The sequence below is a fragment of the Pinus tabuliformis genome, chromosome 5_2 (assembly GCF_031772625.1).
Source record: "Pinus tabuliformis cultivar Carrire ecotype Pingquan chromosome 5_2, CPIR1, whole genome shotgun sequence".
Classification (NCBI taxonomy): Eukaryota; Viridiplantae; Streptophyta; class Pinopsida; order Pinales; family Pinaceae; genus Pinus; species Pinus tabuliformis.
The window spans coordinates 735813338-735957516 of record NC_142306.1 but is presented as its reverse complement, the minus strand read 5'-3'; the positions used below and the strand labels follow the sequence as shown (position 1 = coordinate 735957516).

At 38.2% G+C, this 144179-nt stretch overlaps 2 protein-coding genes across 2 annotated transcripts; both read left to right on the top strand.

Moving 5' to 3' along the window:
* The first annotated feature begins 40016 nt into the window (after nucleotides 1-40016).
* On the top strand, nucleotides 40017-41054 carry LOC149161335 (uncharacterized). Its single transcript, XM_089434848.1, has one exon. The coding sequence runs from the start codon at nucleotides 40017-40019 to the stop codon at nucleotides 41052-41054; it is 1038 nt and encodes a 345-aa protein (XP_089290974.1).
* Nucleotides 41055-41200: 146 nt separating this feature from the next.
* On the top strand, nucleotides 41201-43951 carry LOC149161334 (uncharacterized). Its single transcript, XM_089434847.1, has 3 exons — nucleotides 41201-41873; nucleotides 41959-42011; nucleotides 42296-43951. Exons 1-3 carry the CDS (start codon nucleotides 41201-41203, stop codon nucleotides 43949-43951), a joined length of 2382 nt encoding a protein of 793 aa, XP_089290973.1.
* Nucleotides 43952-144179: the final 100228 nt, after the last annotated feature.

Sequence of the window (144179 nt, the reverse complement as noted above, 5' to 3'; positions counted from 1 at the left end):
CAACGGATGTTCGAAGCATATGACAGGGGACAAAGAAAATCTTGATTCATATACCGCATTAGAAAATGGGAAGAAAGTTTCTTTTGGAAACGATATCTCTGCAGCCATAAAAGGAAAAGGTGTTGCTCCATTGAAAGAGAAGGTCAAAGCTGGAAATGTTTTGTATGTTGATGGATTGAAGCATAATCTTCTGAGTGTCAGTCAGATGTGCGATCAAGGAATAGAAGTAATATTTAGATCAAATGGATGTTGTGTTCGTGACCTTGACACAGGTAAAACAGTGATCAAAGGAAGAAAGACTCCAAATAATCTATACATATTTGAAGAAGGACCACAACAATGCTATTTGAGCAAGGATGATGAACACTGGCTATGGCATCGAAGGTTGGGGCATCTAAGCTTTCACAAATAAGGAAAGCATGCAAATATCAGGCAGTTCGTGGTCTTCCAGATATCAAAATTCCAGACAACACTATATGCAAATCTTGTCAGTTTGGAAAGCAAACCAGAACTAACTTTCCAGAGAAGGAAGGATCAGCCAGCATACCTCTTGAGCTAGTCCATACAGATGTATGTGGTCCATTCAGGAAAAGGACACCTCGAGGAGAAGAATATTTGATATTATTCATTGACGATTTCTCCAGGTTTGTCTGGTTAGGGCTTATGAAGCACAAGGATGAAGCATTCGAAAAATTCAAATCCTTCAAAGCCTTGGTTGAAAATGAATCAAGACACAAAATTAAGTGCCTCAAATCTGACAGAGGTGGGGAGTTTACCTCAAACGAATTTTCCGATTACTGTGAAGAACATGGAATAAGAAGAGAAATCTCTACAGCTAGAACTCCTCAACAAAATGGGGTTGTGGAAAGAATGAACAGAACAATCCAACAAATGGCTCGTGCTATGCTTGATGAATCAGGTACTCCCGCAACTTTCTGGGGTGAGGCTGCACATGCTGCGGTTATTATTCTTAACAAAACAAATGTCCGAGTAAACAACACTCAAACACCTCATGAGCTCTGGAGTGGTGAGACTCCTTCGGTGAAGCATTTCAAAATCTTTGGGAGCAAATGTTATATTAAGAATACTGATGAGAAACTTGGAAAACTTGAACCAAGAGCAGATGAAGGCATTCTTCTTGGTTATTCTCCACATAGCAAAGCATACAAGTGCTACAACAAAAGACTTGGCAGAATTTTTGACAGCATTGATGTAGTGGTTGATGAGAAGGGATATATTCCTAGGCAAGTTCATCATGAAGACATTGAAGAAGATGAAGGCTACCCTCAAAGGCAGAATGATGAAGAAGAAGAACCTCAAGAAGAAGAAGAACCTCAAGAAGAACCAGAGGAGCATACAAGAATAGAAGAGAAGACTCCATCCAGATATGTTCAAAAGAATCATCCAGAATCTCAGATTGTGGGGCAGAAAGAAGCAGGAATACAAACAAGAAGAAGAATTGCAGAAGCTTCAAGCTATTTGGCATTACTCTCTTCCACTGAACCACAAAATGTGAAAGAGGCATGCAAAGATGAATGTTGGGTCAAAGCAATGGATGAAGAACTTGAGCAGATTGAAAAGAACAACACTTGGCAACTGGTTCCTAGACCAAAAGATAAGAATGTCATAGGGACAAAATGGGTCTTCAAGAATAAATTGAATGAAAATGGAGAAGTAATTAGAAACAAGGCCAGACTTATTTGTAAAGGGTATGCGTAGCAAGAAGGGATAGATTTTGAAGAGACTTTTGCTCCTGTAGCAAGACTTGAGGCCATCCGAATGTTCCTTGCTCTCTCAAGCTTTCAAAACTTCAAGGTATTTCAAATGGACGTGAAATCAGCCTTTCTGAATGGAGACTTAGAAGAAGAAGTATATATTGAACATCCAGATGGTTTCATTCTTGGGAATGATCCAAACCTTGTATGCAGATTGAAAAAGGCTCGCTATGGTCTCAAACAAGCTCCAAGGGCTTGGTACTATCGGTTGGACATATATCTTCACCAACAAGGCTTTTCAAAAGGATCAGCAGATAGCAATCTCTATATAAAAATTGAAAATAACAAATTGCTAATACTTGTTGTTTATGTAGATGATATTATCTTTGGTAGCAATGAAGAGACTATGAGTCAAAACTTTGCCTTGGTTATGCAGAGAGAATTCGAAATGTCACTACTTGGATAATTGACATACTTCCTTGGATTGCAAATCCAACAAAATGAAGGAGGCATCTTCTTGTCTCAAACCAAGTACCTCAAGCAGATCTTGAAGAAGTATGGCATGGAAGAGTCAAAGCCAGTATGTACACCCATGGTTACAGGATGCAGCCTCAGTGCAAATGATGAATCAGCAGCAGTTCATCAACCAACTTATAGATCCATGATTGGGAGTTTGCTTTATTTGACAGGTACCCGACCAGACATCATGCATGCAGTCGGAATAGTTGGAAGATTTCAAGCAAATCCGAAGGAGACTCATCTTCAGGCAGTGAAGAGAATTTTCAAGTATCTTCAAGGGACACAAAATTATGGCTTATGGTATCCTAGAGATACAGATCTCACACTTCATGCTTATACAGATGCAGATTGGGCCGGAAGCGTGGATGACAGGAAGAGCACAAGTGGTGGTGCATTCTTTATGGGCTCCAGATTAGTATCTTGGTTCAGCAAGAAACAGAGCTCGATTGCCTTATCTACAGCTGAAGAAGAATATGTGGCTGCGGCATCTTGTTGCTCACAACTTCTTTGGATGATGCAGACCTTGCAGGATTTTCAAATCACCTGCACTTCACCAGTCTCTATCTTATGTGATAATACAAGTGCAATCAGCATTTCAAAGAATCCAGTCATGCACTCAAAGACCAAGCACATACCAATCAAGTACCATTTTCTTCGGGAACAAGTGCTTGAGCAGAAGGTTAAGTTGGAGTATGTTCCTTCTAAGGAACAAGTTGCTGACATTCTCACAAAACCACTGCCCAGGGAAACTTTTGAATATCTCAGACAAAAGCTGGGAGTATTTGATGCTTCATCCTGCTACTGAAGCTTGTATGTTCTACAGAAAAGTTGGTATACGCAAGTTACGTAAGGGATATCCGCGTATATACGCCGATCTATGCTGGGAAAGTAGCGTGTATGGTGTACGCTTGTTGCAGAAAGCATATCCGCGTGCATACGTTGTTTTATGCAGGAGAAGTCGCGTATATGGAGTTCTGAACAGCAAGGGCAGACTCTGGTTGGAGAAGGTCTGAGATGGGTATGCCAGAATGCAGCAGGCACAGGTTCAGGGGGAGCAGCTTAAAGTCTCATAAAGCATTGTTGGCATTTAGATGCTTTTGATTCTAGTACACAACTGTTGTTGGTTTCAGGAGAAGGAGCTCAGAAGGAAATCTTGGTTGCTGATGTAAAAAGATGCTTATCAGATGCTGCTTGTGATCTTCATAAGTCTTGGTCTAGATCTGTTGTCTCTATGTCATGTATTTTTTTTGTAATATCTCTTTTATGGTGCCAAGGTCATGTAACGGCCTATGTTGCTTTCCCCACTATGCGTGGGATGAATAATGTAATATAATTAGTTGTTTCTGATGTATCCCCTCTTGGTTGGGAATATGGATTGAGTCTTTTGGTGATAGGGAGGTCCCTTATGGTGTATAAGTCTTGGTTCTTTTAAAGAACATCTTTTGCAGATCTTGCCTACAGTCAGGGGGAGCATGTTTCAGCACAGCCAAGCAAAGATATCAGCATGTACTCAGGGGGAGCACAGCCCTTTGCCCTTGATGACAAAGGGGGAGAGTGATTTGATTTGGTGTTGTTGCCATCAAGTCCAAAGGGGGAGATTGTTGGCATTATGAGACAAGTATTGTCCTTGATGGAAAATCACACTGATAAAAAATCATAGTGCAGAATGTTGGCATTATGATTCAAGTGTTGTCCTTGATGGCAACTCACTCAGAGGTTGGTACAGGTGCTCAGAGGTTGGTACAGGTGATGGCAACTTAATCAGAAGACAGATCCTAGTACAGCATGCCAAGGAAGTTCATATACGCAGGTTCGTTAAGCCCAAGTCGCGTGTACACGCTGGTTGGCTTCATCAAAAGCGCGTGTATGTGGAAAAGTACCTTTGGTCCATGGCGGTTAGTCCTTGGAAGTTGTGCCTATGGTTTCGGACCATTGTGTCTCGACGGGCGTGTCGATCCCTAGTTTTGAAGTTGATGGTATTGTGTTACTATGGTTTTGGCTCTTGGTATTGAGCAAGGCCTAAGGCTATATAAGGAGAAGAAGATCATTAGGCAAAATCATCTTTCGACAAGGCTTGAATATCTAAAAGAGAAAGAGATCTGATATGCAGGGTCTGGGTTGCTTGATCTGAGCTAAGGAGAAATCACATCGGTTGATGGAAGACTAGATCTAAGGATAAATCGGGATCTAATGGTTTGAAATGCACTATTATGATATGGTTGATTATGCGTATTTCTAGATCTGCATACTGTCGCAATATTATGTTTTGGGTCTAACTGATGTCTGGTACAGCTGCAAGTTGAGAGAATTTATTTTTAGATCTGTACGCAGGTTGGCTTAGGTAAAAGCGCGTGTATACGCGGGTTTCGCTCATTGAAGTAGCGTATATCTCTTGAAGCTTGATTTTTGGGTTTGCAGTTGGATCTGACTGTTATTGCAGAGTTCTGTAGACTGCTCCGTGTCCTGGTATCTGGTGATTGACAGGGTTTAGTGGTTCAGTGATTCAAAGTTTGATAATGCTAGTATTGGTTGTTTTATGCTTCAATGATCTGTTGTGAAAGTTGAATGAATCGGGATCTACAGATTGTAATGTTGTGCTTCAGGAATATCCAGTCTGAAAATGTATGAAAGGTGGTACCTGAAAGAAAGAAGATTGTAGGCCAGCACCTACGTACTAGTATCTTAGCTAGTACAAGAGCAAAGGGGGTTGGAGCTCCCTTCCAAGGAAGTTTGGAGAACGAGAGAAGGTTGTAGCCTTCTGCAGGTTGAAGCCTGCGTACTGGTATAAGGCTGCACCAGTACAAAAAGATTGTAAACTGAAATTTTATATTAAAGAAAGATAGAAACGACTTGCAGCAGGTGGTTTTCACCCACATTGGGTTTCCACCTTATATCTTGGTGTTCATGTGTGTGGTTTTTGATCTGTTCTGTTATACTGCACCTCCTTACTGTTAATGTGGTGAATAATATCATGATGCACTTAACTGAAGATTAATCTAACTAAATTATAAGTTTTCTTCTTATACGCGGTTTTATTTAGTCACAGTAGCGTGTACACGCTGGTTCACTTAACTGAAGTAGCGTATATGTTTCTGAGCATTGAAAAAGTTTGATTGATCTGATAATACTGATTCACCCTTATGGTGTATAAGTCTTGGTTCTTTTAAAGAACATCTTTTGCAGATCTTGCCTACAATCAGGGGGAGCATGTTTCAGCACAGCCAAGCAAAGATATCAGCATGTACTCAGGGGGAGCACAGCCCTTTGCCCTTGATGACAAAGGGGGAGAGTGATTTGATTTGGTGTTGTTGCCATCAAGTCCAAAGGGGAGATTGTTGGCATTATGAGACAAGTATTGTCCTTGATGGAAAATCACACTGATAAAAAATCATAGTGCAGAAGGATAGCAGCAAGGAATTGATGATCAGTCTACAAGTATGAAGAAAAATATATACAAGCTGGTTCACTATATACCAAGTCGCGTATACAAGCAGGTTCACTATATACCAAGTCGCGTATACGGAGGTTCGCTATATACCAAGTCGCGTGTAAACGCTGGTTGGCTTCAGTAAAAGCGCGTGTATGTGGAAAAATTATCTTTGGTCCACGGCGGTTATTCCTTGGAAGTTGTGCCTATGGTTTTGGACCTTGGTGTCTCGACGGACGTGTTGATCCCTAGTTTTTGAAGTTGATGGTGTTATCACAAAATCGTGTACTAAGGGTTGCTACTTAGCAAGATCTCATGCAACTATTTCAAACCAGGCTTTAGACTAAGGCTTAGCCTCCTTAGTCAGAGAGGGATCTCTCATAGATTTTTGATATGGATTAATAACAAGAAAAGATGGCTAACTCTTCAAACAGTACATGAAAATAAGCTGGTTGGAACAACAAAATAACACCTCTTCCATTGGGCTCATGGAGTCAAACACCTCTACAGTAAACTATTAACTACTCAATCATGGAAGCCAAGGCATATAATGTTTAAACACTCAGAAACATTTCTCAAAAAGAACCTCAACTCATAAACATACACAGGAAGTCTGAGCACTAGGTGAATTCAGAGTGATTGCATGTCTATTGAGATGTAAAACAGAAAGGATAAAGACAAAACCATATATATTCTGAGCCTTTGAACACAAGATGAATCTTGGGAAGAAAATGTAATATTTCTATTACTGTCAAAAGTCTTTTACATTAGCCAATATAAAAACTCTGTTTTTTCATAAATCTCCAACCCTACTTACATCAGAGTTTTTCCTATATATAGGAAAACAAAACTAAAACTACCTTGAGTCTCCTCCTCCAACATGAGGGGAGCTCGATGATCTATCATTAACTAACCTTATCTATTTTTAAACAAACTTATTAAATACATAAGGTATTGCGCTGTAAATGCATAGAGTCCTAATCACATTGAAATTCTAACTCTATCTCCTCGTATGCATGATGCCTTTCTTAAGCTTTGACACCTGTACATTTTCTGTTGTGGCCGAGATATGTTGAAGGAGCATTCACTGAACGAGCTGGCCTTGGATACTAGCTGTGTAGATGGCTCATTAATTAGTAAAGATGAGTGCCCTGTTTTCATGGTCCCTGTCTTCCATTATTCTTTACTACTTAAAGACCCCGCTCCAAGCTCTTTAATTCTTCAATAACAACGCATAACACCATATGTCTCATGATCTGGATGCCTTGTGGACTGAACAGGTGTACAAACCAAAAATTCCGATAACCCTACCAGAACCCTAGTAATTCGGTCATAAAGTACCTTTAAGAAAACTTTAGCAAAAAGCAAAATATTTCACCTTTTCTCCAAAACTTACACCTGTCACTGTTTGAATTGCTATGATAGCCTTGTATGATCTCCCTCCTGTCCTCGAGGCATTCCTTTCAAAATTCGCTGACCTCATCATCAAATTCATTGTTTTTTTATAAAACAGCATCTACAGCAGTTTCGTAGCGCGCTACGAAACTGCTGTTTTTGTCAAAACAGAACATATTTATCTTGAAGCGCTTTCTGCTTAAACTCATGATTTCTTCAGACATTTTGTACAGGTGTTAGGGACCTAAATAGTTTCAAAATGATGGAGCTTAAACCAAAATTTATCAAAACTTGAAAAGCACCTTTCCTTTTAAATCAGTGAGCTAGTTTACCTAGCTTCTTCTTCAAACTGCTAACCTCTTTCTTCAAAGCCTTATTTTCTGATCTCAGGCTCATGTTCAGCTTTCTTATGAGTTTTGCTTGCTTAAGTTCTAGTACCGTCCAAGAAAATACATCAGACCCCGAGTCAGCTTGACCCACTAGGCTTGTGTTGCCTTTTAATACAGCCCTTCTATAATTAGCATATCTCACTGCACGTTCTCTAGAAACATTCTTTATCTGGGCCACTTCTTCTTGGGTTGTTCCTGCCTGGTTCTTGATAGCTATGAAATTTCCTCCTTGGCTAATAATAACCTTTTTACTCTTGTCTTTACGCCTGGCTGCATGCACTGTTTTAGTCAAAACTTCAAGAAACTCTGTACTGGGCATTTTTACAGCTGCCTCCTCTTTATGCACTTTCTCGGCCTCTTTCATTTGTCTTCTTGTAATTGGCCTCCGTGGCTTGAACACGTATTCTTCACTAGGCTCCTCAAACCGTAACCTTTTCGAAGCCTTTGATTTCTTCATGCTCTCTGGTGAGATTGGGTTAATTCAATGTGCATTGGCTGCACTGGCTGGTCCTGTTCAAACTCTATTGGCTCAATCTGCACTCGCTGATCTTGTTCAAACTCAATTGCATCAAGTAAATTAGTTAAACTAGCTTTTGACATAGGACTTTCTTCAACAGAAATTGACTTACCTTTCTCCTTGCTTAACTGACCTCTGGTTTTTACTCTTGATGCCCTTTCAACTTCACTTGGTCCAGGTGCATCCTTCTTTTGTTTGACCTTCTCTTTTGATGATGATTGAGGTGTCTCCTTGATTACTAAGGGCTTCACTGGTTTCTTCAACTTGGTTTTGGACTTCTTCTGATCTTTCACCTCCTTTCTAAGCTCAGCAAGAGTAGGTTCCTCAATTGTTTCTTCTCTTTCCCTAACAGGCAATGGAGTGAGGCCTGTCTTGCTCTGAAAGCCAGCCATAAAAATAAAGGAGTTCCAATCTTTACCAATCTTCTGCAAACCATCTAACACTAACAGCTTTACCAAACCATGGTGAAACAGTGATGTTTCACAGTCATCTTTTTTCAGTTGAATTTTATCACACATTTTACTGAGGCTTCTGAACAAGTAGAAGGGGATATCTATTGATGCTTTGCCTGTGAAATGTAAAAAAAGTTTAAAATGATAGGAATAAACTTTGTTATACCTCCCTTCGCATGTTAAATATTTTTGGATGCATGTAAGGAGCAGTGAAAAATGTTCCTTCACATAACTCCTTGGCACAGCCTTGGTAAGATCCTCATTTACATAAGGCTCCTTCAAGAATTCCTTACAGGGGTTCATATCGAATTTGAAATTTCTGAACCATTCATGTCCCCCTCTAGGAATCTCGGTCACATTAGAAATGGCTTCTGGAGATACAGGGAATTCTAGCATTGACACCTTAGAGTTTAAACCAGTAAAATTCAATGCAAAAGCTTTTGTTACCTCTGCATGCCCTCCCTGCAACTTCTCACAAAACCTCCAGCAACCAGCATTTTTAAAAGCTCTTGCTACACCTTCATCCTTTAACGTAAGATCAATCCCCTCCGGTTCTGTTCTTTGGAACCTACTGGATCGATGCTCCCTCTTTTCCATTTTACTTTGAAAACTTTCGGACAGAGAACTAACAGCAGCTTCAACTCAAAAGGCAACTTCGAACTTTGGAATGCAGGCTCTCTTGCAATCAGGTCCTTTTAAATGAAAACTCGGGCTCCTTTGTGCTTCAATAGTCTTGTCATACAATCAAGTCAGTTTACGCACTAATAACAAATATCATGACACTACCATACATCATAAAATCACTTTGAATGATGTTTATATGCGTGGTTCTGAACCTTATGGAGGAATGATGACCCATAATGACCTAGAGAGGACATCGACTGACAATATATGGACGGACCTAATGACTCATCCCCCCAGACTTGACATTTCAAGTAAACGCGCTGCAAAATCCCCGAATCCCCGATTTCGTAGCGCAGACAGTTATAAATTAACGAAATGCGCTACGAAATGGCTGATTATTGACACGCTACGAAAAGGCGGAAACATCATTGCGCTGCCAAATTGGCCAATCAGACTGCGCTGCGAAACTGCGCAAAGGACCAATGACGCAAACAAGACAAGACATGCCTTAAACAATTATGATGGAGGATGATTAACGGTTTTTGAAAATGATTCACATCAATACCTTTTTAAAACATGATCCCTAAGTAACACACATAGGAACATAACCACTAGACAACTCTTTTTTGAATATGAAATTTTTTGGACATCATTACATACATTGACTGCAGTTCTAAGTGATAACAGATGGTATTGGATTTCTATGGTTTTGGCTCTTGGTATTGAACAAGGCCTAAGGCTATATAAGGAGAAGGAAATCATTAGGCAAGTGTATCTGAAATGTCTTGAATATCTGATGAAGATTAGATCCAGTATGCAGGTTATTGGTTGATGATGTATTGCTTGATCTGAGCTAAGGAGAGATCTCATCGGTTGATGGAGAACAATATCTAAGGAGAGATCGGGATCAAATGGTTTGAAATGAACTATCTTTATATAGTTTATTATGCGTATTTCTAGATCTGCATACTGACGCAATGTTATGTTCTGGGTATAACTGATGTCTGGTACAGCTGCAAGTTATGAAAAATTATTTTTAGATCTGTACGCAGGTTGTCTTCGGTAAAACCGCGTGTATACGCGGGTTGCCTTCATTGAAGTAGCGTATATCTTTTGGAGCTTGATTTTTGGGTTGCAGCTGGGTCTGACTGTTATTACAGAGTTCTGTAGTCTGCTCTGTGTTCTGGTGACTGGGTTTGACAGGGTTTCAGTGGTTCAGTGATTGTTGGTTGTTTTGTAATCTGCTATGAAAGTTGAATGAATTGTGGTCTTCAGATTGTAATGTTGTGCTTCAGGAGTATCCAGTCTGAAAATTGATGAAAAGTGGTACCTGAAGGAAAGAAGATTGTAGGCCAGCACCTACGTACTAGTATCTTAGCTAGTACAAGAGCAAAGGGGGTTGGAGCTCCCTTCCAAGGAAGTTTGGAGAACGAGAGAAGGTTGAAGCCTTCTGCATGTTGTAGCCTGCGTACTGGTATAAGGCTGCACCAGTACAAAATATTGTAAACTGAAGTTCTTATTAAAGAAAGATAGAGACGACTTGCAGCAGGTGGTTTTCACCCACATTGGGTTTCCACCTTATATCATGGTGTTCATGTGTGTGGATTTTGTGTGATGATCTGTTCTGTTATACTGCATCTGTTTACTCTTAATATGATGAATAATGTCCTGATGCATTTAACTCAAGATAAACTAACTGAATTATAAGATTTATGGTTATACGCTGGTTTCTTTAGACACAGTAGCGTGTACACGCTGGTTCACTTAACTGAAGTAGCGTATATGTTTCTGAGCATTGAAAAAGTTTTATTGATCTGATAATACTGATTCACCCCCCGCCTCTCAGTATTATTTCCAACAAGACTTTTGGATTGCCAAATGCCCCCTTTTAGATAGTGATGGAACAACTCGATCACCCAATTTTTTTTTTTATACAACTAATAAAATGAACCAATGAGGATGCCAATTTATGGAGTGAGAGTGAAAAAACTTGGTCTCTCTTTCTTGGTGCAAAGATTCAGCCTTTGAGTTTTCTTATAATTTTCAAATAATTCATCCTTCTACCCCAATAACAATTCAGCCACTTGTTGATTAAATTTTGAATAGGAATATCAAGAACAATTTTGAAACTCTTGAACCTTTGAAAATAAATCATGGCATCAATTCTAAATTTTTTGCTTTGTAAGGTGGAAATTTAACTCAGCCTTCAAGATTGAAAGTAGGTGACATACTCAGCCCTCTTAATTGACTTGGCCCTCTTAAGCATTCAGATTTTATTCTCACGAGAAATTGGCCTTTCCTGGAATGATCTCTACCTTTGGAAATTCAGTCACAAGGAAATGACCTCCCAATATTGTATTTGGCCTTTCCAAGAACAATTATTCTTGGCACCATGATATGCACATAATACCCTGCCAAACACTGAATCACAATGCAACTATCTCCTACTAACAAATTTCGTTAAAACTTCAAGAAATGTAAATGCGAAAGAGATCCACTAGGGTGGAAATTTTGTACACCAAATATGGAAGATGTCTAACTAGGGTGGTAAGGAATCCACCAAAGCTAGAGTGAGGGCCTCACCTAAAACCCTCGAAATAAAACTCACTTGAGCTCCTCACTAATAGAAAAGGATATGATGGAATAGAGTGATCAATCATTGAGCTCCCTTCTCCTTTTATAATCATTCATTGAGATTTCTCCAAGCTTCTAGATCTTCTTTTAATATTATTTTATTAAAGAACTCAATTTTCGCTCCTATGTGATTTTTTGCCCCTCTTTAAAATAAAATACCTTTTTCCTCTCTTATTATTTATTATTTACCCTTTTTATTTAATAATAATAAAAAAAACTGGGTAAATTCGCATGGATCCCCTAGATTAATTTTTCCTTCTCGCTAGCCTATTAGGATGATAATTAGGCAAATAGGAAGGATATCCCTTGCTCGCAAAAATCATGGAATTAAATTCAATGTAAAGTTATAAAAGAAAGGCTAAGGAGAGGAGAAATACACACCATATAATGACACTAGCCATTTAGAGAGGGATTTTCTCAAGTGAGGAGTGTGATACTTAATTGTGCCAGGTCCAAGGAAGGTACAAGGGTGTAACATAGGAAATCCATATCATCTAAGGAGATCAAGGGCAGGTCGTATGTTTTAATTGTATTTTCTTTAGTTGAAACATTATCCTAGGATGACAACCCAAGTAGGCTCTCAGTTATTAATGAAGAACTGTTGATTGGAAAGAATATGTTTTTGTCACTTGGGGTTGAGATTGGTGTAAATTTATTCCATTAATTTTGTTAAGAACCTAATTGTGCATCTATTCAGTAGATATATAATCCATTAGGATAATAAAGCTCTAGATGATAGGGTCAACAAAAATTTAACATGGTATTAAAGTGAATAACTCTGAGAACTAATATTTGAATCACGAATGAAGCCGGGTTTGTACAGGTATTTCGGGACCAGGTTCTGTTGTGATCATATGAGGTGCAATATTTTTAAGTTGTATGACATATGATGGGTAAGGAAATTTTTTAAAAAAATTGGATAAATAAAAGTTGTTAGCATCTAAGTTTTAAAGGTTCAATTAAAAATAAAAATAAAAAATAGGCTTGGCAACTAAGTGGATTGCTAGCCATAGTGGCCAACAAGGAAGCCCTAATCAACCAACATTGAAACATTCCAAAGTAGATAGAAGGCATAGGCTAACCAAGGTACTAATAGGTTGAACATGTAAGGATATCGAGGAGATCGCACATAAGTAAATGGATTGACGTGAAGGAAGTGTAGGACAGAAAAAATGTATAGAACTCGAGTAGGAGAAAATAGATTGGGAATAGGTCAAGGCCTAGTTGTCACAAAAACAATGGGCTGAAAAAGGATTCCAACAATAGACTCGAGCCATAGTGCTGAGAAATATTTGTATCCATTAGGGCATGAAAATAAAGAGACAACGATTTTCAGGGGCCATACAAAGCCACCATAGAAAGTCAATAGTGAATATGTGAGGCCTCTAGGTAAGGAAAAATAACGCATGAAGGCAATCAGGGGTGAATCTAGCATAATGAAAAGGTGACAACCAAGGGACCAGTGCGCGGTGAAAAAATTGATAGTTGAGTGCATAAGTCATAGTGAATATGGTCGAGAAGCACACAAAACCAATAAAAAGGGAAAAAACTGATTATAGAAGGCTATGAGGGATAACAGTCAAAGATTCAACCAGGTGAGGGTCAACTAGATCTAGATCATATAGAGGATAAGAGATGAAATGTGAATGTTACTAGAAGAAAATAAGGTTTGCATGCAACTAATGTGAGGAGTTAGGGGCTGCAAGAACTAGGTGCTAGGGATATAGTCAAACAATCATCAACAAACAACCAAGGTTTATTGTAAAGCATCTATAATGGGATAGCCACTGAAACAATAGTTTAATACTAACAACATCATTATTAGAGGTAAACCCTTAGAAGGAGAGAGGGAAACTATACCAATAATTGGTGTGAAACAAAACATTTTAGTTGAATTTATCATTTGGATACAGTGACAATTAGTTTGAGGCTTGAGGACAAGTTGGAGGGTGGTCATGACTTCATTCGCTAGAAGGTGAGGGTTTCACTAATTATCATGGGGAATGTCATATGGGAGTTTGTTAACACCAAAATCACCCCACCCATATATGTTAAAGATCTGGCCATCCATAATCAAAAGGATGTGAAAACAAAAAGGGTTATCTTGGATGTAGTGAAGGATCGTGTGATTCCTCACTTGTCTGAAAAGAATATAACAATGGAAATATCAGAGGCTTTGATGAACCTTACCAAGGCAATAATTCCAACAATAAAATGATGTTGATAGAAACTCTTAGGAACACCAACATGACCAAATCAGATACAATGACTATTTATCTCACCAATATCGCACAATTTCTTAATGAGTTGGCTATAGATGGGGAAAAAGTGATAAATGGAGAGATAGTAAGGATGACCCTTAATGGCTTGATGATCCATAAACCATTGTGGATATTTCACTCGACAACTTGTAACAACAAATTTGATAAAATTATAATTAAAAATCCAAAACTTATACCATGTTGATTATTTTTCCTTAGAAATATGGATTTATTATGTTACAATTTCATGCATGAAATACATCAAATGTGGAAATTAAAGAACAAAAAAAAATCACTCACAACAACAATAACACTAGATATACCCCAAGAAATCCTTTTGTGAGAAAGCCCATATGGAAGTGAGGTTACTCTGCTCTCTTTCTCTAAATGGAAAATGGATGCACATACAAAAAAAGAGGAAAATAGTGCACAAATCCTCTCTATTTTCTCTCTCCTATCCACTCTTGGCTAATATGCTCATCTATGTAACAAAATAAACTTGAATGGAACCCCTTTTCCTCCTAGTGGCATAGTTATAACACAACCTGATAACTTACTAGTGGTTAAGTTTGACTCCTTCAACTCTTAACTAGAGTTATAAATATGTATTATTATAGAGCTTTCTTCACCATGATCTTGTGGCTAGACTCTTTTCCATGAATAATGGGGGTTGACATGGCATCCTCTCGAATTATGGTGGTCAAAATAGGAATGTCAACTTCCAAGTGGCATAAGTTTTGCATACATACTCTTATTGAGGTGATTCTTGTGTTGTTGAAAAGGTATATGTGTGCAGAATAACACAAAATGGTGTGTGTTTAAGTAGAAAAAATTTACCCCCAAAAATTTCATTTGATACCTCAAAATTCTTTTGGAAGGTTTTAGACCCAATTTACCAAAATAGGTCTCGCCAATAAAAATGGTCATGTGAGCTAATTCCTCCATTTTTTCCATTCTAAAAGCATCAAGATGGATGAAAAACAATATAACGATCCAATACACGTCAGTTCACCAAGCCATGGGCTCCTTTCACTAAGCGCATGTGGCATGAGAGAAAGTTCTTGTTTGGGATATACTGTGGGACGAATTCATCTAGGAGGAGATTCATGAGGAATCTCTATCATGAGGCCAACAGAAGAGTGATGACGAGAAAATTTCTCTTGATAATCATGAAATGATTAGAAAAGGAAAAGGTTTGAGACACAGGAGTGAGGAATCAACCTCACAAACAAAGTTACCAACTTAACAAGAACTATACTGAGTTCTCATTTTTTTAGAGGTCACAAAAGATCATGATTTTCATGTTGATTTTCAAAGTGTTGATCTCACATCAACTTTTTTTTTTTGCAACATATTTTTGACACTTTTTTTTTGGAACATATTTTTTTAAATGTTAGTGATTTTCATGCCAATTTTGAAAATTGTTGATGCAATATCAACACTTTTTTTTGGACTTATTTTTGACACTTTGAATTTTTTTATATATTAAGTATGAATTAAAAAAGAATGTCGGTGATTTTCATGTGAATTTTGAAAAACATTGATGCAATATCAACCTCCTTTTTTTTTGTTTTAGTTGAGAACATGTTTTTGACACTTTAAATTTTCTTATGTCCTAAGTATGCACAATTTTTTAAAATGTCAATTATTTAATAATTTTTCAAGCTGTCTTATTCCTCTTCTTATTTTTCATCCTAAGATGTTTGTTTTTCAAGGGTTCTTTCAAGCTTGTGTTTTTTGTTTTTCTTTGCAATATTTTTTTATAATGATTTTTTTACTTTTTTAACAAAGTTTTAAAAAATGATAAAAATAATATTTTGAAGTTAGTATTTTTTTATATATTTATATATCATTAATTAATACTTCAATACACAAAATAATTGTCACTTAAAAATAATAATTGTAAACACTTCACAAAAAATACACATTTTTCATATAGATATAATTAAGAATATATGTATTTTGAGACCATTTCCCTAAAAATGACATGTTAAAAAAAAATTATGAAAAAAAATTTAAAAATTTTGAAAAAATAGCAAATTTTATGAATTTTATGTCCAAAGATGATAACCTTTGAAGTTTTTTTTTTCTTTCCAAAAGTAATGATTCACATAAAATTTCAAGTAAAAGAAAAAATACATGTTTAAAAAAAATCAAAATAATAAAACAACAATAATTTATTAAATATATATAAAAATAATTTAAAACAAAAGAAAAAAAGCAAAAACATTTCAAAAAAATTAACAAAAAAGGAAAAATAAATAAGTAAAATATTATAAGCATAAAAAAATCAAAATTTATATTTAAAAAATAAGAAAATGAAATTGAAAAAAAAAGAAATATTATTATAAAATATTAAAACAGGTCATTTCAAAAAATAAAAAATAATAATAATAAAGAAAAAAAAAATCTAAAAAAAATAAAACATTACTAAAAATTTGAAGATAAATAATAAAATTGTCCATGGGGGTCTTTGGATAGATGATGTTCGGATGATCTATTAAGACACTCCTCGATGTGAAGTCACTCGTTCAATTCCCTGTCCTGATTGGGATGATATATTGTACATGTTGAAGATGTACTCCTGCCAAGCTTACCAAAAAACAATAATAATAATAATAATAATAATAGAAGTATAATTAAAAATATATAAAAAATACAGATCAAACAAAAATACAAAAGTTTTAAAAATATATATTTAAAAAAAATACACAATGAATTTTTTAAACATTACAAACAAAATAAAGAAATAAAAACATAAAAAAATGTTATAATTATATATATATATATATATATATATATATATATATATAGATAGATAGATAGATAGATAGATAGATAGATAGATAGATAGATAGATCTAAACATTTTTTTTGGCGATCAACAAACTATTATTATATTATATGAAGGATGCAGATTACATAGTATCGAACGACAAATGTCTCAACCTCACTCCAACTGAATTTGTTGGCTAGGAGAGTTGGATCATAGTGCAAAATATTTTTCCATTTCAGTCCTACTTCTTGAGGTCTAAAAATCCATACATACCAAAATAGATATAAAATCAGCAAGAAACTAGTGGATCACATGTCAAGGTGGCATATGGAAAGGTTGGATAGGTGGAGAAACCATTAGATCGTGTCCTTCATTGACATGGAAATGTTATGCTCTAGTATCTCAAGCTCATTCAAACAATCATTGGTCCATCATCGGCTTCGGTGCACATTGGCCAATTGCTCCAAGATCTCATTCTAGCTATATTGTATGTTATTGATATAAGCCACCAGCTCATTCCTATCTTCATATATATGTTCTCGAAAGATATCCAGGTTGGCCTGGATACCTGATAGTTGATCAACAGTCGTATCCAAAGAGGGAGGTTGAACAACGAGGCCTAGAGAATGGGTCATTTCTATGAAAATCTCTCATTTTGTCACCATAGCCCCGTACTCCTCATCACTCTAGTCTTCCACTTTGTCCCCCCTCACTCCTCGCTGCCCCCGATGGCCCCCACCTCTTTGGTGTCTTCCTCGTTGGTTGAGCATCCCTGCAAGAAGCAATGCACACTAAGCTTGAACCCTAAGGCTTCCACCTCCCCCTACGAGATGCTTCTGCACCAACTCCCTTAGAATACAAGGCTCTAGTCTTTGTGCTAGTCAAGACTTGAGAAAGGGAAACTAGCACGCCCTTACTATCCACGACACCCTAAAATGACCTGAAAGCACACCAGAAGGAGACTCACCCTCAACCACAAGGTGCCTTACCCAAACAACAACTTTCCCCATTGTCCCAACACTACATGAGCTACCCTTACTCTTACAATGACCCTAGGAGGCCCCAACTCCCACACGACTCTAACCCACCAACAAGACATAATAGAAAAATAAAACCTTGTCAGCCAGTCTAAGAAATTCAGTTTTAGGATACACCCTGGAACCGATCTTCTTGTACCCACAACCAAAACTCGAGGAAATTGAAATTATGGAATTCTACCACCTTACAGAAGAGAAACCAAACTGAACTATGGATCAGGAACTGTCATACTTGGTGCAACCCTAAGTGGGATCTACCCATTCACAACTTGGAGGAATGAACCATTTACAAGGAGAGGAGACCCATTACCCACACAATTGAAACTTTGATCCAGATTTATGGTGTTAACAATGTTGGATGCTACCAACATTGTAAGGGGATCTCTTAGATGTGAATTCCTAATTAGACCTCACGTCGTTTAGTGTAGTTGTCCCATCCATTCATACAATTTGACCATTGTTGGAAAGGTTTTAAAGATATGCCTTCATTATAATCAAACACAAGAGAACACAACACCTCTTTGGGGCAGTAAGAATGTGAGCTTTGTGAGACACGCAACGTAAGGTGTACAAGGGAGACTTCCACTGTTTGTAAGGAAAATGAGCCATCGGTTAGAAAGTAATAGTATTATCCTAAAGAGGGACCCAGGAAGAAAGAGAAAGGTTTGTTGAATACCTAAAAATTAGTCCACGTAATAAACAACAATCATTAAAGCATAAAAACACCCATTCAATAATAACCATATCTAAGCAATGAATTAGTTCATTAACTTAGTATGTGATTAAAATAACATATATCATAAACATAACAAGAATAGTCCTACTATATCTACAATACATGTATGAAGAAGTACCGGCTCATTGGACTTCTGATTAAGAATGAAAGATCCCAAGTAATTTTTACATAGACCAAACACTATATTCAATAATGGAAAATGAAGCCACAACTTACTTCTCCAAAGAATGATTTATCTCCTTTGTATCACAAGAGAAGCCAAGGCAAGAACTCTAGAGTCCAAGCCCTTTTCTTGAGTTATGAGGAGCTATTTATAACAAATAACAATGACCTTTTAGCTTCCTCGTGACTCTTCAACTCTTATGATTTTTTTAATATTATTTACATTACATATTACATTCCAATATCTGGATATTCACATTCCACAAGTGTCCCTTGGACTTCATTACATATTATTTATTACATAAGAAAAATTATACATGAGATGTTGGTTATATGAGACAAAATGGATAATGGGACAAAGGCTCGTTAAATTGATAAGTCTATCCTTCCTCATGGAGTTCATTTGTAATGTAACTGTGTCATGCCTTGAAATTTGTTGAGATGGCTCTGACCCAAAATGACAAGTCTCGTATGTATCACATCTTCCCCTCTAGTGCCTCTGTCAATATGTTCTTGGAGTTTGATTGTACATTATTCCACAGTCATGAAAGTTTCATATGAGCTTTTACTGGTGCAATGGCATACTGCAGAATAATGTCTTTAGTAACTTCCAAGCCTTACTGTTCAATTTCCTGTTTGATTTTTTCAATGTATTGCCTGATCTCCTGGAAGATTATTTCTCAGCCTTTTATTACCTCAAGTGTCTCTATCAAAGCCACCCCATGCTTCTCTGTTAGAGACTCAAAAAAATTGTGCAATCAATTATATGCAGCAATAGTACTAATCAACTGTTCTCCAAGACGCATGTAATCCTTGTGGTGGAGTCTCAGTTGAACTCTATCTATCTATCTCGATGGAAATCCTGTATTTATTCTCCAAATGTTGTAAATCATCTAAATACTTGGCAACCCACTCCTAAAGATGGGCAATTGCATTATTTTCTACCTTCCGGATTTTCACCAATTCATGTTCTTTCTTCTGAGTGCCAACAAGAGGAGCCACCACTTGGTGTAGAATAATCATATCATCGAATAATCGTGCTATGGTGTCCTACATTAGCCCCAATAATTCCTGCATGGTTGACTACCATTATTTTCCAATGTTGAAGCTTTGTGATGACAATTATTGATTCTCTGCCGCAAGATGTTTTGCATGTTTCTCTACCGCAACAAGTTCTCTTCTCAACCTGGAATTATCATTCAACAAGTACTGAGAATTATCCTGTGTCACTATAGAAAAGGAAACATTTTCCACCATAATCACTTCGGGATTCCTCCTATTGTTGGCAGTTATCACCTTCTCTATAGAAACTGAGACTGGATTCTTAGGATCCTTGGAGAATTATTTATGCCTCTACTGTATAATCCTCTTCTTAAGTTTATCAAACGTTGCATTGCATACATCCATGACTTTGTCTGTTAGTGGAGGTGTAATTCCCATTTCTCCAAATGGAAGATGACCATTTGTAAGGGGAGATTCCTCTAGATTTATTGGTTCATCATCCATGGGTTGGATGGTATCCTCTTCCTCCAAATCTTCCTCTTCTATCTCCGGAGTCAAATGTTCTTCTTCCAGTCTTTATGTTGCTTCTTCCTCCTGGGACTTCCTCTGCTACTCTTATTCTATTCCTCTCCTCTCCTCCTCTTATGCTTGTTGCTTCTCCAAAAACTCATCTTGCTTCCTCCTCTCATCTTCTTTTTCCTCTCTCCTCTCCACTTTTGTTTAAATAGCTCTCGTATTTAAAGGGTTGACTTTCCATTTCCCGATTCTCTTTCTTTTCAGTCATACCTAATAATTTTCCTAGGAGCACTCTTCACTTGAGGCATTTTTTGTTCTGCATATTTCACCTGCAAGTCTTGAGCTGATGGATCTTGGGGTGAATTGGTCTCCATCCCTGGATGTGCCTTCATGTTTTTATTTTACCATTTGTTTACCTTCTCGTCTTTTGTTGTGGATATTTATGAGTACCTTGTCTTGAAATTGGTCCTTTTGCAATGGTGTTTGAACACTCTCGTGGGATCATATCGATGGAAGTCTTTAGTTGTGAAGTGTAGACAATCCAACTCTTGTATCTTTGTTGCTTTCGCCTTTGGCTAGTCAACTCATATAAGTCGATCCTCAAAGGGAAGGTTGGCTAAGGGGATTTCTTCCTCCTATGAAGAACTCTTGAAAATCCTTTGTACAACTGATTTTATACCTCCTGCATGACCACCTTATTGGTCACGTATCGCGGTACAAGATGAGGGGCTATTTGAAAACCAAAAAAAATATTTATGTACCCTAGAGAGATGAAAACCAATATGATATATCAGAGTGACTCCTTCACCCAATCAGTCATAAAAGGTGTCCCGATCTCGAAAACCATTTGGAAGATAATTGCAAAGAAGTGTTCGACCAATCTATCATGTATGCCTCTAAAACTTGACTCTAATAACACTTTGCAATGGAAGTGAACTGGGAACTTTAATCTCAAGAGCACAATTCTAGTACATTGTTGGGAAATTATGTTGTGCATAGATCTCATCTAGAGGAAACATAGACATACAGAATTATGGTGCTTGTTTCGGCCTCATAGATGGTTTTCCTGCCCTACATGATGTTGCAACTCAAATGGAAATACACCTACCTAGTTGAAATATTTACCGTGGGTTATCACAATATGGAGCATATATATCCAATTTTCCTCAAACACCTCACCGTTCTTGCACCCATGCAACTGAAAACACATGGCTATCAAATACTAGTACACATCTCTAAGAATCTTTCTCAGATAGACTACAATGGGTGATGATGGAACTTAGCAAGATCTTGACACCATCATTTGATAATGTCACTTGTGTTGAGGTAGGCCCATATCATGTAGAATTTATCATTTACATATTTGGTGGGCCTAAGAATCTTGTAGTATGTCTGCGTGTATTCTCCATATTAAGTGGCAAGCTGACCATCACTCTCACTTTGAAGCACTAAATGAGATTCATCCATGTGTGCGGTAATCCACTCAATCACCTCTCCACATGGGATGACAGGGAATCTGCATGTGATCCTATGCATCTTGGACCTCTTGATATTTATGTACACTTCTAAGTCCTCCAAGTCCTCAACAAAACTTTTCTGCATCAATGTGTTGTATATCTTGCTCAATGTGACCTCTGTAGTCTTATCAATAAAGCACTGTGTGCATGCATATATGGGAATGGTTGGCTTGGTAAATTCAATAGGTTCCTCATTTCTTACTTTTGATAGTTCCTTGGAGGCCACTTTATAGGGAGGCATGGCTCCAATAGATTTTGATAAGGTGACAATACTTATAGCACGAACACTCATAATGACTAGCTTAGCTTAAAGCAACCTAAATATGCAACAATACTTGTAAATCATGTACAAATATACATCACATGTAACTGGACATGAAAATATATCAACTATAGAAATTAATGTGTAGAGTCTAAACTGCTCATGAAATGTTTCTAAATCACAAGACTAGAAGCTACTCTATTAATCTATGAAAGTAAATTCACGATAAAGAACACAAAACATTAACATGCATCAAGAATTAACACACATACACAAAGGTTTATCTAGGGGAAACTAACTGCTCAAAACCCATTACTATATGTATTTCATTAATCAAAGAATCTGGATGAATACAATATGCTCTGCTCAAGATTGAGCTCAAATTGCACCTATATCTTCTATCCTCTACCTAACATACTAACCTTGGCCAATAATTAGCCAAAATTTTGAGCATCCAAGCTCCTATTTCCTTGCATTGTTCCTCTGGTAATTAGGCCCCTATTAATTAGGAAATTCCCTCATCTGGATTACGCAATTATTCTAGGTCCCTCCTCCGACTACATGCACCATCTATACACATTGGAATATGCTACAACTGATATTACACTGCCTTGAAATCTCCATCTCAACTAGGTAACTCGAATTATCTGCATGCATGAGCTAAATTTGGTTGATTAATTAGTTATCTGGATGATCACTAAGTGTGGTTAAAGTTCCACTTACACAACTTGACCTTCCATTAGTTCCTCAATCATTTAGAACTAGTTTAACTAGCCATAACTCAATTTAACTGAATTAAATTTCTACAACTGAAATTAACTCAACCTAGGATTCTAAAATTTGAGAACCCACTGCACACAACTAAACTTCATGTCCCTAACTCGAATTGACTAAGTTAGACTCCTATTTTTTAGGAATCAACTCAAGCACACTGAAATTCAACTCATTAACTCGAATTGGTTATTCTTAACTAAGTGACAAGTGTTATGTCACCTCAGTTAACTCCTCCACATTGTCTGCTGATGTGGAAATTCGAATTTTCTCAATTTTAATTAAGAATCAAATCATAATTGAGACTTTCTTATTTCATTTTCAACACTCCCTCTTAGCAAGAAATGGATTATCAACCATCCCTCTCATACACCTATGGAAGGTACTGCATTCAACACCTCTCACTATTGTTGCTACAACTACAATATCTGCAATATATGCTAACTCTGCTACTAGGGCTATTACTCTGTTGTCAACACTCCTCTGCACTCCTCAATATCGGACTGACATTGATCCTCCTGCTATTGAATATTGTGGGCCTCTATAGCAAGGTAATGATCCATGAGGAAAATGCCTCAATGGACCCTACCCAAATTCCTGAAACTCTTGGGCTAAGGATCTAAATCCCCCCACCTCACTCCTGCATGTGTAGATGCATGCATGGTGAAATCTGATCTACTCATACTATTTTTGTTGTTGTTGTTTTTTTTGTTTCTTTGTTGCTGCTTCCACATCATTGCTACAACTACGGCAATAATGAGTCTAATCTCCACAAATCCTTAAGTACTATCTTCCATAGGGTTACTCCCTCTGAGTCTCGAACTCCCTATGGGAAATCTCACTGCTTCTCAATCTTCCAATATCAATGATCACAACTCCTTTTTGTGTCACTAAACATTGGCTCACTAATCTTCCCACTAGCATCCTTCTAGCTCCATTAAGAAGTATGCACATAGGGTCTTCTAGATCTTCCCTAAACTAGGGCTCCATCAACTTTGACTCCTTATAGTGCATTAGTTATTCATTGATCATTGTACATGAGGACTTCAATGATTAGTTTCTAATGTGAATCCTTCTTTGATACCATGTATAAATTAATGTGTAGATTCTAAATTGGTCATGAAAATTTCTAAATCACAAGGATACAAGCTACTCTATTGATCCGCAGAAGTAAATTCATGATCAAGAACACAAAACATTAACATGCATCAAGATTTAACACACATACACAAAGATTTATCTAGGGGAAAGTAACTACTCAAAACCCCTTACTATATGCATTTCATTAATTAAAGAATCTGGATGAATACAATATGCTCTGTTCAAGCTTGAGCTTAACTTACACATGTATCTTCTATCCTCTTCCTGACAGACTAAACTTGGCCAATACTTAACCAAAATTTCGAGCCTCCAAGATCCTATTTCCTTGCTTGTTCCTCGTGGAATTAGGCCCCTATTAATTAGGAAATTCCCGCATTTGGATTACACAATTCTTCTACGTCCTTCCTCTAATTGCATGCACCATCTGTACACATTAGAATATGCTACAATTGATAGTATACTACCTTGAAATCTCCATCTCAACTAGGTAACTCAAATTATCTACATGCATGAGCTAATTTAGGTTGATTTATTAGTTATCTAGATGATCATTAAGTGTGGTTGAAGTTCCACTTCCACAACTTGACCTTCCACTAGTTCCTCCATCAGTCAGAACTAGTTTAACTTACGGTAACTCAATTTAACTAAATTAAATTGCTACAATTGAAATTAACTCAACCTGGGCTCCTAAAATTTAGGAACCCACTACACACAACTGAACTTCATGTCCCTAACTCAAATTAATTGAGTTAGAATCATATTTTTTAGCAATCAACTCAAGTACATTGAACTTCAACTAATTAACTCAAATTGACTATTCTTAAATGAGTGAAAAGTGTTATGTCACCTCATTTAACTCCTCTAAGTTGTATGTTGATGTGGAAATTCGAATTTTCCCAATTTTAACTAAGGCAAAAATCAAAATTGAGACTTTCTTGTTTAATTTTCCACAACAATGACAATACATAATAACTTCTATGCATGATAAAATAGGCATGTAAACTAGGAGGGCACACTTTCAAAGCATGAAGGAAGACCAAGGGTCATTCAAGGCTTTGCAGTGTGCTCATGCACTCAATCTAGGGAATAAAACCATCAAGGGTGCACTAGTGCACCCCAAAGGGTCGAAGGGGTGAGTTATTGGGCCTTTAGGTCTTCACATTGTGCTCATGCGCTCAAGGAGAGAGGGAGGGCACACGGGTACACTCTAAAGGGACGAAGGAACATGTTGACAAGTCTTCAGGCAATCATAATGCACTCACGCACTCAAAGGAAAATAATTTGCATTGGCACATGTCGAAGAGACAACGGAACATTCTTTGAGTCTTCGTGGTGTGCTCATGCACTCAAGGGAGGGCACAGTTCTTCGTGGTGAAGAAGTACGCTCAAGAGGAAAAATTTGTCATTCTAGGTGCAATTTTCAAATTTGATCAGGCTTCAGGTTCCATAAGTGTGTTATTCATGTTTAAAGATCAGAGACAAGGTTAACATCAAGATTTGAGGACAAGATTAATAAGAAGAAATATCTTCAAGCTTATATAGACGTTGTCACAATCACGATGGAATGTGGAAGGTTGAATAATTTGAAGAGTTTCAGCATGCGACAATACTTTAACACTTGCAGAATGAAGATTGGACATAAATGCTAGAAAAAAAACTAAAAATAAAAGAAATGATAGTAAGAAAAGAAAGAACAACAGTGAAATCATGAAAGGCAATGAAAAGATTTGACATGCAAGACTTACTTGTAATGTTGGGTTATGAAGAGTTTCTTGATCCACAGTTGTGCTCCCAATTTAGATGAGAATTATTATTCAAATGAATGATTAAATGGGTTGATTTAAAAGAGTTTACATGCAAAATGGATTCATGCATGATCACCACCTGTCAATGAGTGAAAGGATTAATTAAGGGCAGTTAAGTGGGCTCCTATTTTCTGGGAGTGTGCCCACATGCAACAAGATGCTCATGCATGCACTCAAGAAGAGTGCATGTCTTCATCATAAAGGAGTGTACTCAAGGTGGGTGCACTTGCTGAGCATGAAGGAGTGCGCTCAAGGAGGGAGTTAACACCATAAAAATGTACACATGTTGGCACAATCCAGAAGACACTAAAAGGTGTCTAGCAGAATGCACAAGCGAAAACTTTCCATCTAAATAAATCATGAAGTTTATAGAATCAAATTTATCCTAAGGTACAAAATTTAAAAAGCAAAAACAATTGATGGCATGCAGTTATTTCTTCGATAAACACGCATGAAGAGAATATCCTTTGAAAGTCGTGTGGTTGTAGAAAAGGATGACTCAAAGATTCGGGACCACTCTATACACTTGGGGCCAAATCGCTAACATGAGCTTAGTCCAGTACAGTCGAATTTGAGTCACCTTGAAGATATGCAGCCCTCAATGGAATCATCTTGTCCTATTCATGTGTCATTATCATGAGTGAAGCAAGAGGGGGAAGATGGATTCAAAAAATTCTATATAAAGAGGCCATGGGAGAGACAAAAATGAGAGATTGTTATGTTGGCCAAATTGCTATCAGAGCAAACCACCCTTACATTGTTGAAGCTAAAGAAGGGAAGAGCACTAGCATGTTTGCCATATTGCCTCTAAGCCATCCATCATCCTAGTGCAAAAAGCGGAATCCACCATATGGGAGTCTTCATACTTCTTTGGGAGAGAGGAAAAACTTGCAAACAGATTGAGGAAACGAAACCCCCTTGTTGAGGATTTTTTAGCACAATATCTCAAAGAATTCTCTTCAAGTGTCTAAGATTCATCTATTGTATTCAACCTCTACTACCGGCAGTCAATAAAGGGATATTTTTCCATTATCTTATTGATTTGTTTATTCCATTTGATCATTGTTTGTGTATTTACCTCTTTGTTTAGTTTATGCTTATGTATACATTGCTTCCACTATTTACAATGATGTTTTTATTTAAGTCTGTCCACTAACAACACCAATTCTTCCTATGATCCTTTGCAAGGAACAATCAACTGCTAAGGAGGTGTCTTTTGGTACACCATTGCCACAAAAACACTACCATAGGAATGACAACCATACAATTGTCTTTTCATTAATCTAAATATTTTTTTTGTAGGACCTTATCTCTGCACAACCATCCTACAAGGCACTCAACACCTCTATGGAATTTTAATAGACCTCAAGGACCTGTTCTGAGCCTACAAAAGTGAAAATTTTCTTTTTCTTTCTCGCTAGCATGGATTTTTCTCTAACAAGCGTATGTGTGTGACTAAACTCACGAGATCAAGAGAAAAAAAAAGGACCCTTGTATTTTTCTATTTTCTCAGGTGATTGGCTGCCTTTAATGAATTGCCTTCACCTTTGCATTCTATATTTTCCATTTAATACCCCTGGTTGCTTTACTAACCTCAATTGGTGGAGAAATTAGAGTATTTTTCATTTAGGATTTGAAAATACACACATAGCCTAATTAGGGAGAAAAGTAAGTGGCTAAAATTACACATATGTTTTTCGAACTATTTTACTAAAATTTTCTGCAAATCAGATATCTTAATTAGTAAGTAAGTAAGTGGCCCATCATCCACAAACCTTACTACTAACCAAAGAATTTAATTCATCATTTTTTGGGACTAGGAGAAAATGTTATTAGAGAAAGTAAGTAATATTTTCTTCCCTTGCATCTCTTAGACGAACCTAGGCTTGCATATGAAAACTTTCTCGAATGAATTTGACTGTCCAGCTCTCTTGTTAAACTCCAAATAGTTTAATAGGAAAAAAGTAAGTGGCCCATAATATGCAATATATATTTTTTTTCCATGCAAGGAATAATCAACACTTAGTGTAATTAGAGGGATATTGTAAAGGATCATCACATATCTACATATTATCGCACTTTGTATGCTCACTTGCATCACACACTAAGATTCCATATGCTTTGTACTCAAGGGCATCCAGTTTTCGGAGCTTTGTGTACTTAGTCTATTTTGTCTTACAAAATCACTCCATAAGTGAATTAAGACTCCTTAAAAACAACCATAACTTGAACCAACTAATTTTCCCCAAAGGGGCCACCAAAAAATTTATAGTTTAGGTTAGGAAGATTGGGTTTAAACATCCCATAAGCTCCCATGGTCATGTTACACCTTTGAAACATAGTTGTTGAATTTTTAGGGAGCTTGAAATCCTTCAATCATCCCACAGAAAAGAATACCCGAGCATGGTGGAGACTTGGTCCAAAGGGGGTTCAGATTAGGTCTAGTACGTGTGGTACTCTTTGGGGCTACCTTACCCATCTAGTGCTTGGTACTAACAACTAACTACCAAGAAGCTAATGACTCGAATTCTCACATGGGATGAAGGTACTTTAGTGTCCAAAATCTAGGGAATCCTTTCTATATAAGGGAGGGTGCAGGCATCACTTGAGCCTCATTACCATTACCTTGGTTGATTCTTTGACTACTGGAAGGTGTCACTAGTTCTTTCGAGACATTGCCCCCAGACCCATCAGAAGATATCTTCACAAGGCCCAGTTTCTTTGAGAGTGGAAAGGAATATTAGGTATTCATAATATCTTTTATCATATGCAACAAACAAAAGAATTTTTCTTGTTTTCTTGATCACGTTGCTTAATTATAAAAGTAAAATAAACCATTTATATGTCCGTTTTGTTTTATGTATGTGATCATATTGCATTGATACTTATCTTATTCTCTCACCATACACAAAGTAGCAAACACTCTAATTGACACCATAGGGGGCCCCATGGCTCCCCGTTGATCTAGATGTTTTTTAAGCCTTCGCTCATTGCCGAGAAGTGTGCCAATATGCCTGCCATTTATGCGTAGAGGACATCACACAGCCACCATTATTGGATCTTCTTTTATTGGTGCATCTTTTCTCGGAACCCATCCCTAGAAAATCACACCCTTCACCACTCCAGAAGGGTCCCCACGTGCTACCCCCTTGGGGATCCCACACACCACTCCACGAGATAATACTCGAGACCCCGATCGAGGTAGTTCTCCTAATACTTCCCCACAAAGGATCCATTTGTAAATAGTTGTCCAAAATTGTTTTACGATGGCAGGTAGTGCACAGATCTTGTTTTTAGCTTCACTAAACCTACTAGATTTAAGAAAGCTAAACAATGACCCAATTTCCTGTGGCCAATATTGGCTAGCTATTCCCACCAAGCTCCCTTCATATATTCCAAAGTTCAAAGGAAAACAAGACGAAAACCCAGGAAACCATGTCATGACTTTCACCAGTGGTGTTCTTCTAATAGTATCACTGACGATACTATTAGATTACGACTATTTCAACGCACCCTAATTGTGCTTGTTGTGAATTGGTATGTTGACCAGCCTCCTGCGTCACACGGAAACTTTATCTCATTAGCTACAACTTTCCTCGCCTTCTTCCAACTCCCAGTTTGCCATGATTCGGGTATGGAACTCCTCACCCACTTCAAACAAACACCCTCTACCCACATCTCGGATCATATCCATGAATGGCTAAAATGTTGTAGCCTCTGTAAAACCCAGTTTGAAGATAAATTACTCTTGGACTTATTCCTGAGATCGCTCACATGTGAAATATATAAGGATGTGGAAAATTCATCCCCGAAGACCAAGGAAGAAGGCATTAGAAAATCTCAACAATTGGACCTTATTTACACCTAGTCCGGGTACATTTATCATGTGCTTCCAAACGCCTTGCACTTGCAAACTTATAAAGAGATCCTAGATGCATCTAGTGTTGTTAATGGATTAATTGGGTTCATGACCCAAAATAAAAACAACAATAACTACTAATAACCTAGATATTCATTTAATGGTCAAGCATTTGCTGCTACCCATAATGCACCACCATTCCAACATATAGGATACTACCCCTAGCAACCCACACCTATGCAGAATAAGGTCAACATGGTTAACCAATATTAGACCCCTTAGGAGGGCTCATATCCTCCCCCATAAGGAAACCAATACTCCTCTAAGAATACGGAGGATTCTTCTTTGCAACAAAAATATGTGATGAAAGTTGATGTTTCTCCTTTCTCCACTCTCCCTCATTATCCTGACATCTTCCACGATTTTTTCATACCTATTGTATCTTTCAAAGAATCATTTTCTGATGATGTTATTTCTGATCACACTTAGACCCGTGGAATATCAGTTTTACATTTGAATAGGGCGAGGAAGAACCTTCTATTTGTGAGCTCTCTCATCTCTCATCTTATCAGTCTTCAAAAGTAGAGAATGAAATTTCTTGTTTTCAAGCAACCCCTCTCTATGATTCATCAGGTGAGGAGGTTTCCTTGTTTCCACACGAAGAAAACTCGGGTCACATTTGTTGTTTCTCGAGGACAGTTCTTGGAAGTGAGGGAACCAATTCTTGGGACATCTAAAGTTTGATGGGAATTGTTAAAATCATGGGCTGGGGGGACATGCCATGAGGGATTGACCCCAAAACTTCTAATTCTAAAACCATAGATTTCCAAAACATAATGGCCAGAAAACTTTGAGAGTTATAGTGTCTTAGACAGAAGGAGTGATTTGAATAAAATAAAGATGACTGAGTTCATAGTCGAGAAATTTAGAATTTGAACATAACTACTGTAGAAAGAATATTGAAATATTGAGAAGATGTGGATGAATTTTCAATGTGGTGGAGTGCCCTTTAAGGGTTCTCTAAATAAAATTTTCAAGTATTCTCTGCTGAGGAGACAACATTAGTAAATCTGCTAAATAAAAACAAGCCAACAACTTCATTACACCCATGTTCATAGAGGAAAAAATTAATGAAAAGAATGAAAACACGAGGAAAACATTTCTACAACTACTCCAAAAGATGGAATCAAAATTGTTGTGTATTCTTTAATTTCAGAGAGAATTTCTTATTACAATAGTAGTCATGAGAACTGGACTCCAAACCTCTACAATATGATATTTTCATAATTTTATTCCCTTGCCCCAGTGTTACTGTTTAATCAATTATAAAGCTCACTTTTAAAACAGTTACGAAAATTGTTCCTTATTTTTTCATTTTTAGAAAAAATTAAAAAGGATAAAATTACAATAATAATTATTTAATATTATATATATTATAAAAATAACATATATAATAATTTAAAATCCCATTTATCTTTGATATTTATATTTATCTTCAATGTTTATATAATACGACTACTTACGCCTTTAATTATGGGCAAGTATGCAATGTGTTAATATAATAAAATTTGATGTGGGCCCTGGTTATAATTATGCACGAGCTATTAATTAAAAACCATGGAATGTTTATGGGGCATGCCATAGTGGTTCCTGAAGATGAGGAGGGTGTGGGTAGACTAAATTATAATTGTTGATCGTTAGATGGATGGTTTTGCAGAATCCACCTCCGGGACCACTTTCCTTCTTAAATGTTGTGCATTTTGTCCACCCGGGACTCCATTGGATCTAGGCATTAGTGTTGTAGATAGTTGATTATTACTGTAATTGTAAGGTATCTTTCAGCTCACTACAAGAAAATTCATCTACAATTATGATTAGTATTGCAAATGAACAATATCCTTGTCACCATCGATACTCATGATCCTAGCAAAACATTTCGACATGCAAGGGTAGTTCATTGTGGCTAAACTCACGCGGTCAATAGAAAGAAAAAACGAGCCTTGTATTTTTCTCTTTTCTTAGGTGATTGGCAGCCTTTAGTGAATTTTCTTCACCTCTGCTTTTTATATTTTCCATTTAATATCGCTAGATGCTTTACTAACCTCAATTGGTGGAGAAATTAGAGTATTTTTCATTTAGCATTTGAAAATACACACATAGCTTAATTAGGGAGAAAAGTAAGTGGCCAAAATTCCACATATGTTTTCCATACTATTTTGTTAAATTTTTCTACAAATCTATAGCTTAATTAGTAAAGAAGTAAGCGACCCATTATCCATAAATCTTACTACTAACCAAAGCATTTAATTCATCATTTTTGGGACTATGAGCAAATGTTATTAGAGAAAGTAAGTAATATATGCTTCCCTTGCATATCTTAGATGAACTTAGGCTTGCATATGAAAACTTTTTCGAACGTAATTGAATTTCCACCTCCCTTGTTAAACTCCAAATAGTTTAATAGGAAAAAAGTAAGTGGCCCATAATCCACAATATATTTATTTTTTCCATACAAGGAGCAATCAACACTTAGTGTAATTAGAGGGATATTGTAAAGGATCATTGCATATCCGCATCTTATCACACTTTGTATGCTCACTTGCATCACACTAAGCTTTCATACGCTTTGTACTCAAGGGCATCCAGTTTTTCGAGATTTGTGTACTTAGTCTATTTTCTCTTACAAAATCACTCCATAAGTGAATTAAGACTCCTTAAAAACAACCATAACTTGAACCAACTAATTTTCCCCACAGAGGCCACCAAAAAATTTATAGTTTAGGTTAGAAATATTGGGGGTAGACATCCCATAAGCCGCCATGGTCATGTTACACCTTTGAAACTAGTTGTTGATTTTTTAGGGATCTTAAAATCCTTCAATCAACCCATGGAAAAGAATACCTGAGCATGACAGAGACCTGATCCAGAGGGGGTTCAGCTTTAGGTCCAGTACGTACGGTACTCTTTAGGGTTACCTAACCCATCTAGTGATTGGTACTGGGAACTAACTACCAAGAAGCTAATGACTCGAATTCTCACATGGGACGAAGGTACTGTAGTGTCAAAAATCTAGGGCATCCTTTCCCTATAGGGGACGGTGCAGGCATCACTTGAGCCTCATTACCATTACCTTGGTTGGTTTTTCGATTGCTGGAAGGCGTCGCTAGTTCTTTCGAGACGTTGCCTCATGACCCATCAGAAGATATCTTTGCAAGGCCTAGTTACTTTGAGAGTGGAAAGGAAGATTAGGTATTTGTAATATCTTTTATCATACACAACAAACAAAATCCTTTTTCTTGTTTTCTTGATCACATAGCTTAATTATAAAATGAAAATAAACCATTTATATTTTCGCTTTGTTTTATGTATGTGATCATATTGCATTGATACTTATCTTCTTCCCTCACCATACACAAAGTAGCACACACTCTAATCGACACCATAGGGGACCCCATGGTTCCCTGTCGATCTAGGCGTTTTTGAAACCTCAGCTCATTACCAGGAGGTGTGCCAGGATGCCTGCCATTTAGGCGTAGAGGACATCACACATCCACCATTATTGGATCTTCCTTTATTGGTGCATATTTTCTCGGAACCCCTCCCCGGAAAAGTACACCCTTAACCACTCTAGAAGGGTCCCCACGTGCTACCCCCTTGGGGAGCCCACATACCACTCCTCCAGACAGTCCTTGAGACAACAATCACAGTAGTTCTCCTGAGACTTCCCCAAAGAGTATCCCTTTGTATATAGTTGTCTAAAATTGTTTTACGATGGAAGGTAGAGCACAGATATCATTTTTAGCTTCGCTAAACCTACCAGATTTAAGAAATCTAACCAATGACCTGATTTCCCATGGCCAGGATTGGCTCGTTATGCCCACCAAGACCCCTTCAAATATTCCAAAGTTCGAAGGAAAACAAGACGAAGACCCAGGAAACCATGTCATGAATTTTCACCAGTGGTGTTCTTCTAATAGTATCACCGACGATACTATTAGATTACAACTATTTTAGCGCACCCTAATTGGCCATGTTTTGAATTGGTATGTTGACCATCCTTCTACATCACACAAAAACTTTAGCTCATTAGCTTCAACTTTCCTCACTTTCTTCCAACTCTCAGTCCACCATAATTTGATTCTGGAACTCCTCATCCATTTCAAACAAACACCCACTACCCAGATCTTGGACCATATCCATGAATGGCGAAAACGTCATAGCCTCTATAAAACCCAGTTTGAAGATAAATTCCTCTTGGACTTATTCCTGAGATCCCTCACATATGAAATATCTAAGGACGTGGAAAATTCATCTCGGAAAACCAAGGAAGAAGGCATTAGTAAAGATTAACAATTGGAGCTTATTTACAACTAGTATGGGTACATTTATCATGTGCTTCCAGATGCCCCACGCCTGCAAACTTACAAAGAGATCCCAGATGCATCTAGTGTTGCTAATGGATTAATTGGGTCCATGACCCAAAATAAACACAACAATAACTACTAATAGCCTAGATATTCATTTAATGGACAAACATTTGATGCTACCCAGAACACACCACCATTGCAACATATAGGATACTACCCCTATCAACCCACACCTATGCAGAATAAGGTCAACATGGTAGACCAATATCCTCTAGGAATACAGAGGATTCTTCTTTTGAACAAAAATATGTGATGAAAGTTTGATGTTTATCCTTTCTCCACTCTCCCTCATTATCTTGACATCTTCCACAATTTTTTTGTACCTATTGTATCTTTCAAAGAATCATTTTCTAATGATGTTAATTGTGATCGCACTCAAGACCCATGGAATATCAGTTTTACATTTGAATAGGGCGAGGAAGAACCTTCTATTTGTGAGCTCTCTCATCTCTCATCTTATCAGTGTTCAGAAATAGAGAATGAAATTTCTTGTTTTTAATCAACCCTTCTCTATGATTCATCAGGGGAGGAGGTTTCCTTGTTTCCACACGAAGAAAACTCTGGTCATGGTTGTTGTTGTTTCCCGGAGACAGTTCTTGGAAGTGAGGGAACCATTGCATGGGATATCTAAATTTTGATGGGAATTGTTAAAATCAGGGGCTGGAGGGACATGCCATGAGGGGCTTGACCCCAAAACTTCTAATTCTAAAACCATAGATTTCCAAAACATAATGGCTAGAAAACTTTGATAGTTGTAGTGTCTTAGACTGAAGGAGTGATTTGAATAAAATAAATATCACTGAGTTCATAGCCAGGGAATTAAGAATTTGAATATAACTATTGTAGAAAGAATACTGAAAGATTGAGAAGATGGGGATGAATTTTCAACGTGGTGGAACACCCTTTAAGGGTTCTCTAAATAAAATTTGCAAGTATTCTCTACTGAGGAGACAACATTAGTAAATTTGCTAAATAAAAAGAAGCCAACAACTTCATTACACTCATGTTGACAGAGGAAAAAGGTTAATGGAAAGAATGAAAACACAAGGAGGAAAACATTTCTACAACTACTCCAAAAATTGGAAACAAAATTATTGTGTATTATTTAATTTTAGAGCGAATTTCTGATTACAATGGCAGTCATGAGAACTAAAATCTAAACCCCTACAAAATGATATTTTCATACTTTTATTCCCCTACCCCAGTCTTACTATTTAATCGATTATAAAACTCACTTTTAAAACAATTACCAAAATTGTTCTTCTCTTTTTCATTTTGAGAAAAATTTAAAAAGGATAAAATTACAATAATAGTTATTTAATATTATATATATTATAAAAATAACATATATAATATCTTAAAATCTCATTTATCTTCAATGTTTATATAAGGAGTTGTCTACTTTTTGGAAGCTTTTCTGGTGGATTTCTGGTTTAATTTCTCTAAAATCCGGTCGAAATTCATTGAAATCACAAAATTGATGGGTAAATCCTGCACAATAGAAGTGCCCTAGGGGTTTTTCATGTTGTTGAATCCATATATACAGTCAAAAAACTAGTTTAAATAATACAAATCAAGATTTCACCTCAAATATTTCCATTGATTCTGACACCGGAAACTCCAAAAAATCGCACTATAGACAACTCCTTTATATAATACGACTATTCAGTTCTTTAATTCTGGGCAAGAATGCAATGTGTTAATATAATAAAATTTGATGTGGGCCCTGTTATAATTATGCACGAGCTATTGATTAAAAACCATAGAATGTTTACAAGGGCACGCCACAGTGGTTCCTGAAGATGAGGAGGGTGTCGGCAGACTAAATTATAATCGTTGATCATTAGATGGATGGTTAAGCGAAATCCACCTCCGGGACCACTTTCATTCTTAAATGTCGTGCATTTTGTCCACCGGGACTCGATTGGATCAGGCATGAGTGTTGTAGATAGTTGACTATTGTTGTATTATGATTAGTATTGCAAATGAATACGGGTGGTATTTTTTGCAAATAGATTCTAAACACTAAAATTCCATAGGTTGGAGTACCATCGATATTCATGAATCTTGCAAAACAATTCGACATACAAGAGTAGTTAATAAGTCCTTTTCTAATGTGTCTGCGAGCAAAGAAACCCCAGCCATGTATTTATGATTTTCCAAAAAAAACTCTCATCTTTTCTGTTACCTATAAATAAGAAACGTGTTCCTTGAATGACAAAAATTCCCTGGGTCTCTTTCCTCCTTCAACTTATTTATAGCTTCAAAGATATTTGTCGAGTGTCGACAATGTCCCATAACGAATTAAGCAAAGCCTTTCAGTAGAAATGATGATGGTTTACCTCTTCGTCTGGTCCATCATGATGAACCACATTCGTGTTGGCCAATAATTTCTTTTATGTGATTTTTACCGAAAGACTTTGCTTAATTCATTATAGATCACAGAAACTTGAATACAGAAATGTCCCATAACTTTGTGGCTTATAAGAGTTATATTTCTCTTTTTAAAATGAAATCCATAAACTTGGCATTTGGATATGATGGTTTGAGTTGCCAACTATGATTGGACACACTTTATGAGTTATCAGTGCCATTTCTAGTTGCAATTTAAACACTTCGACGGGGCTCCCATAACTATTGGTACCCTACAAACTTCTTTCCGATAACATAATCCATTCCCCATCACTGCCATAACCAACTATTACAAGAGCGTTATCTGCATAGGTTCCACAACTCCCTGACAGCGTGCCTCCTTTTGTAAAACTGGAAATTATCATCAGAGCCTTCAATTCCCAGAATGACAGGCTGACTAGCTAATGCTTGTAAAAGGGCATCGACGTAATTATCCACGTACTTGAACCCATCGATCAATACAATTTTGTGACTCAATTTTTTGTTATCACATTGTGCATCTCCACCCTTGTATGGAGCGGAGAACTGATAGCGACCAACCAGTCATCTCTACAGGCATGGAAGCCTCCAATCAGCATTGAGGAGACCCACAGGAACCACTGCATGGACGGCCCATGTTTCTTTTGACACGTTCTCTCACGGAGATGCGGCTAGCCATGCACGTCTCCTCTTAGGCCGAGTTTGATGTTTTCTTCTAGCCTTTCTCCTCATGGCCTTTCGAATGAATGCCACCTTTCAGTCCGAACTTCGCATTGTCCCGGGAGGTTTTTATAAATTCAGACAGTGAGGGATCAAAGAAAGTTTGGTTAGCTCCCTTCCCTGCTTGCCTTGGCACAGGGACGTTACCTTCTTTCATGCTATGTTATATCCTCCCTCCTCCATTTTCATAGTATTCCGCGACGCTGGTTCTGGTTTTTCGCTGGAGGTTTTGCTGCTCTTCACTCGGCAGGTCTCTATAGAAATGAGGTCAGTTTTTCCAGCCTTCATCATCTATCCATTTTTTGAATAGCTTCCTCAGACATTACAATATCTTTCTCAAAGCTTTATCACATTTCTGCGAATTATTATAGCAAGTTTTATCATTTCTCATCTGTCTTAGCTGATTATCATAAGACGGGAAGATAGATGTGCTTCTTTTTTATAAATCTACTGCTTCAACATGGTCTGGTTTATATTTCGCAAGCTGAAACAATCTATAGGTTTTTACAAACCCTGTACAGACTTTAGAGTTAAGGTAGGAACATGGTGGTGTATTTTTCAAATATACTGTTGTTGTGTTGATTGTCGGGACTCCACAACTAGCTAGGCACAGAAGTGGCTTGTTTTCCTACAGACTGCTACTGATTCCTGGGCTGGTAACAGTCCCCTCTCTCCCTCCGATTCCAGGCCTGGAATACCAGATTTCGACCAACTGAATCCGGTTTTCCTTTCTCCCGGTTTCCTCTGCCCAAGGGCTGTTTTAGATGCTATTAATTCTAGTAAATGATTTTGGACAGCTGGTCCTATCGTTTACCGCGCCTCTCTTTATCGACGAGCCCTCTGACAGACATGTAATATCATATCTCCAGCTACATTCTACCCAGGTTATATGCTCTGAGCTTTAGTCTGACTCTCGGATATTTGTTAGTACTACTCCCCGATTTGGCATTCAATCCTCCTCGTGGTTACACCTAGAAAGTGGATTTTCTATATCTGGGCCATTAAATCATTCTCATCCGTAGCCTCAGAATGTTTGTTTTTTCTGTCAGAAGAGCCTCTTCCCTTTCCGGAGGATTTATTGATCTGGGCTCTTTGCTCAGAAGCCGTTCAAACTTTCATTAAAGTTTTGTACCACTCAGTCTGTATTGCAATCTCCTTAGGATTATATTTCTACGGTACTTTTTTAAAAGACAGTGGTAGTGACGTATGGAAGCTGAGTCTGACGTATCGGCCACGGAGGCCATGGTACGTGCCACCATACAAGCTGAGAAGGACTAGGAGGAGGCCACGAAAACAGGTAGCTGGCAGGCTACTTTGGAGGATGTGGTTATCCAGCCAGCAAATCAGGATGCTGACAAGGATAGGGCTTGGTCTCAAAGTGTTTTCATAAACGAGCCAAATCGATACAACAAAGCACGGAAGCCCGTCAGAACCATTCCTCCGCCTGATGCACTTAAATTGGACAGTGTCCATCTGTCTGATAGAATAGAAAAGCTCCAGAAGTTCGCTTTGGTGGGTAAGTGGCACTTCCCAGAAATGGAGGATGCCGCAATGAGGAAGTGGTTGGAGGCGCAGTGGAAACCGCTGATAGGCTATTTTCCCATAGTATCAAAGCTCATGAGGGAGTGGTATAGTTTTCAGTTTCTAAGTGCGGACGACGTTGAAGCTATCCAGAAGCTTCCGTGGGTATATGGAAAAAACTTCCTTGTTCTCCACAGATGGTATATAGGATGCAACAACTTGAATAACACTCCATCAAACAACTTAATTTGGGTAAAGCTCCCAAATCTCTCGCTGGAACTCTGGTCCAGGGAGACTTTAATGGAGATAGGCAACTCCATTGGCAGATTTTTCTATGTCGACCCATGGATTTTGGGGCAGAGAGACAAATGCATTGCATGGATACTTATTGAGAAGGCTTACAGGGGTGGTTTCCCAAATCATATAGAGATCACCTGGAGGAATCTAAAAATTAATCAAAGGCTTGATTTCTGGGGTATTCCTTTTAGATGCTCCGCCTGTCACAGGACTGGACATCTAATAAACAACTGCCCCCGCCGTCCACATATTAAAAAAAAAAGAGGGGCCCATGACAAATTCCGGGCGAACTCCCCTCGGTCCCCGTCTGATATTCAGCAGACTCCGTCAGCTAGTTGGACTCCGACGGATCTGGAGAATGCACAGAACGGTAAGAACATCGTCGACGGATCTATTACATCTCCCCAACTCTTTTCTCAAGCACGCTCTTTATGCCTTGATTCCAGATCAGGACCTTCAAAGCCGGAATCTTTTTCATTTGAAGACTATAGCGCCGGGAAAGAGCTGCAATCCTTCATCTGTCCCTCTCCCCCAGTCCCTCTCGAAGAAAATGCAATTCCCTCCCCCCTCCCGATACCCAAACCAAAAAATTTCAAGGTGGGGACACAGACCATTGTTATCTCTTCATCTTCGCCTACTCCTGAAAAAAGCCTCCTCCCCTCCGTCAAGGGTAAAGAACCTATGGTCTCTGCTACGCCTCAAAATTCTCCATCCTCATCTCCTGCAAACTTATATGATAGCGATATTGATTTTCTCCTGAGCAAGAAATCCCTTGAATTGGAGCCCTTAACCATTCACAAGCCTCTGAATCCATCTCCTCCTTTTATAAGTCCAAATTCCGCTAAAAATATTACTGTCAGGAAGAAGAATAATGGAGGAAGCAGACATTTCCACGGACGGGCTTATGACGTGGACAACGATATTAGGACCCTATTCCTGGTGGACATTCCCATCCTTGAAGTGTCAGAGAATCAACCTCTTAAAGCAAGCGCGGATGCCCCTCCCCCCCCAAAATGGATTTCATCCTATCTATGAATATCCGAGGTCTGGGAGTAGATCTCAAATTTTTGGCACTTAAAGATCTTTTCCTCTCTATAAAGCCAAAAATCATTATTATTCAATAAATAATGCACAATAAACAAGTTGCCATCTCCTATGTTAGGAAAATGCTTCCTCTGTGGCACATGGCGGCCTCGGACGTTGAGGGTCTCTCGGGAGGTTTGGCGGTTATGTGGGATCCTTCTTGGATCAATGCAAAAGCCTATAAATTCTTTGCTGGAATTCTCATATCGGCAGATATCAGAGGATTTTCTAACCCCATCAATATCCTGAATATTTACGCCCCTTATAAAAACAGGTCTATTTTCTGGGGAAAGTTTTTTGACTCAGAAATTTTTGACATCGATTCATTAGTGATTGCAGGTGATCTTAATATTACTCTAAGCTCGGAAGAATGCTGGGGGAGATGTAGGAAGAGAGATCCGCTCTCAGACAAAATCAAATATGAATTCCTTCATAAGAATCTTGTTGATGTCGTTCCGTCCAATATGATGCCTACGTGGAACAACGAACGAATCGATGAAGCCTATATTGCCAAAAGAATTGATCATTTTATTGTCCATGCCAGCATTATAGATAAAATGGGCATGCCTCTTTCGACTATTGAAAGTGCTTTCATCTCTGACCACAGGCCAATTTGTCTCAGCTGGAGGGAAAAAGGTTACAGGCAGGGGTACCCTTTCAAGTTCAACAGAACCTTCTTAGAAGACCCGGCTTTCAATATAGAAGTAACAAAGGCCTGGAAGGATCTATCCTCAAACAATTTGGATCCTCCTTTTTTGACTTTTAGGGACAAAATGACCTCTATGAGAAAAGTGGTTAAGGCATGGCAAACCAGAAAACGTCAGGCAGACAGAATGGCTCTCAAAGAAATTCAAAAGGAGCTGTCTGATATTTCTATACTTTTGAATGCCAATTCTCTTCCTTTCAATTTGAAATGTCGTATAAATGAACTCGAAAGGAGAAAACAGAAAATTCTAAAGGAGGAGGAGGCCTCATGGAGGCTGAAGAGTAGGGCGACATGGCTCATGGAAGGTGACAAGAACACCAAGTTCTTTCACAGGTTCGCAAATGCAAGGAGAGAAAGGAACGCTATCTGGAAAATCCGCGATGGTCAGGGGGGTTTCTCTATTCACAACATGATATTTCAAATGAGGCAGTGAGATATTTCAAAGATCAGTACAAAAGAAGTGAAAATAGTAGTTTTCAGGATATCCTTTGGGGTATCGATCTGGCCCCCCAAATGTTTGACGATGCAAAAAATGATGTGTTGTTTCGTCCCATATCTGAGGAGGAACTCTTAGAAGTCATGAAGGCCTTTAAAAAGGACAAATGCCTAGGGCCGGACGGTTGGACTGTAGAATTCATCTTACACTTTTTTGACATCATGAAAACAGATCTTCTGAGAATGGTCGAAGCCACAAGAATTTCGGGCAGCATCCATCATATTACCTCTTCTATGCAGATAGCCCTGATACCAAAGAAATTGGATGCAGACTCCTTCAAAGATTTCCGGCCGATCTCTTTATGCAATATTTCATTCAAAATTATATCAAAAATCATTGCAGAACGGATCAAAGCATCTTTGGCCGAGTCATTGACAAAAGATCAACATGCTTTCTTAAAGGGCAGAAATATAATTGACGTTGTCGCAATCACTCAGGAAAGCTTGTTCTCCATGCTCTCCAACAGATCTGAGGCGGCTATATTGAAGATTGACTTGCAAAGAGCATATGACTGTTTGGATTGGGGTTTCATCAGATGCTTATTAGCAAAGACTGGTCTAAAGTCAAATGTCATTAATTGGATCATGGCATGTATTGAGAATGTTAATTACGCTGTCATCATAAACGGCTTTCCTTCTCCTTTTTTCTCAGCAGAAAGGGGATTGCGCCAGGGCTGCCCTTTAGCGCCACTGATATTCATCCTGGCGATGAACTCCCTTAGTCTCCATATCAATAAGGCTGTATCAGAGAACCTCTGTAAACCCTTGAAGATATGCAGGAACAACTATATATCCCACAATTTATTTGTTGACGATGTTCTTATTTTTGCGATGCTATGCAGGGTTACATGGAGATGCCTTTATGACATTCTATATAGGTTTCAAAGGGCCACAGGTTTACAAATAAATAAATCAAAATCTATCCTATATCACAACGATGTCAATATGGAGATGGTGGCGTGGATTGCTGATATGTTTGGTGTCGCCACAAAGTCAATCAGGGAGGGTATTAAATATCTGGGATTTCACTTAAAGGCAAAAGGATATTCAAAAGAGGACTGGAAATGGCTCATAGAAAAATATTACAAAAAGATTTCCTCCTGGGAATATAAATGCCTATCTCTGGTTGGAAGAATAGTCCTAACACGTGTTGTTATTTTACAACTTGTTGTGTATTAGGCACACATTTTCTACCTCCCGGCAAGCATTATTCAAAAAATGAACAAGATCACTTCAAATTTCATCTGGGGCGGCAATTCAGTTCAAGGAAAATATCATCTCACTTCTCTGGAGAAGATTTCTAGGCCGAAGTCATCAGGTGGTTGGGGCTTATTAGATTTAAGAACATTTGGAAAAGCTCTTCTGTGCAAATCCTTGTGGAGAGGCATCTATGGGAATGGTCCTTGGAGTAATACCATAAAAATCAAATACATGAAAGGTAAACGTATGGAGCACTGGTTCCGTTTGAAAAGGATTGGTGTAAAGGGCGGTTCTGCTATCTGGCTTAGCTTCCGCAAAATTGAACCTTTCTTCTTGAGCAATCTTAAATGGAGCCTCCAAACAGGTAAAAGAATCTTCATCGGAATCGACCCCATTATGAGTGGATGTGTAGGCATTTCTATTCCTGATAGGATCCTTTCCTTTCTACACGGCAAAGGATACTTCACTTGGGATAAATTGATTGCAGACTGGCAGGGTCCCATTCCCATTTGGAAATCGGCTGATGATATTGGCCTGCCAGTGTCACTGTTATATTTATGGAATCCACTCAGGAATGCCCTGAGAAACTGTGGGTTTCTCCGGTCCAATTTACAGGATTTTTTAGTTTGGTATTTACCAGGTACAAACAAACAGGTGTCTGTCAAGGATATATATACTGATATGATGGCTTCTAAATATGCGCTCTCTTATCCACTGTTTCCTATAGCTTTTTGGAAATCAAGGTGCGCTCCCAAGCTCATTTACTTCTCATGGTTGGTTTTTTATAATAAAAACCTGTCCTGGGAGAACTTACGGAAAAGAAATTGGCATGGGCCGAGCAGATGCCAAATGTGTGAATCGACAGAGGAATCAAATTTTCATATGTTCTTTCAATGCAACTCCATTCTGCGAATTTGGCAGGAACTGGCTTTTCTATATGGATTTCCTCTTGTTTCACATGTCTCTACTCAAGCTGCTTTTGTCTGGTGGGGTAGACAGCGAGAATCATGGAGGCCGATCTTTGTGACTGCTTTATGGTGTGCCTGGAGCTGGCGGAACAATAAAATTTTTAATGATGCAAGGGTGTCTCTCATGGACATTATACAAAACATTTCTTTCCTTCTCGGCTCTGTCCCCAAAGAGAGTCCAAAAATGAAAAAGTCCAACAGGAATGGGCTACCTGATCCTCTCCTTAGGCCCCCGATGGCCTTTTTTGACGGAGCTGCCCAACGAAATTCTTGTGGCTGTGGGGTTTTCATAATCATAAGCGAGCATCTACATTACAGACTGGCTTGGAATGCTGGTAATGGGACAAACAGCATGGCAGAGGCGATGGCCCTTGCGGGTCTGCTCGCTTTCTGTATCTATTTTGACATCCATTCCATCTCTATTTACGGGGACTCCAAGTCCATGGTAGATCATGTTAATGGTAAATGCATCATCAGATGCCCACATCTTGCTGGCTGGTTGGAGAGAGTCATGTTTTTTTGGGACCTCATGGTTGGCAGCTCTATACAGCACATCTACAGGGCTCGGAATCAAGTTGCGGACTGTCTGTCTAAGCAGGGTCTTCTCCTCGGTACAAGTACCTGGTCTCTAGAGGTTTCGGCATATGGGGAGTATTTTTTCATATAGGACTTCTGTATCCCAGGTTTCTGATCATCTTCAATGGTTTCAAATGTTTTGCTTATGGTCCTTCTCCTTTCTGTATCCTTTTTTGATTTCTCTTGAATATGGGTGGTCTCAAATGATAGTATCCATCTCTGTTACATGCTCCTAGCGGGATGCTAGAGATGTCTTTGCATAAGTCTTATCTTTCTTATATGAGATTTTGTATTTTTTTGCACAGAAGTTTCTCCCCTGGAATATGATATATGTAAATACATGATATGTTATATCTACTACTGTTTATACAGGATCAGTATAATATAATCTTGTTTTTTTCTTCCTGAAAAGGGGTAATGTTTTTCTGAATCAATTCCCCTGGTCACCATTCCCCTGGTAATTAATTCGAATACTCTGGTCACAGTTCCCCTAGAAAAATAAAGCTATTTGGGTGCACATCACTTATATAATTTATTGCAACGATATGTCTCCCATGTATAATATAAAAACAATGTTATAAATTCCATTATGGACAACATATCGATGCATTTATGTGTTTATCTTGAACAATCCTCTATGTGCTCGTATTATCTCTATCCTGGACTTTTCCATTGATGCTTATGTTGGTTAACTCTACCCATCGATGAGTAAAATTGGAGCTTGACTTCTGGTCTTGAATTTGTGTAATCTCCTGGTTTATTTTTGAACATTTGTTCGATGATAGTTCACAATTAATATTATTTTGACTGACCGCATATTCCGTCTCTCTTTCACAGTTCCCAATCTGTCATGACCTGGAATATATCCCACATGCATACGATAATACTATCTTTAAGTGGTTTATACATGGATTCTATAACTCCACTATATAATATAGATGGATTCTATAACTGCACCATATAATAAACCTTGTATAGGATAAGGTGAAATATCCACATGAAATAGAATGAAAAGACATTTAAGTGTTCAAATAGTCTAGTGCCTTGTGTATTTGTTGGCTCGTAACTACATTTGATGACCTTATAGTATGGAATAATTTATTTTGAAAATTGAAAAGGCTCTTATATGTATAGGAAATTATGTAGCTTATAAAAAATCTTTTTTGGCCCGAAATTAACAATTTGCACCACTTTTTTTTAAGAGATTATAAAAATAGTGACGTGCCATGAGTAACTAGCAATGCTCTAGGATTTTCAATAGGAAAAAACTTGGAAATTATTTTTAGTCAAAAGATTTGGTTGAGAAATTTTTTATACTCTCACTGAGCTTGATTAAGCTACAACATTCTAGCTCCAACTCGGGACAACGCTTTTTTTGCAAAGTGTTGAGAACTGCCGGACAATAGCTTCTGTTGGCCATGGAGTCAAGGTTTGGAACTCTTGAAATATGAAACACCTCCAAACCTTTTCGAACTGGGATTTCTTTCCCTTATTGACCAAGTGAAAAACTGGACTGAAAAACTATAACTGAAAAATAAATACTCAACACTTAAGCTTATTTACAGGCCCTACCTATAAACAAGATTGGATTTTCTTAATTAAAATCTACCTTCCAGTGCTACCTGGCAAACATTTGGGTGTTGGAACTAATGCCTTTGTGCTCCATGAATTCACTAATTAAAATTGTCATGCACCGCATAAATATTTTGCACATACCCTAGAATTAATGCCTATTGCTCACCAAAGAAAATTGTCATATAGTCAACCACTGGATCATAAAATGGATAATAAAAATTTACAACTACCTACTTTTCTTAAATAATCTATTGAAATGTATCTTTTTGGACAGGGCAGCCACAAGCACTGTTCAACTCCTCAACTTTTGGATTTTCTTGAAAATGTTGTTGTATGTAATTTTCTTGCCGTTTTCCAGCAAGAAAATCTTCATGGAAATTCGCAACAAAGTCTTCCTCTTCTAAACTATAAGTATCGTAAATAGGATCTTCTTTTGAACAAAAAAATCCCTCATTTAAAAAGTAAGTGTCACAAATGGGAGTACCAAAAAAATATAAAAACATAGGACCTTTGAGGGTTTGTTTGCAACTCAATTATTTTTTCTTTTTTTATGAAATAAACTGGTCAAAACATAATGCGTATATTTCCATAATTAAAACCAAGAAAATAAAACCCAATGCGAAGACCACGGGTGAAAATATACATCCAACTGTTGAATCTTGTTACCTTCAAGAATCAACTCCAAATATTAATGAAGCCTAGGGAAAAAATTTCTAATCCATCCCTAGCAATGACGCCAATTAATGTTGTTTCCTGAGACAGTTATTTGTTGTGAGGGAACCAGTACATGGGACATCTAAAGATTGATGGGAATTGTTCAAATCAATGGTTGGAGGGACAGACCATGAGGGCTTGCAACTGAAATTCTAATTCTAAGACCCTAGCTTTCCAAAACAGAATGGCCATAAAACTTTGAGAGTTTCAGGGTCTTAGACTGAAGGAGTGATTTGAAGAAAATAAATATGATAGATTTCATACCTAGACAATTAAGAATCTGAATATAACTACCTTAGAAACAATACTGAAAGATTGAGAAGATGTGGATGAATTTCCAGCGGGGTGGAGTGCCCTTTAAGGCTTCTCTAAATAAAATTTGTAAATACTCTTTGCTAAGGAGACAACATTAGTAAACCTTCTAAATAAAAATAATCCAATAGCTTCATTACACTCATGCTAATAAAGGAAAAACATTAATGGAAATAATGAAAACACAAGGAGGAGAAAATTTCTGCAACTACTCCCAGAGTTCGAATCAAAACTAATGTGTATTATTTTACTTAAGAGAGAATTGTTGATTACAATGTTAGTCATGACAACTGTACTCTGAATCCATACCAAATGATATTTTTAGACTTTTATTCTCCTTCCCTAATCTAATTGTTTAATCGGTTATAAAGTTGGCTTTTAAAACAATTATGAAAATTGTTCCTTCTCTTTTTCTTTTGAGAAAATCTTAAAAAGAATAAAATTACAATAATAATTATTTAATATCATATATATTATAAAAATCACATATATAATATGTTAGGTCCCTCTAATACTAGTGATTCCCCCATTACTATTGTCATTGTATCCCCTTATTACTAATGTTGTGCCCCTGTTGTCCTCATATTGTTATTATTGTGCCCCATAGAAGCTCACTATTGTTATTGTTGTGCCCTTGTATTATTATTGTTATGTTGGCTCTGATTATATTTCGACCTCTTAGACTCCTATATATAGAAAAGAGGTTTTGTCATTTGAATCATCCAATAATTTTTCATTTGTGTAATGTAAAGGAGGTTACGCCCTCGAAGAGTCCTATTTTGAAGTCATTGAGCTATCTTTTCTTCTATTTTGTGAGTTGGTTACATAACATTTGGTATCAGAGCATTCGGTTTGCTTACTAGGTGTTTCCATTTTCTTTCTTCGAGGCATCAACTAATGATAATTTTCTTCACTATGCCCTTTTAATCACTTCAAACTAATTTTTCAAACAACACTTGTGAATTTTTTTAAAAAGACTACACAACTTTTTTCACTTTGTAGGAGCTCGATATTGAATCTATTGTATCTATGTAATTGCAGATTTCCAAGGTCTACATTTTTTTCCTATGGTAGCCCTCTGATTCATCTTTCCAACACCACAAGTATCATCAATATTGCATTTCCCATGAAATAGTTATACCCAATCTCCCACAATGATCTGATTATATATTGGTTTAGTATAGTGAACTGTACGAAGTGTCACATGTCACCATTTCGACCTTAGGCCCTAAAAACGATACTCAACTAACTACAGTATGTCCTCTTTCTGTCATTTTTTACAAAATTTGAATTCAATGCTCAGAGAGAAAGATATGAAGATTTTCCCAATGCCACATATTTGAGATGGAATTTGAGATCCTGAAAAAACCCTAACTTCCTCGGTTCATATATCTGAAAATATAGCAAGAAACAGTCTGGAATTCGGCCATGATGTTCATCACGATTTATTATCAAATGGGTTTTTTTTAACTTCGGAAGCTTCGTAGAAAAAACATTATAGCAAAAATTCCACGATGGCCTATTTGAAGTAGAGAAACCCTAGAATCCAAACCTCTGATACCAAATGTTATGCAACCAGCTCATAAAATAGAAGAAAAGATAGATCAACAACTTCAAAATAAACCTATTCGAGGGAGCAACACAAATTTTCTAAGTAAGGGTTTGAAAATGGAATTCATCAAACCTTGAAATGTATAAGGTGCATTGGTAAGGCCAAAAGGCATGACCAAAAATTCATAATGACCCTCATAAGTTCTAAATGTTGTTTTCAGAATGTCTTCAGTCTTCAGTCTAATTTGATGATATCTTGAACGAAGATCCAACTTGGTGAAGTAAATTTCTCCATGTAATTCATCCAATAATTCATCAATGATGGGAATGGGAAATTTATCTTTAATAGTGAGCTTGTTTAGCTCCCTATAATCTAGACACATGTGTCATGATCCACCCTTCTTGTGCACCAATACTACTAGAGCAGAGAAAGAACTTTGACTAGGTTGAATTATAGCATCCTCTAGCATTTCTGAAACCATATGTTCAATTTCACTTTTTTGGGCATATGGATATATGTAAGGCCTGATATTTGGAAGGATATCTTCGTTGCTTTGTATCTGATAAACAAACTTAATGGATCAAGTGGTTGGCTCTTGCTGAATGGTGATATAATATTTCCTTACATACTACAGCGAAAATGACCCCATTTATGGCACTTTATGGATATCATCCACCATCCATCACAACATCTTTAAGAGAAAATTCTAAGGTTCAAGCAGTGGAAGATCACATCGAGAATCAACATGTTCTCCAGTGCTTAAATGATAATCTCACTTTGGCGTGGAATATAATGAAACAACAAGTAGATCAACATCACAGCGAAACAAGTTTTGATGTAGGTGACTGGGTATTTCTACAACTACAACCATAAAAGCAAATTTCCCTCAAGCAAGCTAAGAAGGATAATAAATTATCACCAAAATATTATGGTCTGTACAAGGTGTTGCAAAATGTTGGTACTATGGCATACAAATTAGAGCTTCCTATATCTTCCTGAGTGTACCCAGTTTTCCATGTTTCATGCTTAAATAAGGTTATAGGTGACAAGCTCCCATTTCAAACAATATTTCCAGAACTTGACAAGGAAGGAAAAATCATATTGGAACCTGAAGCAGCGACAGAAACAAGAACTCAGTAGCTACAAAATTGATCAATTTCAAAGTATCTCATCAAGTGGAAGTACTTACCCACTGAAGATTCCACATGGGAGAATTTTATACAAAAGCATCCATAACTACTCAAGAATTGAGGACAACACTTTTTTGAAGGAGAGGGGCGTGTTAGGTCCCTATAATACTAGTGATTCCCCCATTACTATTGTCATTGTAGTCCCTTATTGCTATTGTTGTGCCCCTGTTGTCCCCATTTTTTTATTATTGTGCCCCATAGAAGCCCACTATTATTATTGTCATGCCCTTATATTATTATTGTTATGTCGGCTCTGTTTATATTGTGACACCTTAGACTCCTATATATAGAAAGGGGGTTTTGTCATTTGAATCATCCAATAATTTTTCATTTGTGTAATGTAAAGGAGGCTTCCCGCTCGAAGAGGCTTATTTTGAAGTCGTTGATCCATCTTTTCTTCTATTTTGTGTGTTGGTTGCATAAACTTAAAATTTTAAAAGGCCATTTATCTTCAATGTTTATATAATACGATTGTTCATGCCTTTAATTTTGGGCAAGAATACAATGTGTTAATATAATAAAATTTGATGCGGGCCTTGATTATAATTATGCAGGAGCTATTAATTAATAACCATGGTATGTTTACGGGGGCATGCCATAGTGGTTTCATAAGATGAGGAGGGTGCTGCCGAAATTATAACCATTGATCATTAGATGGATACTTTTGCGGAATTCACCTCCTGGATATGGGCTCCAGTGTTGTAGATAGTTGATTATTCATGTACTTGTAAGGTATATTTCAGCTCACTGCAAGAAAATTCATGTACAAGTATGATTAGTACTACAAATGAACAGTATACTCATCACCATCAATAGTCATGATCCTTGCATAACAATTCAACATGCAAGAGTATTTAATAAGTCCTTCTCTAATGTGTCTACGAGAAAAGAAATCCTAGCCATGTATTTCTGATTTTCCAAAAAAACTCTCATATTCTCTATTACCTGCTGATAAGAAAGGTGTTCCTTGAATGACAAAAATTCCTCGGGTCTCTTTCCTCCATCAACTCATTTATATCTTCAAAGACACATGTTGAGTGTTGACAATGTCCCATAAGTCTGTGGCTTGTAGGAGTTATATTTCTCTATTTAATATGAAATCCATAAACTTGGCATTTGGATGAGATGATGGTTTGAGTTTCCAACTATGATTGGAGACACATTATGAGTTATCAGTGCCATTGCTAGTTTCACTTAAAACCCTTCCATGGGACTCCCATAATTGTTGGTACCCTACAAATTTATTTCCGATAACACAATTCATTCCCCATCACTGCCATAACCAACTACTACAAGGGTGTGATCTGCATAGGTTCCACAACTCCTTGATAGCACACCACCTTGGTAAGGCTGGAAATTATCATCAAAGCCTTTGATTCCCAGAATGATAGGTGGCCAAGAATGATAGGTTGCCTAGCCAATGCTTGTAAAGGTCATCAACATTATTATCCACATACTTGAACCCATCGATCAATACAATTTTGTGACTCAATTTTTTGTTATCACATTGTGCATCTCCACCTTTGTAAGGGTAATGTTTTTCTGAATCAATTCCCCCATTACAAATAATGAATTCAAATCCTCTGGTCATAGTTCCCCAGAAAAATAAAGTTATTTGGGTGCACATCACTTGTATATTTTATTGCAACGATATGTCTCCCATGTATAATATAAAAACGATGTGATAAATTCCAATATGGATAACAAAGCTTGGAATTTATGTGTTTATCTCGAACAATGCTCTTTGTGCGCTTGTATTAGTGCTATCTTGGAATTTTCCATTGATGCTTACGTTGGTTAACTCTACCCGTCGATTGGTAAACTTGGTGCTTGACTTATGGTCTTGTATTTGTGTAATTTCCTGGTTTATTTCTGAACATTTACTAGATCATAGTTCACAATTAATATTATTTTGACTGACCGCATATTCCCTCTCACACTTTCACAATTCCCAATGTGAAGCATTTCACTTTGACATTAGCATGTCATTCTATGGCTGCAACATATAATAAACCTTGTTTACTATAAGGTGAAATATCCACATGAAATAGAATGAAAAGACATTTAAGTGTTCAAATAGCCTAGTGCCTTGTGTATGTGTTGGCTCATAACTACATTTGATGACCATATAGTATGTGTTATGAAACCAGCTCAAGAAAAGATAGAAAAGAAAGATCAACGCCTTAGAATTCAGCCTCTTCGAGGGGGCAACCTCCTTTACATTACATAAATGAACAATTCTTGGATGATACAAATGAAAATACCTCCTTTCTATATATAGGAGTCTAAGTGGTCCCAAAACAATCAGAGCCTACATAACAATAATATTGTAGGGCACAACAATAACAATAGTGGGCTTCTATGTGGCACAATAGTAACAATATGGGCACTACATGGGTACATCAATATAAATAAGGGGTATAACTACAATAGTAATGGGGTAATCACTAGTATTATAGGGACCCAACATGCCCCTCTCCTTCAAAAAAGTGTTGTCCTCAATGCTTGAGTAGTTCAGGATACTTCTGCATAAAATTCTCATCCTCCCATGTGGAATCTTCAGCGGATAAGTTCTTCCACTTGATAAGATACTCTGAAATTGATCGATTTCGTAGCTGTCGAGTTCTTGTTTCTATAACTGCTTCCGGTTCCAATATAATTTTTCCTTCTTCGTCAAGTTCTGGCAATATTGTTTGAACTGGGAGCTTGTCGCCTATAACCTTCTTTAAGCATGAAACATGGAAAACTGGGTGCAATCGAGAAGCTGCAGGAAGCTCCAATTTGTATGCCATAGTACCAATCTTTTGCAACACCTTGTACGGACCATAATACTTTGGTGATAATTTATTATCCTTCTTAGCTTGCTTGAGGGACATTTGCTTATATGGTTGTAGCCGTAGGAATACCCAATCACCTACATCAAAACTTCTTTCACTGCGATGTTGATCTGCCTGTTGTTTCATTCTATTCTGTGCCAACACAAGGTTATCCTTTAAGAGTTGGAGGACTTGTTGTTGATGTTCGATGTGATGTTCCACTGCCTGAACCTTAGAATTTTCTCTTAAATATGATGTGATGGATGGTGGTTGATACCCATAAAGTGCCATAAATGGGGTCATTTTTGTTGTTGTATGGAAGGAAGTGTTATACCACCATTCAGCCAGAGGCAACCATTTGACCCATTGTGTCTGTTTATCAGATACAAAGCAACGAAGATATCCTTCCAAACATTTGTTTACTATCTCAGTTTGCCCATCAGATTGAGGATGATAAGATGAGCTATGAGCTAACTGAGTACCAAGACAAGAAAATAATTCTGTCCAAAAATTTCCAGTGAAAATGGGATCTCTGTCACTTACAATAATCTTTGGGTTTCCATGTAGCTTTTGAACTGTTTCCATAAATGCAGTAGAAACTGTACTGGCTTTAAATGGATGTGATAATGCACAAAAGTGTGCATACTTGGTAAGTCTGTCAACTACCACCATGATGACACTCTTTCCCTCAGACTTGGGTAAACCTGTGATAAAATCCATTGAAACCTCCTCCCAACGTTGGCTTGGAATGGATAAAGGTTGTAATAGACCCGGTGTCTTAATTGTTTCAACTTTATTTTGCTGGCAAACCAAACATTCCGCCACAAACTTTTGAATATCTGATTTAAGGCCATCCCAAAAAAATTCCTTCTTAACCCTGTGGTAAGTTTTTAAAAATCCTGAGTGCCCTCCTAAGGGAGAAGTGTGCAATTCCATAAGAATCTTTTGTTTTAGCTGGGAATTCTTACAGAGGTATAAGCGATCTTTGTACCATAACGAATCATTTTTCCAGCTAAATGTATCAGAAGTACTGGAATCTTGTTGTAGCTTTTGAATAAGTGCCCACACTTCTTCGTCATTCTTCCATTCCTCCCTTGCTTCGTTTATCCAATCTGGTTGGATAATAGAAATGGCACACAACAATGCTTCCACATCCTCATCCTTTCTTGAGAGTGCATCTGCCACCACATTTTGCTTCCCTTTTTTGTAGATGATTTCAAAGTCATAACCCAACATCTTTGTGACCCACTTTTGTTGCTCTTCAGAGGATAATCTTTGTTCTAAAAAGTATTTAAGGCTATCATGATCCGTTTTTACCTTGAAGTGTCTTCCCATTAGGTAGGGTCGCCATTTCTTAAGTGCATGGAGTATTGCCAACATTTCCTTCTCATAAATAGCTTTTCTTAAAAACTTTCCCTTGATTGGACGACTTTCAAAAGCAATGGGTCTTTCATCTTGCATTAGAACAGCACCAATTCCATTTCCTGAAGCATCACATTCCACAATAAAGGTTTTTGTGAAGTCCGGTGTAGCTAAGACCGGTGCTTGGCACATTGCCTCTTTAAGATGTTCAAAGGCCTTTGTTGCTTCCGAAGTCCATGAAAATGAATCTTTCTTCAATAATGTTGTTAGAGGTGCTGCTATTCTCCCATAATTCTTAACAAACTTGCGATAATACCCTGTCAACCCAAGAAATCCTCGCAGATGCTTTATGGATGTGGGGATTTTCCATTCCTTAATGGCTTTAATTTTGCTAGGGTCTACCTTAACTCCTTCATGAGATACAATATGACCCAAATATTCCACCTCCTGGACTCCAAAGAAACATTTGGATCTTTTTGCATATAATTGTTTCTCCTCCAATAGTTGTAGCACCCTGTCAACATGTTCAACATGATCCTTCCAAGACTTGCTGTAGATTAGTATATCATCAAAAAATACTAACACAAATTTTCTAAGGAATGGTTTGAAAATTGAATTCATCAAACCTTGAAATGTTGAAGGTGCATTGGTAAGGCCAAAAGGCATGACCAAAAATTCATAATGACCCTCATGAGTTCTAAATGCTGTTTTCGGAATGTCTTCAATCTTCATTCTGATTTGATGATATCCCGAACGAAGATCCAACTTGGTGAAGTAAATTGATCCATGCAATTCATCCAGTAATTCATCAATAACAGGAATGGGGAACTTATCTTTAATAGTGAGCTTGTTGAGCTCCCTATAATCTGGACACATGCGCCATGATCCATCCTTCTTGTGCACCAATACTACTGGAGCTGAGAAAGAACTTTGACTCGGTTGAATTATACCAGCCTCTAGCATTTCTGCAACCATACGTTCAATTTCACTTTTTTGGACATATGGATATCTGTACGGCCTGATGTTTGGAGGAACACTTCCTGGAATCAGATGAATAGCATGATCATGATCACGCATAGGTGGGAGACCTTTGGGAGTCTCAAATACCTTGGAATGATTGTCCAGGACTTTTTGGAGATCTGGAGAAATAGATGATTCCAATGTGGAAACATCTAGCGAACATAATTGTGCAATTACACCTCTTTGCTCCTTTTTTAGAAGCTTTGTCATTCCATTAGAGCTGATTATCTTTCCTGGTTTCCCTGCAATACCCCTTAATTCAACTTCCTTTCCTTCCACAGAAAATTTCATGAAAAGTTCTTGAAAATTAAAAGCTATTGTACCCAAGGATTGTAGCCATTGGACTCCTAGTACAACATCAGCACCTCCCATTGGAATGGAAAGCATTGGGCTAGTCAATACATATTCTCCCATGGATAGCTTGATATTATGGCACTTTCCAGAACAATTTATTGTTCCTCCATTTGCAATCATCACTTGACACTCTGGTGCTGGATATAGGAAGCAATTCAATTCTTTTGCTACCCTACAATGAATAAAATTGTGGGTGCTTCCTGAATCAATCAACACTATTACCTTTTTCTTCTTGATTTGTCCTTCTATCTTGATGGTTTGAGGAGTGGTAATTCCCGCCAATGCATTACAAGATATGGTCGGATTTATTTGTTCTTCATCTAGGCTTTGTTCCTGGAATATATCCTCTTCTTTTGACCTTTCTTGCTCCTTTTCTTCTTCCTCTTCACAATCTATGTAGAATAATTTCTTCTCAGCACACTTATGACCTTTTGTGTATTTGCTATCACAATTGTAACAAAGCCCTTTTGCTCTTTTTTCTTCCAATTGTTGTGGTGTCAACCTTGTAGGTTGTGGAAGACTATGGGCAACAACACTTCCTTCTTTATAGTTGTGAATGGTATGCTTCCTAGTTGCCATAATTTTGCTTTCCATTTTTCTTGCTAACCTGAATGCCTTCTCTAATGAATCAGGTTCCCAAAGGCGCACATCATGTTGGATATTATCCTTTAAAGACCCTATGAACACATCAATCCTATGCTCCTCTGGAATATCTTTTACCCTTATGTTCAATTTTTGGAACTCCTCAATGTGCTCCATTATTGAACCCTTTTGTTTGAGACTTATCAATTGGCTAAAAAAAGTGTTGCTTTTTGTATCCTCATAATGTGCTATCAATTCTTCCGTAAAAATTGCCCAAGTGATAAATTGTTTACGAGAACAAAGCCATTGATACCATACAAACTGATTTGGTTCCAAATATAAAGTTGCCATACGTACCTTTTGTGTGTTTTGCACATTATTGAGATCGAAAAATTGCTCCATCTGTAATATCCATGTGGCGGGATCCTTGCCATCAAACTTCCTCATATCGATTTTTGGAACATGGTGAGTCTTTGATCCAACATTAGAGTCTATGGAATCATGATTAACATTTCTTTTGTTCTCATCATGAGTTTCCTTTACTACCTTTTCACCATTAGTGACCCTTTCTTGTAGCAACTTCTTCAATTCTTCCATGTTTGTATTCAAATCTATCTTCAAATTTGCCATCGAATCCTCCATCTTAGCTTCCATGCCCTTTATCTTAGATTCCACGCCACTTATCTTAGCTTCTGTTAGCTTTTGTGAGCGTGACATTTGTTGCACTTGTTCTTGTAATTTTGATATATCATGTAGCATTTCTTCCTCTTCTTCATGAGTCATGCTAGAGCTTTCAGGTTCCTTACTAGGTGTTTGCATTTTCTTTCCTCGGGGCATCAGTTACCGATAATAATGCTTTACTATGCCCTTTGAATTCCGTTAAACCAAGCTTACACAAAAATTTAAAAAAAAACTACACACCTTTTTTCACTTTATAGAAGCATGATATTGAATCTGATGTATCTCTGTAATTTTGGATCATCCAATTCTGAAATTGCTACCTGTAGTAGCCTTCTGCGTCCTCTTTCCAATGCCACAAGTCTGAGCCAAATTGGATTCTCCAAGGAAGAGTTATGTGAAATCTCCCACAGTGACTTGCTTTTAGACTGGTTCAGTAGAGACTGGTTCAGTAGAGTGAAGTTGTACGACGTGCCACGAGTCACTGTTTCGACCTTTGGATCTGAACAACACCCACAAGAAACTAGAGTCCGTCCTCTTTCTGTACCTTCTTACGAAACTTCAATCCGATGCTTAGAAAGAAAGTTATGACGATTTTACCCAGGTCACCTGTTTTGAGTTTAATTCAGGAGTCATCAAAAAGACCAACTTCCTGAGATCATATCTCCGAACATATCGCTCGAAAAGCTCTGAAATTCGGACCCAAGGTTCCGCGTGATGTCTTCTCAAATGGGTTTGTTTTGCGACGTCTGAAACGTCACAGAAAAAAAGTTATAGCGAAAATTCCACGATGACCTGTTTGGAACAGCGAAACCCTAGAATCCAAAGCTCTGATACCAAATGTTATGAAACCAGCTCAAGAAAAGATAGAAAAGAAAGATCAACGCCTTAGAATTCAGCCTCTTCGAGGGGGAAACCTCCTTTACATTACATAAATGAACAATTCTTGGATGATACAAATGAAAATACCTCCTTTCTATATATAGGAGTCTAAGTGGTCCCAAAACAATCAGAACCTACATAACAATAATATTGTAGGGCACAACAATAACAATAGTGGGCTTCTATGTGGCACAATAGTAACAATATGGGCACTACATGGGTACATCAATATAAATAAGGGGTATAACTACAATAGTAATGGGGTAATCACTAGTATTATAGGGACCCAACAGTATGGCATAGAGTAGGGCCTTGGGCTAATTTTATTTTGAAAATTGTAAAGGCTCTTATATGTATAGGGAATCGAGAGTGACAATGTGACTTATAAAAACTCTTTTTGGGCTTAAATTAAAAAATTGCACCACTTTTTCTATTTTATTTGGAAAAGAGATTATAAAAATAGTCACACGCCATAAGTAATCAACGATGCTCCAAGATTTTTAATAAGAAAAACCTTGGCAATTTTTTTTAGTTAAAACATTTGGCTGAGAAATATTTGATACATTCATTACAACAAGCTACAACAACTGTCTTGATCCATTCATTGAATCATCTAGTGATCACGTTGTATCCCCTATTGTCGATTTTTCTAAACCACCTGTCTTCAATGATTTATCTTCTAATTTCTTGGAACTACCACAAGTTGTCAAGGAAATTCAACCTACACTGATGGTCATGGTTATGTTAGGTTCTTGCAATCTTGATGTTTGTCCCAAGCCTTACCAGAATAATACTTTTTCTCCCAAGAATCCTCATCAGTTGATTGCAAAAGTTGAAAATCAATCTATCTTGCAATTTTCACATCCTTCGCTTGTTTTTCATAATAATATTGCTCAATCGTTAGAGGAATCATAGTTGGCAATCACATTTGCAAAAGGCAAGTTTTTCATTTTCTTCATGTTCGTCAAGTTTGAAAGTTCGAAAGAATGATTGAGCATGACAACTTGTTGCGATGTGCGTGAACACCATAATACATTAGTGTAATGTTTAGCATATGTTTTTTTGTTCTATTTTATGCCTTCATTTTTATTCTTCAAATGTTGGAGCATTTGGCAATTTATCCATCTTATCAGTTGTTATTCTTGATAATATTTCTTGTTGTTGATTCCCTCGCTCGTATAGTCTAGTCTATGCTTGGGTGGTTACATTGGAAGTTTCATTTTATGTGAGTTTGGCCTATTCTTGAGTTAGCTTAGGAGTAGGATTAATTTTCTTTCGTTAGTTTTGTTTTTCTTGATTTTGTGTCCTACCCTGTCTTTCCTTCTGTTGTAAATAAAGTTTGCATGAGAACCCATGTTGACATTTAGAAACAAGCATGGTGAAGTTCAAGAGGACATTGTGGTACTATCAACAGTTGGATTTGTGTTTATTCCTTCTCTTTACATGGACCTTGCACCCTTTAGTTGATGATACCCTGATGTAAAATATGTTCTTTCTAGGAGAGAATCTTAGTGGAATCGCAGTGCTTGAATCTATAACTAGTGCCACCTACTCTAATTAGTTTTTATGATTGGTTGGTTTTGTCTTGTCAACTAAGTCAAGTAGAGTAAGGAGGGGAGGAAAATTAAACAAGTGAATTGATTTTCAGAGGTGTATAAATATCCTTCTCTGAAGGAACAACCTCTCAAGTTCTCAATAAGTCGGGATCCCTCTTCCAACCCATAAAATCATTAAGTGTCGATGCATAGTTCTATGAATAAAATACAAAAAATAAATAAATGTTGAAATAAGAGAAAGGCTTCCTGGGCAAGGAGTTGAAGCAAGCAACTTCATCGGGGTACTATCCGGGCTCGCTAGCAGCGAAGCAATGTTTATGTTCCTGATGTGACTTTTTTGGGGTATTGTCCAATTTTGTTGGCAGCATAGCAATACCAGAGATAAAAACCCTCTGATAATCATTTTCCATTGTATATCTATATACTTTTCATCCCCAATTGAAACAACTAAGTCTAACTTGTCTTTTGTTAGCGTGAAATTGATGAAGAGAATGTTAGGGGTTATATTTGTAAATCAAACTAACCAAAGAAGCTATGGTGATCGATGAAATTGACCATTAAGAGAATTTTGAAGTCTAAAATGGGCCTCCTAAGGAAAATGTACAATTAAAATTCACTTTACCAGAACAAATCACATTTTAAGGTATGGCATCATCCTCAATGGTTGAGGTGGCATTGCTTGACTTAAAAGTACTTACTTGTCACATTCTCAATGGTGGATAAAAACTCATGGCTAACCATCGTAGTATTTTCAGTGCTTTTAAAGTCATAAAGTAAAGTATTCATAATAAAAGTCATTTCACACTTTTTGAATAAAATATTATTATTGTCATTTCATATTTTTTGAAAGAAACAACGCATATCTCTATACAATCTTCATGCCTTTACACACTTTTCAATAAATATTATATTTGTATATTTTCATATATTTATTTTTAAATTATATATTCATCTCATTTTATTTAATATTACAATTTCAAATTAATTATAAGTTAATATCTATACATATATATTATATATGTGAAATCAAAATAAATAAAAATGTAACCTTGTAATTCTAAGATAAATCAAATCTATGAATAATATTACTATCAATATGTCCACGGGGTCTTGGACAAACGGTAATTGAGTGCTCTGTTAAGGCACTCCTTAATGTGAAGTCACCAGGTCAATTCCTTGCCCCGATCAGGGTGATATATTAGACATGATGAAGATGTAGTCCTACCAAGCTTACAAAACAATATTGATAGCAATACAAACATATTAAAATTAAAGAAAAAAGGTATATTAGTTTTGTATGATTTATAGTTTTTTTAATAAATTGATCTTACAAATTCTGCTTAATTTCAAGTTATTACGTCCCAAACAAAAATTAAATCTTTAATTTTTATAAATTATTTGATAAACTCTTACACAATTTTATGACAATTGTAACGAGTTTATAAATTAATACATAAAATAATATATTATGTTTATTATATTATATTATTTGAATTTTATATAGTATATTAATTAATTACATGTATATTATACAATTAATCATTTATGAATTTTTATTTATAATATACTTTAAGTTATTTAACTACAAAGGACAAATGCATTAGTTGTTCAATGCTAATGACTTCTTCTTGAAAAACTCATTCTTATTTATAGTCACATCAATACAATTTTTTTATTAATTTTATTTTAGTACAACTTTTCAATTAAATTTAACTATGGTTACATGGATTGTGATGCAAAGAATGAATTGTGAATTCATAAATATTATTTTATTGGTTTAACTATTATTTATTATTTCCTTAGGAGGCCCATTTTCGTCCTCAAAATTCCCTTAATGAATACTTCATAAAGATTTAGACCTGGTTTACAAGAGATAAGGCCCATATAGAGAGCTAGAGTTCTACTAGTGTTATAGCTACTACAACTACCCCTCCAAAATTTTGACCATGCATTGCTTTTGGAGCCTAGCTTTTGTCTACAAGGACTCATCTTTCAATGTCATCAAGTATTCATGTTGATGTTGGAGACTTCTCTTTCCATCCAGTGCTTGTGATGTCTTGGTTTGACCATGAACTGAATTTTTTTAAACACAAGCCATCTCCTGCCTTGACCTTACAGCATTGTTGGTCTTTCCTCTGGGAACTACGCATTCCATTGTCTCTGGAAATTGCATTGGACCTTCAGGATATTAATTGTGCAATCATGGAAGGCAGGCCAATCTTGAGCTCAGAAACTGCACAAAAGCTTCTCTTCCCCTCAGAAATTGTGCAATCCACTAAAGTAAGGAATTGCACAAGCCATTGATCCTAGGAATTGTGTAATCCTTTTTGCCAGTGTGAATGGGCAGTTTCCTGAAAAAGCTAAGTCGGGCTTCCTAAAAAATAAGAGTTGCCTAATTATGTTTTGTTAAGTCCACTGAGTTTCTAATTATGACTTTCAGACAAGTAATGCTTTTTTCCTTGCTTTTAGGCATGTGCATCAAAAACCCTAACCCGATAGAGCTATAAAATAGACACCTTTAAATCTCATTTGCACATTCGATCTTGGATCTCTAGCTTTCCCAACGATATCAAGGAACTTTCAGTCAAGTTTGTGGCACTCTTTTAGGCAAGTTTTGCATGTGTCACTCTTTGTTGTTATTTATGTCACTTTTGTCTCTTTTGGTTCTATGAGTGTTATTTTGTATGTTTCTTTTCATAGTAGCTCATGTTTTAACTAGTATTAGCTTGTACAAGTTTTTTTTTGGTCCTTCGTTCACATTTTCCAAGTGTCGCGTTGATTTCTTCCTTTTTCCCACTAGTAGTCGTCATTAATGGATCATCTTTTTGCATGTTCGTTTTTCCTCTTATATACTTGTTTCTAGCACTTAATTCTCACTGATATATCTTTCCCTTGGCCCAATATGCATTCCTTCCTAGCCCATCACTCTAATATGTCAATGTTTTCTCCCTTCCCAGGCAGATCTAGCAATCATAGCCAACAATTGCCTTCCCCAACTGCGCAATTCACATCTTCAAGAGACAAGCTTCGAGCTTGGCCTATAAGACTGAACGATGCAGAGACACTAGCTTTCGCAGTTACGCTTTTCGCAGTCCCAAGCCTCAACCCTCAACCCTGGCCACAAAGACTACACAATGTGTAGTTACTTCCCTCAGTCTTCCCAGCTAGGACTATGCATTTTGTAGTCTCAAGCCTCTATTTTCCACCTTGTATGTTTAGAATATGCAATGTGCAGTTCAATATCCAAGTCTCTCATCTTCAGCCCAAGAATTTTGCAATATTTCCTCTCATTATTTGAGTTGCTACCTTAATCTTGTTGAATAAATTGTTTTGCTCGAGATAATTTTGTTTTCCATGAGTGCATTTTTTCATACATTTACTGCAACTTTTTGAGGTTATCTCTCTCCATCATATTATTATCATCATGGCACCCAAGAGATCCACCGCAAAATACACCACAAAGAGCAGCATCAATGAAATAGTTGAGAGTGTCCCTGTCACTATCCTAGTTTTCTTAGACACTCAACTATTCATTGAGAAAGATTCATACATAACATGGCACATAGTGAAGGATTCATTCACAACAACTGATTAGAAAGTAGATCTTGAAGACACACAAGTTTATATTAATGTCAAGAAGTCTAAATTGTACAATTTTTTATGCAAGTTTCTGACCTTTCATTACACAAACATTGTCAACTGGATCTTGTCACGCACAAATGCAAAGAGCATGATCCTTAGTAGTTCCAGTGGACAAAGGCTTGCCTCTTTTATGGCACATGATTTTCAGTGTCTGTATCAATTTCCATGACCAGAAGCCTACGTGGATTCCCAGTTCTATGCAGTCACTAGTTACCTGAGCATAAAATATGTCATCAAAGGTTGGATGATAGATCCATCCAAATTATGCTAGGCACCCAGCAATACTTATAAGACCAAATCTCTTAGGAAGGAATTTCAGTACTTGATAGTTCTATGTTGTCGGATATATGGTGAAAAGAGTACCGAGACCTTTCCTGAATGTTGGGAATTATTTTTGCATCATATTGTGAAAGAAGGACAACCATTTAAATGGTTGGATTTGTTGGCTCAACAGTTAAATATCCATGTAACTAATGCCAAGAACCATCCCAAGGGTAAGAAATCTAGGTTCTACATGTCTGCTTACTTGCTGGATGTCATATGTGCTCAAAACATTTTTCCTAGCATGAGTTGGACATGGTCACTAAAGGATTTTGTTGTACACATTTACTGTAAGATTCTTTCAGAGTACAAATACAAAGGATTCTTGGAGAAGTTGATTGATCACTTCCTCATCACCTTGTACAAGATGATGATGGACATTTGATGGTGTATAGGTGACTGTGATAGAGTTGGCATTGATGTCAAACAAGGGTCAGCATGATGATTGGGTGTCTGGGAGGAATTCCATGGTAGTTGCAGGCTTCTTGTAGAAAATCATCACAGTAGTAGGCTTACTGAAGAAGCCATAAAATGATCACCATGGTGGTTTTGAGTTCAGCTGTCCAAAGAGTCATTGAGAAGAGAAGTTTGCAGTCATATTCCAAGCCGCAGAAGGACTCAAAGTATACATCAGACCATATCCAATGAAAAGTGCTCTGGAAGAGTTTTCTACGATATGCATAATTTCATACATGGGATCCTCTATCAAAAGATATGATCTGCATAAGTTCAAAGTTGTGACGCCTTAGGAAGGAAGGAATATAGGCATATCAGAGTTTCAGGATATCAGCACATCAATATATTGACGATATGGATACCATTCATTAGGAATCGGAATGTCGGAGGTCAGTATATCAGTGTATCAATATATTGGAGGTTTGGGATATCGAAGCATCAACATATCAGCGACTAGGACCGTGACATCGGGGCATCAAAACTTCTCATCTGTGGCGCATTGTGATATCAGAATATCGGAGGTTCAGGACATTGGAGTATTGAAACTTCTTAACTGAAGTACTTTAAGAAGTCCCGATGTCCAGCAGTTCTGATAAGCATTAAAAAGTGTCAAGTATTTCCGAAGAAGATTAACTAAGGATTCCATTAAGAAACCAACGGTTGACGAGTCCTCTTCTCTCTCCTTCTAGTAAGACACATGAAAGCCTGAGATTGGTTCCAATAAGTTATAGTGTCAGACCAAGGTGACACTTGTCATCACTATAAAGACACCACGTGGAGTGATGACATCATATTAGAGCTTGGAATATCGAAGGATTAAGATATCAGAACTCTAAAATAGTTGGTTATTGAAAAAATTTCGATGGAGGGGGTTTCTGATATTGGGTAGGCTCTTAGTCATGTAAATAAATAGAGCCAAGGGCGTAGAGTAGTAGCAAAGGAATATTAGCCCCGGAAGGAACAAAGCACAACAACACCTTAATGCGAAGCGGCAGGTCACAACTATTGGTCCCGGAGAGGAGAAATGCTCAAGGATATTAGTGACAGAGGAGCTAAATACACCGGGACTGAGAAGTATTGGAACACTACACCACTATGAAGTAGCGATATGAAGTTTCTCTAACAAGGAAGTACAGAGAATTAAAGATTGTATGGGTCGGAATCTACAAAATTGAGTGCAAGCACAGAGGTGTTGGTAGTTGAAAGGGGATAATCCTATAGAAGACTTTGTAACAAGAAATCGAGGACAACACTTGTAGCAGAGTTGAATGCGAAAGCATGAAGGAAGCAATCAACATCTTCACGTGCACAAATGGTGTTGATAAATAAGAATAGAACGGTCACCTCTGTGGACTGTCAATATCTGTGGAACGATAAATAAGCATGGGATTCTCAGAGGAGTGTGTAGGTCACCTGAGAATTAATTTCTTATCACAGGAGATATGTACAGTTAGATTTTGAAGAAATTCAAGGTCCATCTCTGTTTTGGGCGTTGTGAAAATAAAATATCAAAAGACGCAAGAGTGGAAACTAAAGCCATGCCTAAGTACATATTGGCAGCTAGAGGACAGAGTGGAGAGACTCTCTCATGCAGAGTGCCTCAGTGGAACAAAACCATCACCAGAAATGGAAAAATAGGGGATGTGAGCATATGTGTGAGAGTGCAGTGTTGTGAAAGTGTGCATCGAAGCAGAGAGGTTGAAGCACCTGAGAGGACATTGTTTAATCCAGTGGCATGAGAAACGTGAGGACTGTGTGAAGAATTGCAAGGGTAGTGTTGAAGTGTAATCAGTGTAGAGCCCTTGACAGTGAAGGAAGAGTGCAAAGGAAGTGTTGATGTAAGCAGTGAGAGGAGATCTGCTGCAAGTGAACATAGAAGGTAGAATGCAGAAGTCAAACCTGTGAACAACCATTGTTGGTATTTTTACTTGTATAATTGTATGCCTCTGTTTTCAATTTGAAAATTGTATGAAATATTAGAGAAGTGGCAAGAGTGGGTTGGTGCATGCATACTAAAGAGGTTGGTGCCTTCTGGAAAGTTGGTTCTTGCTAACCAAAGGGGGTCGGTTTCTCTAGGGAATGGGTGTTCACAAACAAACATATGTAATTGAGTGGGTGCTTAATTTACATCATAAACAAACAAAAAAATTGGTGGTTTTTTCCCTCTTGGTTTCCACATGAAAAACACCGTGTGAAATGTGTGTTGCTAATGTGATTGTTGTTTGAACATGTGTCTGAAATATCGTTGGCTCATTGTTTTTGTGAATGAATGATCTCACAAGTTAAAGTATATAAGAAGGGACTAAAATAATAATAAGAAAAAGAAAACAGTTTCTTAATTATTGATTCACCCCCCCCTCAACAATTCATTATTTCGACAATTGGTATCAGAGCCAAGTTCCTTCAGTAACAATTTAAACACTGGAAGGTAGATCTATAAGGAATTATGTCTAGGCAAGAGAGTCAAGAGGCTTACTCAAGTAGAATACCATTCATTCATGGGACCAACTATACTTTTTGGAAAGTGAGAATGGAACCATATCTTATGTCCCTAGGAGTAGATGTTTGGAATTCAGTACTAGTAGACTACAATGTCCATGATATTCCTCCCATTGATGCAGATGGTAAAAAAATATATGGGAACAATGTTAAAGCCAATAATGCCAATCTCTTTGGTATTAGTTAATCAAAAATTGTAAAATTTATGCATTGTAAGTCTGCTAAGGAAGTGTGGGTAAAGCTTAACCAGAGTCATGAAGGAGATGACAAAGTCAAGCAAGAAAAACTTCAAACTTTTAGAATGAGGTTTGAAAGCCTGAGAATGAAAGAATAGCAGAATACTTCCTCAGAGTTGATGAAGTGACTAATATGATTAGAGGACTTGGTGAAGAAGTCAAGGAAGAGATGATTGTTCAGAAAATATTAAGATCTCTACCCATGAGATTTAATGCCAAAATCTCAGCTATTGAGGAAATGGATAACTTAAAGGATCTCAAGATGGATCAGCTGCATGGTACTCTCACAACCTATGAGATGAGAGTAGGAATAGAAAAATATAAATTTAAGGAAGCTGCTTTCAAAGTATCCAGAAAGGGAAAGGAGCACAAACATCATCAAGATTGCTCGAGCTACGAATCTGATCAGGAGTTGGCTTACCTAGCAATAAAAATGAAATGTGGCTCAGGAAAATATAAATGGAAGTTTCCCTTTAAGTGTTTTGATTGTGGAAGAGTTGGACATTTCTCTTCCAAATTCCCTTATAAAGGCAAGGCTAAAAGGGAAGAGGATCTGAAATTTTGAAACAAGTATTAGACACATCAGAAGGAAAAGTCCTATAAGAAGAAGGGGTTATACTCCAAAGAGGATATCTCACTACCAAATTCAGACTGTGAAGACTCATTGGAAAATGAGTCAAATAAGTATCTTCTTATGACCTTTGAAATATACTCAAAAAAAAAGGTTATTATGGACTCTTAAGAGGAATAACAAGAAGGAGTAGTAGAACTTGAAGGGGAACTTGTCAATTCCCTCGACGAGTTAAAGAAAGCAAGGAAGAAAAATAAGCAGTTGAAATAAAAATTACAACGTGCAGAGGAAGGTATGTATAGCTCTGATAATGAGGAGTTTTCCTATGAAAAATAAAATCTTGAAGAAGTTATCAAGAGTAAGGATAATCTAGTACTTCTACTGAAAGAAAAATAAGGAAATTGTGAGACACTCAAAGAGGAGAACAAACATTTGAAACGAGAGTTGCTCAAGTTAAAAAGGGGAACGATCTCACAGATATGAAAACATGATATTTTGTCTTTGAAGGTTGAGCTGGAGGAGGCCAAATGAAAAGAAGAAGTTATTCAAGACCTGATTCAAGAATAATAAGTCTTGGGCATATGAATTTTGACAGTTTAATAAATATAAGAAATATTGGAGTAGTGAGAGGATTAACAAGACTTTCAAAACCTAATAACATAATCTGCAGGTTGTTTCAGTTTGGCACATAGACTAGGACTCATTTCAAATCGAAAGAGTTCTCCTCTTCCAGACCTCTGAAGATCGTTCACACAGATATTTGTGACCAAACTAGAGAAAACTCCTCAAAAGGAGAGACGTATTTCATGTTTCTCATTGATGATTTTACCATGGATACTTGGATTGTTCTCTTAAAAGAAAAATTGGAAGAATTGAATTATTTCAAGAAGTTTATAGCTCAAGTAGAAAATGAGAAATATTTAAAGATAAAATGCTTAAGATCAGACATAGGGGGAGAGTACACCTCAAGATAATTTAAGGAATATTGTGAAGATAACAGCACTAGGAGGCAATACTTAATGGCTAGAACTCCTCAGCAAAATGGAGTAGCAGAGAGGAAGAACAAAACAATCTGAGAAATGGCCAGAGAAATGTTAGATGAAGCAGGAGTGTCTCACAACTTCTAGGGAGAAGCAGCCCAAGCAGTAGTATATATGTTAAACAAAACTAAATTCAGACCTAATAGTGATAAAACTCCCTATGAGTTATGGAGGGGAAGACATGCATCAATTAAACACCTCAAGGTGTTTGGGAGAAAGTTCTTCATTAAAAAGGAATGAAAAGAACCCTAGGAAGTTTGACTCATGCTGACGAAGGAATATTGCTTGGATACTCTATTCAAAGCAAAGGATATTAGTGTATGACAAGAAAACAAGGAATATTGAGGATTGCATCGACGTAATTATAGATGAAGTAGGTTCATGATTTGAATCTTATAAAATTAATATGAACTCAGATGATGAAGAAAGCTCGGATTTGAGGTCCGTCGATCTGAATGAAACAGATTCAGACAGTGAAGGTGAGGAAGCATGCATATCTTCAAGGCCAAAGACACCCTCCAGGTATGTACAGAAGGAACATCCTGAGAGTCATATTCTTGGAGATCAAAGACAAGGTGTCCAAACCAGAAGGAAACTTGTGGGAAGTACAAGTTATGAAAATTTGGCTCTGTTATCACATATAGAACTCAAGAACCTTTGTCAAGCAAGTGAAGACAAGTTTTTGGTGAAATATATGAATGAAGAACTTGACCATATTGAAAATAATGATACATGGGAGATTGTTCCAAGGCTGAGAGAGAAAAAAATTATTGGAACCAAATGGTTTTTCAAGAAAAAACTAAATGAACAGGGTCAAGTAATCAAGAACAAAGCTTGATTAGTCTGCAAAGGGTATGCCCAAATAGAAGGGGTATATTTCGAGGAAACCTTTGCACCAGTAGATCGACTAGAAGCTATAAGGATATTTCTTGCTCTTTCCATCCATAAGAATATCAAGCTATATCAGATGGATGTGAAGTCAGTGTTCCTCAATGGATATTTAGAAGAAGAAGTTTACATTGAGCAGCCAGAAGAATTTCTACTCACCTCCAATGAAGGGCTCATATGCAAATTGAAGAAAGCCCTATATGGATTAAAACAGGCCCCCGTAGCTTGGTACGAAAGACTGGATAAGTACTTTCAGCAACAAGGGTTTAAGAAAGGCATAGTTGACAGTAACATGTATGTAAAATATGAAGGTGACCATATACTAATAGTAGTTATGTATGTGGACAATATAATATTTGGCAGCGATATGGAACAGTTGGGGAATCAATTTGAAAAATGTATGAAAAAGGAGTTTTAAATGTCTATGATTGGAGAACTATCCTTCTTCCTGGGTCTGCAAATCACTCCATCTCCACAAGGAGTGTTTATATCCCAATCCAAATATCTCAAGGAAACCCTGGAGAAATTTGGAATGGAAGATTGCAAACCAATGAGCACGCCTGTTATCACTTAGAACTAAAAAATTTGATGTATATAATTTTCTATCCTAGTCCGATGACAAAGGTCCTTGTTAGTTTAATTTCGTTTTAATTTTCTTCCCCTAGGATTTGGAGTTTTAAAGAGTTTCTTAACTCAAGTCATTCTCAACTCCTATTGGTTCTCCTCCACCCATCAGTGTTCTATAGCCACATCTTGTCTTATCCGAGTCAGCATGTCTTTTAGTAATTTCCCAGCATAATTCCCATTTGCCAGTTTCGCAGCGCAATCATGATTAGGCAGTTTCGCAGCGCAATCATGATTAAGCAATTTCGTAGCGCATCATGATTAGGCAGTTTCGCAGCGCATCATTAAAATTTAAAACTAACAGCGCTGCGAAATCATGGATTCGTGCATTCCGCAGCGAATCTTTCCCGAAATGTCAAGTCCGTTAGGTGAGTCATCAGTCATGTCTTCTCATGTCAGCTCATGTACCTCTCTTATCACGTTTGAATGCTCATAGCCACTATCACCGCCACTAGATCTGTTGATATGCACGAAGTATCATTCCCAAGAAGTTTTACCGTGCATAAACCTTAATGATGGCCGTAGGTTCTGCATGAGTGACAAATCTGCAAGATTATGTATTGAAAGATTTTAAATGGAAGAGTTTAAATTTCAAGCGAGGCTGAATATCAAGCGAGGCTGACAATCAAGCAAGGCTGAATTAAAAAGAAGCGGAATCACAATTTCAACCGGAGCTGTTAGTCTTTGTGTGCGAAGATTTGGAAGAATCCATGGAGAAAAAAGAGCACAGATCCGGCAAATGTCTAAGGACTGAGCCTGAGGGCCTGGATATAACGCTGAGAGATGAAGGGGTGAAGACAGCGTTTAAAAATGCCAGGTGCTGGAACTTTTGCAAAAAGCTACAAGGAGGGCATGCACAGGTAACTAAAGAATTTGCACTAAACTTCACTGGTCTAAATTCAAAGGTAGCCATGTTAGAAGTGCAGGTTTCTCTAGAAGCGATTTATGTTGTGACAGAGATCCCAAGAGGACAAGAGGAATGGTTTAAAAATTTCAAATTTGACATGAATCCTTGTAAGGAGTTTTTAAAAGATGCATATGTAAATGAAGATTTAACTAAGGCAGTGCCCAGGAGTTATGTCAAGGAACATTATGCTCTCTTACTCACCTGCATACAGAAATATTTGACTTGTGAAGGAAGGTATAACAAGGTTTATTCTTACCATTTCAAACTGCTTCTGCATTTCACTGGGAAAGTCTCCATAGACCTACCTTTTTATTTGTTCCGTAGCTTGAGTAAGATGTGTGATAAGGTGCAGCTGAGGAAAGAGGACAGTGAAACCTCTTTGTTTCATCATGGTTTGATCAAGCTGCTGGTTTTAGATGGCCTTCAGAAGATAGACAGAGACTGGAATTCTTTTATTTTTATGGCTAGATTCCAAAGCAAGACTGGCCTCACTCCTCAACTGGCCAGAGATTTCACAATAGCTGAGCTCCAAAAAGAGGCAAGAGCCAAAAGGGTTCCAAAGTCACAGCTAAGAAAACCAGTGAAGCCTCTCATCATCCAAGATCAACCTCAGCAAATAACTAAGGAAAAGTATCAGGGTAAAAAGAATGTACCCGAAACAAGCACATCTGAAGCAGTCTCAAGGGTAAGAACGAGAAGTCAAATAATGAAGGAAAAAGGTAAAGCTATAGCAGTTGAAGAAAGTCCATTGTCCAAGGCAAGTTTAAATGATTTATTGCAGGCTATTGAAATTGAGCAGTCTCTACCAGTTCAAATCGACTTGATGCAGTCGGAACAAGAAAGCACCAAGAAATCCAAGGCCTCAAAAAGGCTCAAATTTGATGTGCCAGCTGAGGAATTCGTTTTTAAACCAAGAAGACCTATGACAAGGAGATTCCAGCAAGTACAGGAAGCACTGCCAAGAACAGAGGAAACAGGGGAAGAGACACAGAAAAATGCAAGCAAAACAGCCATCACATCTCAAGGAGATAATATAGCAGCCATAAAGAGCCAATTAGAAGCAGCTAAATATGAGATTGCCAAATTGAAGAAGGCCGCTAGAAAACATGCAGCCATACATGCAAAATATTATAAAACCCTATGGGAAGGGAATGAAGCTGTAGAAGCTCAGTTGAATTCAGTGGTTGATGGCCATGCACAATTTCATACCTGGACAGTACCAGCAATCAAAGAAGCCAAGTATATCAGAAGGATTAATATGCAACTGAGAGCTGGGAATAGAGCTATGAGGAAACAAATTGAAGATTTGAAGACACAGCTAAGCCGGCTGCCTGCTAAATGAGTTTTTCACTTCAAGTAAGGTTTTGTTTCGAATTTTTGACAAATTTGCTTAATCTTATTTCTCTGAGGAAATATAAATCCCTGTTCAACATGTGGAAAGTCGAAGGGAGTTTTTGGCAATCAAATATTCGGTTGATAAAGATCTCGGGTCAAAGGCAAACTGTTTTAAATAACTCAGCAGTTTCGTAGCGCGCTACGAAACTGCTGAAATTGATGATTTTAACGTAAATCAAACAGTTTGAATCATGAGCGGGAATTTTGAAAAGGAAACGCCTAAAGGGAATGCAAGAGATCATCTAGAGTTGTCAGCAGTCAATCAGGTCAAGACAGGTGGATGCTTTAAAAGGTTGAATATTCAAATTCAATTTTAAATTTTTGTTATAAAGTCCCTTGATCACCGTTCAAGATATATCAAATGGATGGCCTGCAACAAACTTTTTCCTGCACACATGTTCAAGGACAAAGCTTACAGCGCATCAGAAACGTGGCAGTATTCCACATTTTGGGAAATTAAAGGCTAAAAGACATGCTTCTGTGCATTCGAAGATTTTGGGAAAAACTGAAGCCGAGTAGCAAGGGTAACCTCATAATATTTCCGAGCAATTAAAAAGTTTCAACATCCAAGGTCAACATGGGGCATTAAATACCCATATCAGCCATCTCATCCAAACTGAAAGAGAACCAGCTGTCAAAGAACGAGGAGAAGTAATCATGCATATAATATGGAGTTAGAGTCATAGTAGATTTAGAACTCTAAAAAAGCTCCAGTCAGCACTTTATTGTATTTATTAGTTAGTTAAATAGTTGATAGGTGTCATTAGAGGTAGTTATCGAATTCCCCTCATGCTGGAGGAGGAATCTCGATCAGTTAGAATAATAATTCTATATATAGCTGAAACAGCAATGTAATGGGGGTTGGAAAACTTTATAACAGAGCATAGTATTTGGCTTATGTAAAAGACTCACTTTTGAGTAATATAATTTTGATTTTACTTCTCAGGATTCATGAAGGATTTCTTATATTCAGAATGTTTGATGTTTTCCTTTCCTTAGTTTTGTCTGCAGTAGTATGGATGTATAATCACTCAGAATTCACTGAATGTGCTCTGATTTCCTGTATGCATCTGTAAACTGCGTGGTTCCATATGAGTGTGTGTTCTGAATATTCAAATGTTGAATGCCCTGACTTCCATGTAAGGTCAAGATTTTTGTTATTTTGAGGTGTTGTTGACTCCATAGGCCCAATGGATACTTGTTTGATGTATTTCCAGCATTCATATTTGTCACAATTGTTCTACAAGAGTTAGCCATCTTATTTTAAATCAAAATCATTATTATACCCAGAGAGAGCCCTCTCAGGTTGAGGAGGCTAAGCCTCAGCCTAAAGTAGGTTTGAAATAGTTACTTAGAGTCAACCTAACCAGCAGCCTATCAGGGTCTGATTTTTAGATAACAACGCCCATGACTACAAGTTGTAAATTGTGAAAAGAAGACGGAACTCCGCTGGTAAATTAGACTGAATACAGGTCAATGATTGGAATCTTATTGTATCTGACAGCTTCAAGGCCAAACATCATGCAAGAAGTGGGGATTGTGGCCAAATTTTAGACCTTTCCACAGGAGAGTCATGTTGTTGCTATCAAGCATATTTTCAAATATCTTCAAGGTACAACAGAATATCGACTTTGGTATGCTAAGAGTGAAGATTTCAAATTAAATGCCTACATGGATGCATATTGTGCTAGAAGTATTGATGACAGGAAGAGTACTTCTAGTGGAGCTTTCTTCCTAGGTAAATGCTTGGTGTCTAGGTTAGCAAGAAACAAGGCTTTATCTCTCTATTGATTGTTGAAGTAGAGTATATTGTTGCTTCTACCTATTGTATGCAGATTCTATGGATGAAGAAACCCTTGAAAGATATACAGGTAGAGTTGTTTGATCCCATTCCAATCATGTGTGAAAACATAAGTGCCATCAACATCTCCAAAAACCCAGTCATGCATTCAAAGACTAAACATATTCCTATCAAGTACCATTTCTTGAAGGAACAAGTTGCATCCAACACTGTCAGACTTGAATATGTACCCACTAAAGAGAAACTGGTAGATATCTTTACCAAGCCACTAGCAAAGGGAAGCATTTGAATATCTCACGAAACATATAGGAGTTGTGACTCCCTCCAAATGACTTCATTTTGGAAGGTGGTGGAAGCTACTCAACATGTGGAACTCATGGGAGAGTAGAGAACAATGGTTCAGGGGGAGTGATCATGAAGTATTATTTTCCACTGATGTCAAAGGGGGGGAAAGATTGGCATTAGATCAGACCATGCCTAGCATGAGGGGGAGCTTATGGTGTTTCCATCAATGCCAAAAGGAGATATTGTTGGACATTTGATGGGGTATGGGTAGCTTTGATAGAGTTGGCATTGATTTCAAACAAGGGTTAGCATGATGATTGGGTGTCTAGGAGGAACCCAATGGTAGCTGCAGGCTTCTTGTAGAAAATCATCACAGTTGCAGGCTTACTGAAGAATCCATAAAATGATCACCATGGTGACTATGAGTTCAAATTTCTAAAGAGTGAATGATAAGAGAAGTTTTTGGTCATATTCCAAGCTACACAAGGACTCAAAGACTACATCAGACCCTATCCAATGCAAAGTTATATGGAAGAGTTTTCCTACGATATGTGGAAGTTCAGAAATGGATTCCTCGATCAAAAGATATGGTACGTTGAAGTTCAGGGTTGTGAAAACTTAGGAAGGAAGGAATATTTCCATATCGGAGGTTCAGGATATTAGCGCATCGACATATCAGTGATCTAGATACTAGTCATCAGGAATCAGAATGTCAGAGGCTAGCATATCGATGTATGGTCATATTGGAGGTTCAGGATATCGACGCATCGACATATCGACAATTGGGACCATGACATCAAGGTATCATAACTTCTTAACTATGGCACATCGCGATATCATAATATCGAAGGTTCAAGATATCAGAGTATCGAAACTTCTTAACTAAGGTACCTTAAGAAGTCTCGATGTACAATAGTTCTGATAAGCATTAAAATGTGTTGGTTATTTCCAAATAAGATTAACAAAGGATTTCACTATGAAACCAAAGGTTGACGGGTCCTCTTCTCTCTCCTCCCTCTAGGACACATGGCAACATGAGAGTGGTTGCAATAAGCTACAGTGTCATCTTCCGTCAGCATGATCAAGCAGTACCACATGACACATGGCAGGTTGATGCAATGATATTGGGTTCCCTAGTGTGCCAAATCAAGGTGACATGTGTCATCACTATAAAGATGCCACATGGAGTGATGACATCATATTAGAGCTTGACATATTGGAGGATTAAGATATCATAACTCTAGAACAATTGGTTATTTAAAAATTTCCGATGGAGGGGGCTTCTGATATTGGGTAGGCTCTTGGTCATGTAAATCCATAGAGACATAGGCACAGAGTAGTAGAAAAGTAATATTAGCCCCAATAGGAACACAGCACCTCAACACCTTAATGCTAAGCATCAGGTCACATCTCTCGGTCTCGAAGGGGAGAAATTGTCAAGGAGCTGAGTGACAAAGGAGCTAAAGACATCGGGACTAAGGAGTATCAGAACATTGCACCACTATGAAGTTGCGATATGAATTTTCTCCAATAAGTACAAATAATTTAATAATGTATGGGTCAAAAGCTATGAAATTGAAAGCAGACATAGAGGGGTTGGTAGTTGAAAGGGGCTAATCCTATAGAATACTTTGTAACAAGAAATCAAAGAAAATACTTGTAGCAAAGATGAATTCAAAAGCATGAAGGAAGCAATCGACAGCTTCGTGTGCACAAATTGTGTTGATAAATAAGAACATAATGGTCACCTCTGTCAACTGTCAAGATCTGTGGAATGATAAATAAGCATGGGACTCTTGAAGGAGTGTACATGTCACCCGAGAATTAACTTCTCAACACAGAAGCTATTTGCAGTCAGACTATGAAGAACTGCAAGGTCCATCTATGTTTTGGGCATTGTGACAAGAAACTATCAGAAGACGCATGAGTGGCAACTTAAGTCATGCCTAAGTACATATTGGAAGCTAGAGGACAAAGTGGAGAGCCTCTCTTGTGTAAAGTGCCTAAGTGGAACAAAACCATCCTCGACAACCAAAAAATAGGGGATGTGAGCATATCTGTGAGAGTGCAGCGTTGTGAAATTGTGCATAGAAGTAGAGATGTTGAAGCACCTAAGAGGACACTGTGTAATACAATGACATGAGTAACGTAAGGATTGTTTGAAGAATTGCAAGGATAGTGTTGAAGTGTAGTCAGTGTAGAGCCCTTGACAGGGAAGGCAGAGCACAGAGGAAGTGTTCAAGTAAGAAGCGAGAGAAGATCTACTACAAGTGAACACAGAAGGTAGAATGCAAAAGTAAAATCTGTGAACAACCATTGTTGGTATTTTACTTGTATAATTGTATGCCTTTTTTTTTAGTTTGAAAATAGTATGAAATAGTAGATAAGTGGCAAGATCAGGTTGGTACCTTTATACTGAAGAGGTTGGTGCCTCTTGGCATGTTGGTGCTTTCTAACCAAAGGGTTTCGACACCTCCTATGATTGGGTGATCACAAATAAATAGATGTAATTAAGTGGGTGCTTAATTTACATCATAAAAAAACAACAAAATTGGTGGTTTTTTCCCTCTGGGTTTCCATGTGAAAAACATTGTGTCAAATGTGTGTTTCTCATGTGATTGTTGTTTGAACATGTGTGTCTGAAATATTGTTGGCTCACTATTTTTGTGAATGAATGCTCTCACAAGTTAAATAATATAAGAAGGGACTAAAATCATAATAAGAAAAAGAAAATAGTTTCTTAATTACTGATTCACCCCCCCTCTCAACAATTCCTTATTTCAACAAATCATCTTTGAGGAAGAGCCACCTTGCATGTCCCGTGAGGTGATGGAAGTAGTGTCAGAATTGGTTGATTAGTTTTCCTCGCCGAATGACACTTACCTTAGAGTGTTTTATGTTCATAAGTCTCCACATTTGTTACCCAGGTATGCCACTGACAAATTGGTCATGCAAGAAGTAGCTTATCATCTTTCCATACATTTATCAGAGTGTTGCAGAGGAAGAAGAAAGAACCTTGGCCCACTCTTCCTTTGCAAATTGGATTGTACGAGATCAAGAATCTAAAGGTTGCTGACACTAAAGGTAAAGAGATAGAAAAATTTGCATTTAGTGACAATCTTTATGATGCAAGGAGTGTTTGCAAACAACATTGTGCAAAGATACATTTCAATTGGCCGAGCGACACTTATTCCAGACCCAAGAGGAAAATATTAATAATTGTTATAATACCTCCAAGCCTCGTGCCCCAATAAACTTTGTAGGTACATCGTGTTGAATAATCTAGGGAAATTAGGTTAATAATATTCTTCTTACGATGACAACTATTTGTGAGGTAATTTTACTTTTTCTTATTATCACAATATTCTTTTATTATTAGAGTGTTTTTTCTTACTTCATCATATAGTTACCAAAAAAAAGGAGACAAGAGCACAAGATGTTGACTTTCTTCCAGGGCCAAAACCTCTCACTCTTTGAGAGGAAAATGGCACAAAATTATTCTTATAGATATTCCAATTGATGAATATCAATACCATGACCCTTGACCTATGTTTCCACTCCCAGACGAAGACATAGTCATCCTTCTTCCTTGATTCTTCGATTTCTTCATACTGTTACTAGCACCGAGTTACACCATGTAACTCCTAGTTAAATCATATAGCACCTATCATCACTAATCATCATGTCACTACTGAGCACAACACCTAGTGTCACTAAGATCTAGCACTGAGCATCATTGAGTATCATCTTATTATCACAACATCGAGACCTTATTGAAAATGTACCACTATCCACCCACGTTATAGTGAATATATGTCTGAGAAAGTGAGGAAGATATCATTGTAATGTGACCCCAAATTAGTCTACACTATAATCACTACGATAACTAAATTCCTTGTTGTCTTGTCCATTGAGAACCTCAGAAAATGTGCCGAGAATTTTTTGTGGATGATCCACATTTCATCTTTGTTGTGCCCATCCTAAATCTCAAAGATATATCAAATTTGTCTCACTGTAGAAATGCAAGGGTACGTGATCCTATATATAGTTATTTGTGCCTATATTAAATCCAACTTGTCCTTTGTGAACTGACGTGTCTCATAAGTAGGCTGACATGTCACTTATATATATATATATATATATATATATATATATATATATATATATATTGAGGTTGATTTTAATCCAAAGGGTGTGTATCCATTCGAATTCGACATGAAGTCTTATATATATAGATATATATATATATATATATATATATATATATATATATATATATATATCTTGAGGTTGATTTTAATCCAAAGGGTGTGTATCCATTCGAATTCGACATGAAGTCTTCATCATATATACATATTGAAGTCGACATAGGATGGTTGTGCTTGTCTATATTATACGAATTTTACATAGACACTTTGACTTCTTTATAAGTGTAACAACACTTCATATACATGACTCTAAATTATACATTTATGACAAGATGACAAACCCCTAAATACATCAAGAAGAAGTCTTTGACCTATAATAAAAATTCCTTGCTCATGAAACCCATGAAGCAAGTCTTAAAAAATATTTTGTTCTCTTTAATACATCATTTACATCAGTCATAATTACATGTCAATATGAAGACCGAACCTAGTTACACTTTCTTCAACACTCTCGTTTAACTAGGGAGGTATTCATAATGGTACTTGGTCATTCTCAATCTAAAGAATTTCTCATAAGAAGAATAGGATTGGTAATCCATCTATATATCATCATAGTAACCAACATTGTTTCCACAACAAGGCCTTGACTGACAGCTCTATTTCTCATCAAATCAGAGCACAATGTTGGCAAGACCAATGACTATAGACACCTTAATCATTGTCTCTCAAGGTACATACCCACCAGGGTGTTCACTGAGTATGACTAGGACTATTCTTATATTGGGTTCCCATCCCACAAAGAATATTGGTCCTCTTCCCTACTCTTATCTTGGATGACCTACACATCCTCGAAGAGAATCGGATGCCATATGATTACCCAATCCTCCATTCTTTCTTCCCAATTGAATACAAGAATGTTGTGTCTATCTCTCCCTCTCAACCATGAAAGATATTCGCGTTCCTGTAAAGGAATGTACCCAATCTCCCTCTCACCAAGGACTTTCCCAAATTCCCTCTTAATTAGGGACTTGTGAGAGCTCCCTCTTAACTAGGGACTCTCCTTTTCATTAGCATCTTCTTCTTCATGGGTCCTTCAGCTGCTTGAGCATTTTATTTTCTTGATGTCATGAAATTCAGTCGAGCTTCTTCCTTTTACGGCATGATCCATCCATCACTTTTCATCTTGGTTCGTCATGTCATTCCTTTCTTCATGGAAAGTGGCCTTCTTGGTACATATCTGGAACCTTCTTCATATGGCTACTTCTTTCTCATCATGTTTCTTTCAGGGATTTCAATCCACCACATGAATGTTAGTTGTACTCTCACTTTCAACTCTTTCAGTAGCCCTATATGAAACCATCCAAATATTATTCAAGAGATAGAAACATAACATTAAATCAAATAGTACCTTACGAGATGGCTCTTCATCATGATGTCTTCCTGTATGTATTAGGGTCCTACACACATGTTGACACATCTCCCAAAGATATCCATTTTCAAGGGTCTCCATCTTTTTCAAACTTCCATCAGAGTCTTCATATCTTTCCGGGAGGTTTCCTAGTTAAATCTTCTTGGTCTTTTGGACATTGATCACCTTCATCATGGTTGCATACCTCATGATTTCTTGCTTCCTTACACATTTCATTCTCGGGAGCTTCCAATCAGATTTCCTTAATTGTAGTCAACCACGTCATACTTCATATGAGGAAATATTATGTTGATTTCATTTAGTGTGACTTATGCCTTCCTCCATCCTTTCATAGGAGGAGATCATTTTCCCTTGATCATGCTTCTTAAGATAGAAGTAATGATCCATGTTACCTGCAACCATATGACAAGACTTTATAATATTAAGTACAAGCATACATTCCTCATTTTACCTTTAGGTCATCAAGGTTTCTTCCAACAACTTTCTTGATTGAAAAGATATTCAACCCATTGATCTACTTCATTTCTCATGTCATCATAACATCATCCCATGAACTCCACAAATTGGATTTTCTGATGAAACACTTTCTTTCTTTCTCGATATGTGAATCCTTTAATGAGAATTCTATCTCACGTATTCTACATATTCTTATTCAGCAAATATTTCCCTTTTGTCTAATGTATTATGAGACTTGTTCTAGATGACTTATTCCTTTGATCTTTCAATGAAGTCACCAAGAGGTACATTCTTCAAAGTTGATTGCCATATATTTTGTTCTAGCAGTCCTTCATGTTTCCCTATGGTGATGTCATGAGCTCTTGCTTCTAATGCTTCTCTTCCTTGAATTTCCTTCTTTCAGTTTCCTCCATTTCTTTGGTGAAATGGACTTCTTATCTATTCTTCTTGTTATTGTCCTTCTTAATCTAAGAAAAATATTTCTTGTAAAGTACATAATCTTTTAATTCCATAGAATTGAATTTCAGTGATGCTCTTTTTCCCTTTTCTGAGTATCAAAATTATCCAAACTTACTTACCTTCTAGCAAATGTTTGAGTCCTCAACACTTTTACCCTCAACTTGTCCTTTTCTATCTTTCATAGAAATCCCAAGTTGAATAGGGTAAATTACTTATCCCATGAATTGTGTTACCTTCATGATGATGTCATGATTCTTTATTTTTAATGCTTCTAAGATGTCATACTGCATCTTATTGTAGTCATAACCTATGCAAGATCTAGGAGCCAGTGAGGGAGACTATTTTAATGATTTCTTACTCCCTCTTACCATGGAATTATTTTCCTCAACTCATCCTATCTTTCCAGTGATATGAACTTTCTTTTCTTGTAATGTTCATAATTCTTCTTCTAGCTTCTTTGTTGTCTCCAATATTGTTTATGTGAGAGGACCTTAAGAGTTCCTTCCCATGAATTCAAAGGAGACCTTTTTCATTGATATGTTTCATGACTTCACTTATTTACGAGGACTATGATAGTCCTCCTTATTTTATGCAAGGACCTTTTCTCTCCCAAACAACTTATCGATTTCCTTTCAAAATGAAGTCATTTAACCAAAATTGACTAAAGAATGAAAAATACTTACTTGTCATGTGAAGATGAAATCTTCACCTTGATCATGTTGAAGGTGGTTGAAGTAGATGCATTGATGCTACCTCTAGATGAGATCCTTGTTGTAATGATAGGAATATTTCCTTTTTCCTTCAGGATACTTTGACTTATACGTTTGATCCTTATTATTAACAAATTGTTGATATACTTGAGATGGCATTGTATTGTTATCACACAAGTGGACTATGGAACCTTGTAGTATGAAACATCGTGTAGAATCATAGAGAATTTAGGTCACTTGCCATGATTATCATCTTATAGTACTGAGACCCATCACTTAGTATTACTATGGTTGTATCAACAGACACCTTCATTCTATATCGAGTATTGTCCATACAAACTTCTATATGCCATTGAATATGTATCATCAAGCTCTGGGAATCCGAGATGTCAAGACTATTCTTTTTATAGAAAGGATTCAATCCGAGGTTGAGATCACTGTGGTATGACATAGACCGAGACTGTGAGAGGCATCGAAACTGTTGCCATGTACCCTAGTTCTGATCATTGTGATCTAGCATCGAGACTTCATCTATTGACTGAGATTACTTAATCATATTGTGGCACCGAGATCCCAACAGCATATCACCAAGACTGTGGGTAGTATGAGACTATGAAATTATCCAATAACTTAAGATAAGGATCCAAATTAGTCTTATTGTAGTATTGTTGATAGTGCTGGACCCGCCAATATGTCAGGGGATCTCCCCGGTAAGAAGTCCCAATTAGACCTCAGACCATTTGGTGTAGAAGTCCTAGCAGTGGGTCGTACGGTATTGCTTTGACCATGGTTTCACACAAAGGCAAGTAAGATGTCCTTGTTGGTAGCAAGGGTGTGACATATGTAGCAAGTCAAGGAAGGTGCATGAGAGGTTCTAACACACGGAGGGTGAGGTGAGTGTGCCCCTTGGAAACCTGTGAAAGCACGTAGTTAAGAAGGGAACAAACGAGAAAAGATGCATCACAACATGGAAGGCAAGTAAGCTAGCAATCCAAAGTGATGGTTAAACCAACAACACATTTCACTAAGATTCATACATACATATACAGAAAATAGCTACACATGCATGCGTAAGTAAACAAACACATATATCACTCAGAGTAAACAAGATAGATGAAATACAATACGACATATGCATGAAACATGTTGGCTCTATTATATTAAGAAGTGTAAGTTCCAGTCATACAATACAACCATGACCAACCACTAGTTCCAACAATGGAACATTACAGTCATTGTCACCTACTCCTCCAAAGAGATATACTAGCTCTGCACAGTGGAGAAGCTAAGGCTCATTACAATACTATCCAAGCTCTCTCTAAGATACTCCTATCGGAAGCTTGGCTAACCAAAAGCCTCTACAATGTGTTATGAGGGACTATATAGAACAAAGGGTGGGGTGGCCATTGACATTCTCCTTTGTGACATTTCATCTACCGACATGACTCTCATCTACTCTATGATTGTTACATCCAACTATCGACACTTGAACTTCCACTTGACAAGACATTATATAAAATCTGTACATGTACACATGTGAGACAAAATAGGCTTGAGAAAGCCATGAAATACATCACTATGACTCGGAAAATTGTGGGAAGACCAGCTCTTCGACATCTTCATGGTGGTCGACAGTAGCGAATTGATGCCAAGCTCGGTAGACCGCAATGGTGTCCGTGTACTCTAAGGTGACATCTTTCTGGAAACAAACTCTTGCCTCCATAGCATTCGGGTATACTAATCGACCTCCTCTATCCAACTCGTCTAATAACATGCGCATCATTTTTTTGAGTGCGGTCGAACCAGCGACATACTAATTCATGGTGTCTGCACTGATCACCAAGTCTGGGCTGGTGGCTATGCGCATCAACTCGTCAAAGTACGAGTCAAGCTCAAGTCAGACCTGTTCCTTTATCTTTTCTTGGTTGAGTGTCCCAATATATGGAATCACATGTGCATGCACAACAACATCCAAACTCCTGAATACCCATGCATGGGAAGCCTGTAGACTAGTGATGAGATGCAGGAGATATTCATAGTTTCAGATCTAACTTCAGATGCCTGCCTTCAGCTCAAAGACTTTGGGCTTCATCATCTTGGGCAATTATAACAAGGCTCCCTTGTATCTCATTATCCATGTTTGCATGTAATCAATAGTAGCATGCACATTTGGCAAGATGCGTGCTCTCCTCACACATCACTGTTGCCAGTCGTTAAGATGGACAACTGCCTTATGCACAGTACCAAACTTGGAATACAATGCCCACATGACTGTGTCAAGGGACAATACTTCATCTAGTATTTCCTTCTTCAACTCTGCTCGGGTGGATGTTGTAACCAATTCTCCTCCCTGCTTGACCATCTGTAGCTCCTTAGCCATTCATTTGTTCTCAATTATCAAGAAGTAAACACTCGAGCTAGTGACTTCGGCATATGCTCTGGTAGCATCGGCCAATGTTGTTGGATGTTTGTGCATGTCGGACACGACACTTATTCCTTAAATTGTGTAGGAGATGTGTGATCATCCGGAGTTGACACTCTGAGAGATTGCACAACTCTATAATGGGAATCATCGAAAGAGATGTTGTGCACCTCTCCCTTCAGATTGTCTCCAAGGATCTCAGTGTCTCCTTGGTCGCTTGGGACTTTCTCTTCTTCTGGATCCGGTGAAGCTAGTGGGTCGGCCTCTTGGTGGTGAGGCATGAGGTCGATGTCTTTCTCTAACTCCTATTGCTTCATGTCTGTATCCATCTGCTGAAATGCTTGTTCAATATCTTGAGCAAAGTCCTGCTCCTGTGACTTCTCACCCTTCCTGCTTGGTGCCAACTATTCGGATGAGTCGACTACTTGTACGGGCACAGTTTCATTTGTCTATACATGTTGCATTCCCTGTTGTACATGTTCTTGCTACGCTTCCTTCTCCTTTTTACGCAGCTCTTGTTCCTTTCGGATTTTCTCCTTCAACTCATGCAGCTCCTTCTCTATTTCCTCCATTCTCCGTTTTTCTCTCTGCCTTTGCGCATTCCTCCTATCATGTTGTTGCCTCTTTGCCTCTATTTCCAAAGCTGATTTCTACACAAGTGGGTCTTCTCGGAACTTACAACTTTGTTCCTCCTCCATGTTGTCGAAAATCTTCCTCTTGCCTTTGTCGTGCACTGGTATGTTTACCTCTGTTGTTGGTGCTCTCCTGGATGCTGCTTCGCTAACCATTCCATAGTGATGTCGACTGGTTCATTGGGCCTAGAGAAGCTGTAACAATATCTCCATGGGTCCTCCTCCACCCAATGACATGCCCCGTGGATCCACTAAAACTGTAATCTCGTGTAGTGATCTTTTACAAAATAATGTGGGTCATACAAATTGTAGCTTCGGGTGTCGAATGGATATTTCTTGATCTCCTCTACTTTGACATCTGCATGCTTGAAATTTTGTATCTCGTATAACTCGATTCCTTAATGGAAGAGCGGGCCAAGTTGCCTTCTTATTTCGGTGCAGCCTAGCTGACAATCCTGTCGAGATGTGGTATGATACTTCCTGCATGATGAGCTTGTCCAAGGAAAACTTCAGTAAAACATGCAGAGGCTTCTCCATGTTGTACATCTGTATGAAGGCGCTAGATGGTGAGGCATACCAATCTGCTATATCGATCAATGCCTCCATTTCTTCCTTCGATATGTAAGGTGGATCCTGTTCAAATATCATCTTGTACATCGGGGTGACAAAATGATCTGGCAATTGTGTGATAACTCCTATGAAGTTGCATTCGGACAACATTTTACAATAAGTGTTCATAGAGGTCTTCGATGATGTCCATGCCCATTTCAAGCCCAGGAACTCCTGACGGGCATAGATGCATCCAAGATGTAAGCAGACATGTATATTTCTACTTGTTGACATTTGGGTGGTTGTTGAGCTCTTGTTACATGTTCCTTCAGCCTCTGAGCCAACATGTTGGACCAATTGAATGCTTTTCCTTCATTGATCAGTTGGTCCAACGCGATCACCCAACTCTGCGGGAAGGTTTTCATGCTCTCGTGGCCATAGAAGTGACATGCAATTATGACCAAGTATTGATACGCCTTCTACAATATCTTCGTCTTGTAAACCTGGTTGGGTGGCATCCTGAATTTGGCCAGCTCCTTTACCTAGTCATTCAGGATATCCCTGGAGCTGGAATTGTTGCTGGGTATGCTAAAGAGTGCCTCCATGGTGATAACTAGCTTCAACATATGGTACATCTGTTCATAATCATGTGCCCTGAAGGTAGCAATCTTTGTCCCGCTGGCGTTGCTCAATGTCATCGTCTCGGGATTAGTGTGCGAGATGATCCAATGTATCATGTCCACGCATGGGAACATGGGATACATGCATGCAATCTGGTACAAGCTGGACTTGTGAATGTTCACATAGACTTGGCATTCTTCGAGGTCTTCCCCAAATGTTTCTGCAAATGCATCAATGACCTATTTCCATTTTAGCATGATGTCCTTGTCTACAATCAACGTCGTGTCTTCATAGATTGGAAAACTTGTAGACACTCGCTCAACTGCTACTCCAATTGCGCTTCCATCGGTATTCTTTGATCCTTCTCTCTTGGAGGCCATTGATTCTGAACTGTTAAGAGGTGGACGAACACCTTCTAGATCTGGAGACATGGTGACATGCATGGAAAGAAATATGTCAAGTAAAACCAAAGCAAACCCTAGGAACAACATGCAACATACCTGACTAGAAAGGATTACGTAATTTTTCCTGGGAGGCTGAAAGACTGGCTGCTGGAACTATGCAAAAGGAAGTTCGGATTGATGGGAGGTTGGCTAGCTACTAGAATTGTACAATGTGCAATCCAGACTAGCCTGATGGCTGCTGGGATTATGCAATCCGCAATTCCAGCTAGCAAGGTTTGCAGGCCCAGTGACTGCATTGCGCAATTTTCTAGGCCAACAGCCACTGCCCCTCAAAATTTCACAATCCAAGACTAGAGGATAGTCACTGCGCAGAAATTCACATTTTCTGGGAGGAAGGCAGAGCCTTCCCTCTCAAGATTGCACAATGTTGTCTTAGTGAGGCAGAGTCAGGCTAAGGCTGCCTAGACTCGCCGATAAGAAACTGAAAGCAAATGTGAATGTGAATGCATGGAAATATTGAGTGTAAGCAGGAGTGAATGAACATGCATTGAGATAGTGAAAGCAAGATTTAGAAAATGGAACAACATGGATGTGTGTGAAGCGAGTCCTCGAATCGTTGATCATTCGTGAAAAACAGTGTCATGCATGTGACCACAGTGAGATGCTAACGAAAACTGAAGCGGTGCTAGTACAAGATAATATGCATGCAAATGACAGCAATCATTCACAGAAATCAAGCAGGCAGCACTCACACAAGCCAAAACATAAAAAGCGACACAAATGTTGCAAAAGACAAGTTAAGAAAATTTACCCATAAATAGTTGGATGTGTCGAAGACTCCTGGATGTGTTGTGGGATGTCAGAGCTCCAAGATCGATGTGAAGAAGTGAGATCTGAAGCGTCGAATAAATAAGTTTGAGGCTCATGACACTTATGCCACAAATTTAGGAAAAAGTGACACTTGGAGGAAAGATTCTAAAATGATCTTTGCATGTAACCTCCAGTTGCTAAAATATCTCCCTAAAATCTAGGGATGCTTTTTGCATATTGCTTTTTGCTATTTCAGGAAAAAGAATCCCATGCATGCAAGTCAAGTTTTCTCAGTCGAGGGTGGAACCAGTCAACCCGATGGCACATGCAACAGCCTGCTTGACTGAGGGTAACTTTATGCAGTGTCTAGGAGGAAGTTGGGCTAGCTGCCCAGAAGGATTTCACAATTTCTAGGAGAAGCAACTGATTGTTGTCCAAAATTGCGCAATTTTTGGGTTGAGCAGTGTTGTTGGGCCAGATTGTGTAGTTTTCTCATGGAAGGTTAACAGGAAGGATTGCACAATTTCTAAGCCCAACAGTCTTCCAGACAAGATTGCACAATATCTAGAGGGAAGACTGGTTCCCCTTTATAATTGCACGATTTCTTGAGGCAGCTACTCAGCCAGCAGCTAGACCAAGTCCGGGGAAGAAGCCTGTGAGGGGAATGAAACAAGCTATCATGCACAGGCTATTATTATAGACATTTTTGTGCCTTACAGCATTAAGCATGAAATGTCCATAATCTAAGGGATCCAAAGTCCCTAAACATGTTGTTCCTACCCCTAGAGGAAGAAGGCTAACAAACCACAGCAATTCACAGAAGTTCTCCACCTGAAATTGCTCAGAAACAAGTCAATTCAGGATCATTTCAGTGGCTACACTAGCTGTTTGCGCTGAATGTCAAAGCCAACACTGGCTACCTGCGTTGAATGTCAACTGGAACAAAGGCTACCTGCACTGAACGAGAGTGGACAAGTGGCAAGCTCATTTCTCAAGGTGTCAAAACCGAGGAAGCTTCCAAAATGACACTTGCCTCGGGGAATTCGACTGGTGATGAGTAAGAGGTTCCAAATCTCCAAGTGGAAGCAAGAACCTCCAAGTGGACTCAAGAACTGACAGAGGGAGAGGACACTAGTAAGATCTCAAGCTGACTCATCCTCTCTCCAAACATCTATATATGGATCTCTCCTCCATGAGATCTGGGAGGCTGGAATTTTGTTATTGCAAAGAATTGTTGTTGGTTTGAGACTGGAATCGTTGGGTGCTTAATGCTTTGAAGGGGGAAAAGAGAGGAATTCCATTTGCTGGGAAGGAGATGCTAGATTGGAGCCCTCTGGGTTGTATCTCTTCTTGAACCTTGTTATTCATCAATAAATCTATCCTGATTTCTCCTATATGTTGATGTATTTTGATGTATGAATGTATTAGTGTATTTGGTTTATTTCTAATCCTAAACTAGTTATGAATGTGAACATCTGTCTTTGTGTAGTGTTATTCTCTTGTCTCAAGTAGTTGTTCTCTTGTCGCAAGTAGTTGTTCTCTTGTGATCTTGCAGGAAGTTGTAGCTGGATAAGCAAGAAGGCAAGTAGTTGTGAACACCCAAAGAGAAGGGAGACCGGATCGAGGGATGAATGGAAGACACCGATAAGTCTATTGATCTCTCTTCTTTCACATTTCATAAAGGAAGAAACCAGTATAGTTGTACTCGTTTGTTGCTAAGGCACTGTCACACCTTAGGTGGATAGGATCGTCCTGCATAGGCATTTTTCCCCACAACAAATTGGCGACTCCTCTGGGGACATTTGTTTAGTCATTTTATTTGTGTTTCTATCATTGTTTGCATCATAGACTTGACAGCAGCAATCGAACTGCATCTTTCCCGGATGCAAAGTAGAAAGTTGCTGCTTTGATCCAATTTTTGGACTTGTCTATGATCTGAACAATGGATTCACAAATGATTTGATGATCCTTGTGATAGATCTTAGTAATCCTTCAAAGTATCCCTTTGATTACACCTTGCTTGTTGCTTTTATTTGGCCTGAAACGGTGAATTAAAGAGCAATCTGTGACCCAGAACCTGAGGGAAACGAGAGTTTCTCCTTCAGCGCAGACCTAGTGAAGGGATTCTGCATTTCAACGCAGGTCCCGTGAAGGCTACCTGTGCTGAATGTCAAAACCCCTATGTTGAGGTTGCGCTGAACCAGTTTGTCCTTGTGCAGCTGGGGTTCTCTGCTCTGTTTTGCCTTGTTTTGATCTCTGTTTTTTGCAGCCTGTAACCAGCATAGGTACCAGTCTAATGACTCCTTTTCTCTGCTTACATTCCGCCTCCTTTTGTACAAAAAGATTGTGAGTGTTTTTATGTGTTTGTGGCATCATTTACAGTTTTCCTTTGCATGAGTGAAATAGTCATCCTGTAGCCCTCTATTCAGATCTATTGATTGTGATCTTAGAAGAGAGTTCATTGGTTGTTTGCAGATTGATTATACATTTACTCTTGCTTATTGGTTTGAATTTGTCTCTTTTAAGTGTCAAAACAAGTATTCATTTCGAAAATCGTTAAGTGTTGTAATCTCTTCTACCCTCTCTGATTTCGAAAAAGTAAACTTGTTTGTATTGATCATTTAAAATCAAATTCAAAGTTGTACAAAAAGCTTTCTTTGTAGGCATCAATACTAAGAAAGCGGAAAACAAACACCTGCATTGTGCATTTGCATTTGATAGTTTGCATGTTGGATTTAGGAAAAGTGCATTAGAGTGTGCTGATTGCTCTTTGAGAAAATATGGTGTCTTTCTTTTCCCTTAGTAGCTAGGATTTTCAAAGTTGAAAAGATATAAAGCTTGCTTATCATCTTTAGACTGCATTTAGGAATTTCTATCATACATCTCGTGGTGAACCTTGAAAGGAAAACTTTAAAAATATCAACCTAAAATAAATTGAATGAACTTAACAACGTTTTGCAACATAACGCACAACATAGAGGTCTAGGCTAGAGACGTGTTCCGGCGTCGTTAAGCCTGGTGACTGTCGATCTCGTGGATGGTGGGTGATTCCTCCTGAGGGATGATAGCGCCAGTACGGATTGTGCTCCCACGTACAGTCGCGTATATATTGGGAGACCCCTATAGGCATAAAGCCTTTATCCTTAGGAAGTCGTGTCGGCCGCCCTACTGATCGCAATGCACTGAACACAGCATTCAGGAATATCGACCGCCCGTACCCTAAAAAGTATTCTGCGGTTTTGCGAAAAGTTTGGCACACCCTCTGCCTAGAACTCCAGAGCAGTTTCTTTTGGCCTTTTTCAGACTCTATAACAGAAAAAGTCCATTCGAGCATTTGTCACTTCGGGCTCGTTAAAACATCGAAGGAGACTAGAGTCATCTTTAGCTTTTTCTCGACTCTTTAAAACTGAAAAAGCAAGTTGTGTCTAAAAGCGTCTAAAATTTCATTTAATTCGGAAACACACTTTCCCCTTTTTTATTTTGGTTGATCGAGTAATCCGCAATCATGGAATAAAGTCAATTGAAACCCCGTCGTTCGCGGAGGCTTACGAGTCAATCGTCTTTGTCTCCAGAATCGAAAATAGTACGAACAAAGTGAACTCGTTCAACCGGTTCGAAATCTCCTATCAAAGTTAGAACAAGTGTTCCAACAACATCTGAGATTCTGGTTACTCCAAACATTTCTGGAAACCCTGCCTCTATAGAAGAAGTTCAACAGCCACAGAGGGACAGTAACACTGATCCTAGTTTGGGGGCAAATACTTGCGTTACTGAACCAGTTCCATCTGTAACCGTTTTAGAGAGTCTTTCTCCTCAAACAACTGTCGTTGTCGATTCAACCCCTTCTTCGGCACCAGAAATATTTTACGGACCTGACGGTCTTCCTCTTCCACCGGGTTTGATTACGATAGAGGAAATTGTAGAGGATTCCCAAGCAAGTACTCCAACCCATTTTGGAGTCAGGGTCACTCTATTTCCTTCATCAGAAGTTAGTCCACCACAAGTGGAAGTTCCTGTAGAATCTCTAGGCAATCTATTGGATAGACTTAAAATGTCTGAACAACCATCAACATCTAGGACTGTGTCGAATGACACAGCGACAGCAGAAGCCCCTGTCGTCACTCCGACAATGTTTGCCGGCATACCATCTGTCCCGACTAGCTCGCAATCGCTAGAAGGAGTCCACCAAGGGACTATTTCGACAATGTGGTGCGTTCCAGTTTGTTCATCCGGAATAATATCCGACAACTCTTATGTTGAGACTCGCCAGATTGATCCCTTTGGAGGACAATTTGGGCAATCTAGTCCACAAGGACAAACAATCCCCTTGAGTTCCGGATTGCTACCGTATGGGGGGCAGTATGCCCTTTCATTAACCCCCTCTGGGAGGGTATCCATACGGGAGTTCACAACAGTATTCAGGTTATACTGGAATTACATCAAATGGTTGGGTACCTATGCTACCTCAACAACCAAGGGTTGTATATTCTATGCAATAGTGTGTACCTATGTCAAACATCCCGACCACACCGGCTATTGTAACAGTGTCACAAGTTCAAGCGATGCCTGTTGTATGTCAGCCTCAGATTTCTCAGGTTGTAATGCAACAGCCCCTTGACCCTAGGACACAACCACAATCGCCAACTGGGGGCGCGACACAGGTCCAAACGGGTACAATTACCCCACACCTTGGTCCAACAGTTAGTATAGCACAACAGAACATGGCTTCACAACCATGGCTGGTGCAATACCAACAACCAAAATTCCAGCAAGTGTACCAAGGTTCTGAGCAACAGATCTTTGCGAACAGTGGACAAATGTATATTCAAAACGGTCAAAACCAACCGCTTTATAGTGGTCAAGTCCACCAACCGTATCAGTCATACCAACATCAATTACATTATGCTGGTATGCAAAGACCCACTGCTCAAGCGATTCCATCGTACCCTAGGTATGCTTCACCTAACCTGAATCAACAGTTACCATTCGTGGCAACTTTAGAGTTACCCGATTTACACTGGTTAACCAACGATCTGATTGCTTACGCCCCTTGGTGGCCAGCGATTCCTCACAAACTTCCATCTGACATTCCTAAATTCAATGGAAATCTAGGTGAAGACCCATCGAATCATGTGATGACTTTTCATCTGTGGTGTTCATCAAACACCCTGAATGATGATTCGATAAGGCTTCGCCTTTTCCAGAGGACGTTAACGGGTCCAGCGGCAAAATGGTATATTGAATTACCTAGAGCCTCGTTCGACAATTTTAGCTCCCTAGCCACGACTTTCTTAACCCATTTTCAATTACCGATAAGGTATGAAACGAGAACCGAAATCTTAACCAACTTCAAGAAGACAACTGCCACTCATATATCCGATCATATACATGAGTGGCGTCGTCGTCGTAGGATGGTGAAAAGATACGTTCCCGATCAGCTATTAGCTGAATGGTTTATAAAGTCGTTACTTCCTGCTATAACAGAAGATGTGGCAAAGGGGGGAGTCGTAACAGAGGAGTAAGTTATTGCTCGTGCACAATATCTAGACTTAGTTTATACTCAGTCTGGCACGCTCTACGACAAAATACCTGACGCCCCTAGACTGGAATTTTCAATTCCTCCTCCTCCTAAATCAAATAGTGACTCTCATGCCGACGATGGCGTGATTAGCACGGCAAATGCGAAATCGACAAAGGCTTCGTCTAAGAAAGCCCGTAAGAATTCGGATCAAAATGCAAAGGATGAAATTCTTGCTTCGGAAGTAAATGCCGTATCAGCAGATAAAGGCAAAGAAGCCAATCAACTAGGAAGCAAGAAGAAGCAAAACAAAGGGAAGAAGAAGAAAAAGGGTGAGTCATCTCCTAGAAAAACTTCTTCAAACCCTCCTGGAAATAGGAAATATCCATGTCAGATATGTGATGAGGATCATCGGACATATGATTTTCCATACAAAGCTGAGCTTAAAAGGTTCTTCAAAAGTTCGCAAACCTCAGCTGTGTTAACTGATCCATTTCCCAATCCAGGTCAAAATCTGGTTGGTAGTGGAAATGCTTCCCCGTCGCAAGTGCTTATGTTGTCGGTTTCAAAACAGCAGAATGATGCTTTGATTTCGACAAGGAACAAAGATTACAGGAATCCGCAGTTGTCGAACGACAAAGGTAAAGATCAACCAAGTAGTTCGACAACAACTTCGACAGAAGTTGTACCGCCCATCATTCCTGAATTAACAATAAAACCACCAAAGGGAGTAGTACACAAGTCGACATTTAATCCTCACGCCAGAGCGGCGCAGCATTATAACATAGTGGAAGATTTGGCCCAATCGCCATCCGCTATGTCGACTCTTGAAGTACTACAAAATTGCCCATCCCAAAGGCAGGCTTTGTTATCGGCTATTGGTGGGGTTGATCCTAAGGATTCCAATCTTGTATCCTTTGATCACAAAGGATACGATCCTCAGTTACCATCTCAACTAGCTTTCCTTATTCAAGTGAAAGCCCTCAACAAAACTGTTCATCGAACAATTATTGATGAGGGGGCATCTACATGTATTATGTCGATGAGTTGCTGGAAAACTTTAGGATCTCCAACCTTGTCGCGATCTTCGATGACATTAAAATCATTCGACGGAAGGACATATACCTCGTGCGGTATCCTTAATAACTTGAAGGTTGAACTAGGAGGAAAAACAGTAGAAATAGATGTTGAAGTCATCGATGGGAATCTTGACTACAACATCCTACAAGGAAGACCATGGATATATGCCATGGCAGCTGTAGTGTTGACTTATTTTAGGAAGATCGCATTCCCTTTCAAGGAGGGATTACGATCGTCGACCAACAAGACTTCCTCCCTAATGGTTCACAAGTTACAGGAAGCATTCCCATGATCCATGGAAGCAACCACTCGTTTCAAGACATCGGAGTAGGCCTACTGAAAGACCCCACATTAATGGGAACTTTCGCACTTCCACCTCCATTCTATATAGGAGAAGTAGCATTCGTAAGGGCCTGCAACATGATATCTTCCACGAAGATCTCAGAAGATGATGTCGAAATGGATCATGCAATGGTTTTTCCCCCAAGCCCCATTGAAATATTGTAGCAATCAATGTTTCGAGCATGGGAGGTGAACCCAAATCAATGCTCATCAAGTTTTTGGGTAGATAGGTCTAGAGAATATGGTACCCCGTTAGATCCTTGGTCGAAAGTACATGGGACTGACGAAGGAATTCTACAATCAATGTTGATTGAGGGGGGACCATGGAATGATTGCCACCATCGTTCCCTTCTTACAGAATATGAAGAAGATACTCAGTATGACCTTTACCACCCTTAAGTTTTTGAATTCCTATCAAATATTGTAAATACGGTGGATTCCGAGCGAAACCAGAAGACCACCCGCACCTTTACAGCCAATAGTTGTTGTTGGGCCTTTCGCCAAATGGGGCATCGATTTCATGCAATGTAACCCCACCTCGACCGGGGGGCATGGGTATATTATAGTCGTCGTTGACTATTTTACCAAATGGGCCGAGGCGATTCCTACATTAGATAACATTGGTGAAACAGTTGCCCTTTTCTTTTTCAATCATGTAGTCGCCAGGTTCGGTGTACCACAGGCTATAGTTACAGATCATGGATCGCATTTTCGCAATCACATGATGGTCGAATTAGCTGCCAAGCTAGGGCTTTCTCACGACAGCTCTACCCCGTATTATCCGCAAGCCAACGGACAAGTTGAAGCAATCAACAAGGTCCTGAAGCGTATGTTGCAAAGGATGATCGAGGTTCACAAAAGAAGGTGGCACCTAATCTTGTACTCAGCCTTGTGGGCTTACCGAACATCGGTAAAGAACGCAACCGGGTTCACACCTTTCCAACTGGTGTATGGCCTGGAAGCAATCTTGCCAATCCAGTGTGAAATTTCGTCACTTAAACTCGCAATTGATCTCCTCCCCGGAACTTCGGAAGAAGAGGCTCGTTTCTTGGAATTAATCCAATTGGATGAAACCCGTCGTGACGTCACTTTGGCTAACGAAGCCCATAAGAAACGAGTCAAGGCGCAGTTCGACAAAAATGTCAAACCCCGTGTCTTCTCAGAAGGTGACTTGGTCTTGCTTTATGACCAAGAATCTGATAAATTGGGAGCAGGTAAATTTAATTCTTTATGGATGGGCCTCTGTATGGTTAAACGAGTATTATCAAAAGGAGCCTACGAGTTAATGGATTATGACGGAATTCCACTGGCGCAACCCCGTAATGGGTTGTACCTCAAGCGTTACTATGCTTAAATAGTAACCTGTATGCTTTTGTTGTATTTTGTTTTCGCTAAAGTGTTTGTTTTGATCAAGTGATCCAACTTTTTACATTTATTGCAGATGTCAAACCTTCTGGAGACATGTGTTTGATATGCCGACGGAGCGAGTCGTAGTTCGCGGAACCTGTCCTCCGCAGCCTGGGCCATTTTTTATCCAAGCGGCGAGTTAGTAAGTTTCAGAGGTGTATGTATTGGGCAATCAACGAATAACATCGTTGAGTATAGCGCGTTGATAGAACTACTCTCTGACGCCATCACCCATGGTATACGCCGACTAATTGTCAGGCTAGACTCACAGCTCGTAATACTACAACTCAATGGTATATATTCTGTTCGCAATCCAGCTATTTATCGCATGTTCCTAAGAGTTAATATTTTGGAAAGACAGTTTGATTCAATTCAATACCAGCATATTTCCATAAACTTAAACACATTAACCGACTCATTAGCAAACTATGTGTTAGATAGACATTTGCGAAATTTATAAAAAAGACACATCATCAATGTTGTACATATGGATCACATAACTCAACCAAAATAAACCTCGAAAATCAAAATATATATGTAAGCTGTTTATCGTTCATACATAATGTTCTGTAACCAAGACAAAATCGGTCATATGACCCAAAAACTCAAAAATGCTAGGGGGCACCCTAGCCTAGTGATGCTCATGATAGCACGTCACGGCCTATGCAATCATGCGCAAGAGACGAGTCCATCGTCTAGGCACGCCAGTAGTATGCCGCTGCAACTGTAAAGGTAACTCATCAATCCTCACATTGGCAATGCCGAGAGTAAGGCTCTCAACCTGCTCCTGCACAGCTGTAAGGGTCTCAGCTACGTCAAGGTCGCGGAGAATAACGCTCCCAGCAGTCTCCCCTGCTGGGGCAGCAACTGGCGCTCTCGGGCGAACTGCTAGACGAACAGGACCAACATCTGCATGCACACATGAGTTTGATTAAAGTCTTGATAGAATAAAGCACAAGGACATTATAAATAAGAACAGTAAACAGTAATATGGTCGAAGATTTTACCAATAGCGCCCCACTGTTCGCCATCTGGCAGTGCCAAGTCCGGATCACCTCGGAAATCCATACCAACATATGGATACTCGGAATAGACCATCTCCTGACGCTCGAACCACCTGAAGAAGGTATCAGTGAAAGAAATCTGAGATTGACCAGCATGCCTAGACATGTGATCAACCCATCTCTGCATGCGTGGCTCGGTAGGAGAAGGCAAGTCGAGTGCAATATACTGAGGCTGCATCAGTGGTATTTTCTCCAAGGCAAAGGCAGTCAGAATAGAACCAAATCCAAAGTTCTTCAGCTTCCCATCCTTTACCTTGTTCAAGTGACTTTTCATCTGAAGAAGTACTGCATCACACCAGTTGAATACTTTCGGTTGGAGACACTCCAAGGCGTTCTGCACATAAGATCTATTGGTAACATGTAGAGATGCGCTACCGGCCATCCTACCAATAGTATACAGAATGGACCTGAGAGACCTGTCAGTAATCTCACGGATAACAACCTTGCCGTCTCTGCTCGGCTGGGACCCCTCCCTGCAATACTGGCGGACATAATCTCTCACGGAGTCATTCCCTCTGGCCGAACCTGACAAAGAAATAGGGGCACCCCGCCTCGATAAACTAGTCAAGAAGTAAATGTCTACCATGGTCAAAGGGATGGATTTGCTCCTGATCTGAAATACTTGGTTAATAGGATCCCAAGCATCAAGCATATACTGCAGTAAGGATATTTGTGCTCTCATGCTAGAGATACAGAAGAACTTCAGCAAGCCACAGTTCCGCAGCGCGTTCACCGTGACAGGGTCATGGAGGGCAATCATGTCCTCCTCTTCATGTTCTCGTCCTCGCCATGTGAGGGTCATTTTTCTCAAAAGTCCCTGCAAAACAAACAAGAGAAAGAGTAAGATCCTGGATTTGATGAAAAACTGGCAAAATTTCATCAAAAAACTGTGCAATAGAACTGCTTTTCTATGATCAACGCAATTGGCAAGTGTCCTACCTGCGTTGAAGGTCAAACTACCTTCAGGCAGCTTGACATTCAAGGCAGGTTTCGAATGGACTGCCTGCGCTGATGGCAGAGCGCCCTAGCAAAACCCCAGGGGCTCATGGGAACAAGAAAACAGGTACAAAATGGAAAAAAGAAACCATGAAAAGAAAGAGCTAGAGTTTAGCTCCTACCTGGTCCAGACGGCGCCGAAAATCATCCGCAGAATCTCCCATAATCAGCTAGTGAAAATCAAGGGGGAAGAGGCACCTCCAAAGCTCCAACCAACCAAGTTCAAATGAAATGGTAAAATGAGAGATAAAAACACCTTTTAATTGCTTTTTACGTAGTTCAAAGCGAAATATTAGGGTTCTATTCTCATTTCCATGCAAATGTTATTCATTTCTAACTAGTTTGATGCAGCAATTGAGGATACAGTACTATCTTTGAAAAGGGCAAAGCTAGTCATGGTAAAAATCAAAAATTTGACCATATAATAATCGAGCAGTTTTAGCGTATAGTTCATGCTCGTTAAAAAATAAACATAAGATCGAGCAAATGTTTCCACCCGCGTTTAAGCTCGTTAAAAAATGAACTATCCCGGTAAATAACCATTGTGAATGTAATATCATCAGCCATTAAAGCCTTGGTCGTGTTTGCACCGTCACCTCCACTTTTCATTTGGCCGATCGTTCACCTCCATATGATTGTTTACCCATTTTGAGGAACAGCGGCGAAGAGTGATTTCACCTAGCCATCCTTGTGACACTGTCGTGATTGGAAAATTCCAACCTGTACCTGGAATCAGCTGCTATCCTTGTTTATCACTCGTTCCTCAAAAGACGAGTCTTCTTTAAGCTCTTTTCAACTGACTCGTAAAATATGAAAAGATTGCCGAGTTTTGGCCTTCCAGCTCGTTAAAGTGACCGGAAGAGCTATCCCTCCTCTAGATTTTAATCTTTTTGGACCTGAGGGATTATTGCACAAAAAGATCGAGCGCTTGTTTTATTCGGCTCGTTAAAACTATCGAAAACTCATCCCTTCTGTATTGTTTTATAATTTTTCGGACTTAAGGGATTAGATGACGAAAAAGGACTTTTGGAGTTAACTTTATGTATCTTTTCAGACTCTCTAAAAATGAAAAGAACCGAGTTATCCTTGTCATTAGACTCGTTAAAATCATTAAATAGCGACAAACTTGTCTTTAGACGAGAACGAGTTTCACTATCGCTGGGCTCGTTAAAACATAGCGATGGGCTTGCCTGAAGGGCAGGTTATAGAAAAAGCATATGTTATCCTCCTCAAGCTTGACAAAAATAAAGAGGTACTGGTCAGCAATGACTCGGGAAAAATTGGGAGAAACTAAAGAAAACTTTGATGGTAGCAAGTCGCTCTTGAACATGACACTTTTCCTCCATACCACAATCGGGTTGGGTTGTTTCATTCACCGGTCACATCACCATGGTCTCGCCATACCATCCATATTTGGGGTAATGCTACCAATCCATCGCATCAGTGTCACCATATGTTCAATAGAAGTCATTCAGAAAGAGTCAACCGTGTCCCATCCACTGCCGTACATTATCCTTCATCCATTCATGACCACCACCCTGAATCATATATCACAGATCATTTTCACCTCCTTTAAAATCATTAGCTCCGTTCCGTGTCACTGATGTGGGATTCATTAAGGCCTTCCTTTGACGGATCACTTCTTGTCGACATCAACTCATTATCCAAGAAGTTGATCTAGGAACAACCCCTTCAGTACTTTGAAGCTTGCATGCCACAATGGCAAGTTTCTCACTTCCAGCGACAGGTATACATCAATGACCTTCGACCGAAAGATTTTGCATGGTGTTCGACGCCAAGTCCTTTATTCACACCACGTGAATTGTACTGCAGTACCTTGAGGGTCATTATCATTATCGGTGATTCCTCTCGCGCTTGTTAACGGTTTACATCATTGACCGATAATCAAGCGATGTCTTTCCATGTTCGACTTCAGAACATTTCTCACATGGATCGATTTGTACTTAGAGTGAAGATCGAACGAGTTTGAAGACCCCGGATCTAGTTTCATCCATCCGGGCTGCGATATATATTCAGGAAAGATAAAGACATTGGCATGTACATCATTGCAGCAGATAATCATCCTACTCAAAGGATGATAATTTCATCAAAATTATCAGTCTACCATCAGACGATTGTCTGTTCTATGTACAGAAAAATGAATTTATAAAGCTGAGCATGGGAATGCCCGCCTCAGCTAGATCATGAAAGTAGTATGAAAAATAATGTATTGCATTGTATCTTATTACAGGTCTCTTCCCAGCATTGGATGAACTTCGGATCCCCCTGATAAAGCATTTCGCCCGATAAACAGCCTCATACTTTAGGGGGCAACTGTTATAGAAATTTTTGTGCCTTGCAGCATTAAGCATGAAATGTCCATAATCTAAGGGATCCAAAGTCCCTAAACATGTTGTTCCTACCCCTAGAGGAACAAGGCTAACAAACCACAGCAATTCACAGAAGTTCTCCACCTGAAACTGCTCAGAAACAAGTCAATTCAGGATCATTTCAGTGGCTACACTAGCTGTTTGCGCTGAATGTCAAAGCCAACACTGGCTACCTGCGTTGAATGTCAACTGGATCAAAGGCTACCTGCGCTGAACGAGAGTGGACAAGTGGCAGGCTCATTTCTCAAGGTGTCAAAACCCAGGAAGCTTCCAAAATGACACTAGTCTCAGGGAATTCGACTGGTGATGAGTAAGAGGTTCCAAATCTCCAAGTGGAAGCAAGAACCTCCAAGTGGACTCAAGAACTGACAGAGGGAGAGGACACTAGTCAGATCTCAAGCTGACTCATCCTCTCTCCAAACATCTATATATGGATCTCTCCTCCATGAGATTTGGGAGGCTGGAATTTTGTTATTACAAAGAATTGTTGTTGGTTTGAGACTGGAATCATTGGGTTCTTAATGCTTTGAAGGGGGAAAAGAGAGGAATTCCATTTGCTGGGAAGGAGATGTTGGATTGGAGCCCTCTGGGTTGTATCTCTTCCTGAACCTTGTTATTCATCAATAAAGCTATCTTGATTTCTCCTATATGCTGATGTATTTTGATGTATGAATGTATTAGTGTATTTGGTTTATTTCTAATCCTAAACCAGTTATGAATGTGAACATCTGTCTTTGTGTAGTGTTCTTCTCTTGTCTCAAGTAGTTGTTCTCTTGTCGCAAGTAGCTGTTCTCTTGTGATCTTGCAGGAAGTTGTAGATGGATCAGCAAGAAGGCAAGTAGTTGTGAACACCCAAAGAGAAGGGAGACCGGATCGAGGGACGAACGGAAGACACCGGTAAGTCTATTGATCTCTCTTCTTTCACATTTCATAAAGGAAGAAACCAGTATAGCTGTACTCGTTTGTTGCTAAGGCACTGTCACACCTTAGGTGGATAGGATCGTCCTGCATAGGCATTTTTCCCCACAACAGCTATCATGTTGTTAGAAAACCACTAAAGCTTGTGTACTTGACCATGCAAGACATGATGTTGAGGATGGTTGGTAGGGAGGCTCCAAAATGAAGCTAAGGAAAAAATTTGGAGGGTGGTTTGTTATAGACATTTTTGTGCCTTGCATCACTGAGCATGAAATGTCAATAATCAAGGGATCCAAAGTCCCTAAACATGTTGTTCCTACCCCTAGAGGAACAAGGCCAGCAAACCACAGCACTTAATAAAAGTTCTCCACCTGAAAACACTCAAAACAAGGCAATTCTGGATCATGTCAACTGCTCCACTGAGCATCTGCGCTGAATGTCAACTGCTCCACTGTCTACTTGCATTGAATGTCAACTGCAAAGAAGGCTACCTGCGCTGAGCGAGTTTGGACAAGTGGCAGAGTCATTCCTCAAGGTGTCAATGCCCAGGAAGCTGCCAAAATGACACTTGGATCAAGGAATTCGACTGGTGATGAGTAAGAGGTTCCAAATCTCCAAGTGGAAGCAAGAACCTCCAAGTGGACTCAAGAACTGAAGTGGGAGAGGACACTAGTCAGCTTCATGCCAGCCTCAAGCTGACTCATCCTTTCTCCAAAGCTCCTATATATAGATCTCTCTCATGAGGTCAAGGGAGGCTGGAATTTGGTATTTGCAAAGAATTGTTGTTGGTTTGTGGCTAGAAACATTGGGTGTGTTATGCTTTGAAGGGAATTGAAGAAGGAATTCCATTCTGCTGGGAAGGAGACGCTGGGTTGGAGCCCTATGGGTTGTATCTCTTCTTGAATCCTGTTACTTTCAATAAAGCTATCTTGATTCTTTCCTATATGCTGGTGTATTTTGCATGATTGCATTAGTATATTTGATTTACTTCTAATCCTGAATCATTTATGAATATGTATATTTGTCTTTGTATTGTGTTCTTCTCTTGTTGCAAGTAGTTGTTCTCTTGTCACAGGTAGTTGTTCTCTTGTGACCTCGTGGGATTCAAGTAGTTGTTCTCTTGATCAAGCGAGGAGGCAAGTAGCTGTGGACACACAAGGAGAAGAGGATCTAGTTCGAGGGACAACTGGAAGACAACGGTAAGTCTGCCGATCTCCTCTCTTTCATATTTCATAAAGGAAGAAATCATGATAGCTGTATTCGTTTGTTGCTAAGGCGTTGTCACACATTAGGTGGATAGGATCGTCCTAAATAGGCATTTTTCCCCAAAACAAATTGGCGACTCCGCTGGGGAAGAACTTGTTTATTCATTTCATTTGTGTTTCCGTCATTTGTTTACTTCATAGACTTGACAGCAACTCTTGAACTGCATCTTTCCCGGATGCAAAGTAAAAGTTGCTGCTTTGATCCAGTATGTTGGACTTGTCTATGATTTAAACTAGATCCACAAATGGTTTGATTGATCCTTGTGATAGCCTTTAGTACCCTATCAAGGCATCCCTCTGTTTATACCTTGCTTTTGTTTCTGATTTGGCCTGAAATAGTTGATTTTTGAGCATTTTGTGACCCAAAAACCAAGAGAAACGAGAGTTTCTCTCTTCAGCGCAGGCACTGTGAAGGCAATCTGCATTTCAACGCAGGTCCCGAAGGGGCTACCTGCGCTGAATGTCAAACTGACAGTGTTGGACCTGCGCTGAACCAGTGTGGCCTTGTGCAGCTGGGGTTCTTTGTCCTTTGTTGCCTTGTTTTGATCTCTGTTTTTGCAGCCTTTAACCAGCATAGGTACTAGCCTGATAACCCTTTTCTTTGCCTGAATTCCGCCCCATTTTTGTACAAAAATATTGTGAATGTTTTTATGTGTTTGTGGCGTCATTTACAGTCTTCCTTTGCATGAGTAAAGTAGTCTTTCTGTAGCCTCTGATTCAAATCTGATTGAGAGTGATCTTAGAAGAGAGTTCATTGGCTGTTTGTTCAGATTGATTATAGTTTTACTTGTGCTTGTCGGTTTGAATTTGTTCTTTTCAAAGTATCAGAGCAAGTCTTTATTTCGAAAATCGCAAAGTGATTGTAATCTCTTCTACCCTTGTTGATTTCGAAGAAAGAGAACTTGTTTATTTTTTATCATTGTGAAAGCAAATTCAAAGTTGTGCAAAAAGCTTTCTTTGTAGGCATTTATACTAAGAAAGTGAAAACAAACACCTGCATTGTGCATTTTGCATTTGATAAGTTTGCATGTTGGATTTAGGGAAAGTGCATTAGAGTGTGCTGATTGCTCTTTGAGAAAAGATAGTCGCTCTCTTTTCCCTTAGTAGCTAGGATTTTCAAAGTTGAAAGATTGTAAAGCTTGCTTATCATCTTAGACTGCATTTAGGAATTTGTATCATACATCTCGTGGTGAACCTTGAAAGGCAAAATTTAAAAAGATCAACCTAAAATAAACTGAATGAACCTAACAACGCTTTGTAACATAACGCACAACATAGAGGTCTAGGCTAGAGACGTGTTCCGGCGTCGTTAAACATAGTGACTGTCGATCTAGAAGAAGGTGGGTGATTCCTCCTAAGAGTCAGTGGCGCTAATACGGATTGTGCTCCCACGTACCGTCGCGTATATATTGGGAGACCCCTATAGGAATATATCCTTTATCCTTAGGAAGCCGTGTCGACCGCCCTACTGATCGCAATGCAGTGAACACAGCATTCACGAAGATCGACCACCCGTACCGTAAAACGTATTCTGTGGTTTTGCGAAAGGTTTGGCACACCCTCTGCCTAGATCTCCAGAGCAGTTTCTTTTGGCCTTTTTCAGACTCTATAACAGAAAAAGTCCATCCGAGCATTTGTCACTTCGGGCTCGTTAAAACATCGAAGGAGACTAGAGTCATCTTTAGCTTTTTCTCAACTCTTTAAAACTGAAAAAGCAAGTTGTGTCTAAATGCGTCGTTAACAATTTATTTTAAACGAAACAATCACCCTTTAATCCTGCGTTGATCTTTAGGTTGAAAAGATGGAACACACCAACCAAGGAGTTCCCTTGGGTGGAAATCCTAGCCCTTTCTCCTCTTGGGGAGATGTTGGTGCGCCCCACATGGCCACATTGTCGCTTCCAGGACTGACAATTGGCCTACCAGTTTGGCTCTTTTCGACCAATGTCGTTCAGAATTCCACCGTTCCTGAACAGTCTAGTCAACAGTTAGATCAGACAAGAGTTGCCTCCCAGCCTTCCACTTCATCTTCCTCCCCTCCTTCCTCTTCGCTTGACGGAAATGGTCGATCAAAAAATCGGGTTCCTAAGGAGAAGAAGGAGAAGAAGAAGAAAGAAAAGAAGAAGAAGGAGCCTAAGGCGACTGGGGGCAAACAAGTGTCATCTAACAAAAATCCACACACCGCACTCGTAAGGCCTAAATCGCCATGCGTCATATGCAGGGGAGACCACTTCCATAGAGATTGTCCCTATATCCCACGGATACTAAGAGACTGGTCCCCCCGTTTTCACAATTCGGGAGCATCGACCTCTGATAGCCATGTCGACTGCTCACCGTCAACTAGTGGGAGTGAAGCTCCAGGACAGAATGGGAGAGTTAAATTTCCCTGCAGACTGTGTGAAGGCGATCACAACATCCACCGTTGTCCCTTCTTAGACGATGCAAAAAGAGTTCTGGAAGATCGCCCGATTTTACAAGCGAATCTCCCTCCTGGATATCAAAGACTCCTGCCAAGTCCCTCACTAGCTGAGAATCCGGCTGAGCCACTTAGATGGTCAGCCGAAGCACCTGTCATTGAAGAAGAACCGTCTAGATCCATGCCTGACAAAAGTCAAAAGGTTGATACGGCAGTTGACCCGGTTTTGCCTTCAGAGGCTCCACCTTCAAATGACACCATCACAGAGGAGAATACAGACGACACCGTCCAAGTTCTCTTCATCAGCACTGACTCTGATGATTAAGGGGGCAATGCCACCATTCCTTTGTCGCAGGAAGGAAGTTCATCAGAGCGCTATCCGGCCGTATATTCGGTCCCACCACCAAGCAACCTGGTTGTATCCTTTGATTGGAACCAACTAGGCAGACCCCGGTTGCCAGCCAGTGTGCCATTCAGAATTATTTGTCAAATATACAGAATGGTAATGGCTGGCACTATCATTGATGAGGGGGCATCTGTGAGTATCCTTTCCTCTATTGCTTGGAAAGCGCTTGGTTCGCCGACGCTTTTACCTGAGATGAGAAATCTATCAGGTTTTGATAAAGGAACCAGTCGACCTTTAGGGATCCTCCCCAATGTGCCTATAACATTGAAAGGGAAGACCGTTCAAATGAACGTGATGGTCGTTCAAGGACCCTTGGATTACAACCTACTCCTTGGACGAGACTATATATATTGCATGGGAGCTGTAGTCTCCTCACTCTTTAGAGTAATGTGTTTTCCGCATGAAGGAAGAATGGTCAAGCTCGTGGACCAACTTTCGTTTCCCGGATCACACATCGCAAATAGTCATGTGCCATCCCTAAATGGTCTATTCATGCAAGAAGTGTCTCAACCCACGGTCCATCCTCCTGATGAGCGCGAGTAATCCGGGAGGATATGACTGGAACCCAGGGGGCATGCATCCTGGCCTGCTTCGGTAGGGAAACTTTGGGTATAGGGTAGGTTTCCGCGGGAGAATATGACTAGTCCGTACCCCATCCGTGGATGGAAGAGGGGTTGTTCTAGAATAAGATTCTTTTGTCAAAGTTACGTGTTTGGCACCAGTCATTCACCCTTGTTTATTTCGATAGACATTGCCGAGGAAGTGTTTTGTTTGAAAGAGTAACGAGACAATCTTTCGGTAACCTGAAAGAGGTAAGCCTCTCTCGATTAAAACAAATGTTTTGGTGGAGGGTAAGTAGAGGTAACCTTGAAACTCTGTTTTGTACCTGGGGGCATGCAAACCTTTTGGAGTGCAAGCAAGGGGCGACTATTTATTTTTTTAAATTTTTAGGTCCTCCCTTTAAACCTGTAGGTCTAACCCTTTAAACTCGTAGGATTAGCCGTTTTCGAACTTGCATAAAGAAAGGAGAGTGAGCATACCTTTGGTAAGGCGCAAGCTCAATAAAAAATGGGATCTTTCATGAGACACTCTTATCTTAAGACTAGGTAATCGAGCAGTTTTAGCATAAAGTTCATGCTCGTTAAAAAATAAACGCAAGATTCTAGCAGTTTTAGCATAAAGTTCATGCTCGTTAAAAAATAAACGCAAGATCCGAGCAGTTTTAACGCGGTCTTCATGCTCGTTAAAAAATAAATATAAGCAGTGAGCAATGTTTCCTCCAGAGTTTAAGCTCATTTTTAAATAAAAAATGAACCTATCCCGGTAAATAACCGTTGTGATCGTAAATTTATCAGCCATAAAAAGCCTTGGTCGTGTTTGCACCTGCCACCTCCATTTTAATTTGGCCGATCGTTCACCTCCATATGATTGTTTACCCATTTTGAGGAACAGCTGCGAAGAGTGATTTCACCTAGCCATCCTTGTGACACTACCGTGATTGGAAAGTTCCAATCTGTACTTGGAATCAGTTGCTATCCCTGTTTATCACTCGTTCCTCAAAAGACAAGTCTTCTTTAAGCTCTTTTCAACTGACTCGTAAAATATGAAAAGATTGCCGAGTTTTGGCCTTCCAGCTCGTTAAAGGACCGGAAGAGCTATCCCTCCTCTAGATTTTAATTTTTTTGGACCTGAGGGATTATTGCACAAAAAAGTCGAGCGCTTGTTTTATTCGACTCGTTAAAGTTATCGAAAAATCATCCCTTCTGTATTGTTTTATACTTTTTCGGACTTAAGGGATTAGATGACGAAAAAGGAATTTTGGAGTTAACTTTATGTACCTTTTCAGACTCTCTAAAAATGAAAAGGACCGAGTTATCCTTGTCGTTAGACTCGTTAAAATTATTAAATAGCGACAAACTTGTCTTTAGACGAGAACGAGTTTCACTATCGCTAAGCTCGTTAAAACATAGAGATGGGCTTGCCCGAAGGGCAGGTTATATAACAAGCATATGTTATCCTCCTCAAGCTTGACAAAAATAAAGAGGTACTGGTCAGCAATGACTGGGGAAAAATTGGGAAAAATCAAGAAAACTTTGATGGTAGCAGGTCGCTCTTGAACATGACACTTTTCCTCCGTATCACATTCGGGTTGGGTTGTTTCATTCACCGGTCACATCACCATGGTCTTGCCATACCATCCATATTTGGGGTAATGCTACCGATCCATCGCATCAGTGTCGCCATATGTTCAAGAGAAGTCGTTCAGAAAGAGTCAACCGGGTCCCATCCACTGCCATACATTATCCTTCATCCATTCATGACCGCCACCCTGAATCATATGTCACAGATTGTTTTCACCTCCATTAAAATCATTAGCTCTGTTCCGTGTCACTGATGTGGGATTCATTAAGGCCCTCCTTTGACGGATCGCTCCTTGTCGACATCAGCTCATTATCCAAGGAGTTGATCTAGGAACAACCCCTTTCAGTACTTTGAAGCTTGCATGCCTCAATGGCAAGTTTCTCACTTCTAGCGACAGGTATACATTAATGACCTTCGACTAGAATATTTTGCGTGGTGTTCGACGCCAAGTCCTTTATTCACACCACGTGAATTGTACTGCAGTACCTTGAGGGTCATCATCATTATCGGTGATTCCTCTTGCGCTTGTTAACGGTTTACATCATTGACCGGTAATCAAGCGATGTCTTTCCATGTTCGACTTCAGCGCAATTCTCACATGGATCGACTTGTACTTAGAGTGAAGATCGAACGAGTTTGAAGACCCCGGATCTAGTTTCATCCATCCGGGCTGCGATATATATTCAGGAAAAATAAAGACATTTGACATGTACATCATTGCAGCAGATGATCATCCTATTCATAGGATGATAATTTCACCAAAATTATCAGTCTACCATCAGACGATCGTCTGTTCCATGTACAAAAATGAATTTATAAAGTTGAGCATGGGAATGCCCGCCTAAGCTAGATCATGAAAGCAGTATGAATCATAATGTATTGTATTGTATTTTATTACAGATCTCCTCCCAGCAGATGGATGAACTTCGAACCCTCCTGGATAAAGCATTTCACCCGATAAACGGCCTCATACTTTAGGGGGCAACTGTTATAGACATTTTTGTGCCTTGCATCACTGAGCATGAAATGTCAATAATCAAGGGATCCAAAGTCCCTAAACATGTTGTTCCTAACCCTAGAGGAACAAGACCAGCAAACCACAGCACTTAACAAAAGTTCTCCACCTGAAAACACTCAAAACAAGGCAATTCTGGATCATGTCAACTGCTCCACTGAGCATCTGCGCTGAATGTCAACTGCTCCACTGTCTACCTGCGTTGAATGTCAACTGCAAAGAAGGCTACCTGCGCTGAGCGGGTTTGGACAAGTGGCAGAGTCATTCCTCAAGGTGTCAATGCCCAGGAAGCTGCCAAAATGACACTTGGATCAAGGAATTCGACTGGTGATGAGTAAGAGGTTCCAAATCTCCAAGTGGAAGCAAGAACCTCCAAGTGGACTCAAGAACTGAAGTGGGAGAGGACACTAGTCAGCTTCATGCCAGCCTCAAGCTGACTCATCCTTTCTCCAAAACTCCTATATATAGATCTCTCTCATGAGGTCAAGGGAGGCTGGAATTTGTTATTTGCAAAGAATTGTTGTTGGTTTGTGGCTAGAAACATTGGGTGTGTTATGCTTTGAAGGGAATTGAAGAAGGAATTCCATTCTGCTGGGAAGGAGATGCTGGGTTGGAGCCCTATGGGTTGTATCTCTTCCTGAATCTTGTTACTTTCAATAAAGCTATCTTGATTCTTTCCTATATGCTGGTGTATTTTGCATGATTGCATTAGTATATTTGATTCACTTCTAATCCTGAATCATTTATGAATATGTATATTTGTCTTTGTATTGTGTTCTTCTCTTGTTGCAAGTAGTTGTTCTCTTGTCACAGGCAGCTGTTCTCTTGTGACCTTGTGGGATTCAAGTAGTTGTTCTCTTGATCAAGCGAGGAGGCAAGTAGCTGTGGATACACAAGGAGAAGAGGATCTAGTTCGAGGGACAACCGGAAGACAACGGTAAGTCTGTCGATCTCCTCTCTTTCATATTTCATAAAGGAAGAAATCATGATAGCTGTATTCGTTTGTTGCTAAGGCGCTGTCACACCTTAGGTGGATAGGATCGTCCTAAATAGGCATTTTTCCCCACAACATGGTTGTAGTCACTACAAAAAGTACTTATCCTAAATTTTCTTGTTGTTGTAGATTGTCTCCTTGATTCTATATGCAAAGGCCCTTGTCGTTGTAGATTTATTCTTCAATCTTTGATGTAGGTCTTGAAACACAAAGCCCTTCCACTTGATTTGATCCTTGAGTGTCTCTTTTATGTGATTCCTTTGACTTTAGCACCTTAGCTATGATACCATGTTGAAGAATCTAGGGCAATTAGGTTAGTAAGATTCTTCTCACGATGATAACTATTTGTGAGGTGATTTTTACTTTTTATTATTAGCACAATCTTCTTTTATTATTAGAGTGTGTTTTCTTACTTCATCAAATAGTTACCAAAACAAAAGAGACAAGAACACAATATGTTGGCTTTCTGCCAGGGCCAAAACATCTCACTCTTTCAGAGGAAAACCCCCACAAAATTCTTCTTATAGAGATTCTGATTGACAAATACCAAGACCATGACCCTTGACCTATGCTACCACTCCTAGACCAAGACATAGTCATCCTTCTTCCTTGATTCTTTGATTTCTTCATACTGTTACTAGCACCGAGTTGCACCATGTAACTCCTAACTGCATCATGTAGCACCTAGCATCACTGATCATTATGTCACTACTAAGAAAAGCACATAGTATCACCGAGATCTAGCACCGAGCATTAATGTGTATCATATTATTAGCATAACATCGAGACCTTATCCAAAATGTACCATTTTCCATCCGCATTATAGTGAATATATTCCTGAGAAAGTGAGGAAGATATCACTGTAATGTCACCCCAAATTAGTCTACATTGTAATCACTGTGATAACTAAATTCCTTGTTGTCTTGACCACCGAGAACCTCATAAAATATGCCGAGAAGTTTTTTGTGGATGATCTGCATTTTATCTCTATTATACCCATATGAAATCTCATAGATATATTGAATATGTCCCACTGTAGAAATGCAAGGGTACAAGTTCCTATATATAGTTTTTGGTGCCTATATTTAAGCCGATGTGTCCTTTGTGAACCGATGTGTCTCATAAGAATTATGAAATGTCACTTATATATATACTTATATTGAGGCTGATTTTTATCCAAAGGGTGTGTCTCCAATTGAAGTCGACATGAAGTCTTCATCATATATATATTGAAGTCGACATAGGATGACTATGCTTGTCTAGATTGGAGGTCTTTTACATAGACATTTTGACTTCTTTACAACACTTCAAATACATGACACTAAATTATACTTTTATGACAAGATGAAAAGCCCCTAAAGACATCAAGAACAAGTCTTTGACCTATAATAAAAACTCCTTTCTCATGAAACGCATGATGCACGTATTACAAAATATTTTGTTCTCTTTATTACATCATTTACATCAGTCATAATTACATGCCATTATGAATACCAAACTTGGTTACACTTTATTCAACACATCAAAGGTTACTCCTCAGCAGGAAGAAACTCCAGAAGCAGAGCCATCATTTAGGTGCAACCTAGTGCGTGAAAAGGGGAAGCGGAAGGTTGTGCACAATCCAGGGGAAGAAAATATCCAAAAATGGAAAGTAAATCCAATCAATGTCCTAAAAGTGGCCATAACAGCGGAAAGAAAGATGAAGCAGAGGAAGCAAGATGAATAATTAAGGCAAAAGGAAGAGCAAGAAAAAAAAGAATAAGAGGAGAGGCAAAGACAAGAAGAAGAAATGCAGAATAAAGAGGAGTAAGAAACAACATTGAAGCAAGCCGAAGAAGAGGTACATATTCAGCTACTAGAAGAAGAAAGAAAGTAGCTGCAGGACAAATAACTTGCCCTAGAAATCTAGGATTTGGCAGTGATTCAAGACATGGAGGTAGAGTTGGAGCAGCAAAACCAAGATGTTGATCTCATGTTTCCCACGCAATAGATCACCGCTCATCCTCTCCTCCTGTGGAAGGGAAAGATCTAGGTGAGGAAGAGGAAATTTCTCCTCTTGGTGAAGATCCAATGATGGATATCTATGGTTTAACTTATGATGAGTTATAGAAGAATATTGTATATGCAAGGAAGAAGCACTTCCTGGACGACCTCACACATCATGTGTTTATCAAAGAAAAGGTGATCATGATGGACACCAGGAAGAATCCAAAATCTATTTCTGCAACCAACTTGGCCTTCGCAATAGTGTCCAAGTCAAACATATAGTACTTGATATCAAAGAACCAACATATGGAAAAGAACTTAGAGGCTGCAAAGCAACAAATTAAGCAGCTCTAGGTAGAAGTTCATAAAGTGACTCCTACACAGATGTACTTAGAATAACTCAAGGAAACCATACTGAGTGAAGTATCAACATTGGGAGACATTATGAACAACCTCTATGAGGAGCTAGTCACTGTGCACAAAGCAGTTGCTTTCCTGCACGACATGTAGCATAAATGTAAAGACAATGCTAAATATCTCAAGTTTTCCCATGTAGTCGTCATTGCTCTGCATGAGTGGGGAATGCAGTATAGAGGAACACCTCTTGAGTTGGTAAAGAAGACAACGCAGTAAGCCGAATTGGAGAAGGCAGGAGTTTAGATGCTTATCCAAAGCAATAAACAACTCGGCTCTTTCATTGCGAACATTCAGGCCTCTTACGCACAATTTTACAACAATGTGGATTTCATTTTGAATTCACACAAGATCCCTTCATTTGAAACATGCAATGAAGCTAAAGGTAGAAACAAGGTCAGGCAAGAAGTGGAGGAATACTTAGGGAAGTTCAATCATATCGCTATCAAGGGAGATATAGAAGTGAACAGACATGATATGCATAAATACATTGGTGGCCCTACCAAGATAAACACCATGTTGTTATTGTTAAATAAAAAAATGAAAACTAGCTCCAATATTCTGTACACATATGCAATGGAGGCAAGAGTCTGCTTCCAGCCTGATCTTATCGCAAAGTTTGGGGAAGTCATCATGTAGTATAAATCTTGGCACCGCTATGTGTTCGAGAAGCTACAAGTTGAAGTGGTCGAGTTGGAGTTTCCCCAAACTCAAACTTGACATGTTGTTTGTCTTTCTAGGCTTGCTTAGTTGAATCTACCCATTTTTTTCTTATATGGGTATGATCAATATTGAAATATTCTATTTGTAATTAATTTGTAAGTGAAATTCCAAGTGTCAATTGTGGGATGTCAAAATTCATTTTTGTAAGGAATTCAAAATTTCATGGTTGAAAGAAGTAAAAGAGTCATGATGGAAGTCTAAGAGTCACAAAGGGGAGATTATTAGGCATCTAATTTGTTATAAATATCCCCTCATACCCCGTGTAATATATTTTGACCAGTCTTTGGCTAGGATCGAAAGATAGGGAGATTTGTTGAGAGCCTTGGATTCTCCTTTAGCATAGAGAGAGTATATTTCTTTGGAGGAGAAGGTGTTGGCTTCATGTTCCACTATTGGGGCTAGTGGTTTGTTAATTGTATATGTATGTTTGGGACTTTCACTTTAATAAAATCTCATAGCCGACACATTTTCATGAATATGTTGTGAATGTAATAGGACCATTCTTATTATGTTTGTAATATATGTTATTTCATTTATGCTAAATCTTATGAACTAATTCGTTTGCATTAGTATGAATATTGTTGAATTCGAGTTGTAATGTATTGCAAATAATGTTTATGTTGTGAACTATTTTGTAGGCTAACTTGTGATTCCCTTTATGCTGGTGTGTTCCTTTCAAGGTGTGTACTATTAAAGGATTTTAAGTGGCTCACTCACTTTCCCCTTGTTGTGTTAGAACCTTTCATGCATTGCACTTGACTCTTCATAGGGTTATACACTATTTTCACCAAAGTCATGAGTGCATCATTCTATGCGTCATCGCAGCCAAGGCATAGCACTAAAACCCACTCTTTCGGAAACCAGGCCATATTCTGGATGGGGCTCCTACTCCAAACAGTGTGAGGTCTAATTAGGAATTCATATCGGGTAGACCCCCTAAATGTTAGCGGGTCCAGCACCGTCAACAATTTTATAAATGTTGACATAGAGAATGTTTAAAAGGTTTCACTGGTTTCACTGGGAGATGGAAATTTATGGATTGTCTAGGGATATAATTGATTCATAATATTAAAGGAAATGGGCATATTGTGTATAAAGCTAGTTTAAATTCTAAGATTCATTTGTATATACTAACCATTTTAGCTTGGTTAATAGAATATGTTAGATTCTTTTTGCCTCAAATAGTTCAGATTTAAAAATAAATTATACAATATTTTTAGTAGTCAATTTGACAAAATCCTTCATGAGCTCTGAGAAAATTTCCATAGAAAATTGCACAATGATGTTATTGTGTATTCTAAACATAAATTACATTTTTGTTAAAAAAAAAAAATCATTAGGTGGTAGGGCATCATAATCCTTGGGAGGTAGCCCCCAACATCTTGTGTAGGCTCAACTACTATGATAATGGGTTCCCATCCATCATTTCCCTACTTTGACTTGTACTATGATTTTCCCTGGTGATGCAATAAAGACATAACATGTTAATAAAGTTCCAATATTACAATTAGGATGCTTGATATTGATAATAGGGGTGGATGCACATAGATTTATGTGCATGGTAGTTATAATGTGTGCTAGTAATTAAATGATGTGACCATAATCATTAAATAAGGCTAGCTAGATTGTTGAACTAGGATATTAATAAATAAGGATAGAGTCCTCGTGAAACATGGAATATTATTTTCTTGTATGTCCTTCAAAATATATTAGGTTTCCCCTTTTTTTGAAGTGGTTTGGAGTTTCCCCTCTTTTAAAATAGTTTGGATAATACAATCTTTTACAATATGCTACATTATCTTATTGAGATTTTGTGATATTTCATATGGTTAATTGTGTGTGTGGGAACATAAAGGTTCAAGAGACTTATCCACCTTAGATATGGCTAAGTGTAGCTAAGGGATTTCCAAACGTCTAAGGGAAAAATGTTTACTCTAGCTCCACTAGTGGCTTCTACACACTTCAACACTGAGAATGCTAAGGATTTCAAACTCCAAAGCATATTTAGGTGACCATTAAAAACACATTTTGACAGAGACATTTGTACCTATCTATAGGGATATATCTCTTAAATTCCTTTGTTACATTCCATCTACAATCTATCCACTAGGCCAAGTGAGATTGAAGTTCTAGTTTAATCATAAGATTGGTAGGAATGATATCCTTGATGTGCTCTTGAAAACCCCATATATATTTTCCATCTGAAATTTAGCATTTAATGTTGAAATGGAAACCAGTCATGAGCTAAATAATAAAAAATGTTACTAATCTTATTGTTTCCCCTTCTAAATAAGAAAATAGATAAGATACAGGTGTTCTAAGTGAAGACCTTACCATTTTGGAGCAACTCTAATGAACATGAAACAAAGCAGTCATTAAAATATAACCTTGAGCCTAGCATATCCCCTTTCCAAATGAGCTTAGTCTTGACAACATCGCAAAATTTCTATATGCTCTTATTCACAAAATCACATTTTATCTTCACCTAATATGGGTGCAAAAAAAATAAGGTTGAATCTCTTATACAATTAGAAGACCATTTTTGCTAATGAGTCCTAGTTTGGTGAATTAGGATACAAAACCTTTCAGGATCCATTTGAGGCATTAAATGGGGGGTAATTTTTTTCGCTTGAGTGATACACCCCCTAATACTATTCTACACATAGATACCCTTTTCGATGGTGTAATAATTTCCTCAATCGAAGTATGTGTGCAAAGGTTATGCCACCAGGAAAATGACCTTTTTGTTTTGACCACCATGATCCAAGAGGATGCCACATTATCCCCCATTATTCATGGAAAAGGGGCTAGCCATGTGATCATGACAAAGAAAACTCTAGAAAAGTCAATATTGTAACTCTACTTAAGAGTCGAAGGTATCAAACTTAACCACTAAAGTAGATTATCGAGTTGTGTTACAATTGGGTGATCCATAAACTACCATGGATATTCCATTGGAAAATTCATCACAACAAATCTACTAAAATATATATAAAAATTGAAATCTATACTATGAGGGTTTATTTCTCCTTAGATTTCGAGATTTGTTAACTATAGTTTATGGCATATGCATGCAAGTTATAACTATGTATAAAATAGAGAACAACGAAATAAAACTCAGAAACCACAAATTAACACAAGATATAACCTAGGAAAACCTTTAGGGAGAAAACCCAACAGGAATATGAGGTCGCTTTTCTCTCTTTCTTTGAAAGGAAAATGGATGCAAAAACAAAGAAGTGAGGCATGTGGTCTATGGGATGCTATAGTGCACAAATACTCTTTATTTTATCTCTCTCTCTTTCTCTCTCTCTATCCAATCTTGGCTACTTTTCTCACCTAGGGAACAAAATGCACTCAAATAGAATGGAACCCTGTTTCCTCCTTGTGGTTTGGGTATAACACAACACAATAATCTACTGGTGGTTAAGTTTGACTCCAACTCTTAACTATAGTTACAATATTGACTCTTTTAGATTATTCGTCATCATTATCACATGGATAGCCTATTTTCCATGAATAATTGGGGTTTATGTGGTACCCTCTCTAATTGTGACAATCAAAACAAGAAGGTCAACTTATGAGTGACATAACTTTTTCCTACGGGATTTGATTGAGGAAATTATTGTGCCATTGGAAAGGCATATATGTTTAGAATAGTGTGAAAATATTCCACTTCAGCAACAAAGTCCCCCCCCTGACCCAAAAAAAATGACATTTTATGCCTCAAACTTCTTCTAGAAGGTTTCAAACCCTAATTTTCCAAAATGGGTCTCATTGATAAAAATGGTCTTGTGTGTTCATCCTTAACTTTTTACTCTTTAAAATCTTCAATATGGATAAAAAATAAGATAACGATCCAATCCAAATTATATCCCCCTATTTTGGGAGGCTTTTGGTCCCCAAAACCTTATACTGAATGAGATGAGGAATTTTTCCTCTACCTTCTCTCAGGTGCACCATTTAGCCTTGTCTGGAAGTTGTTCTTTCAAACCAATATAACAAAGGTCATGCTACCCATGTCTTTTATTTTTGGACCTCTTCTGCAAAATTCTATCTTTTTTCAGCTCCACCTCAACATCTGGTGTCAAATCCTCTACAGAAGTTAGGACCTGATCCTTTTCCTAATCTAGCATGGAATGCTCATATATGTTCAGATTCTCTACATTCAACATTGAGTAAACACACATGTATGGGGCTAGAATAAGTCTGTAGGTGTTCTCTCCAACCTTTTACAGTATCTTAAAGGGGTCATATCGCAGACTCTGAGCCTTGATTTTCTTCTAGGACGATATAGTATTTCCTTGTTCAACTATAACCATACTCTGTCTCCCACCTTGAATGCATTTTTTGTCCTGTTTTGATCATATCTATCCTTATATATTTCATGTGGTTTCTAAAAAATCTCATGTACCTATCGATGGATCTACCTCATCTTCTCTATAATTTTTTATTCTCTTAGCCATATGCAATATCCAAAGGTGAAGGTGGAAAATATATAAAAAAATGTTTCAAATGTTTCCACCAAGTCCCTTCATTCTTCGGCATAATGATGATGGGTGACCCACATTGTGATGTACTTCGTCGAATGATACCCTATTCTAGTAACCACTACAATTGTTTTTTCACCTCATTAGTTTCTTGTAAGCAATAAGGAAATGTTGCTCAAAAAATATATATTGTTAACTTCTTATCATCTCAATTGCAAAAACTATTATAAAATCCAAATATATATGTCTTTGCATATGGAATGTTATAGATAACAAAGACAAAATATTTTCTCTTGAAGTTGCAAATATTTTTCAATATATTTTATAACAAAAATCATCATCAACATCCTTGTAAATATTTGAGGTTTTAAGTTATCAATAAACAAAATTGCATGTTAAAATCATTGATTTTTCAATTAATATTAATAATATATTGAAGGATTAATATAAATTCATTATTTATCTCTAGAAAATTGTTATATAAATATATTTTTCACAATACTTATTTAAAAACCTTAAAATATAAATTCATCCATGTTACTTAATTGGAAATAAATAAAAAAATTAATTATAAATAAAATGCTACGCTATCGATATTTAAAATAAAATGATTTTGTATATACTTTTTACATCATGGATTTTAACAGGAAGTGTGATGCGAAAACATATATATAATGCTAACCCATCGATATTTAAAATAAAATGATTTTGTACATCCTTTTAACATCATGGATTTGAAGTGTAATGGGAAAACATATTTTGATCATTTATTTCATCCTCCATGGTCAATCTCACAACATTAAGCATTTTATAATGGAATATATCAAATCTTTAAATAAGTTTTATATCACAACATTAAGCATTTTATAATGGAATATATCCAATATTATACATAAATATCATGGACCATCACTACCATGAATTTGAAAATTATCTATAATTTAACTTTTAAATATGATTTATTACAACAAATTATGTATGAATACGACCATCTGACACCAATACCATGGGCTTGAAAATTTTAAAAGGGTTCATCACATAAAATAGAATGGGACACCCAATACCATGGGTGAATATGATTATGAATTTCTCTTAAAATAAATGAACGTGAATCCTTATTTCTCTGGTTTGCTTGAATATAGGGAAATATAATTCCTTACGAGATATATGGTTGGGCCTAACTCAAAAATAACAATAGAATTTTCAAATAAGGTGGAAATAAAGATTTTAAATAATATAAAATATTCACCAACTTTAAGGTGGAAATAAAGATTTTAAATAATATAAAATATTTACCAACTTTAAAATAATTTTCTAAAAACTCATATTTTGGGCATATTTTACCTTAAAAATTACCCAGGGCTACCATGCAGCAATAAGTAACATAATAACATAGAATAAGGAAAAGGAATGTAGCAATACATTGGCTTTACAAATGAATAATACAATTCATAAAGTTAGGTGATCTAATAATGTGATGAAATGAATGGGAAATTGGTTCAATAAAATTTAGGAAAATCTTAAAATAACAAAAGGACAATCAATGGAATGAATCCTTACTCTTCTTGGAGTGTCAGATGTTGGAGTATATATATTGGCATCATATTGGGGTAGTTACTCAAGACTAATCATTTATTTTAATGATATTTTAAGCCATTCATCTATACACTATTTCATAGGAGGGACAATTATATTCCTTTATTCTCAACGCGGATATTTCTTCTTCAATTCCTTTTGAATATGAGTGTAATTGTTCGATGATTGAGAGTCGATCTTCATTATCATTGACAAATGTAAATAAAAAATTCTTAATCTTTTTTTAGATGGTTGAACTCATTACCCCAAGATATATTTATTACCTTTAATTTCTCCTCTAGATGGTCCTATGGAATTAACATGGAACCTCTATTAATTTGTGTGCCTTCTAGGTCTTTGATAACCTGATTTTTTTAAATAAATTATTACTCCTTTGCACATGGATCTTTCTGAATTCAATGATAACATCTTTGACATTTGAATCCTTGTAGCCCATGTTACTTTAATATGCTTTATTTGATTCCTAGATGGAAGCCCATATTGAATTTTCTAAAAATCACTATCAATAATGATTTTTTTGATGAATGTAATTATATCATTCTCAACCATCTTTATGCATGTAGTCAGTGAAAGAAGAAAACCTTTGAAGGAGATTTCTTAGGTACTAACATATATCCCATGCTTCTAAAATAATACTTAATTAGTCACTTATTTATATTTTTTGTTACATCAATTATAATTCCATTGAGTAATTTAGCTACCTTTTTTAGTCTATTAGGTGTACTGAGTGTGATAGGTAGTATCTATTCTAGAGCTACAATAGCTAGAGGGGGCATGAATAAAAGTATCAGACTTAAGGTTTCTACAAGCTCATTGATTTTCCTTTTTAATCATATGTTTTTAATCTCTTTCTTTGTATCAAAATGAGCAAGGGAATTCCTTGTGATTATATGCCACTTCAAAAGCATAGAAGGTATTACTCTTGACACATCGACCTTAGAATTCCATTTCTTCATTACTTTATTAATCTTAACATGAATTCTTTCAATTTGTAACTTCCTTCGGATCTTATCATAATGGGTTTTGTGCATGGTTAATGATCGTTCTTAAAAAATAATTGGCTCTTCAATAGCCAACTCTTCCACTATCCTTTGACTTTTGGTCAAACATAGTGCTACCTAGTTAGGGACTATAACATTGTTCACGTCTATATCAGTGGGTTCCTCTCACTATTGGGGTTCCTTTTAGATAGAGATTTTCTTATTGTTTAATGAAGTAACACCATGAGAATTTCCCAAACTGACATGAGGGGGAGGCTTTTCAATATCATCTCCTCTTGAATGTCATTCATTACTTTCTCTTGTGGTTGTAATTGTCCCTTGTATTTTTTGTGCAAAGGAGGAACTTCGATGAGTTGGTTAAGTTAATGAATATTATACATTTAAAGGATTCATCCCTCTTTGTATAATATGGATTTGTTCGAGCTTGAATTAGCATTGAATTGTGTAACTAGATCATCATTTGGCATAAGGTTTTCCTTCCCTTTTCCTCTTGACATCTCCATTTTATTATCTCCAGTTCCCTCTGCAATTCTAGTAAATGAATTTCCATATATAAGTAGTGATAAATAGTAAGAAAATAATCCTTGAAGGTAAAAGCCTTTTATTGATTTAACTTCTTTCAAATTTAAGGGATTTAGTGTCTCGAATATCTTGGATAAGTGTTAATAGTTCTTCACAACAACTTCTGTGATCTTGAATGGTAATGAATTAAATTATTTCTTCTTCTTCCTATCAAACAAAAGTGACCAAGAATAATATTTTTTTCATAACTCTACAACAAAATATTTGTCACAAATAAATTCATGGAGTAAAAAGGGACATCATTGATACCCATAGAGTTTGATATATGTACAAATCTCTTATTGCACATTACCATTTTCCCTTCAAGAAATATTGTGCTTGTTGATTCACCATTTGCGATTTGACTTTGGTTAATATATGCATAAATTCCCTAACAAAATTATTTTGGATGAGGAAAAAGTGAAAAGGTGTTTTATGCTTCCATAAAATGGGATACTAGAATTGCATTGGTTTTTATTTAGGGTTCGCATTTCTCCTCAAAGGTAAGGCATTGAAAAAACTACAATAAACTACTAATAGTATTAGATAAGTCATCATAAATCATTTTTTACTCTTTAAATAATTAGTTAATTGAAAGGAATTCTCGTTAGAAATTACATCTACCTAGTTGAAAATAGTCTCCTTCTTGAAAAAAATAAAATATGGAACATATAAAGTTGACCTAGGCATATGGGATGTTGAATTTTGTCCCATTATATATGTGAACAACCAGAAGAAATCATTGTAAGGTTCTAATAAGACTAAGATATAAATGTTGAATGGATGAAAGGTTTGTTGGCATGTTTATTGATTGGACCTACATTGGACCATGAATTCCTTGAGAACATTCCCAACCCTTCCCTGAGAGTCGAGGAAAGAATTCACTTCAAGTAGCTTGATTTTCTTGTTTAGGTATGGTAACTTTAGCATTCTCCTAAAATATTTTGGAGTCAACAATATTGGTTCTTTTGTTGAAGATCAACTAGTATAATATTTTTGGTCCGCGAATCAAAGATACAAACACACTAGTAAATGAGTTCTATGACAACGAAGACCTTAGGAACACACCCAACATTAGTAAGACCAATGGTCCATATATTATTTTTGAGGTTCTACTAAGGTGTCAAAATCAAATACCACTAGTACACCATTGACTAAAGGAAGTTTTTATCCTATCAAGCGAGTGTATTAGCTATATCCCCACCAAAAAAAACTTCTTCTTCTATTTATACACCATATTGTTTTTTTCTTTCAAGGAAATGTGAAATATGTGATAGGTCAAGTATTTTTTTTTTAATAAATGAGTAAATTTTCTATTGAAATATATGCCCAAACATAGCCAATACATGAGAAATATGGTGCAATGTTTCTTTTTGCAGAAGATCCTCCCAGGAGAGACTAACAGGAGCATCAAAAAGACTAAATTAAAAATCGGCTGTTACAAAAGGAAAACATACATAAACATTACAAAATTTTCTAAGTAAAAAAACACATTTAAAATAAGAGACCATCATAAAAAGGAGATATAGCTTCTATTAGAGGCCTGTTGATATTGAAATACAATTTTCCAATGGGCTAGCTAGATGTTGTACTTTTGGAATTTTGGTTTTCATTTTTCTTAGTCATCCACTTCAAGTCTTCTAGTTTCCTACGCAGTGCATCAATTTCATCGCATTGGTAAGGAATTTTATCTTTAAGGGATTGGATTTCCTCCATAAGTGAGATGAATGTAGTGGCCAACCTAGGGTGCTAGATTAGACTAGATTTATTATCAACCAAGGTCAGTAAACTTCGAGGCATGCGTCTACAGTCTATAGACATAAAGGATTCCTAACTAAGTGTTTATTGTGATAGGTTGCAGTACTTCTTTACAGAAGGTTAAGATATGTTTCCCCTCACCTTAACACTCAGATCACCTAATTTATCTAACTGTCCTAAAGATACAGCGCATTACTAGACTGAGATTTTAATCCCCTTACAAGGATGCTATGCACAAAAGCTTTGTCTAGTTAACACTTGACCATTCATGAAAAATCAAAAGCACACTAAAAGTTAAATGCATGAAAAACAGAGTCTATGGAGATGCTTCAAAATATAACAATGGATCAAATCTCTTACAAGATATGGTTCAATGATCTTAACGATGAAATCTTCAAGCTATCACCATAAATACCATTTGTGAGAATTTCTAATCAAATCGACAAAATCATAAGCATGGAAATAACATTAAATACTATGCGTTCTATTCGAATTCAAAAACTACTAAGGAAATGAAATTAACAGTATACCAATCCACGCAGGGCCCATCCACGTTTCAATGGTACACTGTAGTAAACTCAAGCAACGAGAGTATTAATGCATAAACATTACTGGAGTAAAACCGTGACTATATTCAAGTGCTGTAGATTGCAATCACATACAAAAGTTCTGTTTTCAAATGATGTACAGAGATAATAATCGTAACTGTAACTATTTGTTGGCATTATGATTCAAGTGTTGTCCTTGATGGCAACTCACTCAGAGGTTGGTACAGGTGCTCAGAGACTGGTACAGGTGATGACAACTTAACTAGTGGACAGATCTCAGTACAGCAGGACAAGAAAGAGATATACGCAGGTTCAGCAAGGAGAATTAGCGTGTACACGCAGGTTTGCTTCAGTAAAAGCGCGTACATGTGAAAACGTACCTTTGGTCAGTGGCAGTTAGTCCTTGGAAGTTGTGCCTATGGTTTTGGACCATGGCGTCTCGACGGACGTGTTGATCCCTAGTTTTGAGGTTGATGGTATTGTGTTACTATGGTTTTGGCTCTTGGTATTGAGCAAGGCCTAAGGCTATATAAGGAGAAGATCACTAGGCCAAAGGGTGCAAGTGTGAGTGATGAAGATCTGAGAAAGTGTGTGATCCAAGTGCTGGTTATGGGTTGGTGATCTGAACCAAGGTTTCACCCATGTGGAGGATGATGAATGATGGAACGAGATCTCAAGGCTTGGAATGATTATCTTCATATGGTTTGACTCTGGATAGACTAGATCTACTGACGCATGTTTATTATTATGATCTGGGTATGTTTTGATGTCTGATATAGCTACAGAGTTTTAAGGTTGAATTTACAGATCTGTACGCGGGTTGGTCTTGGTAAAAGAGCGTATACACGCAGGTTGGGTTCATCCAAGTAGCGTATACAATGTGAAGTATGATATTTGTATATGGAGCTGGATCTGGTTGTTGCTATGATTGTCTGGTTATTGTTGACAGGGTTACAGTGATTCAGAATTGGATGTTTCAGTGATTGATGATGCAGGTTGTACTACAATGATGATTGTCTTATGGATCTAGTATGAAAATGTATGAAACGTGGTCCCGGGTAGATCGTAGGCCGGCACCTACGTACTGGTAAACATATCAGCCAGTACAAGAGCCAGGGGGTTGTAGCTCCCTTCCACTAGCAGCTGGAAAACGAGTAAAGAAGCATTCTGTAGGTAGGCACCTACGTACTAGTAAATGGATCGGCTAGTACAAGAGCTAAGAGGGTTGTAGCCCTCTGCAGGTTGTAGCCTGCGTGCTGGTAAAGGACTGCACCAGTACATTGTAAAAGAAGTTCTCATTAAAGAAGAAAGAGACAAATTGCAGCAGGTGGTTTTCACCCACATTGGGTTTCCACCTTATATCATGGTGTTCATGTGTGTGGCATTTGTGTGATGATCTGTTCTGTTATACTGCACCTGTTTACTGTTAATATGCTTAATAATGTTCTGATGCATTTACTGAAGATAAGATTAACTGAATCATAAGATCTCTGGATATACGCTAGTTGCATTAGACACAGTCGCGTGTACACGCGGGTTCACTTAACTGAAGTCGCGTATATGTTTCTGAGTATGAAATTGAAAAGTTTTATCTGATCTGATAATACTGATTCACCCCCCCTCTCAGTATTATTTACAACAATTGGTATCAGAGCAGGTCCTTCAGAGAAGCTTGATCGCTTGAAGGAGATTCGTAGAACAATGGGGAAGAAAGCACGTCAGAAGAAGAAGACAGCTCAAAAGAACAATGACAACCTGTCGTTGTGTGGAAGCAAGTATTCAGATCCTGAAGCACCTCAGATTGAAGATGGACAAGCAAATGAAGCGTCAGATCAAATCATAGATCAACAAGATCTACCTAGCAAAAGGGAGAATGCCCTCAAAGAAGAAATCATCAGATTAGAAGAACAGTTGGAATGTGCCTCCAGAGTTCGAGAAATGCTGCTAGCACTGAATAAAGAGCAAGAAAACGAGATCCTCAAACTAAGGCATCAGTTGGATGAAGGAAGGAAAGCTGAAGAGACCTTGAAGAAGCAATGTCTTGAAAAAGAAGAACAACATCAAGTTGAGGTAAATATCTTGAAAAGCAAATTAGAAGAAAAGGATAAGCTTTTACGATTTCAAGATAGCTCTAAAGTCTTGGATGATATTCTTAGTAGTCAAAGATCTCCTGCTATCAAGACTGGTCTTGGTTTTCATGAATATGTTGAAGGTGAATCTAGTTCACAAGGTGAGGCAAGAAACTCTAATGAGAAATCTGAAATGCCCAAAAAGGAACAACCAAGGAAAGAAATTCCTCAAGGAAGATTCTCTACTCCTAACTATGGACGTGATAGACGATTATTTCCTCCACTGAATAATGTTGAATGTTTTGTATGTCATAATCTTGGACATGTTGCAGCCATATGTAGAAGAAGAAGGTTTCAAGACCATCATGCAGAAAGATCATCACATTCAAGATACTTTAATGGATATTGCTTTTCTTGCAATATGTTTGGCCACAAAGCTGCTGATTGCTACAAGAGGAATATGAAACATGTAAGATGCTATGCATGTAACAAGTTTGGACATAAAGCAAGAGATTGCAGGAACAAAGCTCATGATAAGAAGAAATCATCAACATGCGTGAAGATATGGAAGAAGAAGGAAGTTCAGTCAGAAAGATGTGGCACAGCACAGGGTACTCAGCACAGCACAGACATAACAGACTCAGGGGGAGCTGAAGGTATAGAACTTCAGTGTTCTGATCCTCATACGCAAGTTTCATGAAGACAAGTCACGTATATACGCGAGTTACAGGCTGCAAAGTCGCGTATATGGAGAAAGGGCAACAGAACAGACCCAGGTTCAGTCATGGTTGGCTCAGGCTCAGGGGGAGCAGAACAGACTCAGGAAATGGTTCAGACATGGTTGGCTTACACTCAGGGGGAGAATATTCTTCGAATAATGCATTGTTGGCATTATGGTTAGAAGGTGTTGATAAAGTCTATGAAGCTAAATGATACATCTTACTGTTTAGGAATGGTATTGCAGGCTGATGCTTATGGTACAGATCATGATGCTGTTGGTGGCTTTCATAAGTCTTGGTCTAGATATTTCATCACTATGTCATGTATCTCTTTTATGATGTCAAGGTCATGTAACGGCCTATGTTGGTTTCCCCACTATGCCTGGGATGAATGATGAAATGTTCATGTATTATCATGTATCTTCACATGGTTAGGTGGATGAGTCAATATTGGTATATCCCCACTAGGTTGGGTGATGAATGTATGTTGAGTCTTTTGGTGATAGGAAGGTCTTCTATGATGTATAAGTCTTTGTTCTTCTTGAAGAACATCTTTTGCAGATCTTGCCTACAGTCAAGGGGAGCATGAACAGCACAATTCAGCAAGAGCAGGATGGATAGATTGGTACACTTTGGCATACACAAAGGGGGAGCACATTTGGAGATTTCAGCATGTACTCAGGGGGAGTATGGACAGCAGTATGGACAGCAGAAGGTATACCAAGGAAGAGAATATCTTGGTCCACCCTTTGCCCTTGATGTCAAAGGGGGAGAGTGACTTGGTGTGGTGGTTGCCATCAAGTCCAAAGGGGGAGATTGTTGGCATTATGATTCAAGTGTTGTCCTTGATGGCAACTCACTCAGAGGTTGGTACAGGTGCTCAGAGACTGGTACAGGTGATGACAACTTAACTAGTGGACAGATCTCAATACAGCAGGACAAGAAAGAGATATACGCAGGTTCAGCAAGGAGAATCAGCGTGTACACGCAGGTTTGCTTCAGTAAAAGCGCGTACATGTGAAAACGTACCTTTGGTCAGTGGCAGTTAGTCCTTGGAAGTTGTGCCTATGGTTTTGGACCATGGCGTCTCGACGGACGTGTTGATCCCTAGTTTTGAGGTTGATGGTATTGTGTTACTATGGTTTTGGCTCTTGGTATTGAGCAAGGCCTAAGGCTATATAAGGAGAAGATCACTAGGCCAAAGGGTGCAAGTGTGAGTGATGAAGATCTGAGAAAGTGTGTGATCCAAGTGCTGGTTATGGGTTGGTGATCTGAACCAAGGTTTCACCCATGTGGAGGATGATGAATGATGGAACGAGATCTCAAGGCTTGGAATGATTATCTTCATATGGTTTGACTCTGGATAGACTAGATCTACTGACGCATGTTTATTATTATGATCTGGGTATGTTTTGATGTCTGATATAGCTACAGAGTTTTAAGGTTGAATTTACAGATCTGTACGCGGGTTGGTCTTGGTAAAAGAGCGTATACACGCAGGTTGGGTTCATCCAAGTAGCGTATACAATGTGAAGTATGATATTTGTATATGGAGCTGGATCTGGTTGTTGCTATGATTGTCTGGTTATTGTTGACAGGGTTACAGTGATTCAGAATTGGATGTTTCAGTGATTGATGATGCAGGTTGTACTACAATGATGATTGTCTTATGGATCTAGTATGAAAATGTATGAAACGTGGTCCCGGGTAGATCGTAGGCCGGCACCTACGTACTGGTAAACATATCAGCCAGTACAAGAGCCAGGGGGTTGTAGCTCCCTTCCACTAGCAGCTGGAAAACGAGTAAAGAAGCATTCTGTAGGTAGGCACCTACGTACTAGTAAATGGATCGGCTAGTACAAGAGCTAAGAGAGTTGTAGCCCTCTGCAGGTTGTAGCCTGCGTGCTGGTAAAGGACTGCACCAGTACATTGTAAAAGAAGTTCTCATTAAAGAAGAAAGAGACAAATTGCAGCAGGTGGTTTTCACCCACATTGGGTTTCCACCTTATATCATGGTGTTCATGTGTGTGGCATTTGTGTGATGATCTGTTCTGTTATACTGCACCTGTTTACTGTTAATATGCTTAATAATGTTCTGATGCATTTACTGAAGATAAGATTAACTGAATCATAAGATCTCTGGATATACGCTAGTTGCATTAGACACAGTCGCGTGTACACGTGGGTTCACTTAACTGAAGTCGCGTATATGTTTCTGAGTATGAAATTGAAAAGTTTTATCTGATCTGATAATACTGATTCACCCCCCCCTCTCAGTATTATTTCCAACACTATTAACAAAATAATACACAGTCTTTATCTGCCTGTCCCTATCGGGATCGAATGTACATTCATTGAGTAGTTGTTTCCGCTTTTACAAAGGAATGATTTTTGGTCATTTATAATCTAAACCGATTTCCAAAAAGAAAAGAAAACGAAACTGGTTTAGGAAACCATGGCTTTTACTGCCTTTGTAACCAAAATGCTGGGGTTTGACCAGCGTCGACCGCATAACCAGGACCTTTTGATTTACTGCAGAATCGATTTTTCACCATGCTTGTACATTCCAGTTTTCGTTCCTATCCATTGCTTTGGCTTACCTGTCATGCCACGTGTCAGATGATAAACCATTTACAGGATGTTATGACTTCCTGTAGTCTTTTTATTGAAAATTCCTAATTTCTAACATAAAAATTAATAAATTAACTTTAATGCAAACTAACAACTATAATGCTATTAATTAATCAATTTCAAGGAATATAAGGGATCTATGGAGGAAAAAGGTAGACAAATGATGGTGTTTCTAGAAGAAAAAGATGGTAATGGAATGGTACCAATAGAGATCATAGTTTGTTGGTGAATTTTCTAGTTGATATCCAAATGCTCCATTTTTTTGTAGCACCTTATACAATCATTGATGTCCCTTGGAATATGAAACTTTATTTCCTTAGTTGACATGGTTTTGTTACAGGAGAGGAAATTCCAGGTGTCAAAGAGGAAAAGGTTTGGGGGAGATACAGGTCCAATGGGAAGGTTGTTGGGAAAAGCAAAAGAAATAGTCAGACCAAGGCCATTTACCAACACCATGAGGGCAAGGACAGAGCGACCATTCCCAACCGAGAGGAATAGGGAGGTTACAATTTTCCACAGGGACATCAATACACACTCCACAGAATAGCAATCAAGCACCACATAGAGCTAATTCAAAAGAGAAATTTGCACACAGGGAAGATAGGTACCTTAGTTTGAAAGGGCCCAAAACAGAAAATCGTGTTAGCATAGAAGAGCACCCTAAAGCATGAGAAGAGCCCCAAATTAGGCTGGAACAAATCATACAAGAATAAAAAAAGACTTCGTGGACAAATAATATGACATGATTGGCTCCCAAAGTTGTTGTGCTTCTCAATTCAAAACTATCGACACAGAATTCTCCCCTCTTCCAATTGAGTATGTAATAAACTTGATTTTCACATGCTTGCACTACCAAGCCTAAGTACAACCACCAATTAGACTACCTTGAACCAAAAAGGGATGAAAATATACTTCTTACGCATAAAATGAGAGCATAAGATCCCAAGAAATTATTAGGTTTCCTAGTACACCACTACTCACACAATTTCAATTCTCCCCTTTTCCAATTAAGTAAGAGATAGAGAAATTCTCTTCCAAGAAGCATCGAATATAGTCAATAGCTTCTGGGAAGTCAACCCAAATTAGATGAATAGTCTTTGGGTACCTTTGCAAGAGAATTAAACCAATCTCCCATGACATAAGTGATCTATAGTAGACAGGTCCAACATAAGTCGTAAATTTAATTCCAACATAGGAGATCCCACACACTATTAAAATTTTATCACCATTAAACCGCGTAATAACCCATAATAATGAATACATCAATGCTTTGGGTGCAAGGTCATATCGAGTTTGGTTGTGTTGTTTGAACTCAGGGCTCAAAGGATGTAGGAGAATTAGGAGGAATTCCAATGCATGATCCTCTTTCTCTTCGAAAGCCATGACATCATGTTTGATTTTCCAACCTTTTTGAACTTGTATTGTGATGTTATGATCAATACTTAAGGGGGTTTAAGTATAGGGTCTCTTTGTAGATTCATTAAGACAAAAAGGGGAGGGGGAAGACTCATGGGATGTTTCTCCATCCTGCAGAACCATTTATTCTAGTCTGGCCCACTTTTATGAGGCAAGCTAGGTTATATTGTCTATCAACTTCTACATTTTGCGATCTGAGGATGTGAAAAAAAGGACTGAAAGTGAAAGTGATCCAAAATGATGTTTATTGATGGCATGGTTCATGATTTCATTTGACCAATGTGTTGTTTTCATTGTGTAAAATGTGATGGAACAACGTGTGGATGTAATGGTTATGTTCATGCAATAACCAACATAGAATACTTCTTATTGAAGTGATATAATCCTGCTTAATTACAAGACTATACATGTCCACTATACAAATTAAAAGCTACATGAAGATATGAAAAAATGGATGTAAAAGATGCATTTTTTTACACTAACATCTTGGTGCAAGGATTATTTCACTATGATGGTGTTTCTTTGCACTAGTAGAAATGAGTGCTCAACAATGTTAAAGGACATTGTGGAATGATGGATGATCTTGTGTTGATTGCATGATCATATTGTTGTATAGGTTTAGTATAATTATTGCATGCTAATGAGTAAATTATTGATTCAATGTAAGGAGGTCTCAATTGCCTTCCCTATGGTTCCATTTTGTCATTTAATTCAACATGCATGAGTCAAAGGAAGCAGGTTTCTGCTCTATTAATGAGCTACTACAAATCTATGTAACTTTGTGAATAAATGCACTTGAAAGTGTTGTAGACTTGATAGCTTGATTATGGTTGATTGCTTCACAAGTTTAGACATAAATTCCTTATGTATTTTTTGACCATCAGGTGTTGGAAGTATTGCAAGAAAATCTTGAAAAGTTCGAAAAAATGGCTCTATAAAAATGATAGAAAACTAGAAAATTCAAGTTAACATTCATTTCTTGGTTCAACGAGTTTGTTAGATCAGAGGTCAAAAGGTTGACCAAAATATTCAAACTCCATCAGGCTTTTCCCCGACCTCCAATGGATCTACCTGACCCTCTGCACCTACAGGTCAGAGGTCGAGCAAGGTTAGGGGTCTAGCTGACCTCGACCTAATGCTTTGCGGGGAAGGGTGGAGGCGGGTTGACCCCATCCTAAGTTGGAGGTTAGGGGTCGGGCCCAACCTTTTGAAACTTAAAATGTGACCCAGGAATCAGGTTCAACCTCAAATTCCCTTTGGATTCACGCTTGCCATGTGGACTTGTCCACGATGACCATGCATCAGGTGCCACATGGGTTTGTGCACCTCATCGCCTGCCATGTGGGCCTTTGTGGGGTTTCCACATGGAGGTCATGATGATGCGGTGAGGTGATATTGGTCCATATTTAAAGGGCCATAAATTTTTATCCATAAGTCAGATCAAAGAAACATTTATAACATTGGAATCATCTCAATGAGAGAAACACGATGATGTTGTTTATTTGAAATTTGGAAAAGAAAAAAGAAATTAAAAACATTTAATTCACATTCCCATAACTATGCCTTGGGGACTGGGTTAGTAGAGTAAACACTTCCTTCTAACTCTAGTTTGGTTTTGGGGTTAGGATGGGTGTGTTTACAATGGAGCATCTTCTGCACAAAAATGAAAATTGGCTAAGTGTAATAGTGGTGTGGTTATCACTATGCGTGGTGGTGTAGAGGAAAATTGTAGAGTGTGAGGTTTTGTTTGGGGTGAGAGGTTTCACACAAGGTTTGAAAATGTGACTAAGTATGGAATGTTCATAAGTAAAAAGAAGAGTATGGATGTTAATGAAGAATGATGATGGGTCAGACCTAGTTAAAGTAATACAATAAAATATGTCAACATACCTTTAAAAAGTATAGCTATATAGATGGGTTCACATGCCTTTATCAAAATGATGTTCTTAATGGTCATCTAAACATGCTTTGAATTTTGAAATCCATATCTTTCTTGGTATCGGAAGAGTCTGGGAGGAACCACTGGATCTGAAGTAAAACTTTTTCCCTAGGTCTTCATGTAGATCTCCATAATGGAGCAATTACTACTCTAGGTGGGGTTACCTCCACTAAAATGATACATATGTTGGAAAAATAAAACCGTTGAAACATTGAAATTTTTCCTAATATTAGGTGTCTAATTTTGTAATTACTTCCACCGTGTTGTTATTCCTTTGGAAGTTTCCTTTTCAAGGAACATACTCCAATGGGTTATTGAGTTCAATATTAGTGGCAATTCATTACAACAGAATTTATCATTTTTAGTTGGAAAAGAATGAATGAAGGATTCTTCAAAAAATCTTAACATGACAAGGAATCGACATAGTATAATGGCTTTCTAATCTATGCAAATATTTATTTTTAGACAGTTAACTAGGTCCATAAAACAAAATTGGATCTACACATATATGTCTTGTTGGGTTTTTTTCCTTTTTCTGGAGGGGGTTACTCCACTATGAGAATGAAGCCTCCTACTAACTCCTTATCCCCTTCATGTTTCTCTTCCCAATTCAAACATTATGAATGCAAATCTTGGCATCATTCTATAGTGTTGTTTGAGTCTAGGAGTACTTGGTACATACAAGAGAAATTCCCATAATAACATTAAGTAATTGAGTTCCAACCTCCTTAAAATATTCTTGTCTTCCTTAAATATATTTTAGAACCATATCTCCATTATTTAAATCAAAGTTGATCAACAATATCTCATCTTTAAATTTAGTCAAAATTCATCAAGGAAATTGTCATTGGTTTTTTGCATGAATTCTCCAACTATCTTTATTGATTTGATCATCTTGTCAATATCAAATATAATATATGTCATCTTAATTCAATCTACTTTGATCACTATTATTTATCATTCTCCTTAGGCTTAATCCCTACATGTTTTTTGGTCCTTACTTCTACCTTCATTGTTCTTACGATTTGACCTCATTACATGACCCGTAAATTGTTAGTTTTTTGGGTAGAAACTGACAGGTGTTCTAGTCTCTATGATGTCTAAGAGGCTAAGGAATATGATATCTCCAAAACCTAGAATAAGAAATGAATTGGAGATGCCTCAATTAAGTTAATCAGTCATAATTAAAATATTTCCGAAGTCTAACTTAGGAAAAGTGGTTAATTAAAGTGACTTAATTGGGGAAGTTCAATTTTTTCTAGAGACTTCCATGGATGAAAAGATGATCCAGCCATTGGTTGAGATGTAATTGTGGCCATTAAGATTCCAATAAGAGATTATAATATCGGGTCGAATGGCTTGGAGAAGGCATCAAATATTTTTTGAGAATTTTGACTACCTAGTTACAAGTATTTAGCAAGGACACAATTGAAGTTGGAGAAGCATCAAAGATAAGGGGTTTCAATAAAGATTTTAGAGCAGGAATCCGAAGGAAATTCCTAAGTATTTTCTAGTGTGTGGGAGACAATAATAGGAGGTTGAATTCATCTACATAGGATACCATTATATCTAGTTTGAGTGGCCATATTTCCTAGTGCGAATTGCCGAAGGAGACTGTGTTTCAGTTGCTAAAGGGAGAATCTATTTTTCAAAGACAAAGCAAATGGGTTTTAGAGGCAGAGGAAGGTAGGAAAATTTATGGGAAATTGATTCCATGGATGTATGCACTTCCCTAGAGAATTAGTGTGCATTTCCATCCAGGAAGTGAGAATAGTTAGGAGATGTGAGTTGTTGGGAGAAAGGGCTAGATAGAGTTGTAGATGGAGACAAGGTGTCTCTAGTTTATTTTTTCAATAGAGATTGTCAGATCTTTTCCAGAAAGGAAAGCATATTATTGTACTCTTGAATTGTTGAATAATAATACAACGCTCATCTACTACGCTATCTTTCCTTTCAGGGATTTTCTAGGGACAATTTTCTAAAATTAACAATGTCAATTTTTATGTGTGTGTATATTTTCTTAATTCTATTTTTTTTATTCCACAATATTTGTATTTTGAAGAATTGCAGTGTGAATTATTCGAAATTTTTTTGTTAAATAAATTAACAAAAGACAAATCAATTGTATAATTCAGGAGAATAATTTCCAGTTGTTGCAGTTTGTGGAAATCTCACATGGTACTAGAGCAGCAAAGATCGGATCAGAGGATCTAGAGTGAAGTGAGTGAGATTTGTGCAGCTCAGAGGGAGATCCAAAGCATAAAGAACCAAATTTGTGTAGGCCATCCAGGTAGTGTGAATTGCAGAGAGGCAACAGTTCAGTTTCCAGTCCACTCCTAAGGAAAAGTGTGAATTTCTTAGAGAAGTAGTAACAAGTAGTGAGGTTGCTGGAAAGTAATTTTGGTGACAAGATCAGAAATTCACAGAGTAAAACTAGCACATAGATTTGCAGCATAAGTGTTTTACAGTAGAATATCAATGTAGGGAAAGGAAAAAAAGAACACAAGGGTTTCATTTCTACATTATTCTCATATTTAGAGAAAGGTTGATTTATCTGCAAAAAAGAGGTTTGAACTAGCAGGACAAATAGCCAAATTACCCACTTCATAGATTTGAATCAGTAATTTCATTTCTAGTTGTCAAATCCATTTATTGTAGGAAGTGTGAGTATATTTGAAGGATAGAGGGAGGCAACATATTAATCAAAAATAATTTTCAGAGGCATTTCTCAGTTATCAGATCGAGTTGTAGGATCCAATGTGAGCTGTAAGATCTAGTGCAAGTTCTAGAGGCAGAGGGTGTAAATATGAGCAAAAGGGCGAGTTGGTTTTTGCAGAGGAAACTTAGCATTTCCAAAGTGATTTTTCAGTTGGGGGAGTGAGATAAATTTCTCTAGTTGATTTAGTTCCATAGTTTTCAGAGAAGATGGCCACAATAGGACTAAGAGATCAGGATAGGTTGGATGGAGCCTTGAAATTTGACATCTGGAAGGCTGGATGTTATTCCTATTGAATGAGCATGGTCTGAAGGAGTTTGTGACAGCAATTGTTGATGCACCAACAAATATTATCTTGCTATATGATTTCAAGAATGACATGGCCAAGGCTAAGAGGATGGTCTTGAATGGAGTACATGATCATATCATCCCACATATTACAGATAAGGGAACTAGAAAGGAGATGTGGGATGGCATCATCAAGTTGTACCAGGATCCTTCTGAGAGATGGAAGATGATACTCAAGGAGAAGTTAAAGATGGTCAAAATGAACAAGGGCAAGAACGTAATGTCCTATCTCACCAAAATTAAGAAAATCAGAGATGAACTTGCAACAATTAAAGAGAATCCAGCAGAGGACGAAATGGTGCATGTAACTCTAAATGGGTTCACCAATGAATAAAAAATGTTCATTTATATGATTACTGGATGGGATAATATACCAAATTGGGAACTCCTGTGGAATGACTTCACTCAGGAGGAGTTGAGGCTCAGGTAGAGAAGGAAGACAAAATCATTGCTCTTGTTGGGAAGGGAAAAGTGAAGAAAGGTCCCACCCAGGGACAAGACTCTAAAGTGGACAAGAATAAGAAAGACCTATCTAAGGTCAAGTTCTTTGGATGTGGTGAGATTGTTCACTACGTTAACCAGTGTTTAAAGAGGGAGAAGGAGAAGAAGGGGAAGCAGACAACAACTTCGACAGAGATTGATGATTTTTCCACTAGGTTGGAGGATGAATTCACTTTATTTGTATCATTATCCTTGGATGCAGGAGAAGTATGATACTCTAATATGCCAAATCAGGCAAGGTCAGACGGAGAAGCAGCAAGGAGATCTAAATCTAGTTAAGGAGGGCTTGATCAGTAGATCAGAACTAGTTTCGATGTGTTTATCAGTTGGATCATTACATTTTCTACGAGAGAATAAAATTTAAAGTAGAAGGAGGATTGAAAGGTTATCAATGCGCAATTAGTTACTTGAGATAGTGCAAAGCCAACTAGGCACAGTCAGACACTCAAGAGAAAGTTGCATAGCCAATTGCAATGACTCAGTAGATTTTGGAAATATCAGTATGCATAGGTGCAGTGATAGAAGAAACCCAATTGTAGGAGGAAGGTAGTGTGAATTGGCCAATTATAGAGAGAAAGGTTTAATTCTATCTAGAGAGAATCTAGCATAAAGGCATCAACAATGTGAGATAAGAGTAGCACAATAACAACACATGATGGTTCAATTACAACATGTAGTAGGTGAATCAGAGATTGTGTGCAGCATGGATCAGTTCGGCTACAACATGTTCCTACAGATCATCAGGTAGCTGATATACTCACAAAGGTCCTGGGGAGGGAACATTTTTTTTACTTCATAGAGCATATGGGTATAATGGAGAACACCTTTCTTTCTAAGAGGGAGTGTTAGATTTCGGGGTAGCATCAGATAAGTTTTCTAGTATCTATGGTTTCTAAGAGGCTAAGGAATACGAGATCTCCAAAACCTAGAAAATATTTCGCGAGAAATGACTGGGAGATGCTTCAATTAGATTAATTAGACATAATTAAAATATTTCTTAAGTCTAACTTAGGAAAAATGGTTAATTAAGTGAATTAATTAGGGAAGTTTGATTTTTCTTTGGACACTTCCATGGATGAAATCAAGATGATATTAGTCATCAATTGATATGTAATCATGGTCGTTTAGAGTCCAATGAGATATTGTAAGAGTAGGTTGAAGGGCTTGGAGAAGGTATCAAGTATTTCATCAGCAGTTTGACTACCCAGTTGCAAGTATTCAACAAGGGTGTAGTTGAAGCTAGGGAAGCATAAGAGACAAGGGTTTTAGCAGAGATTTGAGAGAAAGAGTTCAGTGAAATTTTCCTGAATATTTTCCAGTGTCCCAGAGATAGGAAGAGGAGATCGAATTCATTTGTAGAGTAGGCCACTACAACTACTGCGAGTATCTAAATTTCCTAATGTGAGTTGCTGAAGAAGACCACATTTTAGTTTCTAGAGTACATATCTATTTTTCGGAGGTAGAGTGAGTGGGTTTTAGAGGTAGAGGGAGGTAGGAAAACTTGCAAGAGAGTGATTCTGGGGATATACGGATTTCCAGAGAGAAATAGTGCACATTTCCAACTAGGAAGTGTGAGTTGTCAAGAGAAAGGGCCAGATAGAGTTGTAGAGGGAGACATGGTGTCTCCAGTTTATTTTTCTAGTAGAGATTGCCAAAGATTTTCCAAGAAGGAAAGCAAATCATTATACTCTTGAATTGTTGAATAATAAAACCTTCACTACTACACTCGTTTTCCCTTTAATTTTTTTATAGGGACAATTGTTCAAAAATAACGAGGTCAATTTTTATGTGTGTGTGCATATTTTCTCAGTTACAATTTTATATTATGCAATATTTTTATATGTGAAGAATTTTCAGTGTGAGTTATTTGATATTTGACATTGAATAAATTAACAAAAGACAAATAAAGTGCATAAGTTAGGATAATAATTTCTAGTTGTTACAATTCATGGAAATTTCACATTAATTCCATGTCTTGATCCACATAATATCATAAATAACCCTACGATCAGTGAAGAAGATAATGTGTAATGACACTTATTGCCCCCTCAATGAAGAAGATAATGTGTTTGAATTGGTCGATTAACCATGCATTAGTGTCCCTACTAATATAATATCTAGTAGTAGAGTCTTTGGCTCACTTGTTCAAGTGCGTCAAGAATTTGCAATAATACTCCATTAGAATCTTCATTCTTTTATTTAATCATGAAACACTAAAATTGGATTTCAAAAGAAACAAAAAATATATGTAAAGGAAGGTAAAATTGTTCATGAACACTACAACAATTAAACTAAATAAAAATTAATAAAGCTACAAAAAAAGTAATGAATTATGAACAAAAGAAAGTGCAACAATTAGTATATAAACAAAGAGATTAGTGCTAAAATGAGAACGATAATTAATTAACACATTTAAATCTGAACATAAAAGAAAAACACAGAGATATATACTAGCACTTGTTGGACCACCAATAGTTCCCCTACATTTCGACCAAAATGAAGGACGCCCCACTTAAAATTTTGGGTAATTCCTCCTTTGATTTGCATATTGATTGATCGATGGCTTATCATGGATCTATCTGGATTCTGCACTTCCTACTCCTTTAGGGTTTTATCATGTCTTAACACATCTATAGATGAGATTTTGTTTCCATTGTCGGATCTCGAGTGTTTTCGCACATTGATTGCCACATATGCTTTCGTTTCCTTGGGAACCCTCCCATGATCCACAATTCACTGGTTTCGAAATCATAATTTCATTGAGGCTCAATTGGTTTCTTAGGAAATGTATTCACCTTCATGTGAATTTAAAAAAAACATATACATATATTTGCCTAAATTAATTAGATTTAAAATGTATATAAACATATGTTTAGTTTTAATATAGTCATTATATAGATTTTGTAAATTTTATGTAAAATACATTACTTACATATTAAACTCTCATAAAATTTAGATAAATTAATATATAAATTCATTATATATATATATATATATATAAAATACTATATCATATATTCATTTCACATTGTAAATATGAAATAATAACATTATTAATAATAAAAATTATATATATATATATATATATACATATATTTACGTCGTAAGGCATTCCTCTTTGAAAAAAATTCCCCTAAATGCCACTCTATACTAGTCTGCAGCGTTGGATGAGTGTTAGACGATTGAAACGTCTTGAGCCATTGGATCCCACCTTGAAGTTTCAACTGATTCCTTGGTTTACGCCAGTTTGTTCAACCGATCTCCTAAAATGAACTGCTTGTGCTATATACTCATTCCCAATCCGTTACTCCCAATCCTAGTAACGCAGCGAATGGTGTAACGACTGCCTTGCTCGAATGGTGTAACGGTTTCCCTGTTGTGTCTGAGCGAAATCGATTGAGAATAATTAAGAGAAGGACCTTTAGGAAAACGTGAGTTTGATGGCCTGCAGAATTGGACATTCGAACCTTATTTTGTTTCTGTTTAAGAGAAGGACCTTTACGAAAATGTGAGTTTGATGGCTTGCAAAATTGGACAGTTGAACCTTATTTTTGTTTCTGTTTAGAAGAAAAAATACCATGCTGGCCAGTTCTGTTGGGTAAGTACCATGACCCTATATGCTTATCATTTTATTAGGTTTCTTTTAGGCATTTCATTAGAGTCTTGTTTCTCTTTATTGATTATGGCTCAGTTTTTGACTTGCATTTCTTGGTTGGTTGTTGTTTACAGATGTGGTTGCTTTTATTGGCCCACAATATTCTGACCTTGCTTATGGAATTCAAATACCGGTTCTGAAGTTTACTACCATTGATCCAACTCCGACATCATACGCACCAGTGGTATATATGCAGTAGAGTGGTTATTTTTCATAGTCGATCTATTGTCTTCACAAGAAGATTGTCATGTTATTCCATGACGAGAAGCCTGTTTGCAACTCGATGATTATTTTCCAGTGCATTGAAAACACATGGAACACTAGGACACCAAATCTTATGCCGAAAGATCCATTTGAACAAGCCATTTCCCACTTCTGAGATGCATTCCTAGGGATAAGGTAATTCAACCATTCCTTCATCATCCACTATTTGAATCTTTGAAAGCTTTAATTAAATTTTTTATATTCTATCTCTAATAGTATGGTAGCTACAGCTGGCTCAATCTATTCTAGGAGTTTTCAACAGGAAAGGTGAGTAACAACAGAAATCGGCAAAGTAATCAGTGGAAAACTTCCTTTTGTTGGAGGAAGCCTTGTCCAAAAAAAATTATTTTGGAGATGAGATATGGTTTGTTGACATTGCATTGGGTGAGACATTGGTATTCATCAAAACACTCGAGAAGGTTAACAATATAATTCTAATAGATGCAGCGAAAATGTTGCTATTAAGTGCATGGGTGGACCAATTTTATAATATCGATGAAGTGAAAGACGTTTTCGCTAATCTGTCCAAGATATTTGAGCTTATATCTGCACTGAGAGCCAAATTGATATCACCACCTACTGGAAATTAGAAAGAATCAAATTGACTAATAAAAGAACAATGAGAGAGATGCCTAAATAAATAATATTTAGATGGGTCTTGTCCTTGGTTTCGAACATTTCTAAGTTGGATTTATGTATCATGGGAATTCATATTCATGCATGAGTTGCTGGGAAATAAAGCTCCCATCACATTGAGTGTTCCAGCATTATTACGTAATGGATACCTTTCGAAGTAAGAAATGGTTTTTTTTAAGGGAATATGAAGTGGATATGTAATACGTTCTAAAATGAAAGTATTGTGTTTGTTTTTAAATGGGTTGTTGATCCAGGTGAATATTGGTGGCCACCCACCTACTCCACCTGGACCCCCCAGTCAGTTCCTATGTTTCCTTGTTCATTTCAACATTTACTATTTGTAGCATTTTTCGGGTCTTGAACTTTCGAAGCAGTTTTGACCCCCTAAACCGATTTTTTTAGGGTCCACAGCAAGCCCATAGCTATAGTTATGGGCCTATGATGAAACCTTTAGTACTCGGTGAGACCTTTCCAACAAGGTATCGTACGCGCCAAACAGAGATAATATGACCAAGTTACAACCCTAGGAAATAAGCTGCCCAACTAACCCCAACGGGGCCCATAAACCCTTTGTGTTACATCTCCTGGGATTATGGTTTTGATTTTTTATGGTTTTCTCATGTTTTCCAATCATAAATAGGCCCTTGAGCCTCATTGTAACATAGTTAAGAGGCATGTATCCACTACATCTCTTCTCAAAGATAAGATACCATTTCTCGAGCTATTTTATTTCCATTCTGTTTGTAAGCATAGTTCAGTATTTTTCTATTAATGAAATGAAATTTTTTTCTCTTGCATATTTGTGTTTATGATTATATCTATAATTTGTTGTGTTCCTGTTTAAGTTTGGATCAGTGGTATCAAATCAGTCTATTCTTTCTCTGTTTTTATTTTCATGTCCCCAATGAGGTCAAGGTATAAGGAGTTATGGCTTAATCTGGTTGAACCATTGCAAGATCAACCTTGCAAAACCTAACGACCTCCCATGGAAGAAGAAAAGAAATGCAAGGGGGTAGGAGATCCTTTCAAAATGTTTCTCGAGGAAGCCCTCGAACGATAGAGGGATGCGATGATGGATAACTTTGCCCAGATCCTTCGACGGTTACCCACATGCGATGCATCTGCATCCAAAAGCCACTCTGGAGGCACCACTCCTTTTAAGGTACAAGTTAACTTTGATATTCCAATATTTGAAGGCTTGATAGATTCAAATGTTGTAGATAAATGGTTAAATCTATTGGAAGGATATTTTTTAGTTCATGACTTTTCCAATCAGGAAAAGATTACTTTTGCACTTCTTAAAGTCGCCCCACATGTCAAGGATTGGTGGGAAACCTATTGTGAACAAAAGGATGAGAGTGAACCCTAATTGTTTTAAACCACACCCACTTGGAATTCTTTTTGGGACACCATCAAGGAACAATATTACCCCGTCGGCAGCCATGAGGACAAATACATAAAGTGGACCACGCTATGGCAGGTAAGGGACCAAGATCTTCCAGACTTCACAAATACTTTCCATACCCTTCGCAATACTGAGTGACATTGGTTCTCAAGTACCACAGCTATCTACACAAGTACATCCATAATGAGATGGAGTTCCTAGACATTTCCTCGCTCGGCACGATGTATCGATACGTTGTCAAGATTGAGCAAAGGTTTAAACAGAAGAAGTGGGACTTTGGATATGCGAATCCAAAGCAAGGAAAAGGTGCCCCCAAACCATAGAAAAAAGGACCAAGCCAAGGCGGCGCAACCCATGACATCCTACCGGAGCCACAAGAAAAGAACAACACCCTAAAGAAAAAGAAGGACACGGGAAAATGGTGTGAGTTCCATAAGAGCTCCACTCACAATACAAGTGAGTTTCGGGCCAAGCGGTCACTAGTGGCCAAGCTGAAGGCTTCTAAATCAGACATAGTTTCGACTTTAAATCATAACCTGATAAGGAAACTGACAAATGGAATTAGATCATTAATGTGTAGCCCAATGCCACCATGGCCACCACCAATATCCATAAGATTGAGCTTAAATATCCAGAGGAGGGGGAATGCCTCTTCCACTCATAGATGTGGGTGAAGGGTTCTCCGGTGTAGTTCATTATTGATAGCGGGAGCCAAAAGAACGTCATTTCATTAGAGGTCGTGAAGTGGTTGTGCCTAAAGACTATAGCACATCCACAGACATACACCATCAAGTGGCTTCACCAAGGACAAGATCTTTGTGTCAGCCAGTAGTGTCTCCTTCCATACATCATCAAGCCCTTCACGGATGAGGTACTATGTGATATTTATCCTCTTGAAGTTTTTGATGTGTTGTTAGGACAACCATATTTGTGAAAGCGACATGTTTTATATGAGTCTAGACCTCACTCTGTGATTATTACTTTGGCTAATAAGTTGTACAGGATACTAGAGGTAGCCCCGCATACCACCATCTCTTTGATCACTGCAAAGAAATGCAATAAGATCATTTCCCAGACCAGAAAAATTGTTTTCCTTATGATTTGCCCCCAGTGAAAGAAGAAGCTTGTGGCCACGACTTCCAAGAAGGGCTCCTCTTCACAGCAACAACAAATGGACAAGGTCGTGGAGGAGTACAGGGATATTTTCGTCTCGCCCGTAGGGGTACCTTTGCACTGTCAGGTCAAGCACTCCATCGATATGACCCCAAGCATGTTGATACCCAATGGAATGATCTATCAGCACTCTATTCTAGAGAACGATTAGATCAAGAGGCAGATTCAGGAACTATTGCAGAAAGGGCACATCAAGCCAAGCTCATCACCTTGTGGGGGCCCGATTGTATTGTTACAAAAGGACGGGACCTGGAGGCTCTGTATTGACTATTGGGTGCTGAAAAATATCATTGTCTGGAATAGGTACCCAATCCCGCGGACTGATGGCCTTCTAGACCAGCTCAAGGGGGCCAAATATTTCAGCAATATTGATGTCAAGTGAGGTTATCACCAAGTGCCTATCGAACCCTCTGATGTGTGGAAGACTGCCTTCAAATCCAAGGAGGGCCTTTTTGAATGGTTGGTCATGCCGTTCGGATTGACGAATGCCCCTACAACCTTCATGATACTGATGGACGAAATATTGTGACCCTTCACCAATTAATTCGTGGTAGTGTGTTTATATGACATCTTGATCTTCAGCGAGAGTTAGGAAGAGCACCTCCATCATATTCGACAGGTCCTTCAAACCCTACACCAACACAAGTTGTGTGCTAACTTGGAGAAATTCACCATTGGCCTGACCGAGGTTCAATATATGGGGTACATCATTGATGAGAGGTGTGTACATGTGGACCCATCTAAGATACAAGTCATTCGGGATTAGCTAGCCCCAACCACTCTAACAGAGCTCCGCGGCTTTTTGGTTCTTGCCAATTTCTACCATAGGTTCATGTTGGGGTTCTCTCATATCACTTGGCCTTTAAGTCAAGTCACCAAGGGCAGAGTGAAAGAAAAGTTATTTTGGTCGGAAATCCAACAACAAGCATTCTCTGAGTTGAAAAATCACCTCTGTTCTACACTAGTGCTCACATTACTAGACCTGCAACAACCATTTGATATTGAGACAGATGCCTCTGACTATGTTATTGGTGTGGTTCTTACTCAGCATGGTTATCCAGTGGCTTACCACAGTGAGAAACTTTTAGACACAGTCCGAAAGTACCCCACTTATGACAAAGAAATGTATTCCATTGTGTAGGCATGTTGCTAATGGAAGCATCACATTCTACGGAAGGAAATGGTCATCCACACAGACCACCAACCTTTATAGTTCATACAGACACAAGGGAAGTTGCAGAACAATCGCCATCAGAAATGGTCCACCTATTTGCAACAGTTCCATTTGAGCATTAAGTATAAGAAGGGAGGCACCAATAATGTCATTGATTGCATTAGCCAACCAATGGTCATGGCGTTTATCACTATGTTTGACTCTTGTCGGCACGAGACATCAAGGTGGCCGCATCTTTACAAGAATGATCCAGAATTCGGCAACATATACCAAACACTCCTAGAAGGGAAGCAAGTTCCAAATTTTCACCTCCAGGATGCACTGTTATGCCACCTGGGACACATCTGTGTTCCTTCAAGTGAGCGTGCCAAGATTATTTGGTAGGCACACTACAGTTGGTTCGTTGGACATTTCAGAGTAGAGAAAACAATGGCAGTATTACAGAAGTATTTTTATTAGCCAAAACTTCGTCAAGATGTTGGGAAGTACATTAGATCCTGCACAGCTTGCACCATTTCCAAACCAACCATCAAGAAGCAAGCCCTATATACTCCTCTACCTACTCTTAGCCGACCTTGGGAATTTGTATCCATGGATTACATGTCATGACTTCCTTCTACTAAGCATGGCAATGATTCCATTTCCGTGGTCATCGACAGACTCTCTAAGATGGTCATCATGGTTGTCTACAAGACAAGTATCACAGCAGAGGCCACTGCTAAGCTCTTCTCTGAGTATGGGTACACTTTGGGATCCCATAGTCCATTGTCTCAAATCAAGACAACAAATTGTTGGACACAGATTGTCATTGATGTCAATATGGAAATATTCAAGGAGTAGACAGAGCCAAGAGGAGCACACAGAGTTATCGGAGCCAAGAGGAGGAGACAAAGCCACCAGAGGAGCAAACAACGCAAAGAGCAGATAGAGCCAATGGAGGCATGCAAATAAGTCATCGGAGAGCTTATATGCATGTAGGTAACAGCTATAAACAGCCATCGGAGCAACAGAGGAACAAGCAGAGCCATCGGAGCAACAGAGGAACAAGCAGAGCCATCAGAGCAACAGAGGACGCAAACAACCATCGGAGGAAGCAGACAGAGCCATTAGAGGAGCAATATATATATATATATATATATATATATATATATATATATATATATATATATATATATATATATATATATATATACACACACACACGGGGTTAAAGGAAACAACGGAACAATATATATATGCAGGGTTAAAGGAGTGGAGAATATATATATGAATAGGCAAATGCATTATCGGAGGAGAAAACCCTATATATATGCGTAACCTTATATATATGTGTTTAACGCAAATGGAGGCCATAGCATACATATTACAAATACACTATCGGAGGCGGAGCAGTATATTATATCGGCAGGTTCATTAAGTGTCACACCCGAAACCTCTGATTGCAATAAGGTATGTGGACCCGATGGTCCTATTATATCGCACCCTATTGTTATGTCGCATCTGCGGTAATCGCAATGAATAAAGAGTGGTCACCCCCGAACGTGCGATTGCGATTATAACACGGACCCGATGGTCCGACTGTAACACAACTTAATGCTAGATCGCATCCACTGGAGGATCGGCCCGTCGGCCATCGGCGATGTCATGGGGTCGATGTATAAAGGACCCCCAGAAGTCTTGAACGCTGATTGCGATTGCAAGTGCGGACCCACTGCGGAATTGTGTTATGGTTGAATGCTATATCGCATCCGCCCATCGCAACAATACACAAAGGAATTACACTCTCCCGAGCGCCGATTGCGATGTAAGTCACGGACCCGATGGTCTGATTGCAACATGGTCCAATGTAATATCGCATCCGTTGTGTCGCTAGTCTCGAAGGGATGTTAAATCCGTCGATTGCGATGGAGCTATGGACCCGATACAGGAATAGAAGCGGGTAAACTAAATTTGAAATCCGCCATTAGTGTTTCTCGCCTGTTTTTCATATATTTTCCTGTGTAACCATGTTTTTGCTTGCGGGGTGGTTTTAAGCCGAAAGGCTTACGATGGCTGTGTCTGATGGTTTTAGAAGGCTGAACGTCAGGTAAATGGGGTGATTCATGGTGAAATTGATTGCGATTGGACGTGGCTATCTGTTAAATGAAGCTGAACTCTGTGCATGCCCACAATCATTGTTAAAGGAGCGTTGTTACAGTCGTAACCAGTGAGATGTGTTCTTCGTGGATTATTTGGCACTCTCTTATGAATTAACATGTCCTATGAGCACGATGAGACAGAGGAAGCTACAGTGATAGACAATCTAGTGGTGAGGAAGCTGAAGCAGGCGGGGAGGCAGCCAAAGAGCTAGCGAGTAAGCGGAAACGAATGGACAAAGGCATGAGAATGTATAAAGCAGTAAAAACAGAGAAATATTGGTGTTGTTGTTGTGGTGAAGAACCAGAGCGTGAGGTAGCAGAAGCAGCAAAGGCAGAAGAGGCAGCAGAAGTAGCGGAGGCTATAGAAGTAGCAAAGGCAGGAGAGAAGGAGTGAGAGAACCTCGGCTGAATAGAGTCTAGCAGCATACCAATTTATTCCAAGGTTGGGTTGGAGTCCAAGAGGTTGGAGCCTCAGAACTGAACAGGGATAAAGTCATTAGGGGTAGGTGCTCCTAAGTGCAGAACCACTGCAAAATAGAGTTGGTGCTCTGGAGGTTGGATCCTCACTGAACTCCAAGTTGGAGCTTGGCAACTATTCACAATCAGAT

Coding starts and splice junctions, on each gene's coding strand:
- LOC149161335 (XM_089434848.1), top strand. CDS start 40,017: ATGGCGGCCTCGGACGTTGAGGGTCTCTCGGGAGGTTTGGCGGTTATG.
- LOC149161334 (XM_089434847.1), top strand. CDS start 41,201: ATGAAGGCCTTTAAAAAGGACAAATGCCTAGGGCCGGACGGTTGGACT. Junction 41,874..41,958: donor GGCTGTATCAGAGAACCTCT/GTAAACCCTTGA, acceptor GATGCTATGCAG/GGTTACATGGAGATGCCTTT. Junction 42,012..42,295: donor TAGGTTTCAAAGGGCCACAG/GTTTACAAATAA, acceptor GTTGTGTATTAG/GCACACATTTTCTACCTCCC.